The 124,527-nt window shown below is 48.1% G+C and overlaps 2 protein-coding genes across 4 annotated transcripts; one reads left to right on the forward strand and one right to left on the reverse strand.

Annotated features, from left to right (window-relative positions):
- The first annotated feature begins 22,415 nt into the window (after window positions 1–22,415).
- ACAN (aggrecan) lies at window positions 22,416–102,171 on the forward strand. Of its 2 annotated transcripts, XM_008165424.4 has the most exons (19): window positions 22,422–22,642; window positions 66,537–66,613; window positions 67,099–67,482; window positions 68,916–69,090; window positions 69,854–69,981; window positions 70,658–70,951; window positions 73,312–73,773; window positions 74,364–74,538; window positions 74,990–75,117; window positions 75,243–75,536; window positions 75,971–76,153; window positions 78,161–80,509; window positions 81,142–81,255; window positions 90,806–90,919; window positions 94,573–94,731; window positions 96,954–97,036; window positions 97,528–97,672; window positions 99,767–99,949; window positions 101,966–102,171. In XM_008165424.4, the coding sequence occupies exons 2-19, from the start codon at window positions 66,544–66,546 to the stop codon at window positions 102,052–102,054; spliced, it is 5,529 nt and encodes a 1,842-aa protein (XP_008163646.2). In that variant the 5' UTR covers window positions 22,422–22,642; window positions 66,537–66,543; the 3' UTR covers window positions 102,055–102,171. The 2 variants fall into 2 exon arrangements, with proteins under 2 accessions (XP_008163648.2, XP_008163646.2); XM_008165426.4 differs by lacking the exon at window positions 90,806–90,919 and having other exon boundaries at window positions 22,416–22,642.
- A 3,339-nt stretch (window positions 102,172–105,510) lies between these two features.
- HAPLN3 (hyaluronan and proteoglycan link protein 3) lies at window positions 105,511–117,736 on the reverse strand. 2 transcript variants are annotated; one of them, XM_005294889.5, is made up of 5 exons: window positions 117,578–117,736; window positions 112,176–112,333; window positions 110,160–110,528; window positions 107,992–108,294; window positions 105,511–106,889 (listed from the first exon to the last, which is right to left on the reverse strand). In XM_005294889.5, the coding sequence occupies exons 2-5, from the start codon at window positions 112,303–112,305 to the stop codon at window positions 106,609–106,611; spliced, it is 1,083 nt and encodes a 360-aa protein (XP_005294946.1). In that variant the 5' UTR covers window positions 112,306–112,333; window positions 117,578–117,736; the 3' UTR covers window positions 105,511–106,608. The 2 variants fall into 2 exon arrangements, with proteins under 2 accessions (XP_005294946.1, XP_023958678.1); XM_024102910.3 differs by having other exon boundaries at window positions 112,176–112,329; window positions 117,578–117,731.
- Window positions 117,737–124,527: the final 6,791 nt, after the last annotated feature.

Raw genomic sequence — 124,527 nt, forward strand, 5'->3', positions numbered from 1 at the left:
CGAGACCCCGCCTCGCCTCAGGTGACACTTCAACTGTTTTGCCTAATATTTTACATTTTACACATTGCTTAAACTGGTTTCCACACAAACATCTCTCAATAGCCATAACAATCAACTAGTGCTTGGCTTTCGGCAGAAATCATGCACAACCCCCTTTGGTCAGCTTCAGCCACTTGCCACTGGGTAGAAACTGGGAGAGCTTGGCAAGAGGGGAGGACGGAGGCTCTTGTCACTGGGAGGGATGAGTCACACCCCTAGTCTTGCCATCTCTTCCCGCTCTGGGAATAGTCTGTTCATCGTGTGCTTCACATGTGACTGCCCTGGATGGAATACCACAGCACTCCCAAGATTCTGGGTGCAAGAAGCCTAATGATCGTCTCTAGCTCAGCTTAATCCAGGCACCTGATGTGTCTGCTGCTGTCCTGAACACTTTCTTTCTTGCAGTTTGAACACTCCGCATTGTTTTCACCTATCATTTTGCAAGCAGGGTCCTTCTCCCGGTGGCTAGTGTTAACACAGGTTTCCCCTGTTCTTTCCCTTGACATTTCCAGTAAAGGGCCTTTAATACAATCTCTCTGTGGCTGCTCTAATTACGTGTGAAATATTTTCCCCCCATAAACCAAAGAAAACAAATCAACACAGTAAGATCTTTTCTCTTGGGCTATTTGGCAGGCCTCATAGTCTTCAAAAAGAGTTACCCAAGGTCCACACAACCCGGGCTGTCTCTTTATAATTGTACTTTCAGGCCCCTGTAGAAGGAGCAAAACAGAGCACAAAGCCCTGAAAGGATATTTATTTCTATTTTTCCATCTGGATATTGGCCAGCTACTGGACATGCTGTTTGCAGGGCAACAGAATATACACGCTGCTAGTCAGAGCTGTGCTGAGGGGATGGGAAATTTATTTCTGGGTGGCAGGGGGTGGGAGTGCATCATTAATCAGATGTGATTTAAAACATGGCTGACTGAATGCGGCAATTTTGCTCTGTTCTCAGGAGGGCTAGGATACATTTGATTTGCATATCTCGTCTGGGGGAGAGGAGTTGTGAATATTTTGCTCATACAAGTAAAGGGCTGTTCCTCTCTGTCAGTGCACCTCAGCACTCTCCCATTCCAATCCTGGGAAACACACGGTCTTCAGATGCAGCCCCATGCTCCCCACTATTCCAGTCCTGCTGCCCCCGCCGCCCCCCAGGCACACACAGCTCTGCCAATACACCTCAGTTCCTCCCAGCACACAGTCCCAATCCTTTTCCAGTGGTGTCCCCTCCCTCTGACACAAAGCTCCGCTGAGGCATCTCAGTCCTGACTTGCGGCAGCCCGTTATCTAGGGTTACCATATTTTGTGCCTCCTAATGGAGGACACTCCCGGGGGCCCCGGCCCCGCCCCCAGCCCCGCCCCAACTCCGCCCACTCCCAAAGTCTCCGCCCCCTCCCCTGCTTCCCGCGAACATTTAATTCGCGGGAAGCCTGAAGCAGGTAAGGGGGTGTAGGGGTGTGGGGGGGAGGAGGCGCGGCCCCGGCCGACCACCCCCGGCTCCCGGCTCCCAGCCCCGCGGGCCCGGCTCCCAGCCCCGCGGGCCCGGCCCGGCGCCCCGGCCCCGCGGGACCGGACCGGCACTGCGACCCTGGCCCGGCCTGGCCCCCGGCCCGGCACCGCGCGCCCGGCCCGGCTCCCGGCCCGGCACCATGCCCCCGGCCCCGCGACCCCGGCCCCGCACAAAGAGGCCCCGGCCGAGCCTCCCGATTTTCCCGGACATGCCCGGCTTTTGGGGATTTCCCCCCGGACGGGGATTTGAGCCCCCAAAAGCCGGACATGTCCGGGAAAATCCGGACGTATGGTAACCCTACCGTTATCTCATCCAGCTCTCCCAATCCTGTCCCTCCATACATTCCTCTGCCAGTGCCCCTCTGTCCTGCAACAGCCCTTGCTAATTAAGTTCTGGGATTCTCCTGACATTAGTAGTCATGCTTAAGTTTACAACTCCCCATCTTTAAAACGGTCAGTTGAACTTCAGTCTAGTCTCCCTTGCAGCTACTGCTGCTCCTACTCAGTGCCACATTCCTGTCCCTTCCCAAGGGTAACTTGAGAGAAGATAAGCTGGTCAGCAAAGGAGCTTTAGAACTACGCTGTCACTCCCTCCATGCAGCGAGGGCATTTTCCATCTTTTATGGGCACCTAGCTCCAATACTAAACACCACTGGTTAATTTGCTAACATCACCTACCTAGCAGGCCTCTAATTATATTTTAAACATATGGCAAATGATTCAGCAAATTCACATAAAGCATAAAACAAGCCAGTTGTATGCTATTCATGGCTCACTAGGGTATGATGCAATGTACCGCAGTCCAGATCTGTTCTAGCCTCGGTCTGCTTTAGGCAGGAGATGGATACTGCTAACAAAGAGGTGTTCTATGTGCTACAGGGAGATCTGGCCTCTGCTAAAGCCCTGGTTAGGGCCGAGACTGTGATGTCACTAGAACAAACCAGGCCTCTTATCCAGCCCTCTAAGGCTGTAATGTCATTTACCAAAGGCCTAGCCTCTTACCCTCACCCTCACCCTAGCTGTAACATCACTGTCCCAAGGCCAGGTCGCTTACTCACCCCTCTGAGGCATGCATGAGATTTTTTTATTCCTGTCTGAGGAAGATCAAGGAGTGATGATTTCCCACCTTGGTACAGTGGGAGGCTGCACCAGCAGCCACACAGGGTGGGGCTGGGCTGGGCTGTGCCGGTTGTAAGAGCAGCTCTCAGTGCCAAGCCCTGTCCTGAAGCAGCCGCCCCAGGGCCCTGCACAAAGGCGCTTGTTTCTGGAAGTGCTGCAGCTGCCCGGGGCCCTTCCTACTTCACAAATATTGACACTGTGATCTCTGAGTCTCAGTCTAGAAACAACATTTTCAGGGAGCATTGGATCTGCAGAGGTTTTTTTGTTTTTTTTTAATTTAGTGGAGAGAATTTGGATTTTAGCTCCTCCTCTCTCTGCTACGGAAGTTGCTCACATAGACCTGCTGAATCTCTATGAAACCCCACCTCTGCCCCAGGGAATCCGTAGAGGGCCCGCAGAAATGTCTTCCTAGCGGTAGGCTGCCCAAAAGCCATTCTGTACAGGCTGTATGAGGGCATTTCACAAGAAATACTAAGGCTGGGAGGGGTGGCCTGCTCTGGGGAGTTTTAAATGCAGCTGCCATCATCTTTTTTTTATGGAGGAGCACCAGTCAATGCGCCATCTTTGCTCAAGCTGAGGGGGGCATTACATGCTGGGAGCTTGCTAATTAGCCACCGTGCTCCTCAAAAGCTTTTCCAATGATATTTGTGTGTATGACTCTAGTGGTAGTCAGAGGTGCAAGACAGGTACAGCCCGGCCAGGGCCAGGGTAGCTTACCTCACCCTTCCTAACTGATATGCCTCAGCCCAGCCCTAGATGCACAGCTCTCCCCATAACCTCCCCGAATGAGACTGCCACTTTTGTGGCATTATCTTTCCTGGGCCCAGCAGAGGATGCAGGGTGGAGCTAGGGGAGACACACATTGTCCCAATGCCAACAACAATCCCCACAGGGCCAAAAAACAGAAACCATCCATTGGAGTTCCTTCTCCCTGGGCAATGGTGGATGGAGAAACCCTTGTGAAGCCTACCATGAAGTTATGCTGTAAGGAGTCGGAAGAAGACAGATGGTGTGGTGTGGTGGCACAGGGCCTCCACACAGACAGCCCTGTGACCTTGGCAGATCCCCAGAGAGCTACTCTTTCTGGGGGCAGAATCTCCTGCTGATTCCATGTAGGAGGGAGACAGGGAGATTTCTCCTTCCCTGTTCTGCTGTGAGTTTTTCATGGGGGGAGGAGGGGGGATTTAATCTGGCTCTCAGAATGTCCAGAGTATGAGGCAAGGCGGGTTACACCTTCCATCAGTTGGAGGAGGATGAAGGGATGTGTTATTATTAGTACCTTGAAGGACATTTCTTGACTTTTTGCATTAACGCCCCAGCTCCACCCGGCCCCACAATCCAAACAAAAAAAATCCCCTCCCTCTGCAAACAAAAACAACACATTCCATATGTTGTTCAAAAGCCCCTGGAAAACAAGGGAAAATCACTGAAACCAGAGGATGAGGTTTCCTGGGCAAATAAACTAAGAAGCAAGGGAAATACTAATAGTAAATCCAACTGAGGGGGAAGCAACAAACTTTGCTAACTCACCTGCTAACCCTGGGGCTGGATGATCCATCAGCCACACTCATCAAAGGCCTTTGTGCAGCTTGTCTGGAAGTACCGAAGCACTTCCCATCCTCATTTTCAATCCATGATTGCTGCAACAGAGGAAAGGTTAATGGCTGAATGTAGTGAGCCCACCAGTAGGTGCAGTTTTCATGGCCTCCAAAGCTATAAGGACAAAGACTGTGACCTTGACGGTAGGAGACCAACTGGAAAAGCCTTTGCCCTCCCTATTTCAGAACAGAACGTTTCTGTGCAGGAGTCGCTTGTACATACATCTTCAATGATTTAATTTAACTTTGTGAGTTAAAATGATGCTCACGTGAAAACTGGCTACAGACTAACACAGCGCAGGCAGTGTGCAAACTCCCCCCTTTCCTCTCCCTCCCCACCCCACAGACGTGAGGAAAATGGGCCTTGGTGAGTGAGGCCTAGTCTATAATCTTCAAATTTCTTTAGGTTCTGTAAACATTAATTTTTCTTGAGCTTTAGCTTCTTTTTATTAATAGAATTATGAATGAAGAGATTTAAGACAGCTCAGTTGTTAAGAGGTGACCATTTCCTGGTTGAGCCAAAATTGTTAGTTCCCCTCCAAAAAAAACCAGAATATTTTCAGAAATGCTGAGAGAATGAAATATGGACAAGTGTGTGTATGCATGAAGTAAGAAACAATAATTGTCATTAGGACACTGATCATGTCCAGAACATTTGGAGGCCTAAAGGAACTTGACCATCTTCACCCTTCCCAAAGAAGAGGGACCAAAACCCCATCCATGGAGTCATCAGTTCATCCCATGGTTTTCATATTTTTGCGGCACATCTGTTGCGGTCTGGTGACATATATTGTTACAGAACCGCCAGTAAGAGATGGGGCTTTCCAGACTGACCGAAGGTCAAGCTCACCCACCCGAAACCCAGATTGGATCATGTTATTGGGGTACAAGACCTCTAACCCCATGTTCACTCAGAAGATCTCTGGGAAGGTGCCATGGAGTGGAGCAAGCTAGAAGTGCAACCTTCAATGTCCAGGTAAACTCAGAAGAAGGTGTGATCCTCTCAGGCCACCAGAGCATCAAGAGTTTCTTCTAGGAAGGTGGAGACCAAGCCTACTGTAGGGAATGCCAGGCAACTGACTGGGAAAGCCTGCCAGCCAGCATTTGGTACTGCCTGGAGATGACATCATTTGATCCCTGAACTGCAGTCCTGGCTCGGCTGCTCTGCAAGATCATGCAAGCGAAAGAGTTAACCTTTTCTTTTCAAATAACTTCTTCGCTTTTTTCCCATTTTGTGTTGTGGCAGGGACGCCTACATACAGTAACTCCTCACTTAAAGTCGTCCTGGTTAACGTTGTTTCGTTGCTGATCAATTAGAGAACAAGCTCGTTTAAAGTTGCGCAATGCTCCCTTATAATGTTGTTTGGCAGCTGCCTGCTTTGTCCACTGCTTGCAGGAAGAGCAGCCCATTGCAGCTAGCTGGTGGGGGCTTGGAACCAGGGTGGACCGGCAGCCCCCTATCAGCTCCCCGCTCGCCTAAGTTCCCTGTGCTGCAGCCGCCCAGCAGGCTATCAATCGGCTGTCCCTCCCCCCACTGCCATCTGCTGCTCCTGCCCTCTGCCTTGGAGCTGCTCCCAAGAGCCTCCTGCTTACTATACACGTGGGGGTCAAGAGGGGGGCTAATGTCAGGGTGTCCCCCTCGCCCCTGCTCCTGCCCCCCACTTACCCCATCTCCATTCAGTAGGAGGGAGACACGACAGGGCTCAGGACAGAGGGAGCTTGCTGGCAGCAGGGGCTGTCTCAACTTGCTGATCTACTTAAAAAGGCAATGTACTTAGAGTGGGGTCAGCGTCTCTGTCTCTGTCTGCCATGCTGTCTCCCCTCCCTTCATTTGTGCTGCCTTGTAGAGTGTGAGGCTACATTAACAACGTGTTAACTCTTGAGGGGTCAGCTGTTCTAGTTCATCATTTAGCAGTAAGGCATTCCCTGGGAAATATCCCACCCTCTGACTTCACCACCTCAACCAAGCTTCACAATCATCATTGCTGTGTACAGTATTAAATTGTTTGTTTAAAACTTATACTGTGTATATATATATACAGGTTAAAAAAAATTCCCTGGAACCTACCCCCCACCCATTTATATTAATTCTTATGGGGAAATTGGATTCGCTTAACATCGTTTCACTTAAAGTCGCATTTTTCAGGAACATAACTACAATGTTAAGCGAGGAGTTACTGTACTCATGATTTTTTTCTCTAATACTTTTTAAAATGTGTGTGTATATGAAAGAAATAGGGTGACCTGATGTCCCGATTTTATAGGGACAGTCCCGATATTTGGGTTTTTTTCTTATATAGGTGCGTATTACCCCTCACCCCCATCCCGATTTTTCACACTTTCTATCTGGTATCCCTAGAAAGAAATAGGATCTACTTAGAATTTGGAAATGCACAGGCTATCTTACATCACTTCATGTTACCTCAGGCTGTAAAAATGTGCCTGCACAAACGACTCTGCCCCAAAGGGGAAATTATGGGTTGTTGTTAATCACGCTACAGCACAGTAGAGATAAATCAGTCAGGAAAAGAGTCGACCTAGAAGTCACCTGGTAAACGGCAACCTTGAAGGAGTCTGGGAACTGCTTCACAAGGCTGAGAAATAGACTACGCCTCCTTAGGTTTCCAGGGATAGTATGTGTAAGATTTGATCATGTGTTATGTTAACTTTAAGACTGAAGTCTTGATTGTGTTCATCCAACAACTAAGTTAATTGCTGATTTCATTCCATATTATGGTCAATTTGTCGATTTAGTGACTCAATTCTAATTGTGATTTTGATCATTGTGTTGTTCCAGTTTTACTTAGTTTAATAAAAGGTATAATTAGCAAGAAGTTTGTTTAACTTTGTTTGCCTTTTTGTTAATTTGTAAAAAAATCCATAAAAATCACATACAGCTGGTATTTCTTTCAAAATTGCAACAAGGGTCACGGCACTCTCCCCAAGAGCAAAGGTCATTTAATAAAGTATCTAACAGCTACTTAGCTCTGTCCCTAAATTAATACCTATGTCCCTTTCACAGACTTACAAATGCACCCTAATCCTGATCTACAGCACCTACTGCTATCCCAGATCTGGTCTGCCCCCACAGATATATCAATGCCCCTGGATCCTAACTTACAGCATCATCTGCTATTCCAATCCTGGGTTCACACACAGCTCTGCCAATACACCCCAATCCTGAGCTGCTGCCGCCCCACCCCTGCTGTTCCAAATCTTTGTCCCCCACACAGTTCTGCTGATGAAGCTTCTTCCTCATCTGCCTCCTGCTATCCCAGTTCCGAGCCCTACCAGCATCCCCTAGTGCTGACCTGTAGCCCCCAGAGCGATACAAGTGTGGGGGCTAGCTGCTCAGACTGGTAATCAGCACTTGTTGCAAGGATTCCTCATAATGGACAAAGGAACCTGAGAAAGACCATCAGACATATTTGGTTTTGTGACTATACAGATTTTGAACCCAGTCTTCCCAAGATGAAATGCTAAGGCGCTCTGTCATCTAGTCCTCCCCTCACTTCCCTGGTCACAAAGGGCACATACAATCCATGACTACGCAGGAGTTGTAGAAAGCCCTGGACGTGACTGAACCCGGTTCCCATCTTAGGGGGTTCTGTGCAGTGATCCCCATGTGAAAGGAGTTGTTGGGTCTCAGTGCAGCATGCCCCAGAAACCTCATCACCGTGGCATTAACTGGCCCCCTCATTGGCAATATTAGCAGAAAGGCCAAAGATTGGCTGAGCTACAGAGCATGAGCCCCCCCACCCCCCTTATCTCCAGAGAGGCTCGCTCTAGGATAGTCAGTTTCGAGCTGGCAAGCTGACGCCTTCCCCAGGGTCAGGCCATTGGTGTTTCTATGGTGAGACCTCTTGGGGGGCTTGCCCCCACGTCACAGGCTCAGATAAGCTGACCCTTTCCCTCAGGACAGAGTTCACTAGTGAGAGAAACCCCTGGAGCAAAACCAACATGAATCAGAAGGTAAATCTCTCTGAAAAAATCCCCTTGACAAACAAATTTCCCTGGAGTCAGCAAGTTCCTTTCACCTCTCTCTGCTGTACCTCTCCAGCGAGGGGGGTGTGGCGTGGTGACTGACCCTGTTTCAGAGATCAGCACTGCACTTAGCACTGAGTGTGTGTATTGTAGGTAACCTCTGTAGCCAGGGGGAAAAGGTGTGAGGCCATAAATATCAAACCTGCCTCCCCTGACGTAATCTCTCGTCAGCTTCCAAGGTCAATAGCAGCTGTTTGTACTGTGTTGAACTAGAAAGGGAATTCTGGGAGAAAAGCAAACAGGGGAGATGTCCTGTGTCCATACAAAAGGTGCTGTATTCCCCACGCACTCCATCTTGGGATGGGAGGAACATAAAATTAGCACTGTGTTCATTTGTTCATTGTATCAATACCGTGCTTTGTGCCGGCCCCTTTGCTTTCTCGCTGAGCTTTCAGGTTTCCATAGGAGAGACTGAAAAGAAGACTGAGGTGGGTTCACAGAAGCAGCCTGCTGACAGGTTGAGACCAGGGCAAGCGTGCAAAACAGGAGGTCGCGCCAAACTGAAATGGGGCGTGAGAGAGAAATGCATACAAACAGAGGGATGTAGAGCTGACACCAGCCTAGTGAGAGACTTTGCCTGGCTATAGGGAATGAGTCAGCCAGCCTCTCCAGAGGAAAGATCACTTCACCCTACACTCTCCAGAGAACAATTATCAGACTGTTTGAATGATACTGGTGGCATGAGTGAGCCATGCCACAGCGGCATAGTAATGCCAAGGGAGTTGTACCATGGCGGCATGCTGATGCTGTGGGCGGATACTCTTTGCTTGTTGCTATGTAACATGGCTTCAGCTTTTATTAGGGATGAATTAAAACTGTACTGGGCCTGGATCCATCAGAACAACACCCACCTCCCACCTTACCCAGATGCCCAAAGATCCAGTCACTGCCACTTTGACTCCTTCCCAGGAACGCCTGAAATTGAGACGCTGAGACTCACTAGGGGCATATATGACAATGAGCAGTTTTCACTATGCCTGCAGCAGACAGGCATCTGCCCTGCACTCGCTAAACCCCCAAAGTCCGGACCCAGCATGCACTGGCCTCAGTATGTAACCTGGGACAGCGTCCCTAGGGAATGGTTCTCCAGGGGATTCTCTGGTTGTCCCAAAGACTGGTCAGGAAGATGGAGGGAGAATATCATCAGGATATTATGGGCCTGGTCCACCTCCTATTTAGCCTCTGCCACAGAAACAGATGTCCAGCCAGCAGACACCATCTGGGTATCTGATTCACTGCTCATTCAGGGACACCCTGACCACAGGGCCCAGATCTCACAGACTCATGGCTCCTGAATTAATCTGCCACAATAGAAAATGGCTCATAGTCCAAGCTGGTGAGCAGCAAAACCAGCCTCTTTCAGTTTGACTCTTTGAGGCTATCTGAAAAATGAAATGATGGGGGAGTTAGAGACCCCAGCCCCGCAGAGGCATTGAGTTTCCAATGTCTGGAGATGTAAACTGCCATCCCTTTTCCCAGGACAGTATATTAACCCTATAAAGGAGGCCAATGGGGCCCCTGGAGAGCCCAAAGTCAGAGCCATTGGGTTTGTTCTCAGATAATGAGACAATGGAAAGAAGAAGACGAAAGAGTCCCCTGAATGCAAATAATGGCACTGGTCGAGCAGCCCGTGCTGCCCAGCGCTAGATCCAGGACTGGAGGTGTCCTGTTCCAGATCCCTCTGGACAGACCTATTGAGCAATTGGAAGGACACTGACAGGATATGGAAAATGAAAAAATAGCTGCTAAACAAACCCCACTCTGTGAGCGTCGTCCCGTCCGGAGGCCTTGGCTTCTATTTTTATCGGCTGATGAATAAACCACCATATTGGGGCTGGGGGAGTGGAGGGGGCAGGGAAGCGAGCGCTGCTGTTTATGTCTGAAAGTGTAAGAGATGCCCAGTGTGAGCAGGGAGAAGGCGACTCATTCAGAGGGATCCAGGGGAGAGTTCCAGTTGCTGCAGGTTGAATAGGTGCATTGTCCTGGAGCCGGAGGCTCTGGAAAGGCACCGTTTCCAACCAGGGGACCCAACGGGGCTGTGGGGCGGATCACTTCCCAAAGGTGGGGGTGTATTTCCCATTCATACAACCAGGGGAGCAAAGGCAGTTTGGGGGCATGGGAACTGGGGCTTCACCATCTCCTTGTTTAAGCCCTGAGGACACCCCCATTTTCTTTCTTTGCCTTCCATGCTTTCAAGGCTCCTGGTCACAGTGATGTAGCTGCTGAGGGCTAGATTTGACTCTCTTGGGACCTGTTAGGGCCCCTCCTAAATGTTAACTCGAGGCGTTTCTGCAGCTTCCCCCTCTAGCTCCCCATGGCCTGCATAGCAATCTTCTACTATCCAGAGCAGAGCCATGAGACATACCCTCAGTCCCTGTCTCCAGGGATGTAGCCTGCTACTCTGCCCAGCCCCTGCCGGTCCCCGAGCCCTCCGCCTGGACAAGCAAGGCACTCCGAGGTGAGGGTCAAACCTGGTAATGAGCAGCGAGAGCCACAGCAGTACTGGGTCGGCGAGTGCCACAACTGCCCACTTGAGAATGCATCAACGGGGCACTGGCAAGGAGTGAGGTTTAGTCCATCGTTTTACTAAATGAGTGAAATGCCATTTACCAGTTTGACTTGGCATCCAGCAGACACTGGTCTCTGAATTACAAGAGCCTCAGCAATTAGAAGGACCCCAAAACCCGTTGTGTCCCGAGGCCCCCAAACTGCAAACAAGGAACATGACACTGCCTGTAAAGAGAGGAACTTTAAGGTGTCTTGTGTATTTGCTATGCAGCGCCTGTCATACACACATCTCAAAGCACTTTACAAACATTCATTGGGAGGTGGGGTGGAATGATTATTTCCATTTTACAAAGGGGGGGGGAACTGAGGCACAGGAAGGGGACATGGGCTTTCAGTGAGACAGTAATACGAACAGAACTCAAGAGGCCTGATTCCCAGTCCTGCGCTCTGTCAACTAGGCAGCACATGATTCATAATGTTAATTGCTCTCAGGATGTTGCCCATGAGTGGTGTGCAGATGTGACTTCGCACAACATTTAGCATCTTTACCCATGTGCCCTTATCCATGCCACCTTGTGCAGCCACACAGATGTTAAGCCATGTACCTGCTGATAAATAACCCAATGCCACTAGTGAAATATTCCCAGCTATGGAACTGATTCAAAAATACACCTTAACCCAGCCCTGGGAGTACATCCCATTTCCTCCCCTCCTCCAGCCTCTGCCCCTTCCCTCCCGCAGATAACACTGGAGAAGTGTGAATTACTCAATGGCCACATTTGTCAGGAACACCCATACACCTGTTTGGGGCTTGTGCGGGGGGTCTAGTGTTTTCATGCCGGGAGTCACATTTGGTTTTTTTCAGAATTCTTAGCGTGGTGTAATTTGAACCAATTTTTTAACGACAAACGATAAACAAGAAGTTTGCAAAATGTCGAGAAACTGAGCAGGAAATACACAAAATGCCCAACACACCCCAAATGAATGGCTCATTTCTATATTCAGTCAATGAGGTGACAGCCTTTAGCATGCAAAAGGATCGTGGAATGTTCTGTTTTGATGGCACTTGTTTTCATCATGCTACCATAGGAGCTAAGGAGCTTTTGGCCTTTCATTTCTAAATGCTCTACAGTATCATCTCCCCATGAACTGCGGCTAGATGCTCAGATTCTCAGCTTTCAAGCAATGTTGTTGTGAACTGAGTTCAGAACTGGCAGTCAGACTGGACTTTTATTTCCTATCTGTATAAAAAGATGGCAGAGCGTTTTGAGTGACTACCACATTCTCCCTAAGCACTGGTGCCTGTCTCTGATTCGGAAAAATATACCACTTCTCCATTGCTAATGTGCCATTCTCGTAAAGTGGCAATGGTTCCTGAGCCATTTTAGCAGGTCAAGGGGTTTTGTCTGCTTCTTCATGAGAAAGTTCTGGACCCACTGCTGGTCATATCCCAGGCCTGAAAGATGATGTGATCCCAGCAGTCTGTGCTTGTGGCCCTGCTCCAGAAGCACCAGTCTATGCAGGCGGAATCTGCAGCTAAGACAACAACAGGCATGAGCAGCATCAGCGAGGTGACAGATGGCATCTCAGTAGTGTCCTCTGAGAGGGGCCTTCAGCAGTACAAAAGCTACCAATGAAATGTCCACTAGCATCTCCCAGATGCTCCACCTACATCCCAAAACAGGACTGACAGCATGAGGTAGAGATGCCAGCCCAGGTCAGGATCCATGTTGATGGCTGTGGCTGCTGGGAGCATTCAAACACAAAATGGTTCGGCTGGATATGTTTGAGGGCTAAAACCACCCAAAATACTTCTGGTCAGCTCCCACGTCACAAACAGACAAGTTCTCCCACAACCCGCTATGAGCCAAGGACTAGAGCAGCTTCAGCTGGCAAGGGCGCTAGGAACTGGTCTATACAATAGTATCCACCCAAAGAAGCTGATGTTTTGACTCAGATCTACACACTGCAGTATGGACGCACCAGCACAGTTGTGAAGCCCGGGTTCCCCTTGCAGTGTGGATGTGTGACGTTGTGCAGTCTATATGGTTTTATAAAAATATGATAAGTGAATATAATGTAACTGGGATATGCTTCATGCAAAAGGTCTCTTGTAAGGTATCATTACAAAGTTTATAATCTACTGGTTGTGGTCATCCTATTTGTATAAATGTACCACTCTTGTATCTAAAACTAGAAATATAAAACATAACTCTGAGGGCCTACTGTAATTATGTAAAGTGTGGGCCATTAATGGTGGTTTGGAATCTTGATGACTCCCATTGTCTGCAGATGGCTGTGTTTACCTGTGAGTCTTCCTGTATATGTGTGTGCTGGCAAGTGGGTAATGAAGTTTTGCAGTGACATGTGATCATGTCACCTGAACTGGAATCCATCTTTAATATGGAGATTTTCCAGTGTGTGTGGGGGGGGAAACCCAGAGGGACACAGGGTTCCCGCCTTATGCAAAAGATATATAAAGGAATGTAACAGAACAAAGGGAGGAGAGGAGCCATCATGAAGAATCCCCTAGCTACCACCTGAGCTGGAACAAGAACTGTACCAGGGGAAAGAATTGTGCCCAGGCCTGGAAGGTGTTCAGTCTGAGGAAAAAACTTACTGAAGCATCTCTGAGGGTGAGATTATCTGTATTCAGTTTGATTAGACATAGATTTGTGCATTTTATTTTATTTTGTTTGGTGACTTACTTTGTTCTGTCTATTACTACTTGGAACCACTTAAATCCTACTTTCTGTATTTAATAAAATCACTTTTTCCTTATTAATTAACTCAGAGAGATATGCACAGTTGTTTGCTCCCCTAGCTATTAATACATACTCTATCAGTGTTATAGAGGGCGAACAATTTGAGTTTATTCTGCATAAGCTTTATACAGGGTAAAACGGATTTATTTGGGTTTAGACCCTATTAGGAGTTGGGCATCTGAGTGTTAAAGACAAGCACACTTCTGTGAACTGTTTTCAGGTAAACCTGCAGCTTTGGGGCAAGTAATTCAGACCGTGGGTCTTTGTTGGAGCAGACGGGAGTGTCTGGCTCAGCAAGACAGGGTGCTGGAGTCCTGAGCTGGCAGGGAAAACAGGGATAGAAGTAGTCTTGGCACATCGGTTGGCAGCTCCCAGAGGGGTTTCTGTGATCCAACCCATCACAGGATGCTCAAGTGTGGGCTTGGAAACATGAGTCCACAAGCCCAGGTCCCACAGACGGGGGCTTAGTGTGCTGTGTAGACATACCTAAATTGCTTAGAGAAGATGGTGGGACTGGGAATCAGGATTCCTAGATTCCTTTCCTGGCTCTTCCACAGACTTCCTGTGTAATTTCGGGCAAGTCACTTCACCTCTGTGTGCCCATGGTTGGCCATCGGCACAATGGATATTATTTATATAGCATTCTCAGCACTTCGCAATAAGTGCCCAATAACTGTGTAGTAGTTGTTGGTTATTGACGAGATTCTATAAGATGTAATTAATGACTGTTTGCAAAGTACTTTGGGATCATGGGCTCCTCAGATGGCAGACACTATAAAAGTACTTAGTAGGAGTTAAGTGAATAACTAAAGCCTCAAACTCCTGGGTTTCCCAGGGCCTTTCAATGGTTTCTCACTATGACCTGCTACAGAATCTTAAATATGGGAGTCCTCCATTCAGTCCCCTTCGTACTGAGTAACCAATACACTCCACCTTCTGGTTACCTTCCTTATTCAGCTACAGTAAGTCTTTTAAAATTACTAATTAGTGTTTACCATGCAATAACTGTCCTACAAATGGTAAATGAAGTGCACACGGGAGACTTTAAACAAAGGGGTAATTGATTCTTCCATTGTCTGTTCTGACAAAAGGTGACGTTCTTAATGAGAAAGGTCAAAGCCGCCCCATGGCACAGGGACAGAATCCACCTCTGCCAACTGGCACAAGCCAAGAAGGGCTGGAGTCCCTGGGATCCTCCTGTGTATTGGAGCAATAAAGGATGCAAGCAACAGGAGATACTAAGGACGCTCTCAAAGGGCTGCCTCTTACTAGCCCCAGGGAGGACTGCGAGTGACAGTTTATAGGCCAGCTGGGATGTCTGTGTGATTCACTTCCAGCTGAGAGATAAGGCAGCAGCAGCACAAGGGGGTGTGGATGTAAGAAGGAGGATAGGGATTCCCTAGAACAGCATGCAGGGTAGTCATTTCGGGACGGGAGGGTTTGTGTCTTGGCTGCACTGGGGTGTACATTACAACTGTTGGCCCTAGAGCTGGACAAATGTCACCATTTTTGCTGCATTGAATTCCAGGCAGAAACTTGCAGTTTCACACTGTTTGTTCTATCCTCCCACCCCATCCGATGTGATCCACCAGGGAGCAGCTCCCTCATTAAAAGGGAGGAGAGGGGGACTGGGGATAGGGCATTTTGGGGAGGGGCCTTTTACTCTGAAACTCCACCCCCTCCAACTTGGTCTGCCACTGCTCAGAGTAATTAGTCCTCTGGCTCCAGGGATGCTGCAAAGGCCTGCGTCCCCCCCCCAATTAAGATAAAGGTGGGGGGAGGTTTATATGGGGTTGTTGTGGGAGCTATAATTACTATGAGTGAGGATTGGTTCAATGTAGCTCATTTTGGTTGGACGATTTGTTATGTATCTTGAAGATTTTATTCCTTGTGTCTTGCATGTTTTATGTTTTATAAAATTACCCAGAGTTCTGCCTCGAGGTGCTTTTGAAAAAGTGAAATTAATTCACAAATTCAGTGTTATTATAAAGAAGTGTTATTTACCCCTTCACATAATACAGGCACCAGGGGTCACCCAATGAAATGAATAGGCAGCAGGTTTAAAACAACAAAAGGAAGGACTACTTCACACAACGCACAGTCAGTCTGTGGAACTCATTGCCCGGGTGGGTTGTGAAGGCCAAAACTATAACTGGCTTCAAGAAAGAATGAGATAAGTTCATGGAGTACAATAGGTCTATCAATGGTATTAGGAGGATGGTCAGGGATGCTCTGACTGCCAGATGCTGGGGCTGGATGACAGGGGATGGACCACTTGATAATTGCTTTGTTCTGTTCATTCCCTCTGAAGCATTTGGCATTGGCCACTGTCAGAAGACAGGATCTTGGGCTAGATGGACCATTGGTCTGACCCAGCATGGCCATTTTTACTCTATATGCATTTTTATTGTGTTCATTATTATTGTCGCAATCTTTTTTTCAGTATGTACATTTTTCCAGTGCAGTGGCTGTTTTGAGAAAGGTGACTGATCACCAGCTTTTAGTTCAAAGCCATCTTCACTCCAAAATGTACTTTTTTTTTTTTTTGGAACTACAGTCCATTTGCAATCAAAATATTTGCACTCCTACTCCCAAGCAGAATTTTTCATGCAAATGGGCCCTTTTAAAAATTAATGATGGGATGTAAAAAAAATGTATTACCTACTTGAAATGGAAATACTTCGGCAATTTGTTACAAATATTTCACAAGCCTCTACATTGCCGCTTCCCCTGTTTAAAAAACACCAACAGTCAAATGACCTTTCTTCCAGCTCCTCCTGAAGGAACATGGGGATAGAATTGGTCATTTTTTAAAAAATGCCCCCAAAGTAGCTATTTTTCAATCACAGATTCTGTGAAAATATGTTGCTGTTTTTCCACTAGCTCTCCCTATAGACAAGAAATTGGGATAGTTAGCAGATACTGAACAGTTTCTGTCCTTTTTCTGAAATTGCTAATGAAGAGAAGAGAAGAAGAAGAGAAGTCCACTTTCCTAGCTGCTCAGTTCTAAAGTGGAATTTTCTTAACTCCTTTGGCTTCAGCCCACAAAAGGATTAAATGGGCTTCCAAACCACAGGTGGCGCTAGAGGACAATCCAGGGTTCACAGCATTTTCATGGTAAAACCAAAAAATGCTGGTTAATTTCCCTATGGATTATTTCTGTTACGATGAGAAAGGGTTGAACTTTGTGCTGGGGTATGTGTGGAGTAACGAGGAGGCCAAGGCTGAGATGTTTGAAGTACATGAAGTCCTGGAGATCCAAAGCAGACTCTATGATCATTACTAGAGGGATCTAGTTTTATAGGATTCTGATTCCTGCTTTTTCACTCCGTTTTTGAAATATTGAATGCTACCCATAACTGCTCACGTGAGTGTCACTCATAGGGCAAAGCATACACATTCAGTCTGAACTGATGGTTATCTCAGGTCAAGAAAGCTGAACAGTAGTGTGTCCATGGGAGACCAGCACACACGTGCTGTGCACTCATGTACATGTATGTCTCTCCCTTGTTACAGGCTGTAGCAACTTGGAGAGTAATATGGTTGCCATCTCTGGGCCTGGTCCAATGCCCATTATGTCAGTGGAAAGGCTCTCATCCTCCTGTCCATGGATGGTGGATCAGACCCCTCGCAGACAGGCTGAGTTCTTAGGCATGTAAAGGCATAAGACACAGAAAACAAAGGTGTAAGAAGTTTCAAGGTATGTCTCTAGAGCCATGCCATTTCTACTGACTGCAGAGAGATCTCCCCCATTGCCCTTTTGACCTCTAACATATTGGAACCTGGGAAAGGGTTTCTCTTTAAATTAAAATCTCGCACTGAACTGATGAAGGAGATGGGGGAATGATTTAGCTGTATGCCCACATCTGCCTCTGAGATGATAAGTTTCTTCTAAGTAGGCAGATTGCCTACACAAGTGTGCCTCCCTGCTGTGTGGTCGGTGAACATTAGCTGTCAGGATGATGGATGCAAAGCCGCTGAGAAAAGGTGCGGTTTCTGTGAGGTGACCTGTACATTTACTAATGTCATATATGCCATCATGTGCCAGCAATGCCCCTCTGCCATATACATTGGCCAAACTGGACAATCTCTACATAAAAGAATAAATGGACACAAATCAGACATCAGGAATGGTAACATACAAAAACCACTAGGAGAACACTTCAATCTCCCTGGACATTCAATAACAGATTTAAAAATAGCCATCCTTCAACAACAAAAAACTTCAAAAACAGACTTCAAAGAGAAACTGCAGAGTTACAATTCATTTGCAAACTTAACACCATTAATTTGGGTTTGAATAGGGACTGGAAGTGGCTGGTTCACTACAAAAGCAATTTTCCCTCTCTTGGTATTGAGACCTCCTCATCAATTATTGAGAGAGGACCACATTCACCGTGACTGAATTGGCCTTGTCAACACTGATTCTCCACTTGTAAGGTAACTCCCTTCTCTTCATATGCTAGTATATTTATGCCTGTATCTATAATTTTCACTCTGGGCATCTGAAGAAGTGGGTTTTTTACCCATGAAAGCTTATGCCCAAATAAATCTGTTAGTCTTTAAGGTGCCACTGGACTCCACGTTGTTTTTGTGAGGTGACTGTAGACATCAGTATCAGTATCGATAAACTAGGCAAATACAATTTAGATGGGGCTACTATAAGGTGGGTGCATAACTGGCTGGATAACCGTACTCAGAGAGTTGTTATTAATGGTTCCCAATCCTGCTGGAAAGGCATAACGAGTGGGGTACCGCAGGGGTCTGTTTTGGGACCGGCTCTGTTCAATATCTTCATCAACGACTTAGATATTGGCATAGAAAGTACGCTTATTAAGTTTGCGGATGATACCAAACTGGGAGGGATTGCAACTGCTTTGGAGGACAGGGTCATAATTCAAAATGATCTGGACAAATTGGAGAAATGGTCTGAGTTAAACAGGATGAAGTTTAACAAAGACAAATGCAAAGTGCTCCACTTAGGAAGAAAAAATCAGTTTCACACATACAGAATGGGAAGAGACTGTCTAGGAAGGAGTATGGCAGAAAGGGATCTAGGGGTTATAGTGGACCACAAGCTAAATATGAGTCAACAGTGTGATGCTGTTGCAAAAAAAGCAAACATGATTCTGGGATGTATTAACAGGTGTGTTGTGAGCAAGACACGAGAAGTCATTCTTCCGCTCTACCCTGCTCTGGTTAGGCCTCAGCTGGAGTATTGTGTCCAGTTCTGGGCACCGCATTTTAAAAAAGATGTGGAGAAATTGGAAAGGGTCCAGAGAAGAGCAACAAGAATGATTAAAGGTCTTGAGAACATGACCTATGAAGGAAGGCTGAAAGAATTGGGTTTGTTTAGTTTGGAAAAGAGAAGACTGAGAGGGGACATGATAGCAGTTTTCAGGTATTTAAAAGGGTGTCATAAGGAGGAGGGAGAAAACTTGTTCACCTTAGCCTCTAAGGATAGAACAAGAAGCAATGGGTTTAAACTGCAGCAAGGGAGGTCTAGGTTGGACATTAGGAAAAAGTTCCTAACTGTAAGGGTGGTTAAACACTGGAATAAATTGCCTAGGGAGGTTCTGGAATCTCCATCTCTAGAGATATTTAAGAGTAGGTTAGATAAATGTCTATCAGGGATGGTCTAGACAGTATTTGGTCCTGCCATGCGGGCAGGGGACTGGACTCGATGACCTCTCGAGGTCCCTTCCAGTCCTAGAATCTATGAATCAGAATCTATGAATCAGGTTTAAAAGTGAGACAGACAAGGAGGCACATTTGAAATGAGGGCTGGGGTTAAAAAAAATTCAGGGAGAGAGGAAAAACGATTATAATCAGGAAGGCAAGGGAGGGAGTTGGGAACAGAGAGGGAAATAGATATTAAACACCATGTCAAAAGAGAGAGATAGAGGGAGAAAGACTGAGTGTGGAGGTATGTGGCTTAGATACAAGGGAGTAAGTTGTCCATGGAACATGCCTAGGATATAAAACTTCACCAGCTGTCACAGGCAGGGCCAAGTTACTAAAAGCCACTGAGGAGTTTTAGGGCTTCGGAGCCAGCAGGGGAAGAAGTTCCAAACAGATATAGTGGTAGAAGGTCAGCATTCTTTCTGGACACCTCCTCATTGAGGGTCTGGGTCATTCAAAGGCAGCTGGTAATGAAGTGCTGAGAAGGCACAATCCACTAGACCGCCATGTAGGGGAGTAGTTTGAGAGCAACTTCGAGGATCTCATCCAGGGCCAGGGAAAGGTAGCATCTTTGGCTAGAAGAGAGTGCACAAGACCTAGCGATGAAGCATTGTTGGTAGTAAGCTTGGAGAAGGATGTATGCCCTGTCCTTACAGCCGGGAAGGAAAGTGTGTGCCAACAGCTGTCACAAATATAGCAAGGTGATTTCTTTTTCAGGGAATAGTAAATTTACCAAAAATTGTGGTTTTGGGGGGGGGGACACTAAAACTCTTCATAAATTTGGGTCAAATTTGCCAAATAGTTTCAGCTGAAAAAACCCCTGAAAACAAAAAAATTTTGAAAAGTCCAAATGGTTTGTTTTGAAAATGTTGTTTCGAGTCAATATTTAATAAATTTACTGGACCCAGATGACATTTTTTCAGTTATTCATTTCATCAAGAAAAATAAAAAAATTAAAAAATTCAGATTTGGTTTGAAACAAACAGAATTTTTTTTCTGGTTTTCTGGGTCAGCTTCTGAACCAAAAAATCAATTATTTGCTCAGCTGTAATCAGGAGAGAGAAGGAGGATTGGTGGTTAAGGAAGGACTTTGGAATGAAGGGACTCAGAAGCTCCTTGACAGACAAGATGATTTCCATTGGCCTTGCACATGTGCCTGTTCTTATCACCCTGGCGACTCCTAGTCGCACAGCCAGTCCTAAGGAGCTTTCTCTTGGGCTTGATTGACTGACTTTCTCTCCTATGAGGTATGGCAGTGGGGAGATGGCTGCCTTTTAAGAAAGGCAGCATCTGTTTGCTGAAGTCCTGTGTTTTTTCCACAGACCAGGTGCTGCACAAGCAGTGTCATTAAACGGCAGTTCTGTGCTGTACAGATGACATTGTGGGGCTCCTTGTTTATCCTCGCAGAGTTTCCAGATCAAACGTGGACAGCGTAGAGGTGAAAAGATGTGTTTTTAACTGTGCTCTTCCAAATGGACACTATGGTGGTGGGACAATGGGAACCTTACAAATGATGAATAAACACTCAGCCCAACCTGGAGGGCCCTCTGTAGGTATGAGAAAGAAGGTCAGGCTCCATAGCACAGTCAATCCTTGGTTTTTCTGATGAGGCTGCCACTAAGGTGTGTCAGTTGGGAGGTTTTCAGGTGGACACCTATCAACTAGATTGAATCCAGCTACTCTTTGAATATAAGCCACCCCACAGCCATCCTAGAGTAACAGCTTTTGATCACTATTTGCCTACGCTGGATTGGATATGGCAACCTGGAGATGAAATCCTCTGCAATGTCCCACCAGCCATCCCCTCTGCCATCCAGTCTTTCTACCAGCCAAGGTTTAAATCTGCAAAAGCAAATGTATTCTAGCGGTTCAGAGACCAGCTTCGCTGCCACTGGAACTTGCCCACGGCCAGTAGAGTGAACACCCGGTGAAATGTTTCAAATCGCTGTGCCCTCAGCACTTCCCCATGTCATCAGACTAACTCAGGACTAAGGCTGCATTTATTTATTGGAACCTAGCTGAGGTTTTTTGGTCATTGCTTCATTCCCCACCATTTCCAAGCTCTTCCTGGCTCGGTGTTTTCTCCTACCTCATCTTTATTCCACCCAGCCTTTTAACAGGCTTTTTTCGTTGACAGTATCTCGTTACTTCATCACTTTTAAGTGCTCTTTGGTTGCTGAGGTTTTGGGGCCCTTTCCATTCCTTAGCGCTGGAAATCCTCATCAGCTTTCCATCTCCAAATTCCTCCTTCCACTGCCTGTCCCCCTCTTCTTCCTACTCTCGTCCACTTCCCTCACTAAGTCACACAGTCAAAGCCACAGCAGAGTCTCTGAACCAGTGGTTCTCAACCTATGGTCCGCAGACCCGTGGGGGTCTGCCGACTATGTCTAAGGGGTCTGTGGAAGGTTGTTCTAACCATAGAACTGTGGTTTTCAACCTGGGGTCTGCAGGTCTGTCTAAGATTTCCAAAGGCGTCCACGCCTCCATTTGAAATTTTTTAGGGGTCCGCAAATGAGAAAAGGTTGAGAACCACTGCTCTAAACTTTTTTAAATTTTCTGCTAGTTCCAGGCTCTCCCCAATCTACGTTACTCCGAATAAGTCTGTTAATTCCCAGTCAGACTGCAGTGATATCGACTGCATTGCAGACATATTCTAACACTCTTTAATTAGCTTTCTCTTATTTTATTTAGCATAAACCCCGCATCGCTCTCTCTCTTCTCTTTACCTAACCTATTCCTTTCTATCAACTTGTGGTCCCCAGTCTAGCGAGCTATGTTTAATCCCCATCCCCTCCTCCTCATTCAGTTTTCTCCCTTTGCAGTTTTTTTAAGTCATCTTTTCTTTTCTTTTTCTGCTTTTTTTTCCTCTTTCCAAGAGGCTGGGCTTCCTTTCTGTCCTAGAGCCCTCCTATTTCCCCCTGCCCATGTGTTATTTCCCCTGGATGCCTGCCTACCTTTACTCTGAGAGTTTGAGGAGGATCCAATACACTTAGTAATCTGCCAGCTATTCCAGGAGGTATCTAAGGAGGCTGACAGGAGGAGTCTGAAGGTCTCTCTTACAGCCAGTGGCAGCTATGGTCTGATGTTGCAAACCGTCTCTCTTTTTTCACACTCACATATAGTACTCTTCAACCGTGCTGCTGCTCCTGCTGCCACTGTCTGAAAGGAACCTGACATACCACACAGGGAATTTTGATTTCTTCTGGGGGGACAAAAAAAAAGGCTGGAAAACCCATCTGGAGGCTGTGAAGAAGACATACAGTAATAGCAAGAAGTGGCAAGCCCTTTCCTTATTAAACACAAAAAAGGAGAAAACCTAACTTCTCTGCCAGGTGTATGGGACTTAGATTCTTGAAACACTGCACTGAACTGTTAAAGGTAACGTATAGCACTTTCATCCATCATCTCTGCTTTGGTATTTTTTAACCTTTCTTTTTCTTTCCTCCGTGCCCTAAGGAAGCAGGGTACCGATATGTGGATTGGTTGTTTCCCTGGTGGGCAGGGGTTGGAGGATGTGAGGGAATTTGCTAACAGATCGATTCCAAACTTCTCTAATAAGTTCCACTCATGCACACGCACAGCTCCAGCAAGAGAAAAGTTTGCCTAGAACGTAAATATTGTTCAAGGTTGCCAGGAGCACCTTCTGGATATTAAACCTACAGCCAGAAGCAGCAATTATGTATTGAGTTTGTTGGTTCCCTTAGCAAAAAAAAAAAAAAAAAAGCTTAATGTCTGGTTTTAAAGAAAGCCGTGCCAAGATCAACAGGTGGGAGTGGAGGAGGGGGTTAGTTTCCCCCCGCTCCTCCCAAGTGACCCCCTAAATCCTGAATGTCTCTTTAAGACTGATTTCAGCTGGCAGCTGAGCACCGAGGACAGTTCTCACACTGATGATGAGCAATGTGGGAAGGAGCGGCTGCTTTTTCTTTTCTTTAGAAATGTCCTAACCTGGGTTTTTGATGATGATGATTATTATTATTCATAGAGGGCAAAGGGAATAATTTAGTTAAAGGACTGTTGAACCCTGCATAGGGGATGGCTGGTACATCAGTACATCAGATGGGAGTAAAAAGGGACTGGATCCTGAAGGTGTGACAGTGCACACTGCTCATGTTAGAGTCATGGCAGCTGGAACTGAGCAACCTGTAGTGAAAGAGGCAGCAGAGATGCTAAGAGCCTCTCTAAGGACCTGCCTCTCTTTCTGAATGAATGAGTATGTTCTGAGCAATAGTCTGCAGGAAGTGCAGGCTTCGTGTATTCATTTCTCCCAAACAGCCTCAGAATTTTCTCCTTAAATCAGTTAATTGTTTTTAAAAGTTTTCATTTAAATCAAATGCCAAATAAAAATCTTTCTGCCACGTGCTGCGGAAAGTCTGCCCCAGTTTAACCCTTTCCTTCTGAGCTTTCTGGCCAAGCACTGAAAGCTTTAGTTTGTAAACTTTAATGTTCACCAAATGTCATTGGTTTTAGTCTGCCAAAAGGACGAAGAATTCCCAAAGGACAATAGCAGGGGGGGCTGCTGAGCCTTCCTCACTGCTTTGGGGTTTTTTATTTGTGGGGGGGGGGGGTTCAAACTACAGATCAGATAAGGAACTTTGGTTCTGAGGGAGGAAACAATCATTTGGGGACTGACCTTAGTAGATTTTTCAGACTCTTCACCCACCCAATGGCCTAATTCCAGTAGGAGTTTCTCATTTACAGCTTTAACATCTGGGGAAGCAAACTTTGATCAGTAGAAAGTTTGGGTATCTCTGAACTAATCCTCTCTCCTCGGCATTGCTGGTTGCTGTGGATGAGTTACGCCACACATAATATGATTTTTTTTTTACATTAAATTCCCATGCTTGCTATAAGTAGATAGCTCGACTGATTCTGTCTCTAGAAGGACAGATCAAAGTGGTTATTTCCCCCCTCACTGAGACTTTTCAAGCTGGTGTCAGAGTGCTGGAGGGGGAGGGGGACATGCTATAGAAGCAAAGGTGTTGCTTGCTCACATGCTTCTCAGGTTAGGTTTGGAGGCTGGATTCAGGCAGCTGGAGAAGTCTGGAGATTTGCATACACAGGCTGTCTATTCTCAGTAACACGCCTGGCCTTTGGGGGGGAACTTCCATCTGTTCCACTTGAACTACTATTTAATGTTCCCTGTAATCAACTCCACCTACAGCAGCAGTTACTTGACAGCAGCACAAAGTCTTGGACAATCAGTGGGGAAAGAAAGCTGAGAAGATAGGAAAGTGAGGGAGTGGGGAAAGAGAACATGAGAGAGCGAGACTAACTGAAAAGAGCGTTAAATAACATTTAGCAGGCACCTGTGCTCTACATCTTCAGAACAAATAGGAATTCATCACTACTACACTCTTATGTAATTAGAATGGGCAGGTAAAGTGTCGGGGCAGGGGAGAATGGCTAATACCAAATAAACCAATGTAAGAAAAGATCAATACATATATAAGTGACAGGGGAACCCAAGTTATTCATGGCTTGTTCAGCGCTCTGATATCTAACCAGGGTTTGAACAGTAGCCTGAAGTCTGGGGGAAACAAATGTGTTAGAGTATTGCTCTTTCCTTTCCTGTCTCTGGTGCAGCGCCTCAGCCAGTGTAAATTGGCATAGCTCCATTGGCTTCAATTGACTTCATTGGAGCTACTCCGATTCACACCAGCGGAGGATCTAAGCATGTCTGCATTCAGCTGTGTGCTACAGGGGCTGTGGCCAGCTGGTCAGTTGCACCATCCCATTTTAAAAATCAACAGGATCCTTCTAAACCTAATGAGGCATCTTTCCCCCTTACGCCCTCCTGCCCCATCTGCCCCCTCCCCTTTGCAGCGTTAGAGCAGGATGTTCTGCTACCACAAGACGATGCCAGTCTTGCCTGGTCTCCCTCCACACACTCCAATTTCCATGTGCTGAACAAACTGGTCTGTGTGTGCAGTTCCCAGCCAGCTTCCCAGCAGCAGCAACAACAAAAGCCGTGTTCATGGCCGGGTCTGGACCACATACAGTGCCAGAGCTCAGCTGCTGCAGAGCCGCTCAGAACATTCAGGGCCATTTAAAGAGTGAAAGAGAGAGAGAGAAGGAAAAGAGAGGGAGCCGTTATATAAAAAAATACTTGAGCCCAGTGCAACAACGGAAACCTTAGAGTTTACTTTTAAAAACTCAGTGCCTCCTTGTGAAGGAGCAGAACAGCTCAGCCTGTGTGTGCGGAGCTGATCTGCGGGCTCCGGCTGTATGTACAAGGGGAGAGTGTGTGTGTGAGTGGCTCCCTCTCCCTCGCTTTCAATGGACTTACAGTATAAACCTAAAGAAGCTTTTTGTTGGGCTTATGAATAGATGGGGGGGAGGCGTTTGTAACGGTCACCATCCAGCTTTTTAGATTCTCTTCACGTTGAGGCTTTGCCTGGGTTTTTAATTTGTTTGTTTGTTTTTAAATAAAAATTTCCACTTCTTCCCTGTAAGATGCTCCCATCTCTTTCGGGATCGGCTTGCCCTTTGCACTCATTGCTCAAAGCTGGTCCAGGCTAGAGAGGGCACAGGGTGTGTATGTGTGTGTGAGAATAGTAGGACATTTGGCTTTGATCCCAAATGATGCCCAAAAGCCTCCATGGGCCTTGGCTTGGAAACCCCCAAGCTGTTGACTGGCAGGCAGGCAGCTTCTCTCCAGCTGCTAGAGTTTCCTCCTCCGCTTTACAAACCCATCCCTGCTTGAACTTGTTGGCTTTAATGAACTTACATTAGAGATGGAGTTAGTCCATTACCTGATTAATCTTCATGAGTCTCCATGAGGCAGATGGATATATGTTATTGTCCCCATTTAGCAGATGGGTAAATCTGAGGTAGAATGAGGTAAAGTAACTTGCCCAAGATGAGAGAGGAGGGTCAGAGTCAGGGAATGGAACAGAACATCAGCGTTGCTGGCTCTCAAACCCATGCCTGCTGTCCTCAGCTGAAGCCACTTGTTAGTGGAGTTTGCATATTTTCCATGATGCTGCATTTCACTGTGTCTCACTAGAGAGACCCTTGGGAGGGGAGAATAGAGTGTGTGTTTGGGAATCAATTGGTGATGACTAAGCGAAGGGGACAGAGCAATGTCATTTTGAGAGGAAGAGGTGACAGTGGAGTGGGATGGGAGGCCGGGGCATGTGCTCTAGATTTGGACTTTCTGCTTTGTAATCATTAGTTTCACCAGCCAAGGCACTGCTGCATGGAAGTTCACATGCTGTAAGCTAGATAAAAGCTAGGTGTCTTGCACTAAGAGGAACCTTAGGGGAGGAGCAAAATTCTGAGATAAGCTATCTGTGGGCTCCTCCCTCTCTCCCCTCCCTGCCCCCAGATTAACAAAGCTGGTCCCGTAACCAGTGTGAAAAAGATATAATCAACACTGCAAACCCTGAGGCTGGTAAGCTGGAAGGCTTACACCATGAGGAGGAGTGGTTATTATTATAAGGGATTTTGGTGAGGAGGTGTCTTGAGAGAGGGAGGTCTGTGCTATAGGTCCTGGGAGGTGTGTTTGTTGTTATTATAGATCAGGGCCCCATTGCACTAGGTGCTGTACAAATAGACTAAAAAGATGGTCCCGGTTATCATAGTGTTACCAGGCAATGATACTGGAGTGAAGGTTGTTTGAAAGGACTTGGGTGTAATATGTGTCTGGGAGAAATGAGGCGGTACAGAACTTTCTCCTATAGCTCCATGTGCTTATACAGAAAGCCCAGTGGCAGGGCACTTTGTGTTAGCAGAGGCAGTATCAGGGGGACAAATGAAGGAGCATTTATGAAGGGAAGGGCGACATAGAAAACCTCCTTGTCTTTTAGGTAGAAAATGTGTGTGACAGGAAACTATTTGGTGGGGCAGGGAGTGGCTATGTTAGGCTGGAAAGGGTTGAAGCTGTCTGTTGAACCATGGCCAATAGACTAGCTTACATTAGGAAAAAATATGGAACATAAAACCGTCATGCTCCAAGGCATAAGCCAACCACTAACTGCCTAGTGTTGGAAGAAACTTCCTCCTCAGCAGTTTATTCCATATTTTTCCATGATGGGAACTTTACACTCCAAAGCTTTTCATGCTGACCGCTGTCAAAGACAGGATATTGGCTTAGGCCGGCCATTTGTTTGATCTAAGATGGCAATTCCTATGTGCCTATGGCTTCTGGAATGACATTGGTTAGCATCAGTCAGAGGTCTCGAAGACTTTGTCTTCAATAATGTAGGCGAAAACAGAAGGCAGGGAGGATTTATCTGAGACCGCCCAATGAGTAACAGCCTTAAATTAATTAAGAGGGACTTTAGATTAGTGTGACGTTGTGCAGTCTATATGGTTTTATAAAAATATAAGTGAATATAATGTAACTGGGATATGCTTCATGCAAAAGGTCTCTTGTAAGGTATTATTACAAAGCTCATAATCTACTAAGTGTGATCATCCTATTTGTAGAAATGTACCACTCTTGTATCTAAAACTAGAAATATAAAACATAACTCTGAGGGCCTATTGTAATTATGTAAAGTGTGGGCCATTAAGGATGGTTTGGAATCTTGATGACTCCCATTGTCTGCAGATGGCTGTATTTACCTGTGAGTTTTCCTGTATATGTGTGTGCTGGCAAGTGAGTAATGAAGTCTTGCAATGATATGTGATCATGTCACCTGAACTGGAATCCATTTTTAACCTGGTGCTTTTCCAGTGAGGGGGGGTGGAAACCCAGAGGGACAAAGGGTTCCCGCCTTATGCAAAAGATATATACAGGGGTGGAAGAGAACAAGGGGGGAGAGGAGCCATCATGAAGAATCCCCTAGCTATCACCTGAGCTGCAACAAGAGCTGTACCGGGGAAAGAATTGTGCCCAGGCCTGGAAGGTGTCCAGTCTGAGAAAAAACTTACTGAAGCATCTCTGATGGTGAGATTATCTGTATTCAGTTTGATTAGGCATAGATTTGTGCATTTTATTTTATTTTGCTTGGTGACTTACTTTGTTCTGTCTGTTACTACTTGGAACCACTTAAATCCTACTGTCTGTATTTAATAAAATCACTCTTTATTTAGTATCAGAGGGGTAGCCGTGTTAGTCTGAATCTGTAAAAAGCAACAGAGGGTCCTGTGGCACCTTTGAGACTAACAGAAGTACTGGGAGCATAAGCTTTCGTGGGTCAGAACCTCACTTCTTCAGATGCATCTGAAGAAGTGAGGTTCTGACCCACGAAAAGCTTATGCTCCCAGTACTTCTGTTAGTCTCAAAGGTGCCACAGGACCCTCTGTTACTCTTTACTTAGTAATTCACTCAGAGTATGTATTAACACCTGGGGGAGCAAACAACTGTGCATATCTCTCTATCAGTGTTATAGAGGGTGAACAATTTATGAATTTTCCCTGCATAAGCTTTATGCAGCGTAAAACGGATTTATTTGGGTTTAGACTCCATTGGGAGTTGGGCATCTGAGTGCTAAAGACAAGCACACTACTGTGAGCTGTTTTCAGGTAAACTTGCAGCTTTGGGACAAGTGATTCAGACCCTGGGTCTGTGTCTGGAACCAGATGGGAGTGTCTGGCTCAGCAAGACAGGGTGCTGGAGTCCTGAGCTGGCAGGGAAAACAGGAGCAGAGGTGGTCTTTTGCATGTCAGGTGGCAGCTCCCAAGGGGGTTTCTGTGATCCAACCCATCACAGTGGCGTAGTCGGCAGGAACTGTGCACAGCTGATTGCTTTGAGATACTGGTAGTGATTTTAAGTGAGTTTTAAGTGTGGTGGCTGGAGAACAGACAAAGTGGTTACTGGTTTGTTATTTTCTGTTTGCTTATTTCGGGAAAGGGAAGTAGGGACAGAAAAGGAAGCAAAATAAGTAAGAATGAAGATCAAAAGAAGCTAAAACTACACAAGTTGCAAATTGCCCAGAAAGACTGAACAATGGGTGCTGGGAATGTCTCTGTTAACTAAGAAGCCCCTGAGCTGAGTGCATCTCAGTTTCAGTGAACTGCAGATGGGTGTGGCCCAACCTCTGTCTGTGCTGAAGCTGACTGGAGTGTCTAACCTAGCAAGACAGGAGTGGAGGGGTGCCTGTTCTGGCAGGAGGGTGTTCTCTGTGGATCCCAGCTCGTTGAGTGATGGTCTCAAGGGAAGACAAATGAAAATTGATGTACAATTTGCCCGGGAAAAGACTGGCCTGGAAAAAGAAAAGGCTGCCCACCAACCTGGACTTAAGAGACAAAGCAATTAAGACCCAGAAGCATGACCTGGCTGTAATGGAGTGGAAAAGGTGCACAGAGACATGCATCCTGGAGCTGAAAGTTGGGGTCCTGGTAACTGCTGCAGTGGGAATAAACCCCAAGGACTCTAGTTGGAAGCAAACCCAACCTGAGTGAAAGGGGGGGGGGGATTTTGCTGGCCAGCGAAAGGTCTCTCCTAGCTGGTAGCTGTGAGCCTACAGCTGGATCAGGGTCTCTTTCCCTTTTGGGGGGACACAGGAGTGTCTGCCCCATAGGGGAGCCCAAAAACGAATTTTAGGTATACTGCCTCCGCCATGGTCAGTGTCCAAGTCTCTGGCAGTAAGTTCAGGAGGAGGGTATGACGTTGTGCAGTCTATATGGTTTTATAAAAATATAAGTGAATATAATGTAACTGGGATATGCTTCATGCAAAAGGTCTCTTGTAAGGTATCATTACAAAGCTCATAATCTACTAAGTGTGATCATCCTATTTGTAGAAATGTACCACTCTTGTATCTAAAACTAGAAATATAAAACATAACTCTGAGGGCCTATTGTAATTATGTAAAGTGTGGGCCATTAAGGATGGTTTGGAATCTTGATGACTCCCATTGTCTGCTGATGGCTGTATTTACCTGTGAGTCTTCCTGTATATGTGTGTGCTGGCAAGTGAGTAATGAAGTCTTGCAGTGACATGTGATCATGTCACCTGAACTGGAATCCATCTTTAACCTGGTGCTTTTCCAGTCGGGGGGGGGAGGTGGAAAACCAGAGGGACAAAGGGTTTCCGCTTTATGCAAAAGATATATAAAGGGGTGGAAGAGAACAAGGGGGGAGAGGAGCCATCATGAAGAATCCCCTAGCTATCACCTGAGCTGCAACAAGAGCTGTACCAGGGGAAAGAATTGTGCCCAGGCCTGGAAGGTGTCCAGTCTGAGAAAAAACTTACTGAAGCATCTCTGAAGGTGAGATTATCTGTATTCAGTTTGATTAGGCATAGATTTGCGCATTTTATTTTATTTTGCTTGGTGACTTACTTTGTTCTGTCTGTTACTACTTGGAACCACTTAAATCCTACTGTGTGTATTTAATAAAATCACTTTTTATTTAGTAATTTACTCAGAGTATGTATTAATACCTGGGGGAGCAAACAACTGTGCATATCTCTCTATCAGTGTTATAGAGGGCGAACAATTTATGAGTTTGCTCTGCATAAGCTTTATGCAGGGTAAAACAGATTTATCTGGGTTTAGACCCCATTGGGAGTTGGGCATCTGAGTGCTAAAGACAAGCACACTACTGTGAGCTGTTTTCAGGTAAACTTGCAGCTTTGGGACAAGTGATTCAGACCCTGGGTCTGTGTCTGGAACCAGACGGGAGTGTCTGGCTCAGCAAGACAGGGTGCTGGAGTCCTGAGCTGGCAGGGAAAACAGGAGCAGAGGTGGTCTTTTGCACATCAGGTGGCAGCTCCCAAGGGGGTTTCTGTGATCCAACCCGTCACAGTTAGATAAGAAGTTTAATTTGATAATGGAACAGCCTCCAAGAGAAGGCAGTTGGGAACAACAAAGGGAAACATCCAATGTGAGATTAGACAGCAAACTGAAAAGGGCAAAGAGTCAGAAGATACCTGGTGGGAAGAAGCACTTCATGAAACAGGTGGAATTAAACTGTGAGTCCCCTCCAGCTGGAGTCCTTATTCTTCATCAGCATCTGTTCCTGGAGCCTCGGTTCAGAAGGTGGAGTGATCTGTAACTCTTCCCTACGTGGAACTTGCATTTATTTACTCAATAAACACCCTGTAACAGCACAAGAAATACTGACCACTGCAGGTCATTACACATGGTGGGCCATTGATTTCAATGGATTACTCTGGATTTACAGCACTATAACAGAGCGGCAGTAGGTCCAAAAGGAATAACCATTGCATGATCTGAAACATAGTTTCGAGATCAGCGATAACTAAGTAGTTCTGTTATTAGAAATTATAGGATAGTTTCCATGTAAATGATAACCTGCCGTTGTTGTTTAGCTTGTAGATAATACCTAGGCCTGTATAGTCGTTGGTGTGTCAATAACACCCTGCTGCTTTATAGGATTTAGCCTGTAGCTAATACTTGATGCTGTATAGTAGTGATTACCCTTCCATTCTATACTGACTGGCTTGGAAATAATATCCTTTCCCTCTATTGGAAATTATACCCTGCTGCTGCTGCAGAGAATCCGGCCTGTAAATAATACCCTTCCCTAGTATAGTATTTGGTGTTTAAATATTACCCTGCCCCTGTATAGAACTTGGCATGTCAATGGCACCCTGTCCCTGTATAATACTTGGTGAGTAAATAATACCACTGCTCTATAGTAAATGATACCATTCCACTCTATACTGCTTGCCCTATACATAATACCCTGCTGCTTTATGTAGCATTTATTGTATAAATAATACCCTGCTGCTTTATAATAATTGATATGTACCTAATACCCCGTGGCTGTGTAGTGCTTGGTCTGCAGTTAAGAATACTACCTGTCATCAGATAGTTTGTGGGCTACAAATAATCATAGAATCGTAGGACTGGAAGGGACTTCAGGAGGTCATTTAATCCAGTCCCCTACACTAATGGCAGCACTAAAGTATTATCTCGACCATCCTTACCTCAAGGCAGTATAGTATTTGGAATGCAAATACTTAGTGAAGGGCTCTCATCCAAGCACTGAGAACGTAGGCCACTGAGTTTTATTTGCACTCTGTATCTATTCTAAATGCATCCTGGAGGGTCACGAAAGGCACTCAGAACCTATGGTCACAGCACCATAGAAATGCCTAAAATATATATAAATGACCAATTGAGGAGGATATCGTCTGGGCTTGAGCTCAACAGCCAAGTCAGTGCAGCAGCCTGGCTCTGCCTTCAGCTGGAAGGGTCATTGCTGTCCCTGGTGACACGGGTGAGCCAGAGTAGTAGGGAGGCAGACAAGTTATAACAACGCTGCCGAGTCCCCAAAGGAAGTGATGATTTCTATCAGGCTTTTCACTCCCCTTGCTGTATGTTTGCAGATATGATGTGATTGTGTGGGATATTGCAGGGGCAAGATGAGGTCACGGGATATTTCTCCACCTTGGACCTTTTCCAGCTGGTCCTTTTCCATCCTATGTTGGGTCTTCTTGCTGCTTTTGGAATCCGATTGCCACTGGCAAAAGGCCTGATCAGTACTTGGATGGGAGACACCTCTGCTCTCCCTCCCACGGGAACCCCAGTGTGCTACAGTGAGTGATTCGGTAAGGGACACTATTCCCTCTGAACCAGCGCTAAATGCAATGCCTCAGCGCAGTACTCAAGGGGCTGAGCTGCTGGACCTTCCATCTCTCAGATGAGACATAAAACAGGGGTCTTGACCATTCAGGGTCCTTAAAGAGCCCTTGCTACTTTACCAAAGAGTGGAGCCGTTAACAGTTTTGTCAGCAAATTCCAGCTTGGGTAATTATGTTTTGCCTTCCTAAAGCGATTCTTTACATTTCAACTGAACGTAGTCTTCTTCATCCTAACCTGAATGGATGAGTTGTGTGGCTGTTCAACAACAGCAGTGTTCCACCCCAGAGATAGCTGCATTTCACTGGGAGAGTGAAGTGATCCCTGTAATATTTAAGCTCTTGGGCATCTGGTTTGCTACAAGAGAGAAGGTATTCCACTTTAACTAGCACTCAGCTCAGTTTCAATCTCTTCAGGCTTCTGGAAATATCTAGTTCACACTGGGTATGCTCAGAAGCTCACCGAAGAGATGCTCCCCATCTCATTTGCACAGTTATTCCCATACTAGTAATTTGATACCTACCCTTCATTCCCCCCCCCCTTTAAAATTATTTTAATTCATCAGTCTGAGACTCTAAGGCAATACCTACAACTTTGAAATAACATAGCGGAGAGAGGCTTGGTGGATTTGAAATACTTGTTGGAATCACTGATTGTTTATTTCTGTCCCCATATGTGTCTGGATGGTTTTCTCAGGACACTGCCACTAAGACAACTCACTCCAGGTGGATTATGTTGTAGCATCAACCCAGCGCCACTTGCACTTGTGATGGCCATGCCTGCAATGATTCTGCATGAGGTGACCTTGGGGATGCAGCTGCCTGTTATGGTTCTGCTGGCTTTGGTACAGTTTCTTATTTCCTTGCCTATTCCTAGCCCAGTCACATCTGCACCTGTAATTTTTTTAATTTGTAGTTCATCATCATGTAGGTAACTGGAATGGGTTACCTAGGAGGTGGTGGAATCTCTTTCCTTAGAGGTTTTTAAGGTCAGGCTTGACAAAGCCCTGGCTGGGATGATTTAGTGGGGGATTGGTCCTGCTTTGAGCAGGGGGTTGGACTAGATGACCTCCTGAGGTCCCTTCCAACCCTGATATTCTATGATCAGATATCTGGGATAGCCTGATGGTTTCCTCTGTTTCCACAGCATATGATTGTGGCTCTGGTCTGATTTAATGCTTCCAGCTGTTGTCTATCTGTTCTCAGATAGAATGGCTGCTCAGCTGTCAGGATGAACAGTGGTTGTGTATAGTGTTATAGTAACAGTTTTGTTTCTGTTGCCTTTCTTCCGGCTGTATCTGTAAGACTTGTATTTGCTTCGGTTGGCGTAATCATATCAGCTATCTGAGCTCTCATCCCAGCACAGAACTCTTTCTCATGTACACCCCATCTGGCAATGGAAATCACCAGAGGGGTATAAAAGGGCCTTAATGTAACTGAGAATCCAGCCCAATGCCTTTTGCCTTTTATTTACATTCTCCAGTACCTAGATGAGAGAGATGTATTTAAATGAGCAGTTATTAAAATTCATTTCATTGGGACTTGGGTGCTCAACTTCCTTAGTCTCCTTTAAAATCTCAACCATAATAATTTCTCACTTACATATAGCCTTTTGGTATAGGGGTAACTCCCATATGCCTCAATCAGGATGTCATTGGACCAGGTGTTATTGTGTTGACCACTGTACAAACATATGGGGAGATATGGTCCCTGCCTCAAAATGTTTCTAATCTTCTTTTCCCCCGTATTTCCTCTTTTAGTAAGACATGGTCCACCTCAATTTTGCTCTTTTTTAGGCCACCTATGTAAAATTGTTAATTTCAGTTTGTTTAAACTGGAGTTGAGTGAATAATTGATTTTTTGGGTCCAGTTTGAAAAACTGGAAAAAAAAAATTATTTCAAGCCAAACAAAATATTGTTTAATAATAAATAAGCTTCTGGATATTTTTTTACCCTTTTTTTGTTTGTTCTTTTAAATAAATCTAGCTGAATTTTGAAATGAAATGTCATTTCAAAATGAAAAGCTGAAATGTTTCATTTTGAAAATGTCAAAATGAAACTTTTTGACTTTTTTTAACTTTTTGCTTTTTCATTATTTTTTTCCAGCCAAAATTATTTGCTGAATTTAACCCACAACTGCATTTTTCAGCTGAAAAACTATTTGTCCTAAAAATTTCATGGGGTTCGGTTTAAAACTGGCCTCTTTGAGTTTCAATTTGAAATCTAATTTTGAAGTAGTTATGGGCATGTGCTTCACTGCATTAATTTCATATTCATCCGTTTCTTTTATTGATGGCCTTGATCTGGTTACTTCCCTGCTAAGGGAATTTGCAATGTGTAGTTCCTCATCTTATCTATATTCTTTCTGAGAAATCAGATCTTTGCAGCCTCAATGCCATATTTTGAATTCTAACTGGTGCCAAAGATGAAGGATTTTTTAAACAAAATTTCAAGTACTTTGTGATTGGTTTCTTTTCTTTCTCATATGCAAAACTTAGCAGAATCTTTAGGGTCTATTGGTGCCTCTATAGTATATATTGCCAGAATTGAAGATAACCAAATACAATTGTCATCATTTCCTCTTCAATTTAGATACAGTTTATTGCTGTCATGTTCTATTCTGGAACCTTCAGGCAAATACAATTGGTTACTTCTCTGGCATAAACTATGCACTTCTTCTTTTGGCAGATACCTCCACTGACAGTGCAACAGGGTTAGTTAAATACTACTATTTTAAACCTGGTGGATTGGTGAGTTGTGATTTTAGTTGCTCAAATGTCTCTTATATCTGACTTCTCAATGCAAGGTTATGTCATTTTCCAGCAGCTACCTTAAGGATTGGGGCCAGATTTACAAATGTATTTAGGCGCCTATAGATGCAGATAGGGGCCTAGTGGGATTTTCAAAAGTGTCTGGGTGCCCAACTTCCCTATCTGCCTCTTCAGGTGCCTAAATACCTTTGAAAACCTGGCCACCACTGACCAGATTGGAAATTAATTTTGCTAAATGCTTTAACACCCCCATAAATCTCCATGGATCTATTTTATCCTGTAGTGTGTGCATTTTAGCTATTGCTATCTGAATCAGCAATCAATGTCTAATTATGTCATGTGGGGTGACTTCTGTTAGACCAATGGTTGTGGTTGTTTAATGTTCAGTGTTAAGTGTCTTTCACTTGCTCTCAGCAATACTCACCTAAGCCTTCAGTTGTTTCCTTTAACCTCACTAACCCACATTCAAACCTAGTACATTAGTGGTGAGATTCTGTGCAGTTCCCCTAAGAGTGGGGGTAGGAGAAGGGCTGTGGTGTCTTTAAGCCACCTTGCTTCCTACTGATCCTGGACTGCTCCAGGGCTGGGAGAGGCCTTGGACATAACTTAAATAGCCCATAGGGCCTGTCTCAGTGATGGCAGCCTTGCCAAGTTGCAGCTCTGCTTGAATGCTGTGGCCTTACTTCCAAAATGGCCCTCCAATCCAGATCTCACCTAAAGTTGCCACCTCTGAGGTACAAAACTGTGTGCCATCCAGGATGGCCCTGAGCCCATAAAACTGGAGAGCTGCCAACATGTCCTGAGCACCCTTACAGATTTCCCAGGACAGCTACCTCAAAAAACAGATGATCTTGGGAAAACCTGGACAGGTGGCAATCCTGGCCACACCTCCAATATCCCATCTATAATAGGGCTTGCAAGGGTATCCTTGGGAGGCAGTTGTACAGCTGTCTCTGCAGTGCCTATACCAGGGAACTCCTTTCCCAGACAGATATGAGGCTTTTAGTGCCTCTGTACAGCACTCTGGCCCCAGAGGGACTGGAGCAGGGCTGAAGATCTTACCCTATAGCTTTAACACCTCATAATCCCTCAGACATCTGGACAGTGACTCTTTGAAATATCTCAGGGCAGAACTGATACCAAATGGCATTCACTTCAATTTATAATACATTTGTGTTAAAAGTCACTAGCTTAGAGCATGACAGATCTAATTTTATTTGCCAGAATACATGTTCTGTATCTAAAGCTAAAATTATTTGTGCTTCTGAGAGTTTAGTTGCCACTTCCTTGGTAGTTTTTATTGGATTATGTCCATATTTCATGTATTTATTTAAATCACATACAGCAATGCACACCCATGGCTACATGTCTTTTCTATCATAGCCATAGAATTGATCCAGTTTATAGGTTGTACTATCTTTTCAGTAGCCCCTAACTTTTCTATATTATCAATTAGTTTTTAACTTTATCTGCTAAAACAAATGGGATTTGCTTTTATGAATGGATCTTTAGAGTTAATGACTTTTCTGTCTTAATATAGGAATATCCATCCAAACTTTCTAGGTCTCAGAATTCTCTGAGTGGGCTTCTTTAAGGGCTCTGTAGCAGTTACAGGAAACAACTTCTAATAAAATCATGTCTAGATCAATTTGTAGTCCTAAAACAGGGACCCAATACTACTACCATTGAAGTAAATCGCAACATTCCATTTTTCAATGGAGGTAGGATCAGGCTACCAGGTAATTTACCTGCCTTTACCCTTTGGAAATTTAAGTGAGACTGTTTTTTAAAATAAATTGTAATTATTACTTGTCCTCATACTGGCATTTTAAGTTCTGATCTGAAACAAGCTTTACTTTAGATTTCTATACTACTTCTGTAACTACAGTATTGTATATTTTCTTTGGAATAATACTGAAGTGTGCCTCGGTATTCCATTTAAAGGATCCATCTCTGCCATTAACGTTTAGGCATATTTGCCAATTTGAAACAGTTTGCTCTACAGTCACTGTACCTACAAGGGGATCTGTGTTGCTACCTTGGTGTTCTCTCAGAATCTGGATACCTTTGGCTTTAACTGCTCCCCGTACCTTTGGAAAAATAATATTTTCTATTGCACTTTATGGCATATTTCACCAAATGCAGAGCTACTTCTTGGCTCGTGTTCTCAACCACATCTCATGCATAGAATTTTTTTCCCCTCTCAGAAAACCCTCTATTCCTATTTAATTGCTCATCTAGTTTCCTTCATTCCTAGCTTTCTCTTTTTGAAATGATGCTATATGGACTTTGCTCATTCCATACCAAGTTCACTCCATGTTTATACCATGGGTATTATACTAGCATAGCTATGGCACTGTAGTTATGCCAGCATTACCCCGTAGTGTAGACATAATCTTCAATGATGAAAGGGGTTTTTGCTTCACTGTAGGAACACCAACTCCCTCAGCGACAGTAGCTTGGTTGATGGAAGCTACACAAGCGAGTAGGTTGCCATAGCTATGGTGCTCAGAGATGTGGATTTTTCACACCCCTGAGTGCTGTAGCTATAGTGACCTAAATTTTAACTTTAAGCGAGGCCTCAGAACCCAAATCTTCACTTCACTAACTTCATGGGTTCTACAAACATCCATGGCTTGGTACAACAATCTGCTGGGGTTCCCAGAGCTCTGAGTCACTGTGTTACATCTCTCAGCCTCAGCAAATGAGAGCTTTGTCACCTTCCTGACATACCAGCTGTCTGTCTTGCCAACAAACTCTCCAGGATTCTGCCAGACCAGACCTTGCATCATCAGTTAACAGTCAGTGAACACCAATTCCCAAATTCCTCAGTGACATCTTACTCTGCAGTGCTCACCACCTCTTACTGTAGGACCCCCCCAAATCCTTATCAAGTTTGCTGCTCCTTTAAAGAGACAGAACACACCAGCTGATTAACTTAATTGGGGTTGAAAACCCCTCCATTTCAATCAAAGGACTGAATTGGTTTATGGAAAAAGTAAAACAAGTTTATTAACAAAAGGACATAGGTTAAATGATACCAAGTATAAGGAATAAGGTTAGAAATGGTTACAAACAAACAAAAGTAAATACACTTCCAAGACTAAAATTCAACTTAACAAACTAGAGTCATTTGTTCAAAGACATTTTTCTTACCGCAATCATTCTTCCTGCATGTTTGGCCAGTTCTTCGGCCAGGACCCAATACTCAGAACTCAAAGCACTTGGTTTCTTTTGACTCTTCCTCTCCCCTTCCTTTTATAGTCCAGTAAACCTTTGAAATGTGTCCTTCAAAAAGTAAGCCCAGACCAAGTTTCTCTCTCATGCTGGGGCATAGATGCGATGCTATCTTCTTCCCCACTTGATAGCTTTGTTTACCTTATATGTAAATGTACCTTCATTATCTGTGCCTGACAATCAGGCTGGTCAGACAAGCAAATACAAATTCCTTTGTCTAGGGAAAACTGGGCTTATGCATTACTTGCCAACCACATTTTAAGAACATAATTCTAGCGCATATTTATAACTCTTTGTACACACCCTGTACATATACCACACAATGATTTTCAGGACCAGCATGTTACCAGGTTGTATATGATACAGATTATGACAACAGTGTATTGGGTGTAGTATGTCAGGCCTGACGAGTTACTGACACAGAGTAGTGAACCACCAATGGGCCTGTGTGTCAGATTTGAGTGAGGGTTAAATTAGTTTCCCGTACCAATCTGCACCTCACACAGTGATTTTCTATTTCACAAAGGGGCCTAGATTTTATTAAGGAATCACATGGTCTTCTCAAATTCACATTTGACCTTTCAAGTTTGTTCGTCACATACTTTTAAAATTGTAAGTTCCTTGCAGCAGGGACCGTGTCTTTATATGTGTTTGTGCAGCACGATGTGCCCCAAGCTACTGCAATATAAACATGAAATAACAATAACATGCATCTACTCATTCATCTGGCCCTGAACTGAAAATAAAAACAAATGTCTCTCAGTTTTATCCACATCCTTTCTTCTGTTTAAAATGAAAACTGAGTTTGAAGTAAAAGGGAGAAAACATCATGTTAGTGCATGAAACTAGTTAGGGGTGACTATTAGTTAGTATATGACTACTAGTATTAGTGGTGCTAGTTAGTGCATGATTACAAGTACTGGTTTGGGTGGTGTTATTTTACTGTTCCCAATAATGTGCTAGGCACCTCACTGTATGGAGAAGAAGATGTGGTCTGTGCCCCAAAGAGCTTACAATCTGATTTGAGAGAGTGATGAACTGCTATGGGAGGAAGCCTGGGAGTTGCAGTAATAAACTTATGTGGTTCCTTAGTGAAGACCTGGGCATGACATGGCAGATCAGGGTTTTTTAAAATGATATACAAAAAATAAACCTGTCTTTGCTGCGACTAACTTCTCCAGGGGGCTGTGGTAAAAGAGGGTCTTCAGAAAGGATTTGAATGAAGAGAGGGTAACGGCCTTATCATCTCTCTCCCTCTCCTGTCTTCCTCCCACTGTCAGCTCACTACAATGTCTGTCACCTTCTCCATTCACTAAATCAGTGTGTCATCTCCAGCCTAGCTGCCACTCTCACTGATGGGTCAGCAGCTGTAGAGGAATCATGAAGACAGCAGTTCTTGAGGCATCTTTCCCTTTTCCTCCACCTGCCTCCCGCCTCCCATTTCCAACTCCCAGCCAGCCTGATCAAATAGGACTTTCTCTGGAGTCTTTGAGGCTTCTGATGGATGCTCCCTCTGTACCTGACCCAAATCAAGCTTGTTCAGCTGTAATCTATCTTCTCATTGTCATCTGCCTTGTTTCAATTGGACAATTTGGCATGGTTTGAAAAGATCACTATAGATAGTGAAAAAAATTAAGAGGTGATTTATTTTCTGGCCCTAATTCCAGTGGATTTCTGCCCAAAAAAGAAAGGAACAGGCTGAACCAAAGATAGAGAATTAGTGTTGGGATAAACTGATTGAAAAAGATGGAATGGGTGCAGCTGAGCAGTGTCTCTGTCCAACCAGATTGCTCGAATGCCTCAGAGTGAGAGCAGTCTCAGGGAGATAGAGAATCGCATCCCCTAAAGTCCATTTCTATATATGGTAGCCCTGAAAGCTAAAATATCGTTGAAGTGACTGGTGACCTGGCAACATGCTAAGGCAGGTAGGTTCACTTTGGGGCACCTCATTCCCAGGAAGATGTGGGCCAACCGAAGGGAATTAAAACAAATGGAAGGATGAGTTATGAGGAAGGCTAAATTAACTGAATATGCACCGTATGTCTTAGCTGGGTGAAGAGGGTACGGTATGGGAGAACTATCTACTAGTATGTGAAGGGTGTAACTATAGAAGAGGGAGAAGAATTGTATAAGGTAGCATGCAGAGGTGTAATTAGGAATCATAAGACAACATTGACCACAAGAATAAATCAGCATGAATATAAAGAAAAATGTCCTAAGAGTAATGTCTGCTGGACTCTGGAAGAGCCTCTCAAGAGTAGTGCTGGAAGCCCCGTTGATTGAGCTCGTCAAAAGTGGACAACGTACTGGATGGTACACTGAAAGGAACAGTCCTATGGTGGGTGACTTAGTAGCTCTTTTGCACAGATCTTTGATTCTGTGATGTGACAAGAGAATGAGGCCTCTCGGACTGCTGCTGCCTTTGTACCGGAGACAGATTATATGAAATGTATATGCTAGACATTTGGTGATGCTAAATTCTGCAAACAAACGTGAATTTCCATATGCTGGGGCCAGCTGAGGCAGGAAACTCTTCCTGACTCTCAACACGCTGCTCTTTAAAGATCATTTGAAGTGCTGGGAAAACGTGCTCTGGAGACCGAAGTCCTGTGCTTACCTACAGAGCAGGTAGTGGTACAGCACAGGCAGTTGTAACACCACTCATGTTGTCCCAGCCTTGGAGGGAAAAGGGAAATGCACTCTTCATGGCCTATTTAATCCTTGGCATCTCTGCTAAAACTGCCACCAGTGAGGCTAAGCATGGTGCTTTCTGGGATGTGAACTGAAATGGCCAACTACCTTCGCACACTATAGACCACAGAATAGTTTAAGTGTGGTAGCGACATCCAGTCACCGTTGAACTGGACCTGACTGGGCCCAGCAGCATAAAAGTGGAAGACTTTGTTTCCCAGGCCTGATCATCTGCGCAGCATACAGTTCCCCAGACTAGAGCCAGATTGGCACTTCTGATTTAGCACTGAAAGGCTGTCTCCCATCTCTGATCCGTGAGCCAGTCAGTCGCACCTTTCCTGGAGCAGCAGGACGTTTCTGAGCCACATGAATTCCCATCTGAGAAAGCTCCACCTTATGCGTAAAAGGGCATGTGCTTCCTATGTCAGCGTCTCCTTCTCAGATTATATTTGGAAGGTCACATCAGTGGCCTCAGTTGGCACCAGGGCCGGCTTTAGGGCGATTCCCCCGATTCCTGGGAATCGGGCCCCGCACCCTCCGCCGAAGTGCCGCCGGAAACAATGGCAACCGATTGAGCTGCCACTGAATTGCCGCCGCTATATCTTTGGTGGCAGCTCAATCGCTGCCACTGTCTTCAGCAGCATTTCGGCGGTAGCTCTTTCAAATCGGGCCCCGCATGTCCTCAAGCCGGCCCTGGTTGGTACCATGCGCTGACCCATGAAACTAAACTGCAAATGTAACACAAAGACGCCTGCTCCGTGTGAGATCCTTAGATACCAAGGTGTACCTTTACAAATACCATAGACACACAGGCAGCCCTAAAGAGAAACGTACTCAAATGCTTTGACACAAGTCCTTTTTCAGACACAGGGAGGGGCAGGATCCTTTGTCATCAGTAGCAAAGCTCACACATGCTTTAATATGAGGTGCCACTCCAGCAAGACATCTGAACTGCTTGGTGAATGCTGGTGCCTAGTTGAACATGAACGAAAGAGCCAACAGCTCTCTTTTGCAATACGGATCTCCCTGCCTTGTGAAATGATCCGCTTGCCAGTTTGAAGCGACCATGCTGGTGTCAGTGCTTATTGCACATTTGTGCAGCGGGGTTTCCACAGGCAACTGATTGCTTAGTTTGAGCACTGGGAAAAGAGAGAGCGAGTAATGGATGATTGCCAACAGTATCTGGTGGCACCAGTATTAATGTCACCCATATCTGCCACCAGTATCAATGATCTCAGTAAAATAAAGATCATTCATCCTGTATGAGGAAATTCCAGGATTGTGAAGAAAGTAGTTGGGAAGAGACTGAGTCTCACCCCCTAACCTCAAATCTTCTACAATATTTACAGCAAGCCAGTGGCATGTGCCTGGTCCATTGGCGCTGCCTAGTGAATATCACGAGAGAACATCTTTCCCTTTCCCAACTGCTTACCAGAAATGCCCAGGACTCCTCCCATGCAAAGATGCTTTAATTTGCCCTATTATCTTCCAGCTGCCAAAAAGGTTATAAGGGGTGGAGGTTTCACCTTATAGATGAAGCTAAATTGTTCATTCCCTGAATTTATAAGACAGGAAACATTTTGGTAGGAAAATTTGGACTGAAACAGCCTCGTTTAAGAGAATCCAAGCCCAGTGTTTACATAATGTCTGGAATTAATGCAGAGAAAACTTTCAGGTGCCAGCACTGGAAAGGAAAAACGGGGAGCAAAAAGGGGCAGATACTGAACCTGTAACAAAGCCGAAGGCTCATTGCCCAACTGGAGGGGATAGTTGGAAAGTTGCGTGTTCCACTGTTTGCAGCAGAGAGACCTGTTGTTTCATCTCGTACGCCATGAGCACCAGCCAGGTGGGCAGTCCCATGCTAGGTCCTTAGAGTCGGCTTGGGGTGTGGTCACATGAGAGAGCCTGGGATTAATAACAGCTGTATATGCAATCACATGATAGAGTATGTCATTAACAACATCTGTGTATGCAGTGACATGCTATGTTATAAATGCCAATAGGTATACAGTTATATGTTGTGTCTTTAATAGAAACCAAGTTTGCAGGCTGTATGTGTAACACCACACGTGCACTAACATGACACTGTGAGTCACTAATGCTAGGTGTGAACTCACATGAGATACAGACCTTAGTAGTAACTGGCAAAGTCAATGAATGGCCCCAGGCACAGATCTCTGAAATCTCTATTTGCCTTTGGATACTGTCTACTGTGACGGTGACTTGCATACCATGGGTAACAAACCCCTCCATAGTAATGGTGTTACACTGACAGATTCACCAGTCACCCTTGTTCTCTTTGCTACTGACATCCAGGTGCTCCTCCCCACCCTTATGCTCTTCCACAGTCCTCTTGGCTTGGGTACCATAAGGACATGGGTCTGCCCAACCAGTGGTCAGAAACTAGAGCAAATGTAGCCAGTTATTGGTGTCTCTCATCTAGTGGTTGACTGTACACGTCTAGTCTGCATATCACCACAGCAGAGCCTCAGCCAAGCATTCTCTGTGTGCATGTGATGAAGAGCGATGTGCCCATTGGTTATTAGGCTGGTGGGAGGCAGCGGGCTCCCTGGGTTCATTTTTTTAATATGGCCCTTTGCTGAAATGTGGGTAAATTAAAGGCTTCACGTTGGTGCCTTTGCTGTTCTGACAGGCAGCTCGGCCAGGGCCAGGGACTGGATAGGCTCCTAGATGAGTAGCTCTCATGGCTGGAAGATGCTGGCTTATCAAGCTCCTCTGCTGCAGCCCCAGTGTTTGGGGATTTGGGGCCAGTTTGTAAAGTATCGAGGCACCCAAACATGCAGAGAGGCGCCGTGTGGGAGTTAGGTGTCCAGATGCTTTTGAAAATCCCGCTATCTGCATCTTTAGGTGCCTAAATCCCTTTCAAAATCTGGCTCTTAGAGCCTAATTTGTGCACATCTTAAACCAAGGTGGAGACAGCTGAGTGAAATAGAGACTAATCAGTGCTCAAAGAGACAGAGAAACCCCAGCGTGTTGCTAGGCAGGACTGAGCCATGGAGCAAAGCACAGGAGGAGGTGGGGAAACAGGGTAGCTCTGTTAATGCTGCAGGGCAGGGCTGAACAGGGCACTGGCTGAAAGAGAGGGAAACAGCGGAGCCTGCTGTAATGCTAAAGGGTAGGGCTGGGCTGGACTGGGGGGAAAGCAGAACAACCCAGGCAAATACGTAGAAAATATTTTCTGTCCGGTTTCTGCCCATGTAAATGTATTTCAGAGATTGGCCCCTTTGGTCAGTTTCACAGGCTCTTTCTGTAACGTGACATCACTTGCTGAGCTTCAGTTTGGGGCCTTGCAAGGGTTTGCCCAGGCGCACCAGGAAAAGAAATTGCCTTGGCCTTTTCATGAAAGAGGTGGAGAGTCACCATTCCCTGAGGGGGAAATTGCCCTAGGTGCAGGGGAGCCAGCACAGCGCCTGACACTTCTCATGTCCCACTCAGGGTCATTGGCCAGATCCTCAGCTGATGTAAATAAGCTTCGCTTTGCGGACTCCACTGGAACTGTGATGATTTGCCATCCGCAGAGGATCCGGCCCCTCGTTTGGCTCATACTCATTGCATGCACACGACTAATTAGTGCTCCAGAAAGAGTAAAAACTGTGCAGAGAGACAATCTGACATCCCAAGCAAATGCTAACGTGCGGGTAGTTTCCCAGTCCAGTGCCTCTCTTCTGTCTCTCCCTCTTGTCCTGTATTAGATTTTGGTGGATTTCAGTGGCAACTGGTTCTTGCCCTCTGGCTGATCTAAGCTTAGACAACAGGGGTCTGTGATGTACCTAAGCAAACAACTTTAATATTTCCCTAGGGCACTTTCTAAAAAGCCAAGGTGTTTAATTAGGAATGGTTTGATCAGAGCTCTTTAAAAGCCCATTTTGAACTTCCCTGGCTCACAGCCCAAACTGCTGTCTCCACACTTGGCACCCACAGACAGATCACTTTAGAAGCTGACTGTTTTTTGGCTCTGTTTGACGTTTTGCCTCCAGCCCAGGGTCGGAAGGCTGCGGAGGGCCAGCAGTGGAGCTGGAAACCAATTGCTACTAAACTCTTGTTTGGTGTATAAAGTGCTCTATGGTGGCAAGAGGCAGCTAAGGGATAATATTACAGTTCGATGTCCATTCTGCTCCCACTGACAAAATTCTGTCTCTGATAATGACGAAGTGGACTTGGGTCAGAAACTTAGGGTGGGATCCATGAAGGTACCCATTCCCTTAAGTCCTGCGGTTAGGCTCCACAGCAACCACAAAACACCTGCTCAGCTGCCACCTAACCCTGTAGGTGCCTGAACTCACTTGGCTCCTAAGTTTTTACTTAGGTATGCACACCGCAGCCTCACTCTAGGCCCCCAGGTGCCTGTGTCCTGCCTGAGCCCCAGACCTATTCACAAACAGAAAGACGAGCAGTCAGCTGCCGTGGTTATGTGCAGGGGCACCATCTGGTAGGTGCCCTCTGAGCATGCCCACTAGATCAGACGCCTTAGGTGAGTTCACACAAAACAGCCAGGGGCGAGAGGAGCCATTCCCTTATAACCTTTAGCCTAGTGTATTCACCCGGTATGCGGAAGACCCCCAGTTCAAGTCCCCCCTCTTCTTGAGGGGGAGAAGGGATGTGAATAGAGATCTGCCACCTCTCAAGGGAGTGCCCAAACCACTGGGCCATACTATCCTTCTAAACGCTGTTTCTAGTTCAAGTAGTATTTAAATAGTCCATTGTTTAATTAAAGTGAAACAGCTTCAACAGGAGAGTTTGAGGGCACCCACATCAGAATATTCCATAGCATGGTGGTTTGGACATTCACCTGGGAGATGATCAATCCCTGTTCAAATCCCTTCTCCCACTCAGAAGGTGGAGGGTGCTGACCCAGGGATCTCTCACATCCTGGGTGAGTACAGTAGGCTAAAGGTAATAAGGGAGCTTCCCTTTCTCCCCTGCCAGCTGTCTTGCTTCAGGTTCCACATTCCACTTAGGCAGCCGTGCACCTATCTTCCCTGTTTGCGGATCACTAGCAGAGCTAGGCACTTCCCTGCAGCCTGGACTTAGGTGCTTATCTCTGAGGAGGGGTGGGGCTAAGCACACATCACTCCCACTGGAGGAGGGGCGGGGCTAAGCACACACCACTCCCATTGGAGGAGGGACGGGCCTAAGCATGCATCACTCCCACCGGCGGCTATTAATGATAGTTAATTAATGTTAGTGAATTGCTTACTAAAAGTAAAACTTTTTTTAACACAAAAGGCTTTTTGGTCAAAAGGCCTCTTTTTTTTAAACAAAAATTATCCCAGAAAAAGCTTTCATTACTGTCCAAAATGTTTTCCACAAAAAAGTTGCGCTTTATATATTTTTGCTAAATTTTTATTGAAAAAATATTGAAAACACTATAAAATAGTTATACATTTTTCAATTACAGAAAACCCAGGTTTCAGTAAATGAAACATTGCTTTAGCCATTAGCTATTTGTTTTATTACTTTAAATGAAAATTTTTAATCGTTTTGACAGTTTTGATTCAGTTTTTAAATTTTTTTAAATGTATTGGGAATAAAATGTGCTTAAAAAGTTTTTTAAAAAGGAAAATTGGATCTGTTTCCAGCTCTTTCAAATTTCAAACATTTTCATTAACCTAATAGTTCATCTCTAATGAAAAGTACTAATCATTCTTATTAGAATATAAATTAATTAATCTATATCATTCAGGTGTATGAGGTAGCTGATTCACTGCCTGCTGAGGACTCTCATCCTTTAGTGGTTCATTTTCCAAGCACAGAGTCCATTTTACGTCTCTGGGTTTGTGGCTGTAGCTTCTGCATGTGCAGTGGTTTGAGAAATTTGTGCTGGGGACAATGGGGCTGGCTACGTCTTCACTACGGGGGGGGGGTCAATTTAAGATACGCAAATTCAGCTACGCGAATAGCGTAGCTGAATTCGACGTATCCGAGCCGACTTACCCTGCTGTGAGGACGGCGGCAAATCGACCTCCGCGGCTCCCCCGTCGACGGCGCTTACTCCTACCTGCGCTGGTGGAGTACAAGCGTCGATTCGGGGATCGATTGTTGTGTCCCTACGAGACACGATAATTCGATCCCCGAGAGATCGATTTCTACCCGCCGATTCAGGCGGGTAGTGAAGACGTAGCCAGAGAGAGAAGGCTGGGTTGGCTTTCTTACACTGCTTATGTCTTACACTGAGTGAACTGACTGCATTGGTTTGTGGCATAAGAAGGAGAACCTGTCTGGGTCTGAGCTTGTGAAGGAAACTCAGATCTGGTCTTCACTACAGAGTTAGGTCGACGCAAAGCAGCTTATGTCAACCTAACTATGGAAATGTCTCCACTTAAATTTCACTCCTGCTGACATTAATTGCCCTGCTTCGCTGACTTAATAGCTCCACCTCCACGAGCGGCGTAGAGTGAAGGTCGCTGTAGTTAGGTCAATGCAGCATCAGTGTAGACATTGTGTTGCTTATGTCAACTGTTACTGGCTTTCAGGAGCTGTCCCACAATGCCCCACATTGACAATACAATCGCTCCTGGTGAGGACGCGCACTGCTGATACAAAGAGCAAAGTGTAGACATGCACAAGCAATGCATTTACTGCAGTGGCTGTATGCAGACGTAAGTTAGGTTGACTTAATTTTGTATAGTAGACTTGGCCTCAGTGATACAGAGACGGGTGCAAGATCTCTACCCAGACTCCCATCCTACAAACGGGGATGCTCCCATACGGGAAAAAAGGGAGAGATTCTATTCCCTAGAGTTGTTAGAGTTTGTATCATAAAGTGCTGGGCAAACCACAGCAATATGGACTAAAATGGCCATTTACCTAACAGCTTTTTTGTATTTAGGCCCATGCACTTCGGTGTCCACCAGACTTGCACATGTTTGTGCATGCAAACTGGGCAGGGACAAACAAAGATCTGGGTCTTTGGTTTTTTGGGTTTTCTTCTCAGAGTGTAGGAAGGGGAAGGAGAGCATCTCGATGTGATTTATCCACACCCACAGAAATATATAGGGCCAGACTTAGCATCAGGAAACTGTAACTGGCCCCTTGACACTCTCCTGTGCCAAGTACCAGGCCTGACTCTGATAGACTTAGAGTGGCTGTCAGGCTGCTCTATGGTACACGACTGGTATAAGGTCCTTAGATGATTCTACACCAGTGGAGGATCGATGCCACTGTGTTTCTTTTGCTGCCTCCCCTCTCGGCCCCTGACATGACCTGTGTCCATCCCAACACATCCCCTACACTGGGGATGAGGGTGGCTGTCACAGGAACCTTGTGCCAGGGGAATGCCCTCCTGACCATTTGCGGCCAGGTACCAGACCCTTTTGTTGCATGACAAGTGCAGAGGGGACAGAGCTGATTAGCAAATCTGGCCAGTTTTGCTTCCCAGGGAAAATTTCACTTTCTATTTACTAGTAAATTGGAAACTAGAAACTGCTCTTTTTTAGTAACAAGAGTGATTTAAAAAATAAATCGCCCACGTTTAGTGCATGGGCTGCAATTTCTAACAGAAAAGCACAGTTTAGGTGGAATTTGATTGTTGTTCTGGGAGGCGGCCTATTTCAGAATATCACTTATTTTATATGGGTTAAACTCCCCTAAGGCCTGTGCACCATTTAAGTCCCCCTTAAGCCCTCAAAACAGGATTTAAGTAGTGCTTAAATGGTGCATAGGCCCTTGGCCAATCCTCTGCACTGGGATGAATTTCACTCTCTTTGTATAGATCTTTAAGGCAGCTATCAGGTGAGCAAACGTAACAGGCTGAATTTGCTGTGGCTGAATGCATTAATTCCAGCAATGCCACAAAAATGTAATTGCTGGAATTAATGCATTCAGGGATGGAACAGGTAAAATCCAAGATGATTTTGCCCACAACTCTGACCTGACCTGGTTGTAGCAAGACCCAGTTTGATGCACCTCTGATTAGCTAATTCTCTTTGTGAGAGGCTTTGTACCCAGAGTTTTAAAGCATTCTCATCTATATCTGTATAGGTATAAATATATAACAAGTGGTGGGAGAGGAAGATTGTTATCTAATGCATTAAGTTGAAGAGAAGGAGGATGAGAGCCATGGAAGCTGGAGAGGGGAAAGTTAATCGTCCTAGACAGAGAACAGTGATGTGAACTGGGATTAGGCAGAGGTGACAGAGAGGAATGGGTGGATTTTACAAATATAGAAAGAGAAGAGACAAGAGTGGATGACAGCCTGGATGTGAGGAAGGGAGGAGTCAAAAATCTATGAGGAAAGGTTACAAATACTGGCCATGTTTAGTCCTGAGAAAAGAAGACTGTAGAGGGACCTGATGACAGTTTTCAACTATGGCTAAGGGCTGCTACAATGAGGAAGTGATCAGTTGTTGTCCATGTGCCTTGAAGGTAGGACAAAAAGTAATTGGCTTAATCTGCAGCAAGGGAAATTGAGGTTAGATATTAGGAAAAACTTTCTAGCCATAAGGATCGTTAAGCCCTAGAACAGGCTTCCAAGGGAGGTTGTGGACTCCCCATCATTGGAGAACAGGTTAGACCAGGGGTCGGCAACGTTCGGCAAGCGGCTCGCTAGAGTAAGCACCCTGGCGGGCCGGGCCAGTTTATTTACCTGCTGACACGGCAGGTTCGGCCGATCGCGGCCCCCACTGGCTGCGGTTCGCCGTCCCGGGCCAATGGGGGCGTCGAGAAGCGGCGCGGGCGAGCCCGGGACGGCGAACTGCGGCCAGTGGGGGCCGCAATCAGCCGAACCTGCCTCGTAAGCAGGTAAATAAAACTGGCCCGGCCCGCCAGGGTGCTTACTCTAGCGAGCCGCGTGCCGAACGTTGCCGACCCCTGGGTTAGACAAACACCTGTCCGGGTTGGACTGTGTATATTTAGTTCTGTTGCAGTGCCAGTGTCTCTCGAGGCCCTTGCCAGCCCTACATTTCTATGATTCCGTAACCCCAAGGCTGCAAAGTTGAGTGACAGGAAGAATAGCAGAATTGTCAACAGTGACGGTGAAAGCAGGGTGGGGAGAGGGATGGAAGATCCAGAGAACAGATGTGTTCAGGTTCATCTCTATTTAGTTAAGCAGGAGAGCCTGGAAGAGATGCAAGCTTGGATGCGGGTGGCAAAGAGCAGGTAAGCTGTGCAGGCCAAATAGATACAGTTCAAGTAATTCAAAAGCTCCATTGGCAAAGTCTACAGAGTTTGTACAATGAACAAGCTACATAATGATGGATTTTTCCTATTTCCCCCCTTTTTCATTAAAAAAAATCCAAGGAAATGAAAACAAACAAACAAGGGATTAACACAACTTGCAGAATGAGAAATCAGGTGCTCAGATACTAGCCAGGCCCCAGAGTTCAGTTTCTCCCTGACATGCTAATTCAGACATGTTGCACATATGCAGTGTTTCAGAGTAACAGCCGTGTTAGTCTGTATCCGCAAAAAGAAGAACAGGAGTACTTGTGGCACCTTAGAGACTAACAAATTTATTAGAGCATAAGCTTTCGTGGACTATGCATCCGAAGAAGTGGGCTGTAGTCCACGAAAGCTTATGCTCTAATAAATTTGTTAGTCTCTAAGGTGCCACAAATATATGCAGTGTTGTCTTCCTGGGCACAAAGCCCAGTCTTCCTCCCTCCCTCGTGCACACTTTCCTCCTTTCTCCTCAATGCTCCCTTCTCTCGGTGAGCTCCCATCTCTAATCTCCACTTGGATGCTATCTACAGTAATCTGATTACGAATCAGTGTGTTAGACCCATTTGATTTAGTCTGTAAGCAATTTGGGGCAGGTACCTCGTTCTCCTACAAGTTCGTAAAACACTGTGCCCACCTGGGGTGCTAAATAATGATGATAGGTGAGGGTTGTTGTCTGTCACATCCACCTCACTAATGGTCTGAGCAATGAGTGGAATCATTGTGCTTGTGACCACAGTTAAGATTTGAACCAGGACCTTTGAGGTCTGTAGGTAACTAGTCCGCTAGACAAGGTGGGTGAGGTAATATCTTTTATTGGACCAACTTCTGTTGGTGAGAGAGACAAGCTTTCGAGTCATACAGAGCTCTTCTTCAGGTCTGGGAAAGGTACCCTGAGTGTCACAGCTACATGCAGCGGGGAAGAGAGAGTTTAGCATAAGTAGTTAGCACATATTGTAAAGGACCTTTCAAGATAGAGTCGCCCGTTAGCACCTCTGAAGTCATAGGACAAAAAGAGGGAGCTAGTGGATCACAGATTCTTGTAATGAACCATAAATCCAATGTCTCTGTTCAGTCCATGATTTTTAATGTCTAGCAAAGTTATGCATCTTTTCAAAATGTTGTTCAGGTTTCCTTTGCGGATGAGGACTGATAGGTCAGATGTAGAGTGATCACTTTGTGAAAAGTGTTCACCCACAGCTGATGTGGTGTTTTCGTCTTTTATCATTTTCCTAGGTGAGTTCATTGGAGACCGTAGTGATTGTCTGGTTTCACCCGCATAGTTGTTATTGGGGCATTTAGTGCACTGGATGAGGTACATCACATGTTGTGATAGGCATGTGTAGGATCCATGGATCTTAAATGGTGTGTTGTGGCGGGTATTGATCATTGTAGCAATGGAGCTCTGTCTGCAGGTTTTGCATCTGTTGTTCTGGCAGGGTCTGGTGCTGCTTTGAGTTGGTGTGACATGGTCTGTGGGGAGCTTGCTTCTGATGATGAGCTTGGAGAGGTTGGGGGGTTGTTTGAAGGCCAGAAGAGGAGGGTCAGGAAACAATTCTTTCAGGGTGGGGTCCCCATTGAGTTTGGATTGTAGTTGTTTGATGATACCCTGTATGGATTCCAGTGTGGGGTGGTAGGTGACAGCTACGGCATGCGGTCAGAGTGGGTTTTATTTCTGTATTGAAGCAGGTTCTCTTGGGGTATTTGGGTGGCCCATTCCATGATGCGATGTACTTCTCTGGTGGAGTGTCCTTGTTTGGTGAAGGCCGTTCTGAGTTTGTTCAGGTGTGTATCCCGGACGTTCTCCTTGGAGCATATTCTCTGTGGTATCTGAGTTTCTGGCTGTAGATAACAGATTTCTTGGTGTGTTTGAGGTGGTGTGGTGATCCGTGGATTTCTGGTATATGGTTGTCCGTAGGGTTCCATTGTTGAAGCTGATTGTGTGCCCAGGAAGCTGATGCTAGCGTGGGAGTGTTAGAGTTTAATGGATGGGTGCTGCAGGCAAGCTGAACGTAAGCCGTCACTGTGGGAGGGCAGGAGGTGTGCTGAGCTGTTCACAGATAGGAATCATTCCTCCTGAGCAAGGCATAGAAGTCATGCTGAGCTGGTAGATTACATGCTGCTGTGTGATGTTTTAATGGAAGAACAAAATTCAAGAGCAAATGAGCAGGTGCCAAGTTCCTGGCCATGCCTGCTAATGACACTAGATGCCAGTAATGATTTAGGGCCAACTTCACACAGAATGAAGGGAACATGATCTGCCCTGTGTCTCTGTAGTTCCATGGGGAGTGCACTGCACATGTGAGCACTATGGCGGAAGCAGGTGTTATGTACCAGGCAGGAGACTAGGATATTTGGAGACTGTTTGCAAGATTCTCGCTTAACATTAGTTCACTTATGTTAGGGACACAGTGAAACCAGTATAAGAGATCAGTCCTATTAAGCAACCTCCTGTTTTCAGAGTCTGCCCCCAAAGTATCCCCATGTGCACAGAGTGCAGTCCTATAACACCTCTGTTAGCCGACCCAGCACTGTTAAACAGCCACTCTTTGTTGGTTTCTTTAGTGGTAGTTTATCACACTGTATCCAGCCATCCCTTTATCTCTCTCACTAGCCACACTACAACTAATGCATCACATTTAGAGCTACAGTTCAGAAGATACATGGGTCAGTTAATTAGTGTTTAAAACACTATTTCCCACTGTTCATTTATTTATTGAGCCATGCTTCTCCAGGGAATATGTTTCTCTGGTGTAGACTCTGCCATTGCCTGATTGTTTGGAACAGTAGGTTGTTCCTAGGAGATTGGCCCTTTGGCGGGGAATACATTGATTTCTCTATATGAAGATTTTTCTGAAATGTTAGAAGTATGTGATGAAATTCTTTAGCAGACTGTGTCTAGTAATAAGCAAAGGAGTTTACATAAGAAAGAAGCCACCAAAACCTTCATTGAGAGTTCTAACAAAACCAGAACTCTTTTTAGGGTTTTAAAAAAGCCAGTTATATCAGAAACAATTTCCCTCACCAAAATACCACAGCAAAGATTGTTCTCCTGATACTTCTCAAAAGTACTGGAAATCTTGTGGCAGAACCTATTATGGTGGCATTTCTAGCTTGGTTTACAGACCAGAAAGGTTCAAAAAAGCATCCAAACTTCTAGGTGAGAAATCAAATTTCTCAGCAGTTTTTTGAACACACTGTTTATCCTCAGTCCGTATCACGGTGCCTCATCAGAGTCATAGTTTGGACATCTTATGTCCCTGTTCTGGACTGTATCTCCCGTGAACACAAACTTCCATTCAGCTGCAATCGTCTTTCTACTTCATAGGGCTGAGCTAAATTCCCAAAGGAGTTCAAAGGCTATGTAGGTGGTTTTTCAAGTGCTTATTCCACTGTACAGGTCACCTAAAGCAGTTGAAAATCAGAATTTTCACCCTGTGGGAAATTCCAGTATTTCAAAATTTGTTTTTGTCCTTGTACAGGATCAGGGCCTATCGTATAGCCCTCTCCTCCTGTTTGGGTTTGAGTTTGCACTTGCTGAGCCAGTTTCCTCTCTGGGGAAGTCTGTCTGGACCCCCTCTCACAGAATCCAGGGAAGCAGTTTCCAGCAGAGTTAGTTGTTTTGTGTTTTATTTCAAGCCTTCTTAACAAAACAAGATCAAAGCTTCACAGACTCTTCCCTCAAAAGTCTGTGCAGGCCAAGTGGTCCCTTCCCCAAAGCTGTCCCTCACACCCATAAGTTCATCAGTCCAACTTTACTGGCTCTCACCTCAGAACCTCAGCAACAACAGGACTTCATACAGTCACCCATCTGTGTATTTGGTTCTTGGAGCAGTTTCTCTCTGCAGTTGCTCCAGCCACAGTCCATCTGGCGCACAGCCACTAGCCCCTCAGCTTTCTGGCAGGTATTGCAGTCCCTCCCCTCCATGTCCTGCCACCTTCTTTTATGAGGATCAGCCAATTAAGTTGCAGGTCTTTTTCCCAGGTGCAGCGGGAGGAGCTAATCAGCCAGACAGCCAGCTGCAGGCCTCTGACCCAAGAGCAGTGGTGTCTCCTTATACCTTCAGAAGTCCTGAATTAAGATAGAAAGCTGAAACATTAAAACTTTTTATGGAATAGAAAATTTCAATGCTGAAATATCAAAATGCTTCATTTTGGGTCAGTTCAGCATTAATCCGTGTCCCTCTGCATTATCACGGCGCCTCATCAGAATTATAGTTTGGACATCTTATGTCCCTGTCCCGGAGTGTATCTCCTATGATGCGTGTGTTAGTTCAACAAAAGAAGAGATTGTCATGCAGCATGGGAGATATAGTCCATCAGGAAACCTGGCCCATAGAGGATAATGGAGGCATGAGGAGTTCCAGCAGCTCAGATGGAGTTGACCAGACCCAAAACAAAAAAATTCATTTTGATTTTCCCAACAGAAAATCAAAAATTTTAGACAACATCAAGAAATGACATTTTCTATTGAAAAAACTTTTCAACCGAAAATCCCCAACCAGTTCTAGTCTGAAGTCATGGATCTGCGAGCCAGAGTATGTTGGTTTTATTTCAGAGAAAGGAGAATTTTGTGGTATAAGTGACTGCTGTCCATCCTGGCTCTAGAGAAAGACAGGGTGGCTCATGGTTAGTTGAGTGGACTGGGAATATGGACTCCTCAGTGATATTCCCATTTTTGTCACTGCCTTGCTGTACAAGTCAGTTCTCTGCTCCATGTCTTAGTCTCCCCAGGAATACAATGAAGATGGTGATCCTTGCCATTACGTACTTCATGGTGGTGTTGTGAGGCTTAGGGCTGATCTACCCTACAGAGGGGGATCAATCTAAGTTACGCAACTTCAGCTACGTGAATAATATAGCGAAAGTCGACTTACTTAGATCTACTTATTGTGGTGTCTTCACTGCAGTGTGTCAACGGGAGACGCTCTCCTGTCGATTCCCGTTGCGCTTCTTGTTGAGGTGGAGTACTGGAGTCGACACTAGAGTGATCGGTGGTCAATTTATCGCGTCTATACTAGAAACGATAAATGGACCCCTGCTGGAGTGATCACTGCCCGTCAATCCAGCTGGTAGTGTAGAAGCCCTCAGTTAACTAACTTTTTTGAAGAGTTTTGTAATCCTCAGATGGCACATGCTAGAGAAGAGCAAAGTACAATTACGTTTGCTTGTATTTGGCACCCACAGATGTCCTAGGCTTTGATGGATAAACTAACATGTAGAGAGGGCTAGGAGCCAGATAACTGGAGGCCTTTGCCCCAGCCCAACCATTTGCCAATAAGAATTAGATATATGAAGAACACGCTCTCTCTTCAGTTTACAGGGAGAATGATATCCTAATCCCGTGTAATAGCTGGTGGAACAGATAACAGACATTCCCATCACAGGCACACAGGCAGCACAAGGAATTTGAGACCTGGAACCCATGCCAAGAATTGAGCACCTCCTGGGGAAAATGAATAGTGAATGAGAGTTTTCCTTTATTTACCCCCTAAATGTTGTAGATGTGTTGTGGGACTCGGCAGGGAAGCCAGGGAGATAGGATTTCCTAAGCATTCATTTAGCTGACTGTCTAAGAAATGTGCATATACAACACAAGTAGAAACAGGCATGGGTGATCCTTCTTTCCTGAATCACTGAGCAAGATTTTGAGATAATGACTTGGTCTCCATACATGACCTGCACTGGAAACCGCGGCACCTCAAGAGTAATTCAGTGCTGATGTTGTATCAAGTGTGAAGAATGCAACTTGTTTCCCACTCATTCCCAGATATATTACACCTTGTTCTTGAATGCTTGAATGGTGGAAAAGTTGATGGTGTCCACTGCTGGTGGCAGGGCATTCTGCTCTCTGCTACTAGTTTCACTAGTGATTTGTTGGAAAATTAATGTTAGTGGTTGAGTGGGAGATGTGACTGTGCTGTTGGGGGCCAGAAGGACAGTATGTCTAGCCTAATTCTGCTCTCACTCACACCACTGTGATGCTGGAGTAACTCTGTTAATGTCAATGGGGTTTTACATTGGTGTGAGACTGGCATAAATGAGAGGAGAAGAAGGTGGCCCATTGTGTCGTGTGTACGGTCCATAGTAGTTTATATGGTGTTATGCCTGCAAAAGGAAATCTGCTCCATGCAAATTGTCAGGGTGTGAATCTCCACTCCCTGAAACTTAGCAGTATTAGTTGTTCAGGTTGTTACTGAAATCTCATCCTGGCATCTCACTCCTCAGAAAATGGGAGCTTGTCCGCCTGGTAAATGGAATGTGAAATAACTGTATCAGTTGTCCTTGACACTTAGTTAGTTTGGCGTAAGTCTGTGTGTGGATACGCTTATTTTGGTATAAGATTGCCTTTGTGTTGATTTAATTAAGCTGGTAGTTATAGTTATGTTATATGGAAACAGGGCTCTTATATTGAAATAAGAGTGTGCATACAGAGACTTAAACTGAAATAACCCAGAGCTGATTAGTTATTTCGGTTCCATTTACTGTATAGATAGATGAAAAGAGAAGGGCTAAGCCATGTGTTCTTGAGGTGCACAACATTCCTGCCAGTCAGGAGGGAGGGGCCAAGTCCTGCCAGTCCACCGAGCTGTGTATAAGAGAGCCCATGACCACAACAGCCAGGGGTACTCCAGGACAGGAGTGAGATAAGTTGGCTGAGATGTATGATGAAATCTGCTGCTTTCCTGAGTCCTAAGCAACCCCTCCTTTTCTTGCTACCCTCGCTCTAATAAAGTCTCTTTCTGTGCCTCCAACTCGCTGTCTGATTCAGGAAGCTGATGTGGGGAATGTCAGCCCCCATCAAGCTGTGGGAAACACACCACAGTGACACAATATCACAGTAACCACTGCCACGTTTCATTCTTGGTTCAAAAAAGACTTTCTTGTCCCAGGAATCACGTCAAAAACGGCCTTGGCGGGAGCAGCCCACTGCATAAAGGGCTTAGTCTCAGAATGGTTTGGAAGCCAGACAGAATGGAATAGTTTTCCTATTTTCTTTACAGCTGAGAAAACACAAAAAGTCACGGGAGCATATTTATTACTATACTTCTATTCCAAAACTTGCCTTATTTAAAAAAAAAAAAAAAAGAAATAAAATTGTTTCTCTCCTCCCCTTTTTTTTTTTTTATTCCTCCCCTCCCATTTCCTGGAGCAGGGTGGGGTTTGAACAGAAAAGCTCTCAGTCCTGGACAAGAGCTTGTAGCATTTGGAGACAATGAGGAATTTGTTTGTGGAAGTGATGAGGGAGCACTCCGTATTTTCACTGAAACAAAAAGCCACTGACAGTTATGAAGACTGAAGGAATCTGGGACACCCCATAGATATGTACATGAGGGATCAAAGACCTGGCATCCTCCTCTGTCAAGAGGAGGTAGATTTTCTTAATTCTCCTTAAACCTTCATCCAAAGTTTTGCCATCATCATTAAGTCTTGAAAGTAGCTGAACTGTGAGAGTTAGTTGAAATAAACAAGATTGGATAGAGGCGGTTGGTGTTCCCTGGAGAAACTGAGGTACATTCCCTGGAGGGGAAAAAAGGGAGACTAAATCTTTGAGGGAGAGAATGCAAGGCTAAAGTATCGCTGGTTTGGTCTCTTATTAGATGCCTCTTTATCTCCAAATTTTAAGCGTCTCCTGGAAAATGCCATTATGCCAAAGGCACAAGCTCCTGCCCATGAATGCCGTTTCATTACCAGTCTGAAACCCTACTAAGATTTCTCAAAAGTTTTCCATATCTTTTAATGTGCCTGGGTCAAAGTATGGAAGCTGTGTGGAGTATAGTAGCGTCAGGTGAGTTTTGCTCCGATGTTTTACAATGAGATGACATTTGTATTGTCATGAAGATGGTGTGTTACAATGCTGTAACATCAAGATGTGTTCATTTTGTCCCAGATTTCAAAAGCTGCAAATCTCTGAGTGGGTAACAGGCTCAGAAACAAGAAGGCGTGAAATGAATCCAAGAAAAGAGGGCATTAAGGGTGATTAAAGTAAACTTACTTACTGCAAGGATGATTCATGTGGAATGGACAACCAAAAGCAGAAGGAGAAACTGCAGATGGGTATAGATTCAAAAGCAAGCTAGGAAAAGAATGGAACATGCATTCCAAAAAGCAAATAAATTGGATAGATAGACTGAGCTCTAAATGGGCCATATCTGCCTGCCTTCCTGGGATGTTACTGTGTAAGCACTTTGTTGGATCTAGAACTTTCCTTGCCTCTAAAATGCAATTTTTACTCTCACAAGGTTTTCTAGTTCTGTGAAAATCTGGGGAAGGGGGTAGAAGGAGAGAGGGGGTTAAAAAATCCGAAATGCTCAGATTTTTCAAATATGCACTTTTACTTGCAGTCCCCTTGTGACTGTTTGCATACAATCCCTGGTGCGTGAGCAGAAACTAGAGGTTGCACACATGCATAAGTCCATCTTTTAAAAAATTAACTTGGGTTTATTGCCATTTTATATTAAGCCCAAAGTGACAATGGTTCTCCAGGGCGGAAATATCCTGTGCTATCCAATCCTTCTCAGTTCTGGATGGTTTGGAAACTCCGGGTCTTTTTTTCAATTACCTCCAGACCTGGCTGAATTAGGAAATGTGGTTACATAAATAAATCCAATGTAAAATGCTAACCAAGCCTCGTTCCAATCTCAGTTAATGCGTAGAAGAGGAAGAATGGCTGGAATTTTGGGTAACTGTTAAGTCTGAATGTTGTTCAGCCAGACTGGTTGATCTAGCATGTGCTCCGAGACTCCATGTGGGTAGCAGTGATCCTGTATGACGCCTCCTACCTCCTCCTCGCCCTCTTTTCCACAAAAGCCAGAAGAAATTGTCTTGCAAACTCCATCTTCCCAGTTTCAATGGATCTGCAGTCTCGCTAAGCACAAACACAGCCTTTAAAGCACTTTAAACACACCTTGGGGGCTGGAAGTTGTTGTTTTCCCATAACACAAACTCTTCTGAGATGCTCAGTACAACCCTGACTCTCCATTTGTGGCACTGGCTGCCATCAGAAACAATTCTCACCCTATGCTGGTGCTTGGTAGATCCTGTCTTCTCAGTATAACCTATTCAGACACCCACCCCCCAAAGTACCCATTCTCAGAATCTCTCTGCCGGGGTGAGGTTTTCTACTGGAGGATAATGACACCCACAGGTAATTTGGGTTTGTCAAAAGGGACCTCTATTGACTAGTGTGAGTTAACAAACTAATTTTCTAGCAGTACAGATACTCGGGAGCATTCAAACTGAGGCGTTTATAGAACTTCTGTGTTGCATATTTTACTTCTTATGCATTCTATGGTAGGCAGCTTAATTATATCCCTAACCCTATGCTAAAATTCATCTTTGTAACACTAACCTTAACCATAATCCTAACTACTAACATTAACCCTGTCTATGACCATAAGAGTAACTGACCCTAACCACAACTTTAATTGTAACCCCCACATTAGCCCTAACCCTCAAATGATGTTTTATGTACTCAGAGAGGTTAAGAGCCCTGACAGACTGGGGCAGGGGGGGGAGCTTTGTAACAGTCTTTGGGTCCTGTAAAGAGGCTTCCAGTTTTCATTTAAAGCATTTCATTTTTGTTTTCAGGCTCTAGCCCTTTTCTTTGTGAAAAGCCTTGAAAATGCAACTGATGCAGGGGACAACTGCCCCCCCCCCATCCCAGCCAATGGGAATCCATTTCCTAACTGTGCACCCAACCTATGGCTAGACTCACTCCCCATCTGACCAATCACCACACAACCAGAGGCCACAGAATCACTTTCCTGCTACCACTGAGCTGCTGTTGGGGGCCAGCTAATGGTGCCTCATTGAGGTCCTGGGGAGGGGCCATTCCCTTCTCTCCTTAACCCCCTCCAGACTCCAGGCCTTTTGCACTTGGAACAGTCACACAATTAATGGCCACCAAGTTCCTTCCTTTCCTCGAAAGGCCATGATGTATCCCAGCCATAGCAAACACACACCACTCCGGGTTTGCTCAGTGTTGTCCTGGACTATACTTTCATACGCTGAGGCCTTTAGGCAAGGGCCTGTCGGTTACAGGAGCGCTCTTTACAACAGAGATGTTCACCCCCTGTCGAGTGCCAGGCACGCTGACAACCCTACAGAAACAAAATGGAATCATAGAATAGTAGAATATAAAATCATCACTGCTAATGACGGCAAATTATCGAGGACATTCTAAGCAGCACAAAGCAGGGCTTTGTATGAGCTGCCAGATAAGATTTCCCTGCGGTAGTTAGAATAGTGAGAAATGGAGAACATGTTGCAAACATGACCGTGAGGAATAGGCACCTGATTGAATTTCGCACTGGCAGGGAGTCAGGTCTAAGAAGCTGGCAGAATGCACTCCACACACTATTATTCTAATTTGTTTGAACTGCCACTGAGAGAAAGAATTCACTGTCTGCGGGATACTGCAGGGGAGGGGAAATGGAGGGAGGGCGTTTCTTTTTCCCAAATAAACCAAACTTGGAAATGTTCCTGTCTTCCCTGCTCTTACGGTATGACGAAATAGCCCCCTGTGTGAAGGACCAGCACAAAGCAAAGTGTAGGGTGACCATACGCCCCGTTTTGGCTGGGACAGTCCCATTTTTAAGCTCTGTCCCGGCTGTCCTGACTTTTTTGACAAAAATGGGCATTTGTCCCATTTGCTCTTCCCCAACTGATCAGTTGGAAAGAGCAAAGGAACAGATGCCCAGTTTACCAAAAAAGCGGAGGAACACTGGGAGGAGGGTCAGCAACATGAGGTACTGGGCTGCGGGCTCAGGAGTCAGCCCCAGCTGGCATTGGGATCCGCCCAAGCCGCAGCTGCATGCGGCATGGATCTTGGGAGGAAGCCAGCCGCAGCACCAGCCAGTGTAGAGGTTGCTGGGGGGGGGGCGTCAGCCCCAGCCATGGGCAGCACAGGGCTTGGGTGCTCATCCCCAGCTGCAGGTGGCACGGGGTGCAGTGCTCGGGGGCAAGGGGGGGTCAGCCCCCGTCCCAGGCAGTGCTGAGCTGGGGGGTGGGGGTCAGCCATCGGTTGGCACACAGCTCAGGCACTCAGCCGCTTGGAGCTTGTGCGGGGGAGGGGGTCATCCCCAGCTGCGGGTGGCACGGGGTGCAGTGCTCGGGGGTGGGGGGGTCAGCCCCCGTCCCAGGCAGTGCTGAGCTGGGGGGGGTCAGCCATGGGTGGCACACAGCTCAGGCACTCAGCCGCTTGGAGCTTGTGCGGGGGAGGGGGTCAGCCCCAGATGCGGGTGGCACAAGGTGCAGAGCTGGGGAGACAGGGGGTCAGCCCCAGTACCAGGCAGTGCTGAGCTTGGGGGAGGGGGGGTCAGTCATGGGTGGCACACAGCTTAGGCACTCAGCCCCTTGGAGCTTGGGGGGGGGGGGGTCAGCCCCAGCTACAGGTGGCATAGAGCTCGGGGGGGGGGGTGTGCCACAGACAGCACGGAGCTCGGGGGGGGTCAGCCATGGGCAGAACAGGGCTCAAATGCTCAGGCTCAGCTGCGGGCCGCACGGAGCTCAGAGCTGGAGGGGGTCAGCCCCAGCCATGGGCGGTTCGCAGCTTGGGGGCAGGGGGTCAGCCCCAGTCCCAGATGGTAGGGGTGGCTCTGGTAAGTCCTGCAGGTGGGGCAGCGGGGTGGCTCGGGCTCAGGCAAGCCTCGTCCATCCTGTTTTTACTTTAGGAAATATGGTCACCCTAGCAAAGTGGGACTCCAGGGGTGCATAGGGCTTGTGCTGGCTTTCCATCCAGGAGTGAATTTCACCCATTCAGAGTAATCATACTCCGCAAATTCTAACCAGCGCTAGCATGAACCTGCTCTCCTGCTTCATGTCTCACTGGCAATGAATACTGACAGAAACAACTTTTTTGCTACAACTTTTGAGTGCTCAGTGACAATACCAGCCTATAATAGGTAAAAGCCCTGGAGGTGTTTTCAGACAGCCAGGGCCCATCATATTTGATTTCTCTGTTTCAGTGCTCTAAGATGCTTCAATTCCAGGTTTCTTCTGCAGAAAAACCCAGACAAAAGGATGCCTGTCTCTTTGCTAATCCAAGGCTATTTATTTTAAATCGTTTTTAGCATAATGCTGGCGCTGCTGAAAGGTACCAGATTTGCTGACTCTGGAGAAGTGACAGCTTGCCTTTAAAGCTAGAACAGGTACAACACAAGCTGTGACAGTACAAGTTTCCCAAATGCTGACCCCACCAATGTGCCTTCTGCCTTGGAGGCTGTCACGGAGTATTGGGGGACTCAAGGCCCTGCACCCCCGGCTTCCTGCGATTCACCATGACTCTCAGCCAGCCAGTAAAGCAGAAGGTTTATTTGGATGACAGGAATACAGTCCAAGACAGGTCTTGCAGGCACAGACAACAGGGTCCCCCTCAGTTAGGTCCATCTGGGGGTCCCAGGGCATCCCAGCCCCCCCCCCCCTTGGGAGGTCAGAGCAATCTCTGCCTCCCAGCTTCCAAGACCCTGCCTTCAGCGACCCCTCCCACAGCCTTTTTCAGTTTCCCGGGCCAAGGTGTCACCTGGCCTCCAACCCCTTCCTGGGTTCTCATGTTACACGCTCAGGTATTCGCCTTCGGGCAGACTCCCATCCCCCAATGCAGACTATCCTAGCCACACTCCCCTGTCAGCATTCACAGACCACAGTAAGAACAGTCCCAGTTCGTCACAGAGGCCTCCCCCACCACAACACCTGGGGATGATAGGAGAATTTCATCTCCATGGCCCATTCAATCCTTGGCCTCTCTATTGATTCTGTCATCAAGAGATCCAGTTAGTCCCCAAGGCTGCTTATTGTAATTTCATATTTCCCATGATGTGCTCACCTACGACATTAGAAACTGGACTGAGCCCCCTTCTCCTGCTCCAAATTCATTTAACGTACAGTAGATCACCAGAGGGTAACAGCTGTATGCAGTTACACTTGGAGTTGGAAGGTGTAATTTCCAGCTTGAGGAAACATCACCCACACTAGCTCTGATCAAGTTAACACACTAAAAATAGAAGTACAGCCATAGCGAGGGGCTAGACACCTGAGTACAAGCCCGTCTGAGACATTCGGATGGCTAGCCCCTCCCATCATTCGCTCTGCCTCAGCTACTCTCTATATCGAGTGCACTAACTTGATCGGAGCTAGTACAGGTATGTTTCCTGGAGCTAGAATTTACATCTCCAGCTCTCAGTGTGACATACCCTAAGTCACCAATGACCTGGGCCTTATTAAAACTAGTGACCTATTGGTGAAAGGCTCCCTATTCCATAAACAATCTCCTGAGTCATGCTGTCTCCATTTGTTCTTTCTAACAAACCGGGAATACATTGCCGACATTTGGCTTGAGTTTTTTTCCCAGTGCTAAAGTCCTTACCTAGAGACTAGGACTGAGTTTGTCTGCTTTTATGGCTTTGTGTTTAAAGTGGGACTCCAAGCCTCTCGGCATACAAATAAATAAATAACAGCCAGCACTGATCTTAAAATGTAACAGTGATGGGTACGTAACTTTAGCAGCCAGAGAGAAACTGGAGTGTTTCCCCATGATACAAATTAATATCTTACTCCCTGTCTCTTGCTGGTTAACTTTTTACTCAGCCTCTGCATTGCTGTTTGACAAAATGCCATGAGGTACTGTGCAGACTGAGCAATGGAAGTCTGATTCTGGGTTGTTTTTTTTTCCATATATTTATTTTACAGGGAGCTTTTGGTCATGGATGCTACAAAATAGTTTTAAAAATGTGTATGAAGTTATTATTCGTAAAAATGACTTTTTGTACTGCCTAGAGCCAGACATAATAAATAATACAAGAGGAAAGATTGAGACGTCTCATACATATTTCAGTCCTACCTTGCAGCACCCACTGCTGTTCCAGTCCTAGACACCCACATGACTCTGCTACTTCTCCTCAATGTTGTCTGGCAGCCCCTTCCTCACCCCACTCCCCATGCACATCAGTCCTGACCTCCAACAACCCAAGTATTCCAAATGTGGGCCCACACACATCTCTGCCAATGCATCTCAGCCCTGACCTACAGCAGCCGCTGCAAGTTCAATATTTAGCCTCTCTTGAGTAGAAATTTCCAAAGGGTTTAATATTTGTTCATGTAGATAAAGTACCAGGTTGTGATTTATAAATACATTTTCTCTTTTGGCTTAAGCAGGATTTGAACCCAGTTCTTCAGAAGTGAAAGCCTAATGGCCTGACTTTATAAGATGTAATTTATATTTTCTCTTGTCCTGTGCCATGCTTTCAACTGTGCTAGTTAATGAGCTTTACTACTGAGCCAATAGACAATAGACAGTATTTGGTCCTGCCATGCGGGCAGGGGACTGGACTCGATGACCTCTCGAGGTCCCTTCCAGTCCTAGAATCTATGAATCTATGAATCTATGTACGCAGTCTCTCATAATGTTCTCTGACTGCAGCCACACCAACACTAGCTGGGATCCCACTTGCTCTCAGAAGACAAACAGCCAGTATTTGGATAGGTGACCGCCAAGGAAAACCTAAATGATTCAGTAGGTGGGGCTTTTCCTTTTGACTCGGCGCTGAATCAGTGCTGCAATGCCTAGTTAGTGGGTGCTGTGCCATCTTGTGACTGAAACATAAAACGGAGGTCCTGCCCACTAGTGGTTATTTAAAAACCCATGGCATTATACACAAGACTAAGGGCATTAACCTTGCTCTCCTGGCTAAATTCCAGTTTGGGTGAATCCATTCTGCCTCCCTTCATTCCTTCTGCCATTTCTGGATACAGGATAGTCCTCCACTGTCTGTCTGAAACTGTTCTGAACTGAAGACAGTTCAGACAAACTGTTCATGCCTCTGATGAAGTGGGTATTCACCCACGAAAGCTTATGCTCCAATACATCTGTTAGTCTTAAAGGTGCCACAGGACTCTCTGTTGCTTTTTACAGATGCAGACTAACACGGCTACCCCTCTGATACTTGTTCTGAAGTGGTGAGTTCCCCTGATTAATGGGATCCCTCCACGATGTATATGTCGTGTAGTCCTTACAGTGAAGTTGCTAAAGAGCTGTGGAATCCACTTGTATTTAAAGAAGTATAGACTGTAAAGGCAGGATTATTGGTTGTGTTGTGACCTTTAGCCTTTTCACACTGAAGGGGCCAGATTTCCGCTAAAATAGTTGTACAAATTACCTCCAAGCAGCTGGCCAAGGATTCCATGTTGGCTTAGTAGAGGAAGGATATTGGTAACGTGAAGAAGCTTCTATTTCGGGTGTTCCAGGCAACAGTGTAGGACAGGGGTCGGCAACGTTCGGCACGCAGCTTGCCAGGGTAAGCACCCTGGCAGGCCAGGCCAGTTTTATTTACCTGCTGACGCAGCAGGTTCAGCCGATCGCGGCCCCCACTGGCCGCAGTTCGCCGTCCCAGGCCAATGGGGGCGGCGAGAAGCCGCGGCCAGCACATCGCTCGAACCTGCCGCGTCAGCAGGTAAATAAAACTGGCCCGGCCCGCCAGGGTGCTTATCCTGGCGAGCTGCGTGCCGAATGTTGCCGACCCCTGGTGTAGGGTTAGGTAGAGAGGGCATCTGACCCCGTGGTCGTTGCTGGAATAGGTGTAAAACAAATGAGAAACTCCATGGCAAAATTGTCTTTCTGCCCAGAAGTGAAGATCACAAGAGAGAGTGTGAGAATAGAATAATAATGCTACTGCACATAATGGACACTCTTGTCTGGAGCAAGATGCCTTGTCCCTCCCTCTATTAGACAAAGTGTTGCCCTGAAAACTCTCTTCTATTGCTAGTTATATGTAAAAAAAACCCTGTCGGGGTTGTGTTTAGGTACTGTAGGTTAATGGGCTTGTTCCCTCTTAAGAGTCCTCATTCCCTTATGATCATCCAGCAGTAATTAACCCCTGTCTCCCTATGTTGTTTGTTTCAGGTAAACTATGACCACTTTACTATTAGTGTTTGTGTGTTTGCGAGTCATCACTGCAGCCATCTCTGTGGAAGTTTCAGGTATGTACAGTTGGCGGGACCACTGTTCAGTTCTGTGGACCATACATGTAACAGGCCAACATGCCCCTCACACAGCAGACACGGGCAACTTAACAGGTCTACCTATGAGCTCACTAATTTCACCCATCATTGCCGAGGGCCTCCTCTCTGGGCTGCTGCAACACCATGACATGCTGCTGTTGCTGTGCTTGGTAGGGTGGGAGATACTCCCAGCTTGTAACCTAGTGCCAAGGCCCCCAACCTACCTTCAGTGAAATAGCGTTATATTCCACTAGGGCTGTTACCAATGCTCAGGGGCTGCTTTAGGAACATCAGTTACTTCAAATTATATCTACTAGAATATACCCAAATATATATATTTCCTAATATTGTGGGTGCAGATTTACAAGCTAGATTGAGGCTACTTTGAAAATGTTGGTAGTTATGACTGATGTGTGTTATTGATTAATCCTCACTCTGTCTCTCTCCATATTGGGACTGGGCAGATCATGGTAACACACTGAGTGTGAGCATACCTGAACGGTCTCCCCTGCGTGTCATCCTGGGAAACTCTCTGACCATCCCCTGCTACTTCATCGACTCATTGGATCACGTCACCACAGCCCCCTATACTCCTCCTCTGACCCCAAGAATCAAATGGAGCAGACTCTCCAATGGGAAGGAAGTCGTCTTACTAGTGGCCACAGAGGGGCAAGTTCGAATCAACACTGAGTACAAGGAGGTGATCTCTCTGCCCAACTATCCTGCCATCCCCACCGATGCCACCTTGGAAATCAAAGCGCTGAGGTCCAACGACACTGGGGTCTATCGTTGCGAGGTGATGCATGGTATTGAGGACAGCCAGGATACGATAGAGGTCATAGTGAAAGGTGAGGCCATTATGTCAATGTTTCCTCTTGGTGATAGTGTTGATGCTTACATTGGTTTGACTGGGAAGAAAGAAGAAGGAAGAAATCTGACTAGGTGCATTATGAATAGAAGTGGAGGCATTTTACCCTTTCCATGAGCATCTGGCATCACTCGCTGTCATAGACAGGATGCCAGACTTGACGGATCATTGGTCTGATCTTGTATGTGAGCAGGAGCCAAACAAGATAGACCGTTGATTTACTCTAATGTGGGCAGGATCTGGAATGCCATATTAAACAGACCAACAGTGTCACCCAGTGTGGTAGAAGATGTCACCAGTCTGTTCTGATATGGGCAGGAGATGGAACGCTAGAGGAGATGGACAGGTGGTGTGACATGGTGTAGCAGGAAACAGGATATTGGACCTATGAGACATTTGGTCTCACCTAGTATGTTAGGAGATGGGATATTCTCCAGATGGCCCGTTGGCCTGTTTTAGTAGAGCCATTCTTACGCTCTTTCAAGAAATATAAAAGTGGTTTAGTTTGCTAATATGTAGACAATATAACACACCATTAACTTTCCCCCAGTTAACATTGTTACTCTCCTCAATACAGTTGTGAGTGAGAAGAGGGGCCAAGAGAGAAAGCATGCAAGAGGTTTAACTCTTCTTACGCCAGGCCTGAGTATGCATACAGCCACCCACTCCTTTTAAAAGTCACTCTGTATGGAATAGTATGGCTTAACTACATTTGCAGTACATATAACTCTTTAAAGCACATTTGCTATAGTATAAAATATATGTATCATCAGGGCAAGGACCATGCCTTCCTGTGGGTTTGGACAATACCCTGTGCACTGGAGCCTTAATCCTGATTGGGGCCACTGGACATTACCACATTCAAGTCTATAATAAAATAGTACAACATTGTACTGATAACACACAATTAGCTAATTTCCATAGAGTGTTTTTACAATACTGTGCAGTGCCAGGCCAGCCACTTTAAATGTCTTGATAGTTTTGGATCCTTCTGACCGTGATGTATTTGTTGCATTCTGGGATGTTGGTTTACGCTGAAGCCGTCAACATTAAAACACCGGATTTAGATGTAGCATTAGTGTGCCCCAGCGTCACAGGAGAAAAGACTGGACAGCAGGTCTGTTCCTGTAGATTTTTCTGTTCACCAAAGGGAGTACATCTAATTCCCCTTAAATTGAAGCCTGGTGGCCTTGGGATGGTGGAATATAGCATGGGGAAGAACAGAGTCTCTTCGGGGCACAGTAGATTACCCACGCAATACGAATGATCTGTGGCAAACACATGATTTTCTACACGAGCTAGAATGCCTTTTTTCTGACTTGCTAACCCCTTTGAAAGGGAAACTGGTGCGGGGCTGGTTCTCCACTGACTGATGTGTGTTTATGTGTGTGTGCTGGTGGATGTGTTTTCCAGGAATCGTGTTCCATTACAGAGCCATCTCCACCAGGTACACGTTGGACTTTGAAAAGGCAAAGCAGGCATGTATCCAGAACAATGCTGTCATCGCTACTCCTGAACAGCTGCAGGCTGCCTATGATGATGGGTTTGATCAGTGTGATGCCGGCTGGCTGGCTGATCAGACTGTCAGGTAATCAGCTGAAAGAGGGGAAGCAAGGTGGCCAAGAGGGAAGAAAAGAGGGCTATCCAGGCAGCCAGGGCTGGAAATGGGGTACAGAGCCTTTCACATCTAGGTAATTGGTTTAAATCCCATCCCAGGTAAATAATGACTAGCAGTTACCATCTGATAGTCATTTGGTGTGGAATGAGCTGGTGGATCTCAGACTATTTCCAGGTAGATAGGTGTCCACATCACAAAACCACTCTCACAACTGGCCCCCTTGTTTAGCAGTCACAGCTGAGAAACTAAGGACTGAATGGCCCAGAGACTTGAGAGAGGTGGTTTAATCCCGGTTCCCATGCCCTCTACTTTTGCCCATGCGAACTGCATAGATGCTATGCCAAGCTCAACAGATGTGGCTGTATTTTGCACAAGTCAAGTAGTCATCTGGCAGGACTCAGAGGAGTCTGAAAACCAGCAACTCCCGCTGCATCAGTATCTTTGGGGGACACCTGGAGGATCTTCTCCCCTCACCTCCAGTGTCAGGAATGGAAAGGAGTAAGTCCACTTCTCCCTCTTCTCCTGTCCAGGAAAAGTTCTGGGGTTTGGCCTGCCTCCACTTCCTCCCTCCCCCCAGAATGTCAAATCCCAATTCTGATTCTCCAACACCTGCTCAGCTTGTCCTGATGCCTCCTGCACCACAGAGCCATGTGACAGTCATCTTTCTAATGAAGCTTCTGTCTACTCACTAGACATTTCCTGTGCATGCTCTCTCTCTTGCTCTCGCTCTCAGGTACCCAATGCACCATCCCCGAGAGGGTTGCTATGGTGACAAGGACGAGTTTCCTGGAGTGAGGACCTATGGCATTCGGGAGACAGACGAAACATACGATGTTTATTGTTATGCAGAGGAAATGCAAGGTGATCTTGGGTTTCTCCTATGTAATTCTCAAGGGACTGAGCTGACAGTATCATGAGCATCCTCACTGCAGACAAGGATAAAACAAGAGGCAAAGGAGCTAGAAGTCAGAGATATTAGAGCTTCAAAAGCCATGTGAGATCCCATCTAGTCCCACCCCTGCCAAGGCTGGATTATTCCCTAACACCTGTTTTTCTGGACTTTGTCCACTCTGGTTTTAATTGATTAAAGCAATGGAGCTCCCATTATTTATGTCAGGGGACGATTCCACATTCTGGTATCTCTCATTAGGAAATGATTTTCACAGGTGCTGACCACCCATGCCTACAGCTGAAGTCAATGGGAGCAGTGGGGCTCAGTACCACTGACCAGGCCCCAAAATATTCCTTATCTTAATGTCATTGCATGACTCCAAGTAGAACGTACACCCCCTTGTTCCAGCCTAGAAAATTCCTCTCCCTCTTTGAGGTTTGCACCGTCCTAATATTTATAGACAGTGATCATGTGTATGTCCCCACCCTTAGTTGTCACTCATCCAAGCTGTACTTATCTAGTGTTTTTAACCTTTCCTTCGTCCCACCAGCCCCTAGGGAAAGAAAGCGAAGGGAAGAGAGAGGTAGATGAAAGAGGAATTAAACATTACAGTCCGTCCTTGAGTCAATGGTTGTGTGATTGCAGGTGAAGTCTTCTATGCCACCTCCCCAGAGAAGTTCACCTTCCAGGAAGCCGCAGAGAAATGCCTCAGTCTCGGGACCCGTTTGGCCACCACGGGAGAGCTGTACCTGGCATGGAAGGGTGGCATGGATGTGTGTAGTGCAGGCTGGCTGGCAGACCGCAGCGTTCGGTATCCCATCTCCAAGGCACGTCCCAATTGCGGCGGGAACCTGGTGGGGGTGCGGACAGTGTACCTCCATGTCAATCAGACGGGGTACCCTCACCCCCATTCACGCTACGATGCGATCTGCTACACAGGTGAGTTGCATTAGTTTTGTTGAATTAAGTACAGTGCCTCCGTCAGTACTCGTAAGCAGCAGATTCTTCCATAATGTCCCTTGGGAGACCATTCCAGTCTATTCTATAAAAAATTAATTAAATTAATAATAATAATGAATAATAAAAATAGTTAGAATCACAGGGATCACACTAAACTTCCCTCCACTTTTGGTACTTCCTTCAAATACTTGCGGATGGCTATGGGATCCCCTCTTAGTCATGGCAGTGCAGGATTAACTCAAATATTATGGCAATGGCCACCAACATAAGAATCAGATACATCACTTGTCATCTTTCCCCACTGATCATTTCTGTTGTCTTTCTCTCGGAATGCCTTTGACTCTGTTGCTAGCCCCACCTCAGAATTAGCACAGAAAAGCTTCTTACTGTTTCACTTAAACAAGAAAAACAGATATAAATGTACAGGCACCCAGTACCCAGCAGGCCAGTGCCCCTCCATTCTTGTCCAAGCAGAGAGAGAAGAGTTCAGAGTGTATGTTAGCATTGCAGTACAACTGAGTGTTCTCAATGGGAGGTGAGTGTGATTTGCCTCTATCCACTCCAGATTGTCAAACACCTTCCAAATGTGATGGCTCTCCAGGAACCAGGCAGCAGAGATCAAGTGCTTGCATATTAAGTAATTGAATATTATAGATAAGAGAGCAGAAAGAAGACAATAGGTCATCTCCTGAGCAGCAGTGCTTTGCATAGTGCCTATGGTAGGGGTCCGTGTGCAAGGACTCCATTTTGCATTTCCTTGGTCCCGGTGTAGCCATTGTACAAGGCTGGCCACCCCGCGCTAATGTTAGAGGGCTGCTTAGGCTGCAAATTTCCATAAGGGGCCCAAGTTGCAGCTAAGTATTGCCCTGGCTCATGGGCATCTCAGCTACACCCTCTATCTGCTAGCCATGCCCATGTCCTGATATGCCAATTGCCAGCAGCAGGCAGGGAGGGTTGTGTGTGTCTACACCAGGTGTTGGTGGTTCAAATTCAAAATGAGTGGGGTTATCTTCCCAGGGCCAGTGAAGCCCACTTTGGGATCAGATTATGCCAGCCATGTGGCACAAAGTGGCCTGACCAAACCAGCAAATCAGGCCCAACATGTCAGTGCCCCGCAGTCTCTCTCAGGTGCTACTTATTAAACCACTTAATATGACAGGTAAGTGTTTGAGCTTTGATGCCTGGTTCTTGGAAGCCTCTCAGATCTGTGAGAATCATAGAATATCAGGGTTGGAAGGGACCTCAGGAGGTCATCTAGTCCAACCCCCTGCTCAAAGCAGGACCAATCCCCAACTAAATCATCCCAGCCAGGGCTTTGTCAAGCCTGACCTTAAAAACCTCTAAAGAAGGCGACAATGAATTAGCCGGGTAAAGGAAATGGAATTTGAAATAAACCAACTGAGAAAACAAAGCAGCATTAGGGTGGAGGTCTGATCGTATTTGTTCTGCAGTGTTCAATCCTGTTTTCCCAGCTTCCCCCGTGCACTGCTCCCCGGCTCGGTCCTGCCTCAAAATATGACAGGCACTTGCTTGGCTCCCCGCATCTCTCTGTGCTTCACTCCCAGGCTCAGGCCTGCCTGCAGTGCAGCATTACAGGAGCACCCCCTTTCCTCTCCGCATTTTGAGCTTTGTATTTTAAATTCCCTGCTGCTGGCACTAGAGGTCACAAAAGACTAGATTAGTGTGAGGTGCGCTAGTGGATTAGAGTCAGGAGTATAAGGTGTGGGGGGGGAGAAGGGAGCTCTGACTCCCTAACTCATATGAAAGCTATAGAACATATGGGAACAAAAACAAGAGACTCCCCTTTTAATTCAATTAAGTTCTACTGTAGAGTGCTTTAGAGAGACGAGGCGCAGCGGGAGGGGAAATGGTCAATATTTTACTTTTTAAAAGGTTGAGTTTCACCCTCCAAACAGAGGCACCGAGTACCCAGCAGGCCAGTGCCCCACAGGCTCACTGAGTCCATTTGCAAGATGGAATAGCTCCCAGAGTACCCACATGCTGTCACCCATTGTGGCACTTACTCACATGGTCTATATCTCCCATCACACATATGCCTTGTGCAATAGCATCTCCCTTCAGAACACCTGTACAACTACCCCATTATCTACCCTAGTTCTGATCACATCACCCGCCCCATCTCCCATCATACCCACCCTATCGCCTACCCAGGTTCCCATCATAGCCCCCACAACCATCCGATCGCCCTCCCCATCTCCCATCAGAGCATCTGCACACCCAGCTCCTTTCTTGAGTGTCCGTACATAGATTTGTTTCCAAAGCCTGGGCCCGTGTCCCTTGGAGACGCCAGTAAAGGAAACATTTGCCTCTTGTTGTAGATGAGGACTTTTTAGTCCCTGAAAACTTCACCATCCAGACCGTCACCCAAACCGAAGTGGAGATACCTCTTCCACACAATGTCACAGAGGAGGAAGCCCGAGGCAGCATTGCAACTCTAGAGCCAATCGACTTCACACCCACTGCCTCAGAGCTAGATGAAGGCTTCACAGTCACTCCAGATCTCTTTGCCACTGGTATCACTGCCGAGACAGCTTTCACAGAGGCAGAGAATGTGACTGAAGAGGGAGTCACAGCTGTATGGGTGACTCCTGAAGAGGTCACCACCTCGGTCCTGGACACTCTTTTCACCAGTTTGGCACCAGAGGTGAGCTCAGCGAAGGAGGACTTGGGGGCGACTGCCACGCCAGAACTAGAATCTGCCTCAGTGGAAGAGACGATTGTGCGTGTGACAGCCGCTCCTGCGAGCGGTCTCATTCCTGAGCAACCCATTTCTCCCACTGGTAAGTCACAGAGACAACAAGAAACCTCATGATCCATTTCCTCCAGGGCCAGCCAACCGCTGCTTCAGCTGACAAAATTGGAACACTGTCCATCTAGCAACGGATTTGGCTCTACTGGGGAAAGTGTGTCTGGCTTGGGCACTCCCAGTCTTTCCCCTGCCCCTAGCAGTTCATGGCAGGAATAGCTATCTGCCTACTGCCAGCAGCTCTTCTTCTGTGCATGGCACAGGAATGGGCAGGGGAGCCGGAGGGCATCTCATGAGGTTGTAGAATGACCCCCTCTGTCTGAGGATGAGAGCTGCATTGGCCGACACCAGATTCCAATGTTCTGTGTGCACCCCTCTGCAGCTGAAGGGGAGGTCACTGCATTGCGATCATTGAGGGGAGGAATGGGAGACCCCCAGATAACCCCTCCTTTTATAGCCTCTTTAATTACAGCAGAGACCAGTAAACAAGGGACTTGGATCAATGTGGCTCCAGCAGGTACTGCTCCTACCAGGTTGGTTTTGAAGGTCCTTCCTGAATATCCATCCAGGGTGCCTGGGGGTCTCCGTGTCCATACGTCACTGCTCTCTCCCTTTCCCCACCAGGTGTCGTGTTTCATTACCGACCAGCCACCAGCAGGTATTCCCTCACCTTCACCAAAGCCCAGCAGGCCTGCCTGGATAACAACGCTGTCATTGCCACACCCGAACAACTGCAGGCTGCCTACCAGGCTGGCTTTCATCAGTGTGACGCCGGCTGGCTGCGGGATCAGACTGTCAGGTAAGGGGAGGCCAGGTCAGGTCAAGATTACCTGAAAGAAACATTCAGCCATGAAACAGAGTCACCTGGGTTACAGCCAATGTGCCGCACAGCCCCACATGGATGCAGGACCCCAGTGACAGCACAGTAGCACCTGACACGGATAAAACACAGGTCGGACTGTAGTGTAATGTGCTGATGAATTGTGAACGTGTTCCCCACGTGTGCCACATTTTCCCATGTTGCGTGTCCACGACATGTTTCTAAATCATACTGATGAAAAGCCCAATACAAGAGCTAGGCATTACCATTATTATGATGATTAAGAACGTTGGGCACCTCTAAATGCTAAGTATGATCATTATTCAATGGAGAGCTTACATCCCTTCCACAGGAACACCCACCGAGATTCTTCAATCGCAGCGTATGCAGGACCCTCACTGGGGAGGCCCCTTTCTTTCTGTTTTGGCAGATACCCCATTGTGACCCCACGGAATCAATGCGTAGGAGACAAGGACAGCTCCCCAGGCGTGCGGACGTATGGCATGCGCCCAGCTTCTGAGATGTACGACGTGTACTGCTACATTGACCGACTGAAGGGTAAGTTCTCCACATTCCTGTGAGCATGGGTGTTAGGGTGTATGCGTGTGTGTAAAGTACAGCGGAGGGGCAGAAATATCCATAGTTCTATGTGTTAGTGACTCATACTTGATTTTTTCCTCCAGGTGAGGTGTTCTTTGCAACCCAAGCAGATCAGTTCACCCTCCTAGAAGCCCAGGAATACTGTGAGAGCCAGAATGCCACCCTGGCCTCTGTTGGGCAACTCCATGCCGCCTGGAAGCTGGGCCTGGATAGATGCCGCGCTGGCTGGCTTGCTGATGGCAGCATCCGATATCCCATTGTGACCCCACGTCCTGCTTGTGGAGGAGACAAACCTGGTGTGAGAACCATCTACTTGCACCCCAACCAGACGGGATTCCCTGACCCACTGTCAAGGCACCATGCCTTCTGTTTCAGAGGTACTGACCCACTCTTCAGAGCCATCTGCCATAGCACACAATGCTGATAGCACAGGGAAAACTCTGCATTCTGTGGGGGAAGGATTTCAAGAGGGAGATGATTACACGAGGGTTCCACTGTATGTTTACCAAAAGGAGCTGTTCCTCCCAAGGACACACAGGGACACCACATGGCTCATTCTTTTACATTCATTTTACTCTCACAGAATCAGAAAATTTGAGATGGAAACAAGCTATGAAATCTCCTCTGCCCCTACTTTCTCCAGTCTAATTTAGTCTGTTTATCTCCTATTAAGAGAAATGCCATATATTTAATTATAGACCATTCTATGCTGCTTGTCACCCTGGTATCGGGATAGTTTATGGAGCAGCATCAGGTTTCTGAGAGAGCCAATGCCTTCTTAGAAATTCTCTTCAATATCTTTCGGTTCCAGCCCTGCCATCTCTGGACAAGGAGGAATTTGTTGAGGAACAGATTGTAACCCAGGTGATCCCTGGCTTGGAGGAAGTACCCTCTGGGGAGGAGCCAACTGTGGAAACGGAGTTTGCCACTGAACCTGAAAATCAGACGGCGTGGGGAACAGAAGTCTTTCCAACTGACATTTCCTTGCTATCAGGTGGGTCGGGCTGTTCCCTGCACCCAGAGGTGCACTAGACTGGCAGAGGAAATGTTTAGGGCAAGGGCAATCCAGAAACAAAAATACGGTGTCCTTACCAAGGAGAATCGCTGTCTGAATCCAGCTGGGAAGTAACCTGATGAGGGAGGAAGCTTTGAACTGCAGCTCTCTCTTCAGAGGGAGTTGGTTCTCTGGCTCAGAAACCCGGATTCACCTCACATGCACCTTTTAGCCAAGCAGAGCTCTGAGGCTTAGAGCTCAAGCCATCACACCTCCTGGATCACACTGAGTGAAACATGGTATTCCTCATGGACACTACATATTCACAGGCAACCCAGGGCAAATGGGGATTAATGTGAATGGAGAAAGGCTATTCTGTGACAAGAAAGTGTGGGCTCTTAGTTACTTAGAACAAATAAAACCTGGGACTCCCAGCTGTTCCAGCTCTGCTTGTGACAAGCTTTTTGGTAAGGGGGCCCGGAGAGGACAGCTGACCCAACGTTTGAGGCATCTTTGGGTTTTTTTAAGCTGTTAGCAAAATCCAGGTAGTTCATTATGGCCCAGATTTTCAAAACTGCACGAACAGGATAGGTGCAAACAGTTACCACAAATGCAGGTGTCAATTTTGTACACGCCTTTTTACGCACACGGTTCTGGAAAACTGAGCTCAGACATTTTTTTGGTTTTTAAAACAGATGATTCGGTGCACTTCTTTTTAAAATAAAAATAGTCAAAGCCAGCATATTGGACTCATCAGCCAACCCTACACTAACAAACCAGTGCCAACAGCCCAGCATTTCTGAGCTATCCTACAATAACACATCAATGTGCACAGTGGTGAGCTGGAGCCGGTTCGCACCGGTTCACGCAAACCGGTTGTTAAATTTAAAAGCCAGTTTAGAACCGGTTGTTAAAGGGGTGGGCAATTGGGAGAGGGAGGTTTTTCTGTTGTTAAACCGGCCCGCAGGCCACATCCGGTGTGGGATAGGTGTGGGAGTTCCGGGGGTCTGTCGAGGTGGTGGTGGATAGGGTCGGGGCAGTCAGGGGACAGGGAGCGGGGCGAGTTGGGTAGGGGGTGGGATCCTGGGGGGAATTTAGGGTGGGGGGTCTTGGGAGGGGGTGGTCAGGGGACAAGGAGCGGGGTAGGTTGATGGGTTGCGGGTTCTGAGGGGGAGGATCGGATGTGGGGGGGACAGGCTATTTTGGGAGGCACAGCCTTCCCTACCTGGCCCCCAATACAATTTTGCAACCCCGATGTGCAGGGCCAGCTTTAGGAAGTGCAGGGCCTGATTCGAACAGTTTCAACAGGGCCCCGGCAGGGATGACTTAAAAAAAAAAAAAATTTAAAAAAAACAAGTGGGGCTTGTACTCACCGGGCGGCGCTCCGAGTCTTCAGCGGCGGGTCCTTCACTCGCTCTGGGTCTTTGGAGGCACTGAAGGATCCGCCGCTGAAGTGCCGCTGAAGACCTAGTAGGGAACCGGTTGTTAAGATTTTGGCAGTTCATCACTGAATGTGCATGTAAAGAAGGAAAATCATTCAGGAAACGGATTTCAATTTCTGGCTTTCAAGGGGGGGTACAGCTTTACTGGAAGCAACACTGAGACAAAAACTGCAGGATAGGTTTGGATTTTTTCTTCTTCTATGTATTATCAGCAGAAACAGCAGCAGTTTCCATCCACTAATGGTTGCTGGAATGCTGGCTTTGTTCTGATGATTATCCTTCGGGAATTTGTGTTGCAATTGTACTGTCACAGGAGGTGATAAATTGAACCACTTTTCCAGAGTTATTTGAGATAATCCTCATTAACAGAGTTTAGGGGAGGGAGGGCGATCTGGAAAGTGTATAGGATTTTCTGCCCTCATCTTCAGAGTCTGTCACTATTTTATTCTATGTCAGTTTTTATGCACAGTCAAACAGGACATTTTCAATAGCTCCTTGAAACTGATTTGTTAAATCCTTCTTCCTCACTCTCTCTCTCCCCCCACTTCCCCTGCTTCTTTTCCAGTGAGTCCATCAGCTTTCCCCCCTGTTGCTGCAATACCAGATGAGCCCAGTGCAGAGACTTCTCTCAGTGGAGTGCCTTCAGGGGAGATATCTGTGTCTGGAGTACTTGAAACCAGTGGTGAACCATCAGCTTCTGGGTGGATACCTGGAGAATCAGCTTCTGGAACATTTGAACCTAGTGGAGAGCCCTCAGGGATCGAAGAAAGCGGAGTGCCATCTGTAGACCTGGATTTCAGTGGACTTCCTTCTGGACTGCCATCAGGGGATGAAAGTGGGCTGCCCTCGGGCATTATTGAAGGCAGTGGGTTACCTTCTGGCGAGGAAGACCTATTAGTATCTGCTTCTGGAATCCCAGACCTTAGTGGGGTAACATCTGGACTGCAAGAAATCAGTGGAATTCCAGAAATCAGTGGGCTACCTTCTGGAGAAGTCTCTGGTGTTGAGCTTACTAGTGGCCTGCCATCTGGAGAGTATGATGAAAGTGGACTCCCATCTGGTTTTCCAACTGTCTCTCTTGTGGATACTACTTTGGTGGAAGTTGTAACAACAGTAGCAGAAAGTCAACTGGAAGGAAAAGGAACAATTGGGGTCAGTGGAGAAGGAGACCTATCAGGGTTACCCTCTGCTGAATGGGACATTAGTGGAAAAGTCAGTGGGTTGCCCTCAGGAGTTGATATCAGTGGAGCACCATCTGGGATACCTGATATCAGTGGAGCACCGTCTGGGATACCAGATATCAGTGGGTTACCCTCAGGAATCGATTTCAGTGGAGCACCATCCGGGATACCAGATATCAGTGGAGCACCATCTGGGATACCCGATATCAGCGGCTTTCCCTCAGGAATTGATTTCAGTGGAGAACCATCTGGGATACCTGACATAAGTGGCCTTGTAGACCTAAGTGGCCTTGTTTCTGGTGTTGATAGAAGTGGAGAGCCCTCAGGCGTTACCTTTTTAAATACCAGTTTGGTTGAAGTGACCACCCCATCAGTTACGGAAGCAGAAGCAAAAAAGTTTTTGGAAATCAGTGGATTGCCCTCTGGGGACGAAGATATATCAGGCACAGTGTCTGGAATTTTAGATGTTAGTGGTCAGCCTTCTGGGCAAATAGACTTCAGTGGAGGGGTTTCTGGAGCTCCTGAAATGAGTGGATTTCCAAGTGGAGTAATTGACATCAGCGGAGATACTTCTGGTGTTGAGGTTGTTAGCGGCCTGCCATCTGGAGTTTATGATTATAGTGGACTCCCATCTGGCTTTCCCACTATCTCTCTTGTGGATACAACTTTAGTGGAAGTTGTAACTCAGACATCTGTTGCACAAGAGGTAGGAGAAGGGCCATCTGGGATATTAGAAATCAGTGGACTTCCTTCAGGGGAAAGAGAAACATCTGGAGAAGTGTCTGGAGTTATGGATATTAGTGGGTTACCACCACGGACAGTAGACATCAGTGGAGAGCCATCAGTCATTCCATATTTTAGTGGAGAAATTTCTGGAGTCACAGACTTAAGTGGAGAGTCCTCAGCAGTGACTGGAGTTAGTGGAGAGGCCTCCGGACTTCCAGAAGTCACCTTGGTCACTTCTGATTTGGTGGAAGTTGTGACAAAACCAACAGTTTCACAGGAGCTAGGTGGAGAAACAGCTGTGACACTCCCCCATATTTTTGAGTCAAGTGGAGATGGCTCTTCATCTGGGGAAATTGGTAGAGAGTCCTCTGCATTTCCTGAAATTACTGTAGAAACATCTGGATTTCATGAAATTAGCATAGAAACATCTACAGCTCCTGAAACTAATGCTGAAACATCTGCATTGCCTGAAATTACCATAGAAATTTCTACAGTTCATGAAACCAGTGGTGAAACATCTGCAGTATCTGAAATTAGCATAGAGACTTCTACAGTACATGAAACGAGTGACAAAATATCTGCATTGCCTGAAATTAGCATAGAAACTTCTACAGTTTACAAAACCAGCGGTGAAACATCTGTATTGCCTGAAGTTAACATAGAAACATCTGGCATAGCTGTGGTCAGTGGTGAAACTTCTGGAGCACCAGAAGAGAGGAGGGAAGATTCTTCAGGAACACCCACAAACCCACTCCCAGATGTTTCAGGGGAAACCTCTGCACCAGATGTTGTAATTAGTACCAGTATGCCAGACACTGAATTAACACAAGAGCCCATAGGTCCTGAAGAGGCCCGGCTTGAAATACAGTCCTCTACTCCCATGGTATCAGAACAAGAGACCGAAATAGCTGTTGTTCTAGAAACTTTAGAGATATCACCCACTGCCACTGCTATCTTGCCTCAAGTTTCACCAGAAGCCACCGATGTGCCAGAACCCACTGCAGAAGGTATTGTTAAAAATATTCATTGCTTTTCCAGCCCACCTTCTTTTATAGAAACGGGGTGGGGCTTCCCTTCTGTATACAGCAAAGGGAACATAATGAAAAAGGGTATTTAAGAAATATTTTATCTGAATGAAAAGCTAGAGGCATGTAGGATTTGCCACACCAGATCAGACCATTAATCCCTCAAGTCTAGTATCTGCCTCTCACAGTGGCTGATAAATGATGGAACAATCATAATGCACCTGGCCAATTGTGCAGCTCTGCACATGGAGGGAATGTGAGGGGGTTGCTCTTTTCTCACACCTGCAGCAATCCGGTTATGCCCTGAAACACAAAATATCCAACTGCTTTTATCTTAACAAGCACAACTATCAGTGCTATTATTGACCATACAATTATCCAGCCCGCTTCCATTCCCCATTATTTGACTCTGCCCTTCTATGGCAGTGGAGACAAATTAAAGTAGCCTTAAACCACAGATAACTGCAGCATAACATGGCAAGTAGAGAGTGACGCAGCACTGAGACATGGATAGCAGGCATCTCCCCCTTTGTGCAGCAGCAGTAGGCACACTACATAACAGCAAAAGGCATCAGTATAATTTGTCTGATATCCCTCTCTCTTGGGAGTTACAGTCATACCCAAGACATGTGATGAGAAGCCCTGTGGAGCTGGAACCTGCCAGGAAAGAGACGGAAACATCACCTGCTTGTGCCCGCCGGGGTACATGGGTGACCACTGTGATATAGGTAAGCTCTGTCCTCTGCTTTGGTGGGGATGTGCAACAAGGGGAGAATATTTTTATTACCTAAAATGAGTCCTGCCGTGGACATGTCCATGAGCACAGCATAGCTGGGGGAAACCAGGAGGAGTTCACTTTCCTTTCACCATCATTGCTAAATGTTGCTCCAGCCTAGAGAAATCAGGGAAGCTCTGTTCTTCTCCTGACGCCCTAGAGAAGGCAGCTGCGCCTTCCACTCTGGATCAATAGGAGAATTTCATCCTGGCAATTGAGGGGGTGAGAGGAAGAGGCAGAGAAGCACTGTAGCATGGGATATTCACCACTGTCCTATTTCCTTATCCCCTATCCTGACCTATATTATACCCCTATATCCAGAGCATTAGGATCTATATGTACTTATGGACGGATGCCTTGTGTTTCGTGATGTTTGTTATGGTGCACTAGGTCTGCTGTTGTGGACCTCCTGGCTTCTTCTGTGGCATTCAAGGGATTCCAAAGATCAAAAACAAGCCAGCAAGAAAATCAGAACTTTTTGCTCTCTGAGCTGCACCTGCTGTGCACCTGCCAAACCATGTTCCTAGCCCTTTGCATAGTCCCTTAGCAACTGTTGGCAGACAACACCTCACCTCCCTTAACTTAGCCTGGGTGCCCTTCTGCCACCAGAATCCAACTGTCACTTCACTATCTATGGCAGCTAGGAGTTGCCATATCCAAAAGGGACCTTTTGGTGGACTTTCATGCCCATCCAACGTGCAAGGCACTTTGCATCAGTTTGTCAGGCCCAACTATGCATTGGGAATGAAAGAAAATATATTTCTTCAAAGCTTTAAAGGAAGAGAAGTGAAGTGAGGTTCTGCTTGATAGTATTGGGTCCTGTGCCTCTGTTTGCTGGAACTGGCTACAAAGGATGATGCGCATGAGATGGAGTCTAAATCAAATTAACTTATTTTTTATTGGTTCTTTTGGCATATGTCTGTTTCACTACTCTCTTTCAATCTGTGGATTGGTGGGCTCATTCACTGGTGTACATATAAATTGCTACGGTACTTAAAATTGTGAAAACATCATGTGTCTTTCATGGTTGACAACCAGCTCAATATTATTCATACAGTGCCTAACCTGATGTCACTGTGAAAAAGTCATCCCTTAGCGAATTAACCAGGAATTTTCTTCCACAGCAATCGCTTACCTGGCTATTGCTGCCTGTCAGGGTGAGGAGAACTAAGTCAAGGATAACATGGAATTCCTTGGCACTTCCCATTCCTGGCTCAGTTTCACTTTGATACCAAAACAGAATGTAGCCTGGGCTAACCCAAGTCAAGGTTGCAGTATACAAGAACGGACATGCACTCTGTATAAAATATGGGCCTCTTTTTAAGAAACCTTAGGTCTGCACTTGTGTGTATGTTTTATGTGCATAATTGTGCCTCTAAAGTTTTTGAAATTTTGCCTTCATATATATTTGCTTATATATGGTACAATCCATGAATGCAACCAGACTTGCTCAGTCATTTCTAGTAAAACAATAAAATCCATCATCATAGCTCCCAGAACTATTTTCTCACTTTAACTCAATTAAACCACTAATGCATACTGCTTTGGGTTAGGCAGGGATTTTTCTGGAAGCAGCGCTTCTACTGGTTGGAGCAGAGAGCTGGGTTCTAATACCATACCTGCCACTGAATCACGGAGCGGTCTTGGGCAAATCACTTTACGTCTCTGTGCTTCGCTTTTCTCGTCTAAAAATAGAGATATTAATAATTACCTGCCTCAGAGGTAGGTTGTGAGGTTTAATTCGTTTCCATTCATAATGCATTTGATATCCTTAGGTGGATGATGCTATAGTGATAGAAAGTATCATTATGTCTATGAGGTCTCAATTGGCCATCAAGCTCATTATATTTCTGATACGTCAGTGCTCTCTTGCTCTCGCCCCACCTCCTTCTCTTTTGTCTTGCTAATAAAATTTTTACTTTGTCTGGTACTTTCTTTGATGGTGTATCCCGTGCATGTGATTGTCACTTCAAACCCCGCCCATACCTTCGGTAGCCAATCAAACGTCAGTCTTTCCGTGTTTGCACGGTTACCAGCACGACTCAAGATATAGTTCAGATATGAAGGACCAAGCCCTGAAATCAGAGCCTTGTCACTTCTTAATACACAAAGATGGAGAACCAGGTAACAGGAGCCAGCCTCTATCTTCATAAAGCTTCAGTATTGTGGAGGCTACATGACTCACTGGAGTCTCCATCTGATTTGAGCTGTCTCTCCCCTTTGCTCATGAATCAGTGAAACCAAAGGATTCCAATATCCCACTTGCACTTGTTCTCTACACTGTCACTGAGGGGACTATTCAGAACTGACCTGAATACCCCAACATGGTAGTAGGGGGCCCATGCTGCAGGAAGCGGTGTGGGTGACTCTGTAGGGGGCACTCCTCCCTATGAGTAAGTATTGACCGTGATACCCCAGCACAGTTCTAAGTGAACTGTGCTGCAGGGAATGGTGTGAGTGACTCAGTAGAAGGCACTTTCCTTTCTGAGTCAGTACTCACCCCAGTATGTTCCTGTGTTTAGTGTGGGCGACTCAACAGGGACATTACTGAACCACTGCGTTTATATGACGCCAGGCATGGGGTTTGGCACTGTGCTAATGGAGTTATTGTCCTGGTCATTAAATATTCCACAGCCCTTTTTGCAAGAGTAATGGGTAGTGTCATTGGCCTACCACTGTTGCCACGTTCCACCCCAGAGGTGGTGGCGTAGCAGTGAAGGGAGGAAGTGATTATATGGCTGTACATTAGAACTCAGCAAATAAGTTGTAAGAAAGAATTTGTCTGCTAGTTTTGCTTCTTTTTCTATCTGTAAATTGCCCACAAAAATTGCAAAATTCTCATGTTAACTTGTTCAAAATCCTTGGCAACTCTCTTCAGTGAATAGTTTGTGATCTGCATCTACGGCTCATTGCACATGTTCAAAATCTCAAATGTGCTTTGTAGTGGCAAGTTACAAAAATCACAGTGTATTGTTTCTGTTTGTTAATTGGACAATTTATGTAAGTAACCAACAGTATAAAGTTCAAATGAATATATATGACAGTTTAGTGATGTGGTTTAGAATCTGTGTTCAGTGACTATTCCAGCATTCAAGCTGAAAATGTGCCTTTTAGGCTAGTAAAGCTCAATTGCAAACATATTCATGGAGAGTGAAATTCACTCGTGGGCAAAGAGCCCGAACAAGTCCTATTTCAGAGCAGAACTTAAGGGAGGCCTAGTCCTTGTACTAGCCTTCCACAAAAGGGTGAATTTCATCTAGAAATAAGCCCTAAATGTGTAAACAAAGTGATTTTTTTTAAGATGGAACAACTATTCACAAAGATGGTTTTGCAATGTTAGTCCAATTCTACTATAAAGATAGTCTTCAAAGTGCTTTGGGTTCCTTTGAGATGAGAGATGCTAGAGAAATGAAAGGGGGAATCTGCATATTGAGAACCATAATAGTATTTAATAATGGACCTATGCTGCCTCCTTCTTCTGGTTCTCCTGGTGTATCTTGTCTTCCTAATCTAGAAAGTGAGCTCTTTGGGACAGGCACTGTCTTGATAGCTGTGTCTGGTGCTGTGTTGAACATTGGTGGGTGCCAGAAGAATAATCAAAAAAGATAATAATAAAGCAGAATGGAATCTAGTTCATCTTGCAAGAAGGAGCCCAACGCAAAGACCCAGCTGAAGTGGGGCTTTCATGCTAGTTTTTAATATAAATTCCTATTAAGCCTACCTTGGTAAGGTTTTCAAGTGGATTCAGTGATCACAGGGGTTTTTTTTTAAATGAAAATTTCTCTACTCTACCATACCATATGATTCCCCCAAGATATCAACACCAGAAGCCAAAGTGAGAGTTTTGTCAGCCAGTGGATTGAAGGTTAACCCTCGGATGCTGGCATTTTCCAGACTTCTAGCCAAGGCATACTAAAGTCCATGCGGGCATGTCAGTTGTCAGCAATCTATTATTGCCCTCAGAATTAGGGTCCCACAAGGGCCTCAAATTTGAAGTGTTGTTCACATAACTGGTCTCTCCATCCAGACTTTTGCCAACTGTGTGCAGAAGCCTGTTACAATTGACAAAATTTGAGGGCACACAAGTATTAGCAAAAAATTCTGTGCTGGCATTTCAGTGAAAAAGCTGTGGTTTGCATCTTTTGAACTAGCTGATGATTTTAAAGACTTCAGTCAGGTCAAGGAAAAAACTGACATTTGCTGAAACATCAGCAATTTACCAAAAGGTTTGCATCTCTCTGGATCTGCTTCCCAGCCAGCCAAAACAGCGGAAGTGTATTAGGTGATTTTGAAGGCGTCTTGATGGGTGCAATGCTTTTTTCTGGCCTGAAGGATATTTTTTGTTGATTAAAAGAAAGCAGTAGAAGAAAAACCTTTTTAAAAAAATCACACAAATGATTCATACAATTCTATTTAATGTGAGAGTCGGGCTATGAAGGAGGATAAGGTAGCTCTAACAAGTTCCAGCTGAGATCTAGGCATTGGCAGATGTCTTTACTGGCCAATCCAGTTATTTGGTGTCTCTTGGCTGTTTCAGGACATTAAGCCAAAGGATTGTTCGTTTATGGAAAACCAGCTCTGAGGATACAACCTAAAACAATGGCCTGTTGTATAGATAAAGTGAGTTTTCTTTTACAGATAATATTGTGGACCCAAGGATTCCCAAGATTCCTGAGCTCTCAGTGCCTATAATCAAGTCATCACTTGTAAACATAGCACTGAGAGGGAGTACCACAAGATAAACATGTTTCCTGATAAGTGTCCGAGTTTTGTAGTTTAATAGAATATTTTCTATGTTGTGGCAGGTTATTTTCTGCTCCTCTGTATCCTGAGGCTTAAATTGCATTTTTTTATATATTTTTCTATGGCTTAAGTCAGAGAAATTAGACTCTTTCCATCTGCTCTCAAGTCATTCCTTGGCTGTACTATTGCCAAGAGCCATTACTTATCTCTCACATCTAAGAGAATTGTTTTCTCCAACTGCTTCTTTTCCGCTTTGATCAGGATCTGGCAACAGAGGTAAAGTGTGAATGGAGTTATCTTTTAGGTGCCACCCACCTTACTGGCTTTGGGATATTCTTCCCTGCTTAACCCACCAGATCAATGTTCATAATATTCCCAGGAATTCCTGGAAAGCAGAAGCTATGATTTCTGGCAAGATTTTCTTGGCTCACTAAAAATGTATTGTTTAGTCAGTCTTTTGAGTCCCTATTTAGTGGTTCATACACATCAGTAAACCCTATAAAAACAGGTCAGTGTGGGTGCGGGTTGTACACTTTGAAAATGTCTTGCTTTTCAAGCTGCAGAATGGAGTCAGGATTTTGGATGCCAGATTGTATTTCCAAACAGATTACTCTCAATCCCAAGAAAACTGTAGGAATTTTTCAGTTTTAGAGTGGTGTTTCATATCCTTCCTGCTTGCAAGCTGTTCCTCCTTAGTGAATGTTTTAAACACAAAACTAAACTTGTTTAATCAGTATTCAAATCTATCAGTGATCTAGGTTGCCTTTTTAATAAAACACCACAAGTATTGTATCTTTAAAAAGTCCGTACCACTGTTACTGACAATAACATCTTAGATAATTAAAAGGGAAACAGTTCTGAAACGCTAATGTATTCTTCATCACTGATGCTGTTTGTTCATGTTTGCAATTATAGTAAAATGGTCAGTTTCATTTTTGTTTATAAATGGTTTCTCTTCCTGTTTCTTATGTTCTAGTATAGTGTTATTGTGTTTAAGTTTGCAAGACTGCATGGGAAGATCTAGTTGTATACTACTTGAGTAGAATAGGAGTGAGTAAATGCAATACATACCTGGGAACATCAGAGTTTAGGAAGGGAATAACAAACTGGTGAAACTATTTTGTGTTTGCCTAAATGAAGCCTCCAGAGTAATCCTGCTACCTCCCTGCTTTTGTCAGTCAACAGTTGACATCTATTAAATACGAAACCCTGTTTTCATTTTTTTTTTTAAAGCATGAAAACATTTTTTTTAAAAGTGAGGCCTAAAACGCTAGTCCCTTTAAGAATACATCAGCTAGAAAACCCATGTTGTGACAAGACATTTGAATGGTCTTTTTGAATGTTCTGATGATAGCATGGTAAGTATAAATCATCTTCTAAAGACCCTTTATTTTCGTGATGCCCTCCAGAAGTGAGTTAATGTTTTAAATGCACTCCCTGTTCTCGGCTCCCCATTGCATTCTGTCTTCCGTGACTTTCTCTTAGACTGGAAGCTCTTCAAAGCAGGGGCTGTCTCATTCTGTCTTGTAATGCCCCACGTACATTGTTAGCACTTAAATAATAGTAATAATCTTTTCTTCCTGTCCTGGTAAAGAAGCTATATGAAGGGAACCAGCAAGGGAGTCGTGAGAAGACAAACATGCATGTTTAGGAAAATTTACATAAAATAACAAATATCTAATAACAGTGGCTTTGTAAATTCCTTCAGTGTTAAGATACATGACAGCTGTCAGCTGCTGAAGGGTCCTTGCACCCTCATCTCACCTCTGAGAGTCTCAGTTGTGCAGGGTTGAATGGTGAGCAAAACTATGGATGTGTAATATATGCTTGTGGCAACTAAAGGGATACCAAAAAATGCCAAGCATTAAGTAATTGGGTGATTTAACATTTCTTTTACTGAAGTTTCCTTCTCGTATAAAACCCGGAGCCCACAGCTCGCGTGCAATATCATAGTTCCATTCTCTAGTGTATCTAGGGACTGCATCATGACTGATGCCAGCAGGTGATATTATTTATTGTTCTGAAAAATCTCTAAGACCAAGTACTACGGGGTGAATGGCGAATCAGCCACACTAGCTCCATATGTCTTGACATGTGCAAGGCTCTGAATGTACCAGAAACTGCTGGACCAGGAAGGCACAGTCCCTGCCCCGAAGAGTTAACATGCCAAATGGATAGTTTGATATTTATTATCCTCATGTGTTTAAATGTCTTCTTTCAAAATATTTGCAGCATGCCTTTCAAAAAGTATTTCTGTATTTCCTTGCATTATTTACAACACTGTTAAAATGTACTCTGTGTGTGTATGTATATATATACATATATATGAGTATCCATATAGTATATATAATATGTACAGTGCATATTATGTACAAGCACAAAAGCAAGTTCCATTCTAATGTTATTTCCTGATTTGATGCAGCCTGCGTGTGTATCTGCTGCCCTACTTCCTCCAGGACTTGCGTAGGTGGGACCACTGCATCTGAGAGAGACCTTGGGCACATAAAATGTTAGTCCTTGTCACTGAAGACAAATGAAGAGCCCATTATTCCCTGCTAAACATTCTGCTTTAGCTCCTGTACATGCTTTATTTCCATTCTACAGCGTGCTTTCCACTTAATAGAAGCTAATGGACAAAGGAGAACCCTTCCTTACTTGTTCAGGTGGAGATCACTGTGATTGGCGTCAATTTCTGCTGCTACTGTTGCTGGGGAACCTGGTGTGTACTGGGATTTTAATCTTCTTTCAACACATTTCAGTTTCCCTTTTGTGTTTTAAATCTTCTAAGATCCAAAGACGTGAGCAGATAAGTAGTAATCAACCTGACTCATCCATTCTTTTCTACTAGGTCAATAATTCCCTTTTTGTTCTGGAAAGTCCCAAAATGCTTATTAGCATTGATGAAAGCTGGGCATTTCACTTCCCTCCCATTACACTAAAAATAATAGCTCAGAAAACATGAATTAGTATTTTAATGTAGAAGCAGACCCTGAAGAGCCAAGTGCAAAACTGGTTTAAGTGGTTCATAAGCCATTTGGGGAATATTTGCAATACCTTCAGGAACACAAATTAGGATATAAATAACAAGGGCTCTCAATCCTCATGCTTCAAAGTGCAAGCTGACTACCAGCTGATGCCAGGAAGACTTTCTCCCCCATCATTTAATACTTTACAATTTGATATGCTATAGGAGTTTACACTTTTCTCTGAAGCATCTGGCATTGGCCACTGTGGGTGACTAGACAGATAGACAAAGTAAAACACGTGTATGTTTTCTTATGGCTGAAGAGAGGATACTTGATTAGGTGAATCACTCTTCTGCTCTGGTATAGCAGGAGAGAGGATACCGGACTAGACAGACCGTTAGTCTGATCCAATGTGACAGAAGACAGAATATTGAACTTGATGGATTGTTGTTCTGCTCCATTATGGCCATGTCCACGTCCTTCTCTGATTCATCTTCTCTGAGTCTGCTTTCCCACTAACCCCTCTAGCACTGAAGTGTAGTGTGAGGTGTCAGCCAGATGACTTCTGTTAAAGTCAGCATCTTTAAGACTTTCCAGTACTTCAGAGTCTGAGAAGCAAGACTTTGAAAGAAAGAAGAATAGTCTCACTTAAAGGAGTTAACCAGCAACTGCTATTTTTAGTCTACAATCCTTTCTGTATGTATTTGGACACAATTACATTCTTACTCTTTGGAGCTTGTCTATGAGCTGACTTCATCTCTGTCGTCTTTTCATTCTAATTAACTTATTTCTTCCTTCTGATTTCAAGACTCACTGAAGAGTAGGATTAAGTTTCAGACTGGAGAGATGTTAAGAAAAAAATGTAGAAGGATGGATTTGGGGGCATATTAAATACAAACTGTCCATTTTGGTCTCATTCGGAGCATGATACCCAATTTATCCAAGCTGCTTCCCTTCCGTTCCTGAACAGGGGGTGGGGCTAGGCACGCCATTACAGTAATGACATGTACTGTCCATGTTGGGATAACTGACAGACTGTGAGACAGAGACTTGGGACTAATCCGGACCCACCCAAAGGGCTCTTTGTACCAATGGAGCAGTAGAAAGAGTCCATAAAACTGTCCTAAATGGGCCGCCAGTTGTGGGGAAATCCTTGACTGGTGTAAAGCTGGCACAGTTGGCTTTATGCTAGCCCCATCGCTAGCAGCTGTGCTCTGGAGCAGGTGAGGAGTTAGCCCTGGGAGTTCAGGATCAAGGATGACATCTGGACTCTGGTTAGAAAGAGTCAAAAATGAGGGGTCAAGGAGGGAGAGGGAATGGATTACACTGTTTGAGGATGTTGCTCTTACTTAAGAGAAGCCCAACGTCTGTCTTTTAGACTTTAGCTGATGGAGGCTGAGACACAGCCACAAGTTTGCACATTTGGTCAAGTTAGGCAGAAAAGATGGACAAAGAAGAGACACAGCAGACGTCAAAAGATACTGAGCAGGACACACTGAAAGTCATCCCTCCAACCTCTGCTGATGTTGCCCTGATATCACTATAGTGTTGTCCAGCCATCAAGTGACAGAAATTTGAGTGGAAAATGATGTCAGCCTCCTAAGGTGGGTTGGGCTTTTTGCTTGCATTTCTTCAGTAGTAGCAGCAGCAGTAGTTTTTAAAATAAACCCGTAACCCACTCTCAAGCTCTCCCAAAACCATTGACGGTCCCTCCTGAACAAGCAAAGAAACAAGTTCTCCTGTTGGTGGAGTTCCCTGCCCGGAGTCCTAATGGCAGCCCTTGATTTCTTGCAGACATTGATGAGTGCCACTCAAGCCCCTGTCTGAATGGAGCTACCTGCGCTGATGGCATCGACTCTTTCAAATGCTTATGCCTTCCCAGCTACGGAGGGGACCTGTGTGAGATCGGTACGGCCTACCTGGCTTCAGCTAATTTTACTAACAGCTGCACCCCCCCAAAAAAAACTGACCCCCACCAATCCCGCCCTCATCTCAATAAGCTAACTCCTAACAGCAGATAAAATGCATCTTACTGGGGAAAAGATTAAGCTGTTTGCTTACAAGTGATTATTATTTTTCCATCACAGCATCTTGTTTCTCTGGGAAATTTCTCTTAACTTCTAGGAGACAGTGGCAGCTTTAGGGCTCCTAGGGAACCTGGTGTCTCCTTGGCTTCTTAGAAAGGGAAATTATTCTCTTTGTTGTAGTTCTCTTGTAAAATTGCATAAAGGACATGATAGTGTGATACTGTTTGCCATAAGCACAAACATGCTTTTGGGTCAAAGAAAACACTGCCAATCCACCTGTAATAATCCACCTGTAATAATCGGGCAGTGTCCCAGGCACATCTTCATGGCATGTGAACCTTCTCTGCTCCTCTGAGATTTCAGTGAAAGATGCATGAATTGAGCCATGTGAAATGGCCATGTTTCACTTTGTGAGGATTCACCCGTGAAGGGCTTTCATTCACTCCTGTGAATCTTCTCCGCTTCCACCTGACCTTTGTGTCGTTTCCTCGAGCGAATGCGATTTTCATGGCGACAATGGCGAGCAGTGTGAATCACAGAGGGGGAAAATGAAATATCTTGTTTTTTCATCAGAATGACACGTTCTTGTGTGCACAAATGCCGTTTGTTTGGGGGGAGAAAACAAAAGAATATTTTGTTTTACTGCAAGTCCATGAAAGCCTGATTTTTCTGTCAGTTTCTCAAGGAGGAAAAATGTTCCTGCATTGCTCAACAAGGCCAGGAGAAGCAGGTTGAAAAGTACTAGCCGTTCACCTTCAAATGGGTAATAGGAAAGCATGTTTGATCTTCCCCCTCTCTTTCTCTGCATCTCTCTTTCTCCTTTTAATGAGTGCGTGGTATTGCTCATGAAAGGAGAGGCACTGATAGGGATGGCTAGAGCTTGTGAGCAGGCACTTCCTTCACTTACCTCTTCCAGTGTACCTCAATCCTGACCTTTAGCACCTCCTGCTACTCTGCCAAGGGGGCCTCGCCCGAGATGAGGAAAAAGACCTCCTATAATATGGAGTATTCCTCCTAGCAGCTGTATTGAAACACCACTCCAATGTTTGACCCAAACCTAGTTTAATCTCTTCTCTTCATAACAGTTCATCTATTAATGGGATCTTGCCATCAAGGGGTATCTTTACCCTGGATTACCCTGGGACATATGAAAGCAGCCTACTGCCCTAAATATCAGTGAAAAAGCCCCCTTTAATACCCAACAGTACCCCCAAGGTAGAATGTATGACCTACTTTCCCTTCTCTAACTTTTTTGATTCCCTAAGAACATCTATGAGATCTAGCATTTTAGATGAGCTCTTCTGTGCCATACACACAAGTCAGTCATTCTGAAATGCCTCTAAAGCCTGGAGAGAGTGCCACTTCATGGGATTAGATTTTACCTGCAACTGCACAGGTTTTTGCATAGGTAACTGCTATATAGGAAAGCCTCGCGTTTTCTGTTAGAATGTCCTATTGAGGTTGTGCATCGTGTTCCATCCCAATTCAGTGGTTGTGATACTTTATAAAGGGGGTATGACATAACCCACCAGAAAAAGAGACTTAGGCACATTACGTACTCCCTCCCCTGCTCTCAGAGATGTGGTGGAGAAGATCTAGGTTTGTGAGCACTCTCACAGCTCCCGCTCCCCAAGGTTGGCCCAGCGGAAATGGTTTGCTTGGTCTGTAGAGGAAGAAGGCAGAAAAAGAGAATTCAAAGGCCCCACCAACCAGCCAGTCTTTGGAGGGTCAGCCATTGAAGTCTGCATGGGGTCTGTGTTGAAGAGCTTCACAGGAATGGAGTAAGAGGAATTGATGAGTTGAAGGGAAATGGAATACTCTGGAATGCAAAGGTGGACAGTAGCCAAGGTGAGAGTTTTTTTTCATGAAGGTGGAATATAGAACATCTGTCCTGCATGAGGTTAGAGGGACATTTGCTGAGTGGCCAAAAGGAATAATGAAATCCCACCACCCTAGGGCAACAACGAGCTGAGAAAGGATGATAGATGGATGAACTCTCTCTGCCACTGAAAGGCTGCTACTAAATAAATCTCCATCTTGTCACCACTAGATCTTCCTTCCACACCAGTGCTCATCACATCTCATCTGCCTCACAGTGACAGTTCCTCTCTGGCTTTGTACCTTGTCTTGGCTGTTCTGACTCAGGGTACTAGTCAGTGGAGGAGGTGATAAGAGATGATGGGACATAGTAAATTCAAGGCCCAAAAGACATAGCAATTCCGTGGTTTGAGTGCAACTGCTTGCAATGCAAGTGACTTATTTGGAGGAGATGGTTTTATCATCATAATAGCATCTGCCCCAACTATTGTCACTTCTGCATCTGTTCCTGTTTTTTCTTGGTTTACAGAAGATATTTGTATGACTTTGTTGATGGCAGAGAACAAAGGATTCCCCAAAGTTCCATCTTTTGTTTATTCCTTTGCATCCTGCTCTACGCTTTTCCATTTTTTAAAAAGACTGGGTTCTACTTCTCTGTATTTCCTGTCTTATATCCCTCGCCTACCTTTTCTCCAATATCCCCGCACAGCTAGTCTCATAGTCCCTGTGGCCTGTGAGTCAGTTGCCAGAGTTTCTGTGGCCCCAAGTATTCATTTCCAGTGCCCACACTTCCTGATGTAGGACTCATATACCAGCTGATGCCTTTTCCTGAGTGACTATTCTGTGTATGACCCGAAGAGAATCTCCCATTCACATCCTTGCCACATTTGAACTAGAGCTTCAGTTCAAAAGAAACAATCCCCCTTGTTAAAATAAATTAAGCTGGTTAATTTCTCTGCAGGGAAGAGGATAGGAGCTAACTTCCCTTTTAAAGCCTTTACCTTTCAAGCCCTGGCCCCAACCATAATATAGAGACAGTCAAATATTTTGTGCCTTTAATTTGCTTTGATGGCATTGCTTAATAATCACCAGCAATAACCACTTAAAGCAGGTGACAGATTTTTGCTTTTTTTCTACTCCTTTTTAAAAATATTTTCTTTAGGGTTGTTTTTTTCCCCTCTCTCCCATATGGTAAGTCCTGCCCTGCCTCCCTTTTGTGTGATCTCACCGGTTTGCTTATTCCATTTGTGAAGGCTCAGAATAGTGATGTAGCCAACTGAATCTAAACTCTGACCTCTCCTGCCCTTCCCTGCCATCTCTGATGCATGAGCGCTGATTGTGGGGAGTAAAATGCAGGTTTCAAAGGTGAAAACTGCTCTCCAAGGCAAGCAAAATCATCAGGACAGCTCTGGGGGGAAAGTGGTGTTGTTTGGGGCTATTTCTCAAAGCAAGAGTCCCAGAACCTGACTTGGAGTTTGAAATGTTCAGGAATCTGTCTATGTTAAACCTACTTCCCCTCCATAAACTATTCCTCGTTTACCTTCTGATCATTTTCCTGTGGATGTAACATACAAAAATATCAAGGTTTATTCTTTAGTGGGTGTGATCATGTGTTGTATTTTTGTTCCGTGAAAGCTTGGCAGCTGAGAGGTGAGTTGGATGGCACTCTGCCCTGAAGCATGCTGTTCCCTTTCATTCCTTTCTTGTGTGTTTCAGACCTGGAGGACTGTGACGAGGGCTGGACCAAGTTCCAGGGCCATTGTTACAAGCACTTTGAACAGAGAGAGACGTGGGTGGAAGCTGAGACCCGATGCCGGGAACATCAGTCCCACCTGAGCAGTATCATCACTCCAGAAGAACAAGAGTTTGTGAACAGTGAGTGCGGAGAGTAATGGCCAGCATCTGAGGGTGGTTGGGCACAGATCAATCAGTCCATTTTGGCCTTAAAAAATCCACCTTCCCTGCGGGTGAATTCTACTCACTCTCACAGTTCCTGTCAATCAAGACCCTCCTGTCCTGCAGAGGAGGAGGAATTTTCATTTTCATATAGGGAAACACAAACCCAGCTCATTCCATAGAACCGTGGCTCATACAGATTTGCCTTGCTATGCCATTGCCACATTAGCTGCTTCCGAAGGCGTGTGCACCTGTTGGCTTGTTGGTTCGTGCCAACATAGAGGTTTGTGGGGAGCAGGATATTGGAGGGTGTGGGTGTTGCTGTGGGGCAGGTGCCTGGTAGCTTGTGTAGGAGGAGGAGATAGGATGGGAGAGTGGGACCTAGCTGGGAGGGAGGTGTTTGGGGAGTGGGAAGGCGTGAAGTAGGTGAGAGAGGAAAGGGAGGTTGTTAAGGAGTGGGAGTCTGAGGTGGGGGAGGGGAGCTGGCAGGAGGGCGAGGCAGCGGAAGTGGGGGGCCTGAGGTGGGGGAGAGGGGCTTGGCAGGGGCAGGGCATTTGGGGAGTGGGGGGCCTGAGACAGGGGAGGGGATTCTTGGCAGGAACAGGGCATGTGGGAAGTGGGAGCCTGAGGCAGGGGAGCGGGGCTTGATGGTGCGTTTGGGGGTTGGGGGCCCGAGACAGGGGAGGGAAGCATGTGGGGGCCTGAGGCAGGATGTGTGGGGGCCTGAGGTGGGAGATAGTGGGGGCAGGGGATGGGGGGGTTGGTGGGAGTGGGGAGTGTGGGGGCTGAGGCGGGGCAGGGGAGAGTGGGGGACAGAGGAGGGGGCTTGGTGGGGGCCGAGTGTGGGGGGGCCTGAGGCGGGGCGGGGGAGAGTGGGGGACAGCAGAGGGGGGCTTGGTAGGGGCTGGGTGTTTGGGGGCCTGAGGCAGGGCGGAGCGTGTGGGGAGCAGCCCACACCAGCCAGCAGAAGGAGCCAAGGGGAGCCAGTCTCCCCCTGTCCTCAGCACTGGTGCCACTGTGCCCCTGGCGGCCAAGAGGAGGAAAGTCAGGGGAAAGCCCTGCTGGCTGCGGGAGACTCTGCAGGGCTGGTCCATGGAGCTGCCCCCAGCCCAGAGCCAGATGTGCAGCAGCAGCTCTGACTGTTCTGCCTTCCACCTCTCCAGTCTGGGTAGAAATAGCAAGGCCTGGGAGTGGGCTGGGAGCAGCATCTTCCTTACACTGGAGCCAGTGAGACGCCTCCCAGGTTGGGCAGCAGCTCCAAATAGCTCCAACCCAGAGCGGGAACTGGTCTCACCGCAGCAGCTAGGAGGAGAAGACGCTGGAGGAGTCTGGTCTGGTCACTTCAGGAGAGGAGGGAGTACCTCTCCCATTTTTCCAGGGGAGGGGGAGCTGTGTTCCGTGCCCCCTCTGCACAGAGACGAGAGCACACACCATGGATCTGGTTGGAGTGGGATCCTCCGGCTGCTGGGATGGGGAGCCGGACCCTGTTCGACCAAGGTTCAGTCTAAGGGAATTAGGACTGATGAAGCTTCTGCTGTGGTGCACAGCCCTGTCTGGGACTCCTGGGAACATGCCTTCTGCCGACACCACCCATTTGTCCCTTTAAACGAATCTGAATGCTAGTGTGCCATTCCCTCATCTCCATTAGTGAGTCGGGAGACGTGGGGGCCTGCAGGCATGTGGAAAAAGTGGCCCAATTTGGGCCCAACTGGGGTCTTGCTTTGGGGCATCAAAATTAAACAGTTCCCTTTGTGTTGTGGCCTCCCTCTCTGTGGCCTCGCTCTGAAGGGGTGATGGACCACAAAGTAAGAACGGCCCTCTGCCCACACTAGGACTAACACCTCCAACCTTAGTAGCCACATGGCTGCCCCCGGCACAGGAACAGCAGACCGTCATGGGAGGAATACGGCAAACTGGAGCCACCTTTACAGTGACACTCCAGAGCATTGCCAGCTCAGACGCTCTCAGTTCCTAACTGAAGGAGATTTATCCACCTCACCTTTAACCAATCTGGCTTCATCAATCAGAACTGCCCCTTGTCAAGCAACCCTTGATGTGGTCCAGATATAGACCATGTAGCCGTGGTGTTCAGATCCTTGGCAGAGCCCTTTTGTGTCACCTAGGACTAGTGTGGGAGAGGTGAGTGGTGGAGGACTCCCCTTCCCATTTCTTACCCTTCTCTCCCGGTCTTTCTTTTTCAGACTATGCCCAGGATTACCAGTGGATCGGACTCAGTGACAGGGCTATCGAGCACGACTTCCGCTGGTCTGATGGAAACTCCCTTGTGAGTTGTGTGGAGGGGTGGGGGTGGCATTTCTTCATTGAGAGTCATTTCAGGAAAGAACCGCCCACTTCCATGCAAGCTTTGACTTTTTGTGCTGTGTCAGGACATGAAGCTGCTGTCTGGGGACAGAACTTAGAGCCATTGGAGTGAGCAGCGGGGACAAGTGCTGAATGGAGTCAGCCATAAGCTATTTTGGGGTCAGGAGGGACCATGATTTTGTTCTGTGTTTGTACAGTGTCTAATATAATGGGCTCCTAGGCGCTACCACAATACAAATAATAACAATACATGATGTCCATTGATGAGAGGGACAGACCCAGGAGGAAGAGAGAGAAACAGTCAGAAAAACAGAAGCAAGGGAGAGTGAATGAACAAAAGCAGAAGGAAAAGAGCCAAAAGGGAGAGAGAAGAAGCAAAGGGAAAGGGAAAGCCGAAGAGAACAAGGAAAGTGTCTCCGTAACTTAAAGGAAGGGTTTCTTATCTCTTCACAGCAATATGAGAACTGGCGGCCCAACCAGCCCGACAACTTCTTTGCTGCAGGAGAGGATTGTGTGGTGATGATCTGGCATGAGCAAGGCGAGTGGAATGATGTCCCATGCAACTATCACCTCCCGTTCACGTGCAAGAAAGGAACAGGTGAGTCCTGGCGCTCCTCGTTTCTGGGTTGGGGTGTATGTCCAGGCTTAGGCTACAGCTCTTCAACCTATAGCACAATCTATAGCAGCCAAACTTTGCCCTACCAAGGGTACCATTGGCAACTTGCTAGGGTGCTAAGGGTTGTACATAATGTGGATCAAATAGAGCATTTTGCAGCTCCTTTCCTCCTTAATGTGCATGGGCAGTCTACGAGATGACTAGTCCCAGAAGGCAATGTGGCTTCTGCTTTGATAAAGATGGAGCATTGCAGGCTGGGATACGTACCCTCCACGGAGTTCACCAGGACTCAATGGTCCATATTTTAGTCACCCCTTGACTCTAACAGGAATAAACACTGGCTGTAAACCCAGGAAACTTCACTCATTCCTTGTGAACCTTAACTTTTGCATGGTGACCCTGTGTGAGAGATTAGTACAGGAAATGAAGACAAATCCTATGTGTATTTGAAACGGCAAAGGGGATTTATGGAGGCAGAATTAGAATTTGGCCAGGACCCCAGTACGAACACACCTCAAGTCTTGGGGAAAAAGTGCCCTAAAATCTTTAATAAACACTCATGGTCAGGACCTTGGCTTTATGCGTCATCCCAAGGATGGTACTTCCAGCAGCACCACACCCCCTAGCATTGCGCTGGGCCACTAGAGTCCGTCCCCTCTACTGAGACACCCACCCATCTCTTCAGTGCAGCACTGTCTAGAACTCCCTAGCACTGCATCGGGGCGGAGGGGGAGGGGGGAAGTCAGTGCTGACTCGGCACCCCCACTGGGTCACTCTCACTGCTCTTTGCCACACCTGGGTCCTCCTTGGAGGTCTCCTGTCCAAGCATTGATCACATCCAGCATTGATCAAGCTGAAGAGGTGGTGTGATTGCAGAGGGAGTGGATTAACAGGAAGTTTATGGAGGGTGGGAAGTGCCCTTCCATAGCTCACAATCTTCCTATGAAATAACCCCCAAATATTCCCCCTTCAAGGCTCCAGGGGGATGTACCACTCCCATTTCCCCTACCATCAGCCCCTACATCCCCCATTTGGAGCCAGTTTTTGCCCCTCTTCCAAGCCAGCCAGTCAAGTCCAGTTTCCCCCAAGCCATCCGCTCCCATCCACCAGGACCCTTAATGGCACAGAAACAACAAAAGCCTTCCTGACTGCAGCTTTCTTGTGCCTGACACTCATTGTGGTCCTGCCTTTCTAGAGGGGAGGGATGGAACCCTTTGGAACTTTGTTGCTAAGTTTCCCAGCCAGCCGCAGAATTTCAATATCCCCCGTGACTAAATTTCCAAGCCAGTGGTAACCGCAGCAGAATCTCAAAAGGAGTTTGGGTTGTAATTAACTGCCTTTTATTTAGTGCCTCCATCTATAGCCCCCCCGAACAAAGGAAACGATCCCTCCTTTGTTAGCTGCTTCCGTAGCCCCCAAGTCCGGCTGACGGACGTGGCAATACAGCAAGTCAGGCCGGGTGATGGCAGGTACTTAGCAACACTGGCATCAAGTGCTGGCATGTCATAGATGCCAAACAAAACTCCAGTGCAGAATCCCCTTCCCTGGCTGGATCCAAGGCATCCGCAGGGAGATGGCCATGCTGTTTGCACTGCAGCCAGGTGTTCCCGGCCCTCACTGCAGTGACTCAGCCAGGCTGATGCTTTCTCTGTGTTTCAGAGGTAACGTACATTCAGGGTCCCAGCCACTCAGGCTCAGCACAGAGCAGCTCCTACTTCACCCCGTGCAACACAGGAGCAGGGAAGAGCTCACTAGCCATTCCGCCAATTCCTGCTGGGGTGGGAAATGATCCCTGTATATGCAGCTGCCCCTTGCCACCCCAGAAGTGGCTGCATTTCAGCAGTAGGCGAAGCAGTCTTTGTCTGTACAACCTGTAAAGCACTTTGGGATCCTTTGGGACAAACTGCACGAGGGAAACATAGTTTATTGGTTATTATTCTAGGGAATGTATGTGAATGTGGCCAGCTCCCCTTGAGCAGCACGGTTAGACCCAAGCTGCTTGGTTTGGGGCTCTCATTGGCCGATTGCCTAGCAATGGAGCTGCCAGTTGCTCATTGTCTGGCTTGTCTTTGTCAGTTGCCTGTGGGGACCCTCCTGTGGTAGAGAACGCCAGGACCTTTGGAAGGAAGAAGGACCGATATGAAATAAACTCCATGGTACGGTACCAATGCAACCAGGGCTACATACAACGCCACGTGCCCACAATTCGGTGCCAGCCCAATGGCCACTGGGAGGAACCACGGATAGCCTGCATAGATCGTACGTATTGTTCCTCCTCCCTACTCTATGCACCATGGCCCCTGCAGGCCTCTGAGACTCCAGCCTGGCACTCAACCCAGGGCCAAGCTCTAGGAGCCCATGGGCTGATTCCTGGAAACAATCCACATGATACAATGCAGGGAGGGACTTGAATTCAAGAATTCAGCCCCCAGAGGGGACCAGAGAGCTGTAGAGGCAACCCAACCAGGGAGAACAGCAACTTTGCCTGACACGCACCCCAGCCTGGCTGGCTGTTCCAGGTGTAGGACTGATGACTTCTGGAGGGAGGTGCCTCCATTTCTTTTTAGCTGGAGCAACTTGAGGGACATGGAGCAGGTGGGTGAGATGGGTGAGAGCCAAAGTGCAGGAGGAAGGGAGAGACTTATGGCTCTCAGACCGGGGTGTCCTCCATCCACTACCTTGTCCACAGAAGAAACTGGTTTGCTGCCATTCAGGCCAGTAGGAAGGGACGCTTTCCCTCCCTGTGCCAGAGTCAGGTTGTTCTTTGTCTCAGATAAAGCTCCTGTGTTACCAGGATTATTGGAGCTGACATCTCCCGGGTGGGTCTGGACCACAGGGACCAGCTGGAGACACAACCTTGACTCTTCTGAGTCAGTGCAGCTGCCAATAGCTGGAAAGCTTCTGCCCAGTCAAAACGCCCCACTCCCTCATGCACTGACTCCCCTGAGCCCAGGGCTCCTCACGGTTGTTGAGGAAAATGGAGGACCGCTCACAGGGAGGGGAGGAGAAGCAGCTAAAATGGATCTACCAGGGCTCTCAAAGAGGGAGAAATTTGCAGGACCGCCCAGAGGATTCAGGGGGCCTGGGTCCTTCTGCTCTGGGTCTTCAGGGCACTTTGGCGGCGGGTCCCGGAGCAAGTGAAGGACCCGCTGCCGAAGACCCAGAACGGAAGAAGCCCTCACCGCCGAATTGCTGCCGCTCCGGGTCTTCAGCAGCGGGTCCTTCAGTCGCTCTGGGTGTGTTCGGCGGCACTGAAGGACCTGCCACTGAAGACCCGCCGAAAACTCTCGTGCGGGCCCCTGAAAACTCTCGTGGGGGCCCCTGCGGGGCCTGGGGCAAATTGCCCCACTTGCCTCCCCCACCCACCCCGGGGCAGCCTTGGAATTTGCACTTTGGGGCAGTGGGGGAAGAAGCTTAAATGGTTTATTTTGGCAATATCCATAACTGAGCTAGAGGCACTGAGGGAAGGATTGAGGAATGGGTGCATGGTGGGGGCTCCCCTTAAAGGGCACCCTGAGAGCTCCTTGAGACTCAGCTTAGGCCTGTCTACCCAGCCCTTGTTTTGTGAGTCCCACTCCTCCAGCGAGACTTGAACAGAAGCAGGACACATAAAATATCAAGGAAGGGTTAGCCCAAGAGCCACGCAACCATGGGTTAAATTGGAATTATCCCCCTTTTACAGATGGGAAGACTGAGGCACAGACAGGGGAAGGGATTTGCCCAATGCCACACAGTGCAGCAGCGCTATAGCTAACCGAGCTAACTGCCTCCCTAAGCAAAATGTTCGGATGCATTATGGGTGCTTGGGAGGGGCGGTCTCCTTCCTTGCTGGGCCATTGGTCTGAGCGGCTCTGGCTGCCTCTTTGCGTGTCTGCCCACAAGGAGGGGGAAGAAATACAGAACGTATCGGACGGACAGCAGCGGCGTTGTCTCTGAACAGGATGCTTTTGAATAGGCTCCCAGGAGGCACCTGACTCTCTTTAAATTCAGTGTTTGTGGGGGGACAGGGGCCGTCACAAAGTGCACTGAAAACGCCCCACTGATTCACCAGGTCCCGGAGCGCCAGAGGCAAGAGAAGGCCTGATTGTCTGGTGGCGAGCGGGCTGGCGCCGTGGCCCCGCTGCCTGGATGGCCAGAGGCAGAGCTCGCACAGCAGCCCCTGCAGTGTTTTTCCAGGGAACACGAGGCCTGGGGTGAGCCAGCTAAGGACAAGCAGGGGCTCTGTAACTTTCTCCCAGTAACAAGGTGCCTTTTCTTCTCCTCCTCCTCCCGCAGCCTCCATCTACAAACGCAGACTACACAAGAGGAGCCCAAGGAATCGGTCGAGAACCAATGGCAGAGCCGCACAGACACCCACCCATTAGAGAGGGGAGCGAGAGATTTTACGGAAATTATATTAGCAGAGGCAGTTTCTTCTTCTTGATGTTGTTGTTGCTTTTTGTCATATAAGGAAAAAAAATATATTAAAGAAAAAAACCCCACCTTTGTGTATATATATAAAAAACAAACCAACCTCAGCGCACCAAAGCAAAGGGAATTAGATTCCAGCATTTTGACTAGCCGTCCGGTTCCAAATACCTTTGTGCCTTTGGGGAAGGGGTGGGAGGGTTGCAGAGGGCAGGGGGGTTAAGTTAAATAATAAAGAAGATTATTTTTTCCTGATTTTATCCACGAACAATGTAATTATTTCTGTTATTTAATGGCTGGGGCGGATGCCACCTTTGTTTTATTTTAAAGAATCCTTCCGCTGCTGCAGTACGGCGGGGGTGGAGGGGCACTCAGTAGATGGGAAGTGTCGCTGAATGTATGAGGGGCATGTAAAGTGGGGGAATGGAAGGGAGAGAGTGAGATGGAGGGACGAGGGGGGAGGGAAGCTAAAAATCTGGGCCCAGATGCCTCTTGGTTTTGGCCCCTCCCCTCTCTCCCACCGCTGGTTCCCGGACGCCGAGTCTCCCCATCCCCAGGCCGCATGGCGAAGCAGCTCCCATCCTGTGATGGCGCGCTCTTTCCGGGGGACCGTGCAGGGCACCAGGGTTCCCTGCACCTATTTATATTTTTGAAACATGATGATGATGATAATGATGAGAAATGATAATAAAGAGAGAAAAATTGGAATAGTCTTTTTTTGGGGTGGGAGGGGTAATTTAAATGGCTTAGCCAAAGTCTCCAGGATGCTGGTAGGAGCCTGTGTGTGCGTGTCCTGAATTGCGCTTTTGCTCACGACGAGGGGCGGGGAGATCCAGTCTGGGAGGGGAGCTTTGGGGGTTTGTTCTTGTAAAAAGCAAAAAAAAAAACCAAAAAACCTTTTTTTTATTATGTCTTGTGCCTAAAATGAGAACCTGACACACGGCAGTGCCTGCTGCTGTCAGCGCTATTGTGAAACCTGGACAATAAAACTGGTTGTATTTTATTCTTCCTGTTACCTGGTGGACTGCGTGTAGGCAGCTGTGTGGTTGTATGCCACTGCATGTTTGCGTGTGTGCTCGTGAAATGTCTGTTGTGTGAGTCGAGCAGCCCCTCTGTGCCCTACCCACACAGGCTGGCAGTCGGCTGCAGCTTCCTGCTTGAGAGCCTGGCTCTTTAGCTCACGCTGTAGAAGCTGGTGCTTTTAGCTCTGAAGTCCGGTTCAGACCCTGATGTTGGCCATGATGGCATCCATCACACAGGCACCCGGGTGTCTACGTCTGCGTGAACACTTTGTGTGCATGTGGATGCGTGTTATCCGTGGGGAGCAGTGTGCACGCACAGTTGGGTGGGCAGGGGTCTCCTCCCCAGGTGAATGTGTATATGAGTGGAAGCAACAAATATGCCTTAAAAACCTGAGCGAAAGGTGCCTTCCTGAACAGGCCAGGCAGTGTGCTTGTTAGGGGGAATACAAATGGGCCTCCCCTAAGCCTTTGAGCCCAAACTGACTGTGACATGGTTTCCTGCTGTTGCTGCTTTTCCAACCCTCTCTGGAAGTCTGTGGTCTCCCATGGAGCAGGAGAGTTTCTAATGCTTAGGGCAGCGAGGTCTAGGATGCAGCACAGCAGGAAGAGGGTTTCTCCATTTCAGAAGCCCTCCCCTGAATGTCCCATCCCAGCTTTGGAGATGCATCTGCTGCTGAAGCTCGTTATAGCTGTGGGGTCTCTTGCTTGGAAAGGGAGTTCGCTGCTGGGGAAAGGTGCTCAATGGACAGGTGTGGAGAGTGGGGCCTCTCTTTATCCAGCCAACAGGCAATGGCAAATCACACTAGTCCCCCACACACATGCTGCTCCTTGCAGAGGGGGAGCTCTTGGAGATACTAACTCCTCTCTCTATTAGAGAACTGGGTGGGGAGCCTCCTTCTCGTTAGGGGCAGCAGCAGAGGTCTCGGTATCCCCCATCTTCATCCAGACTCACCACAGCAGGTAGGAATCTGGGGGGAAAACCTACATCCTCAGAGCACAGCAGCTGCAGATGAGTTAAAGAGGCACCACCCCAGCTCCATGGCAGTGACAGCTATCTCTTCCCTCTCCCCAACACAACATAGCCTCTCTCTAGTGGAGGCCACCCCTTCCCACATGCCATTGCATAGACCCCACTTTTCCTCCCATATACAATCAGCCAGCCTCTCTTCTTCCCTCTCCTCCCATTCATGATCCTGCAGTCCCCCCTCCCCACCTGGGTTACCCATGGAGTACATACCTAATACCCCTGCTACCATAGAAAATTAACAGCAGCAAAGTATTCAATGCACTTATAGTTTCTTTTACTACAAGGAGGAGACACATGCCCAGCCAGCTCTCTGCCAGCCACCAGCACATCATCAGTAGGTCATTGTTTGGGAGCCCCCCGACTGCAGTGTCTGAGACCTGCCCAGCCATACCAATTTCCTATCATGAACAAGTTCCCCCATTAACCTCTAAAGAAGATTCAGCAGCCTGGCCAGCTCAACAACACTCAGCATTTCCTACCTGGCCTGGGCAATTCATTAGCCCTAATTAGAGAAACTGACGAGACTGCAACTACTGAGAAGCCCAGTTCCTAGGCTTGTGCTGCTGATCTCGTATCCAGAGTGCCAGGACCTTTGGGAGCTCACAGCTGAGACAAACTCTGACCATTTCAGCAGGAGACAGAGAGGATTGCTTGGGTAAGTCCAGGGAGCTGCAGCCCCTAATAGAAATGGTATTTTAATTTAAGGGCATGGGAAAGCACCTAACTTACCGATATAGGGAGGAACCAGCACTGCGTTGGGTAATTTGTTTGGAAAATCTCCTGGTTGTTTAAAAAATCCAAACCATCAGGGGAAAGGGGACACTGATCTGCTGCCAGGAGAGTTATGGGCCGCTGGCAGACAATGCAGTTAGGAGATGAGCAGGCTTCCAACTCCCTCCCCCACTTCATCCCCTGGGAACACCCTTCAGTCCTGCCCTCACAGCTACTTCAGTCCAGGGCTTCCCCCACACACAACTGCCGATGCGCCTCCACCCGGACCTGCAGCCTTCTACCCTGCTCTTCCGCTCCTGCCTTCCCTTCCCCACAAACTGCCAAGGCACCTTCGTTCTGCCTTCCCCCAGTTCCAGTCCTGCTGCCCCTCCCCCCAGTTCTGCCCTAATCCCCAGCCTACCCCCTGGGCCTGCTATGCCATATGGCTTTGTTCATACACAGCTCTGCTGATGCCCTTCGGTTCTTATCTCCAACACCTCCTGCTCATCCAAGCCCTGGGTGCCCCACTTTGAGCCTAGTACCCCGAGTGCTTTCCCTTTCTAAAATCCTTCGCAGAGTGGTGCCCCCAGAGCTGCTGCCGGGGAGAACACGGCAGAAGTTGTCCTACCACCCAGGACACAGTTGCACATCTCTGGGGCTTTCTCCAATGCTTTATTTGAAGAGGTCCAGGAGAATACATCTTTTCACAACAAAACGCACAAAGACCGAGCCCCTGGGATTCAAGTGGTGCCTGGGAGAGGGGCCCATGGAGAACAAGGCAGGTAAACCGGAGAGTTCCACCCAGAACACACATAGTAGCACCTTTCAGTGCCCTTGGAAACCGCCAACCTCAGATTGGAGTCTCAGAGAGTCGAAACACAACCAGATCCTGCAAGGAAGGGAAGGGAGAGAAAGAAGGGACTGGAGGGGGGCGGGCGGGGGAGAGAGGGAGTCTCCCGGGACGCACGAGGTCTAAGCTGTGTTAGCTCTGGGCCTCTATGCTTAGATTTATGCCTAATATCTCTGACCTCATCTGTGCTTCATTGGGAGAGGAAGGGGAAGGACTTCGGTGAGCTGTGAGTCAGTTGTGTGTGGTTGATCATTTGCTCACATTAACTGGGGGATGGGGGAGAGTGACCCGCCTTACTCTAAATTCCGGCTTGCAGTTGATTTGATGCCTTCTGTGCTGGCTGGGATGGGACTGGCTTGAATGGGATGGCAGAGCAGTCTGTGCATTAGAAACAGCTGTTCCCCTTTGGTGCCGGTGAAACTGGAGCACGTCCAGGGGGCATCTGCCTTTGCCATCAACCAATCGCGCGCTCTGTGCTTCTCCGATGCCTGGATGCGTCACTGCTAGGAAATGACTGTCTAGCCCAAGTGGACGTGTGTGAGCCTGTCACTTTTTATCTAGATGACCCTGTGACAAAGGGATGGAGCCACATGGTAGCAGACACCAAGCTCCCCAACTCGAGATATCATCTCAGTCTCTCTCCACTGTCTGGGTGGAAGGAGATCTGGTGCCCCATTCCCAGCCCAGGAGAGAGACGCAGAGGTGGCAATCGGCTGATTAGTGAGACGCCATGGCCCAGCAACCTGAAGAAGTTTCCCTTTAGTGAAAAAAATGTAAAATTAAAAAAAAAATAATTGAAATTAAAAAATACCCCAACACCCCGGAAACCTGATCCTTTAAATCCAGGCAGCACCAGGCAGGGAAGTGTCCACTGGCAAAGAGGGAGGCCCCTCCCCATTCCTTAGTTCAGCTTGTAGCAATACACCCCAAACTTGCCCTTGTCGGGAAAGCCGAAACTCCGGACCCCCGGCTCTGGTGGGCCGCAGTTGGGCCGGGGGAAGGCAATGGGGTAGCGGATGCTGCCGTCTGCCAGCCAGCCAGCATCGCAGCGATCCAGGCTGAAGAACTTCCACGCCGCATAGAGCTGGCCCACCTTGGCAATTTCAGCCCTGTCATCCTGGCAGGCCTGCTTGGCCTCTTCCAACGTCAGCTTCTCCGGGTGAACCAGGTAGTAAACTTTCCCTGGAGGGGAGAGGCAGAGGGGGTGGTCACTGGGAGCCGGAGGGACACTGAGCATGGCCGGCCCTGCACAAAAACCCCTCACTCGCAGGAGGTGCTAGGAATGGGGGTTCACCCCATCTGTGCCTGGATTCAACATAAGTTAGGGAATTCAGAAACAACAGGCCATGTTCTCCCTGCCCCCCCCCCCGCCATAGGAATGGGGAAGGGGCCAAAGGGATTTTGAACCATCTAAACCAGGGGTGGGCAAACTACAGCCCAGGGACCACATCTGGCCCTTCAGACATTTTAATCCGGCCCTCGAGCTTCCGCCAGGGAGCAGGGTCCGGGGCTTGCCCCGCTCCGGTGCTCCAGCCTGGGAGTGGGGTTGGGGGCTTGCTTTGCGCATGACGTGGCTCCGCGCGGCTCCCGGAAGCAGCAGTCTGTCCCCACTCTGGCTCCTACATGTAGGGGCAGCCAGGGGGCGCCACATGCTGCCCCCGCCCCAAGTGCCTCCCCCGTAGCTCCCATTAGCTGGGAACCACAGCCAATGGGAGCTACAGGGGTGGCACCCGTGGACGGGGCAGCACACAGAGCCGCCTGGCTGTGCCTCCACGTAGGAGATGGAGGGGGGACATGCTGCTGCTTCTGGGAGCTGCTTGAGGTAAGTGCCGCCCGGAGCCTGTATCCCTGACCCCCTCCTGTGCCCCAACGTCCTGCCCCAGCCCTAATCCCCCCTTCCGTCCTCCAAACCCCTCAGTCCCAGTCTGGAGCACCCTCCTGCACCCCAAACCTCTCATCCCACCCCAGAGCTCATTTCAGGCTGGGCAATGGAGGAGAATCCCAGATCTAACTGAAGTTGCTCTGAGAATTTAGGGAGGTGGATGGAATTACCCAGGTTAGAATTTGGCTGGGTCAAACATCCCAACTCTTAGAGAAGTTCTACTGGGTCTTTGCAGGCCCTCAGTTTTACATTCAGCGGAGAGGTGTCCCTTCCAACAGGCAGCACCCCTTGCCACCACACTGTGTCCTGAGAACAAAGCGCCCCCCTACTGGTCACCCCCCTTCTCTGCAGCATCAAGCCGGGCTCCCGCCTAACTATGAGCCCTGCAGATGCCAGACTCACCTTTCAGAGCAGAGGAGAAGCAGAAAACGTCAAAGTAGTGCAGGTTCTTGTGGCGCTCGCCATAGCTCCGAATGCCAGGGGCCAGCCTCTTGCCGCCACAGGGCTCCCGGGGCAGGGAGATGGGGTACTGCACTGTCCCATCCAGCAGCCAGCCGGCGTTGCACCAGTCTAGCCCCTCCTCCCAGGACTTGAAGAGCTGCTCGAAGGACGCGATCACAGCGTCCTGCTCCTCGCAAGCTTTCTTGGCTTCATGGAAGTTGAGTCGATAGCGGCCATGGTGAGGCTGGTATGGGAAAACCACCCCTGGAGGGAAAGAGAGAGGGATTGGCTGAGTCACAGAGCCCCTGTGAAGGGTAGCCCCCTCTGGCTATGCCCTCAACCTGACACACACCCCTGAGATGGACGGTACAGATCTCCACCGACATACCCAGTATGAGGCTCCCAGCAAGCAGAGGGTGTTAGACCAGCACCCTGCCCCCTCCCAGGCTCATGCCTCCAAACTCACTGGAGCGAGACCTAGGCACAGATGAACCCCAAACTGTGCTGGGGTTCAGAGACGTCCCAGAAGGGTCTCCAAAGCCCCTTGTGAAAACAGCCTCTCTCCTGGGGTTTCACTCATGGGATCATCCAGGAAAGAAAGGCCCCTGAGTGCCCAGGATCTCATCTGAGTTCAGCACAGCCCCTGTCTTCTTGGAATCAAGTGGCCAGTCCAAAGACCAAAGGGACTGGCAGCATCAGCCCAAAGGGACAATGACACATGTCAATGGTGACACCTGGTGGCCAGAGTGAGGCATGATCACTGCGTGCTCAGAGTTAATTGAGAGAGCTTTGAAGGCCGGTGTGAGTAGCCAGCGAACTTGCCCCCACTCAAAGCCTTCGTCCTCCAAATAGCTGGAAGGCGGCTTGGTACAAGTCCCTCTGCTGCAGAGCGAGTGGGTGGCACTGGGTCAGGAACACAACAAGGTGGCAGGAAATGGGACATTTCCCACCATTCTGGGTGGGTGTGAGTCTGGGACCATGATACAGAGCTGGGGTCTGAGCCTATGGAGAAGGAGAACATCCTAGGGGGTGACTTTCCGTCTGGATCATAGAGCCACAGGCGGGATATTTTACCCCCTTCTTAGTCTCTTTCTCCAGCACCAATTCCCTGTGCATTGTGCCCTGCGCTGCACAGATTCAGCAATGAGAAATTAGGCCGGGGGTGTGTGTGTGTGTGTGTGGAGGGGACACACATGTGTTCTGTGGTCTGATGCCCCCTCCTTCCACCTGTGAGAGCTACCACCTTAAAAAAACCCACTACAGTATGGCATAGCGACAGGCCCCCAGTCCTGCAGCAACACAAATGGATGTCACACCGCGCCCCCGGGGTTGGAGGTCACTGTTAGCAAGACTTGACCGTGGAGCCTTTGGGTCTTTAAACAGCCACCTCTTCTATTTGGGGTAAAACACCCAACTTTGTTAGCACAAAGCCAGCAGCAGACTCCTATACCCAGCCTCCACTAGGGGGAGCCACACTGAGTGGCTGTAGGTTACAGGTGCACTTCATAATGCGCCCGTCGTGCGAGTGTCGGCTGCACTGGATGGAGGATGAGCCACAGAAGTCTAGTGCAGTGTTATTTGCATGCTGCAGTAGTACTGTACCTAAGGGCCCCAGTCAAAGATCAGAGCCCCACTGTGCTCGGTGCTGTACAAACAAGGAATAAGAAGACAGCCCTTCTTTCTCCCTGCCCCAAGGAGCTCCTGCGAGTCTAACCTGCCATAACGCAAGTGCAAGGTGATGGCAGGTGGCAATAACACTACAGGGATACCAATCTGGGTGGGCAGAGCCATAGGATTTGGTGGCAATTTTTATGAGGGAGGGGCTCCTTCCTTCACTCTCACTCATCCACTGGGAGAGCATTTGTGGGGGAGCTTCTTCCTGAACCTCTGTGTCGTGGCACACGCATAACCCCAGTGTTGGCTGGGCATGGGAGTGACCCAGCAAGAGGCAGCCGCAGAAGGACCCAGAACCTATGCTGATCCCACTCAGGAGCCTCAAAGGGGACAGCTTCTTGGATGCCTGTTACTGTCCCCAGGGGCTGTAACCTCTGTGTGAGGGGGAGTTGCCCCATCTGTTCCCCTGCCCCCTCTCCCCCACCCCCCATGGCACTGGACGCCGGCCCACTCACCTCGCAGCTCCAGCTCCACAATGCCACTCTCGTCCTCCAGCCCGTCGATCACCTCGCAGCGGTACTTGCCGTAGTCCTGCAGGCGCAGGTCGCTGATCACCAGGGACGCTTCCTGCTCGCCCCGCTGGCGCAGGTGCACGCGGCCCCGGAACTCGCCGAAGCTGCGGTGCTTGAGCCCGATGGCCACCAGCACGTCCCGCTCCTTGGTGTTGTCCTCCCGCAGCTTGGACCACTTGATGCGGATCTTGCGCGGCGTCTCCAGCTTGGGCTCATAGTGGTAGCGGCAGGGCAGCGTGACGTTGGCGCCGCGGTAGGTGAAGATGGCGTCTTCCGGGGTCTCCACCACCAGCTTCACGCCATTGAAGTGAACTGGTGGGGGAAAGAGGGGAAAGGGGGAATGAGCACTGCCAGGGGACCCCATCCCTCCAGCTCAGGACTCTTCTGCAACCCACGGGGAGTGGATTCCCCACGTATGCTACAAGGAGGGGGCAGCCTACCCCACAGGCATCCCCACTAAGGGGTTCTAAGGCAGTTACTGTCCAGCAGGGCAGCCAAGCACCCACCAGCGGCCGCAGGGCACCTGGGAAGAGCTCAGGGCCGGCTTAACAAGCAGGTGCTTGGGGCGGCCAAGGGAGAAGGGCGGCACCTGCAGCAATTTAGGGGCGGCAGGTCCCTCACTCCCTCTAGGAGCAAAGGACCTGCCGCTGAACTGCCGCCACCGATCGTGGCTTTTTTTTTTTTTTTTGCTGGGGGTGGCAGAAATGCTGGAGCCGGCCCTGGAAGAGCTAGACGTGTATAGGGAGGGGAGGAGGGAGCAATCTGCCCTGCTCTGAGCACGGTAACTCCTGCAACTGACCACACCATTGATTGACACCAATCTGGCCCTGTGAGCCCCACCTCCTGCACTCTTGTTCCTACCCCCCTGGTACTCTGCTCCTTCCCTCACACTATCTACCGCCTCCTCCTGCACTCGCTCACCACCACCTGCCACCATTCATCATCACTTCCTCCCTTGGCGCGCACCCTCCTGGCGTATGGAGGAGAGGGGTGGAGAGAAAGGGAGCCAGGTGGCATCAGGTGCTGCTGGGGTTAGAGGGAATCCAGTGCCCAGCAGAGGGCAACTTCCCTATGGAGCAGCAGCTATCTGAGCCCAGTACCCACCAGCTGCACAAGCATGCGAACCTGAGATACCCTGGGAGGGAGAAGATTTGTTCAAGGTGGAACAAGGGGGTAGAACTGAGAGCCCTGGATGGGATATTTGGCCTGCATCTCAGGAAGCCCTTTCGGACAGCAAACCCCCGTTAGGCTGAGCCGTCATCTCACAAGGGAAGGGGTGCGAGTCGCTGGGGCCGCTTGCAACCGGAGGAGACGAATCTCCAGGGAATAGGCTGCAGGGCCCAATCCAGCCCCAGCCCTATGGGCAAGAGGGTGGACCCAACCGGATGGGAGCTCCTCAGCTGCTCCACCTCCACCAAGAGGAGGGGACCCAGGAGGAGTGAGATGGAGGAATGGGGCAGAGGACCCCATCAGACCAGGTTCAAATCAGTTCCATTCTATTCCCCCAGGGATCTTCCAACTGGGGCGAGAGCCAAGGGGACACAGTCCTGGCATCTTGGCAGGGCAGAGGAGGGCAAGAGGAGATTTCCAGGGAAGGTGACGGGAGAAACGCCCCTACGTTCCACCCGGAGGAGGGGCGCTTTATGGGAGGGGGATGATACCAGCTGTCTGTGGGGAGCAACAGCCCCAACATGCCTGGTGTGAGCCTGGCAACAGTCATCCTCTTCCTCTGAATTACCCACCCGAAGTTAGGAGGCAAAGACCCTCCACTCGCACCCACATCCTCTGCCCCGCAACTGCCCCAGCCTCCTTCTCAACAACTCCCACCCCCACCTCACCCCGATCTACGCCTACTGGCAACACTCCCATCTTTCACACCCACGTGCCTGCTGCCTCAGGAACTGGGGAAGGGCAGTGGGTGAGCGATGCCTTCGTCCCTGCCCTCCCCACCACACGCACCTTCGCCGTTGCCATTGCCATTGCCCTTGTCGTTCATGACGTGGTCGTAGTAGAAGCCGTTGTAGAAGGGGAGCCCACAGCAGCCTCTGCCCAGCTGCAGCAGCATCACAACCAGAGACAGCAGCAGCATTGCTTCCGGGAGGCGGAGGAACACCTGCCTGTCCAAGAGAACAAGGAGGCTGTGTCAGTGCACAGGGGGTGTCTCCCCATCAGCCCAGCCCCTGCTAGTTCACCTGCAGCGTTGCACAAACGAGTCGTTCTATGTGCACTTCTCGCATACTCGCCTGTGCACACGCACGGGAGAGAATTGACATATGCACAAGTCAGTTTGCACCCACCGCTGGGCCTGTCGCTAGTGCACACACACCGTACAGGCTGCCTGCACATGCACCGTTTGAAAATACTCCTCTACTGTTTGAAGTATATCCTGCTGGGAGAGGCTAGGCCTCGTATAGCAGGAGCTATTTCACAGCCAGAGCTCCGACTGCCATCCCCCACAGTGCCTGCTTAGGGTTGCCAACTTTCTACTTGCACAAAACCCGAACACCCTAGGCCTGCCCCTTCCCCAAGACCCCGTCCCCGCCCACTACATTCCCACTCCCTCAGTGGCTCACTCTTCCCCACCCTCGCTCACTTTCACAGGGCTGGGGCAGGGAGTTGGGGTGCGGGAGAGTGTGGGTTTTGGGTGGGGCCACAAATGAGGGGTTCAGGGTGCAGGAGGCGGCTCTGGGTTCTGGCTGGGGGTGGGGTCTCTGAATGGGGGTGCAGGCTCTGGGATGGGGCCGGGGATGAGGGGGGTTGGGGTGCATGAGGGGGCTCCAGGCTGGGGGAGTGGAGCTGGGGATGAGGGGCGTTGGGGTGTATGAGGGGGCTCCAGGCTGGGGGGGTGGGGCTGAGGGATTTGGAGTGCAGGAGGGGGCTGTGGGTTGAGGCAGGGGTTTGAGGTTTGGGAGGGGATATGGGCTCTGGGCTGGGGGTGCAGGTTCTGGGGGGGGCTGGGGATGAGGGGTTCAGGGTGTGGGATGGGAGGGCTGGGGCAGGGGGTTGGGGCTAGGGGTTGGGGCGTGGGCTTACCTCGGGCGGCTCCTGGTCAGCGGCACAGCGGAGCTAAGGCAAGCTAGTCCCTACCTGTCCTGGCTCCGCGCTTCGCCCTGGAAGCCATCAGCAGGCCCTGCTCCTTGGTTGGGGGTCCAGGAGGCTCTGCACAGTGCTCTCACCCGCAGGCACCACCCCCGCTGGCCCCATTGGCCGTGGTTCCCGGCCAATGGGAGTGTGGAGCCAGTGCTCAGGAAGGGGGCAGCACGTGGAGCCTCCTGCCCCCAAGCCTAGGAGCCGGACCTACTGGCTGCTTCTGGGGCGCAGCGCGGAGCCAGGACCAGTAGGGACTATCCTGCTTTAGCCTCGCAGCACTGCCGACTGGAATTTTAACGGCCCAGTCGGCAGTGCTGACCGGAGCCACCAAGGTCCCTTTTTGACCGGGCATTCTGGTCGAAAACTGGATGCCTGGCAACCCTATGCCAGCTGCAGGGGTTCCCCACCGCCAGCGCTCCCACCAGGGCCGGCTCTAACTTTTTTGCCGCCCCAAGCAGCAAAAAAAAGCGCCGCCCCGTCGTAACACCCCCCCCACCGAGTACTGCGCCGCTGACCCCCCCCGCCGAGCACCATGCCGCTGAACACCCCCCGCCCCCCCGCCGCGCTGCTGAACCCCCCCGCCGAGCGCCGCCGAACAGCCCCCGCCGAGCACCACGCTGCACGAATAGCTCCCGCCGAGCGCCACGCCGCGCGAACAGCCCCTGCCCCCCGCAGAGCGCCGCGCCACCGAACACCCTCCGCCGAGCGCTGCGCCGCCAGAACCTCCCCCCCCCGCCAAGCGCCGCGCCGCGCTGCCCCCCGCCACCTCAAGATTGGCCGCCTCTTACCAGGTGCCGCCCCAAGCACATACTTGGTTGCCTGGTGCCTGGAGCCGGCCCTGGCTCCCACCCCACTCCTCACACGTCTGCCGGCAGCAAAACACAGCCAGTTTGCTAAATGCCAACGTGAGCTTTAAGCTCTCTGATGGTACAGTTAGAATCCAATTGCATCTCTGCCCCAGGTGCTGAGCCCTTCCGAGGACTCTAGGACCTGTCTGGAGAATAGCCACCGAAGCAGCATTGCAATCCCTTATTTCCTCTCCTGTCTCGATGCCAACAATCCGCTGCTCGCCACTCGCTGAGCTTTCCAGGGAAAGCACGTGAGGGCGGGATGAGACGACCGGTGTTTCCGAGAGTCCATGGATGTTCTCGCCCTCTGGGCAGCTTCTCTTGTCAGTGACCGAGTTTGCAAGGCCTTACGCTACTCTTGGTGGCATTTCTCTGTGCGAAATGTGATAACTTTTGAGTGCTGCATACGGAGCCCAGGGTTTGTGGGGGAGAATGGAGGACCCTAGTATGGGGGGCACACAGAGCCCATGGGGTGGGGGAGGAATGAGAGGACACCCAGGGCCCATGGCATTGGGGGGGTGGAATGGGAGACAGTGGTATGGGGGAGGGGAATATGAGGGGAGGATTGGGAGCACACAGAATCCCTGGCATGTAGGAGGGAAGGGGCAGGGACTGTCTTCTTGGTCTGTGTTTGTACAGCACCTTGCACAATGTGTCCACGATGGGGAATCCTTAATGCTATAGTAACACACACAATAATGAGGGGACCCACAGAGCCCTGGCATAGTGTGGAGAATGGAGGATGCTGGTATGGTAAAAAGGGTCACACAGCATTCCTAGCATGAGGGAGGGGGTGAGGAGGTTTGCGCGGAGTCTCTGGAAAAGAAGGGGATGAAAGGGTGGCAAATAGGGGACTTGTGGGGGGAATGGAGGAATCCAAAGAGCCCTGGTATGTGCGACCCCCTAGTTGAAAATCTGAGGGAAGAACCTGGAGTTAGTGCTGGGCAAAACTCTTTGGCCATAACTATTTTCCATCGAAATCAGCAGATTCAGCGACACTGAAACATTTTGCAAATTTGTGTCAGAAACACACGAAAGTTGTGAAAAAGCGGAAACGTTTGGATTTTTCAGATCAAAATGCCTTTTTTTGGTTTGAAACTTCCCTTCGGTGTCGTTTAAAACCAGTCACGGCCCCTTTGATATGGTCGGAACTGGACCTCCCATTTTGGCTGCCCCGGAACCATTGTTTTCATTCTCGTTTTTGGAATTGCCAAGGACACCCCCCCAAAAATCCGTTCCTCGCCCAGTTCTCCCGGGAGCTTCCTTCGCTCTCTCAGTCCTTTAACGCCGCTGAACAGAACCCTGCAGAGCACCCTCTCAGCAGCACACCTGCCCCGGAGCTGTGCTTGGCAGGGGACTCTCCCGCTCTGACATCTAGGACTAAGCCATGTTATCACTAGGACAAAGCTGACTGGGTTTGTCACGTTCAGCAGGTGGCTCTTTAACGTACGGCAAGTGGGAGACATTAGAGCTGAACTAGGGAAGAGAACAATTGTTTTGCCAATCCCAGATCTCTTTAGGGGAAGCTCCTCGGACCCTCCAGCATTATGGGCAGACGCTTCTTAGGGCTTCATAGGCCATAGAGAACCAAATCAAGTGAAGCCAGCTCAAGACCGACTAGGTGCAGCTCCCAGAGATTTATAGATTCTCAGACCAGCAGGGACCACTGCAATCATGTGAAAAGCAACAGAGGGTCCTGTGGCACCTTTGAGACTAACAGAAGTACTGGGAGCATAAGCTTTCGTGACCCACGAAAGCTTATGCTCCCAGTACTTCTGTTAGTCTCAAAGGTGCCACAGGACCCTCTGTTGCTTTTTACAGATTCAGACTAACACGGCTACCCCTCTGATACTTGCAATCATGTGGTCTGCCTGCCCGCATACCAAAGGCCATAGCACAACTTCCCCCAAATAATTCCTGGTTTGAATTTACTAGAGCCTATCTTCCAGAAATGTTTGGCTGGCTGCAGTCTCCCTTAGAGCCAGCAGAGGGCGCCCTGTACTCATCAGCTCTCCAGTCTGCCACTAGAATGGGTCCCTGGAAGGAATTTGACATCGGTGCCCCCTGTTTAGACAGGGTTTACAAGCTCCTTTGAAACCACCACCATCCATCCGGGGGATGTGAGAGCAGGGGACGTGCAGAGACGGGGCAGCCCGAAGGCATGCGGCCCTTTCCCTTCAGAGTGATGCATGCCAGAGCCACACAGTCAGCTCCCCGCTGCAGCAGCCCAGGCAACGGCCTCAACTGGTGCCCCAGGGTACGGGGACGGGGGGGGGGTGTCTATTCCTTAGGGTGACCAGATGTCCTGATTTTATAGGGACAGTCCCGATTTTTGGGTCTTTTTCTTATATAGGCTCCTATTACCCCCCACCCTTGTCCCGATTTTTCACATTTGCTGTCTGGTCACCCTACTATTCCTAGTGTAGGAGCCGCACACCCAGCCGCATTTCTGGGAGTGAGGCGGCTTGTGGCCAAAGTGAGGACTCCTGGGTTCTATTTGCACCTCTGACACTGTCTCCCTGGGTGACACTTTCCCACACTCCGCCTCAGTTTCTCTATATGGAGGGAGATACTGGCCTGAGATCCTCAAAGGATGGAGCAGGCCACAGGCAGAACCCCACTGCTCTATAGTCCACTAGCTCCTATTATCATTTACACGCCTCTGAAACCAGGTCAACCAGAGATCCACCAGGACCATCCTTCCAGCGTGGGACGTCCCAGCACAACAAGCCGCTGCTGCCAGCTACACCCAGGTACATACGCACCCAAGTGCCGACCTGAGCCTCCCGGGATTCTGCATTTGAAGCTTGGGCTCCCTTTATCTGGCTCTTGTGTTTCATCTCGACCCACACCAGCCCTCGCCCCCTTCTGCCTGCTTCCTTCCTCTCGCCCCCAGCTATTTGTCTTTCCCTTTGTAACCATTACTTTGTTTTGTAACGTGCCTGGGATCCAGTTACCCCGAAGGACACCGTTCAGAGTGCCAAGGGCTGGTACTATCAGAGCCTCACCACCGGGACAGCAAAGCATTCGCTAGCCCCTTGCCCCATATCTAGGGATTCACCTTACCCCGAGAATCACCCTTAGAGACAGCCCATAGATTGGTTTTAAGCCCCAGGCGATCACTCCTGTGCTGTCTGTGCTGTCCCAGCAGAACCTCCAGCACCAGCCTCACTCCCAAGGGGTCTCCTAACTCTGGGCAGGGTTAGCAGGCAGATTCCATGCAGTTAACAGGGTCCCTGCAGCCTGCCACTAACTTCCAGGGGACTATTCCTTGGCAGCCCCTTACTCTTTCCAATGTTCCCTGTCCCACCAGCGGATCCACACTCAGTCCCACTGGAAAGGGCACAGAAAGCAGGATTCCTGCTCTCCCACCCCAGCCCCTGTGCAGAAAAGCTCTGGGGTCTTCAATCATCCCCTACTTACACGTGGGAGTCGGTCAGTGTCCTTGGGAAAGTTGAGGAGGCTCCTGGGTTTCCCTGCCTGAGTCAAGCTGGAGGGCTAGAGTGAAATGTGTTTAGGGCTCTTGCATGGGCTAAAAGGAAACAGCAGTAGGACAATCCTCACTGCTCCAGAGCCAGCCTCTTAAAGGGAAACACACTCCATTTCCCATCTATGCCTCAGAGAGCGGAGTGGGGGCAGAGGAGGGATGGAGAATGAAGGTCACTGAGTTTCCAGTCCGTTGTCCAGAATCGAAGGGGAGTTAGGACAGTGCTTCTGCAAGTGGTCGAAGAATTTCCATTAACATCTCAGCATTGCCCTAGGCCAGTGGATCTCAGACTCTGACCGGTGCCCCACAGAGCCCTTCTGCACACTGCCACCCCTGCACTGGGGCCTGGGGAGGGGGCTGGCCCAGGTGAGGATCTTGTCTCTCTAGAGTGGCCCCCAGAAGGCGTCAGATGGAAGCCATTGCCCAAAGGAAGAAGGCCACATCTGTGACAACCTGCCCTGCATCAGAAGGGGGATAAAGGGCTGAACAGGGGATCCAAGCCCTGCCACGATGCCCTGTCCCAGGCAGGTATTTTGTGGGGTGCATCACCTCCTGTCAGTCTGACCTGTACTGTCTTCTAAACTTCGGCCATAGCGTATATAGCTTGTCGTCAAGTCAAGTGGGCAGCAGCCCTGCTCCTGACTACAGGTGAGGCTCTTTGAGACTCCAGGAGGGAATGGCCCATGCACTGCGAGAAGGCACCATGCCAAGGAAACCATCGTAGAGCCTGGCACTGCCGGGCATGGGTTAGCGGGGCCTGTTGGAGCCTCCCCCTTGAGCATCTCCTGAGATCACAGTCTGGATGGGGACTCTGAATCCTGCTAGTCCAAGGCACGTGCCCAGCTCAAACAAAAGTTTTGGGGGTTTAGATTCATGGGCAGAGGAGGAGCCGTGGAGCCAAAGAAGAAACAAGGGGCCATGAGAGGAGAACTTGGGAGGGACCAGAGCAGCAGCTGGGCGGGAGAGCTCCCCGAGTGTGCACTCTGCTCTCCCCAGCAGAGGATGCTCTGATCAGAGCTATGGGCTTTGCTGGGGGTCAGGAGGAGAAGGCTGGGAAGGCACGAATGAATATTTCTTTGCTTAATCTCAATGCGCTGCAAGGTGCCTGGGCAGCGTGATGACGGGCACCACGTGGTCGTTAGCATCGATAAATAAACAGCCCACACAAGCCCATTCTTGGGTTTCACAAGGGGCCCTGGCCTAGTCATTAGGTCGCTGCCCATACTTGGTGGCCTGGGAAAGGGCACCAGAGAAGGTCTGACAGGGAGGAGGGGGTTGGTCGTTCTTCTCAGTGCAATGCATGGGCAGAGGGGGGGATCCTGTTGGCACACAGCTGATGGCAACAATTTTGGGTATTAGATTGTTGCCATTCTTTGAGTTTACAGGTCAGCATCCACATACACATTAGCATCAGTGGTGAAAGACCTTGGGCTCTGGCCCTGGGGAGACAGAGAATGGATGGACTGTTTCCCCGCTCAGACTCCCCTAGGCCAGGGATTCCACAGGTCCTGTTTATAGCTCTGTGCTGCTGACAGATCTGCAGGGTGTGAATGAGAAGAGGAATTAGAGAGCTGTGTGTGCAGCGACCCCTCTGACCCCTGACCCCCTCTGGGCCGGGGCTCTCCAGCCACACAGCTCAGGTTTGTTATTTTATGATGAGGAAACGAGCTGCCCCTGAGCGAGGCGCTGGGGCCCGGATCCAGCTCAGCCCTCCAACCAGGTTTCATTCAAACCGGAAAGAAAACAACTCTTTCAAAAATAAACCACCAGCTCTTCCCAGCCAGGCAGCTTTTCCCATGACAGGTCGGGCCTCGGAGCTGGGGGCAGCCTTTCCTGGGGTGAACTGGAACTCAGAGCTGGAGGGGGTGGTTCCTTATGTGCAAAAGAATCAAGGCCCTTAGGAGCTAGAACTGAATACACAGCCCTCAGTGATCACACAGACACTTCCTGGCTCTGGGACTGAGAAGTACAGCCTGTGATTCACCATGGTACCAGCCAAGGCGTGTCTATGTCCTGGCCTGAGTAGGCAGGGAGGAACAGGTCGCTGGCTACACTACTCACCCTTTGCAGCCGTAATGAGTGTGTTCAGTGTGATCCCATTTCCCTGAAAGTTGCACCATCTCCTTTGATCTCTGTGATGGAGACATCATCTCTAAGAAGTGGTTTTATGGACCAGCCCCCTCACTAGCCCAGTCATGAGCCAGCCGCTCCCATCTCTGATAGGAAGCCCTGATGGGCAGCACTGAATAGGTGCTGTGACCTCTCAGCCCAGCTACTCCTTTCCAATGGCTCAAGAGACATGGGGATCTGGGTCTGCTAGGAAGGGCATGAGAGGGACAGTCCGTGATGGGAAGCAGAGGGCTCCGGTTTGGTTTGTCACTAGTCAGGGATAACCTCCCCCTGCATGCGTACACAGCTCAACGAAACGGCAAGTCCCTTTGCTGCCTGTTCTCCCACTATCTGCTTAGACCAGCTCAAGGTGGAGCAAGCTGCAGTGCTGTTCCACCGCTAGCTGCTGGGGTTATTCGTGCAGTGGCAGAATTTATCTGATTTCTTGACGAGTTTATGTTTCCTGCCGGAACGCTGTAAACGAGCAGGTGGGTGCACGGCCGGTCAGGCAGACACTCCATGCATGCGCATGCCTTTCGCGTGCACACTGGTTCCTGGTCCCTTCAGCGGGGTGTGGGAAGATGACTTGACAAGACAGAAATAGGGAAAACATTCCCTGGGCAAGCTGGATACCGGATCGCAGTGGGAAACGGAGATTGGAGCTGCTATCTAGCTGTGCTGACTTTGGTGAAATGGCATCTAACCAGGGGGCAGAAGGAAAGCCCACAGGGAAGGGGGAAGGACAGTTTGTTTATAAGTGGGGGGGAGACGTAGGGTTACCTTACGTCCAGATTTTCCCGGACATGTCCGGCTTTTTGGTCCTCAAATCCCCGTCCGGGGGGAATTGCCAAAAAGCTGAACATGTCCGGGAAAATACTAGTCCCCTGCTTACCTTAGAGCGAGCTGCAGGTGGATTCCCCTGCGGCAGCGGCTACTGCTGCTCCCCCCAGACACCTCAGCTTTGTGTAGCTGAAGAGCCGAGCTGCCCGAGCGCTACCAGCTTCATGGTTTGCCGGGCAGCCCCCAGACCTCCAGACCCTGCGCCCCCGGCCGGGCGCTTCCCCAGCGCAGCCGGAGCCCGGGAGGGGAAGCGCCCGGCCAGGGGCGCAGGGTCTGGAGGTCTGGGGGCTGCACGGCAAACCGTGAAGCCGGTAGCACTCGGGCAGCTGTTTCACGTGGCTGGGAGGGAGGAGGGGGAATGCGGGGCGCTCAGGGGAGGGGGTGGAGTTGGGGCGGGGACTTTGGTGCAGGGGCGGAGTTGGGGCAGGGAAGGGGCGGAGTTGGGGTGGGACTAGGTGGGGAAGGACCTGAGCGGAGGGCGCGGGAAGCAGGGGCAGGGTATGCATCGTTCTGTGCAGCGCAGACAGAAGGATACTGGGGCATTCCCCTCTGGGGCCATCCTCCCTTTTGTACCAGCCGGCTGGGCCACCTGGAGGAGTCCAAGAGTTGGGGCAGGGAAGGGGCGGGGCCAGGGCCCCGTGGAGTGTCCTTATTTTAAAATTTTTAAATATGGTAACCCTAGGGAGACGGCCTACGAAGATGGGGTGCGTAAGGCTAGTAGCAATGTCTGTGGGGGTGGCTGGGCAGTGCTCGCTCCAACTTCTAGGCTTGGGGGTTTAATTCCAACAGCCAGAGGCAGGCTCAACTCTGATAGCCCAGAGCATTAACACAGGGGCTGCCTTTCTAGGGGATGTTAGACCGGAGTCACTTCTACCCATCTGCTCTGAGGCCCTGGTGGAAGTTAAGGGTCCCAGAAGGCTTTGGGAAGACCCATGCTGTCAGAGCTAAAGCCTCTAACATTAGTGCTGTAATACAGGGCCCTGCCACAGCTTCAGACCAGACTTAGCCTGAGCACCGGGCTTGGCTGGATCAGGTGCCTGGCACCCATGTTTGATGCAGATGCCGAGTGTTCACAGGGAGCAGGATGGCTGCTGCTTCGTCCTGCCCTGGCAGCCTTTTAGCATGGCTGGTGCCTGCATGGGTTTAGGGAAACCCTCATTTCTACGTCACTGAATCCATTCCTTGTTAGTGGGCCCTGCGTGAAGGGCTCTGGAGAGATGCCTGGTCGCTGCTTGTTAATCCTCCAACAATCTGCTTGGTTTTATCTGCTAAACAGTTTGTTAGAGAGCAGACAATAAGGGCCTGATTAGATCTCCCTGGCGCCCGGCAGGAGGTTGCTACGGTAGCTGGTTCCTGAGGACCCACCCTGCAAGGGGTGTTGGAGTCTGACACCTTCTCCTGAAATGCTGTAGGTGGCCCAGTGTAGCTCAGGAACTGCCCTCGCCTTTCACGCTGTGCTGGTCCCTGGATACTGCGCTCCATCTTGATTCAAGCAGCGCAGGAAGCTGCTTCCTCCCTCCCTCTCTGCATAGACCCTCCTCAACTAGGTCTGGGGGTGAGGTTCCAGGGAGCCAGTGAGAAAGGGTCCACAGCCCTCCCAGCAGCGCCAGCAGAGCAGAAGCTGCCATCCGGCTGCTCCCTGCCCATCGGCTCAAGCTCCCTGCCCCACCTGTAGCAGTTTTCTTGGCCACCTTTTGTTTCCACGAGCTGTTTTCTTATCCCTTTATCTCCCCCCTGTCTCAGTGTCTCTAGGAAGCACCGTCCCTGGCAACCCTTCAATCAGGGCACAATGCTCTTTGGCCAGACGCTGAATCCCCCGCTCCATTGTTTCAGTGGGGAGGAAAAAGCTGCACAGTGCCCTGTGCACCGGCAGCCCTGGCTCCGCCGAGGCCCTGGAATGTGCTGAAGGGAGACGAGTTCTCGCTCCTTTCCTGGATGCTTGGCCAACAGAGGCCACGTGCGGTGCCAGCCACCGAGCCAGGCCAGCCTGTGCCGAGCAGGAAACCCACCAGGGGGAGGGGAGGAGGGGACTTTTCATGCGTCTGGTTTTGGCGGCAGGCTGGCAGCTCCTTCCCCTACTGACTCCTTCCCTGAATGGGATGAGCAGCATCAATGAAAAGAGGGGCAGGACCTGAGCGGAGGGCGCGGGAAGCAGGGGCAGGGTATGCATCGTTCTGTGCAGCGCAGACAGAAGGATACTGGGGCATTCCCCTCTAGGGCCATCCTCCCTTTTGTACCAGCCGGCTGGGCCACCTGGAGGACTCCAAGAGATGCAGGGCCCACCCCATTCAGTGCCCAGCTCTGACACGCCCCTCCCAGAGGCACTCCTGGGGGAGGCTGGGCCCAACTGCATCGTGGAGCCTTGGGGGTTAAACCTAGGGCGAGGTTCTGCTGGGAATGTCTCTGAGCTGAGACAACAAGGTGCAGCTGAGCCTGGTTAGGTTCAGAAAAGGGGGCAGGCTGCTGTCATAGGGTTTCTCTGAGGGGGAAGCGAAGCGGGTGGGGGAGGAGTTTCGCTGCAGGAAGGGAACTTGTCCAGACACTTGCTGCTTTAGACCCTTTGGTTAAACAAAAGCCTTGTAAAGAAGGTGGGACTTCAGAGAAGCCCTGTGCCTGAGCACCAGGCAGGGTCACGGTGACCAGCGCCTGTGTGTTGATGCAGGTTCCTGATCAGATAAGAGGCATTCGGCAGGATGGGGCTTTGTCTCTGCAAGGTTTACATGGATAACATACCGTGGGGCCCAGGCTGACAAGGGCCCTCTAAGAATTCCTGTTTCTCTGGGTTGTGGGGTGGGGGTTAATTGATCAGAGGAGGGGTCTCTTGTGGCAGATCCTGATTGATTTGTGCTTCAGCTGCAGGCTGGGGCAGGCCCTGGAGGGTGAGGTTTCCCGGTGAATGAGCCTGTGTGTGAAGCTGCAATGGGTGCCCTGGGGAGGGGAGAGCCCAGAAGGGGCTGTAATCTTGGCCTGGCATTTCTTTGTGTTACTGGGGCAGCAGTCTCCCAGGCCCTTGGCAGAGCTGACAGACTGATGGGGCTGAAGCATGAGGCAGCGAGGGCCTGTCTCTGCTCTGCTGCGTGACCGGCAGCACGAGGGGCCTGCAACCAGCTTCCTGCCTCCGCAGCCCGAACCCTGCGAACTGCTCTCCGGCCTCTTCCCGGAACAACTTCCGAAGGATGCTGCCAAAACAAGAGAGGGGGCCTGGGCCGTGAAGGGCAAGCCCGAGCCCTGTCGCTGCCCTTGGGATCAAAGAGGGGCCGCATCAAAGGGCTGCCCTGGGACGCTTGTAGCAGGGGCTGAGTCTGAGGAAGGTGGCCTCAGCTGTTGTCCCGTAGCCCTGCCGGGGGGGTTGAGGCGTCCGGTGCATGTATTAATTTGGGATGTGGACAGACATGAAGGTGGGAGTAGGCTGGTGCCTACTGAGCCAGGCAGAATGGACACTAGCTGGGCAAGTCTCCCAGCCGTGTGCACAGCGCTGCAGATGCAACTAGGCCCCGCCCTGCCTTGCAGCACTCCCGGCCATTCTACCGCTGGGCCTGGGCCTGGGCCTGACCTCCGGGGCACGGGGAGCTCCAGGCTGACTGTACTTGGGGCTGCAAAGCAAAAAAGAAACAGCTTCCAGAATAACTGATTGGTAAGGCTTTGTTCCAATTTCAAGTTAAAAGGCAGGGGACTCTGCCTGAGAGTCCAAAGCCATCACTGTCAGGGCCTCTGCAGCTGGGACTTTCCCCCAGGCAGGAAAAGCCTTGCTCTCTAGCCTAGGGGAATGCTTCAGATAAAGCCAGGCTACCAGGAACCCTGAGTGGCCTCCACCTCACACTCCTCTCTGCTAGACACTCTCCCTGTGCTGACTATACAACCCATGTCCCTGCTACCTCCTGCCCTCCCTGATCCCTCTTCTGTGCGCCCCACACAACCCCCCTGCTGCTGGAAACCC

The sequence above is a fragment of the Chrysemys picta genome, chromosome 10, assembly GCF_011386835.1.
Source record: "Chrysemys picta bellii isolate R12L10 chromosome 10, ASM1138683v2, whole genome shotgun sequence".
In the NCBI taxonomy this organism is placed as follows: Eukaryota; Metazoa; Chordata; order Testudines; family Emydidae; genus Chrysemys; species Chrysemys picta.

Coding starts and splice junctions, on each gene's coding strand:
- ACAN (XM_008165424.4), top strand. CDS start 66,544: ATGACCACTTTACTATTAGTGTTTGTGTGTTTGCGAGTCATCACTGCA. Junction 97,037..97,527: donor GGTCTGATGGAAACTCCCTT/GTGAGTTGTGTG, acceptor ATCTCTTCACAG/CAATATGAGAACTGGCGGCC. Junction 97,673..99,766: donor CACGTGCAAGAAAGGAACAG/GTGAGTCCTGGC, acceptor TGTCTTTGTCAG/TTGCCTGTGGGGACCCTCCT.
- HAPLN3 (XM_005294889.5), bottom strand. CDS start 112,305: ATGCTGCTGCTGTCTCTGGTTGTGATGCTGCTGCAGCTGGGCAGAGGC. Junction 110,529..112,175: donor TGGCAATGGCAACGGCGAAG/GTGCGTGTGGTG, acceptor TTCCCCCACCAG/TTCACTTCAATGGCGTGAAG. Junction 108,295..110,159: donor TGTGGAGCTGGAGCTGCGAG/GTGAGTGGGCCG, acceptor CTTTCCCTCCAG/GGGTGGTTTTCCCATACCAG.